We start from the raw sequence: 124,524 nt of genomic DNA, 5'->3' as shown, positions 1-124,524 counted from the left end.
TTCAGATAACTATAGATAAATATCTGGTCATCACTATACCAGCCGGTTCGGAACTTGCGACTTGTGTTCTACACACGCCGCTTCCCCTTTGCCGTAATAGAGCTTCTGCAAAGCTTCAGGAACAAAATGCACAAGGAAGCACCTCACTACACAGATGAAAAGACGTTCACATTTTTATACGTTCGGAAGAGTTGAAGGACAGGAGGAAACACAATTCACCAGGCTGCGTAGACGCTACGCCAACAGAAGTTTCCAAGTTCAAAACCGATGATGATGATGATCGTGTTGGCCGTTCCCTTTATACCGGGCGGACAGCGTTCTGCGGGGGCAGTGCGCGTCCTAGCCTAAAAACACAGTTCCTCAGTCTTTTTCACCAGTTGTGGTCCTGTTATTGTTCCTGTGGGTTTTCTCCCACCACATACTCAGACGTCGTTTGACTGCATCGACGTATTTTCCTGTGCCGAATCCAAGCGCTTCCTCTAGAGATGGCGCTTCTATCGTAGGTGTCAGCTTCGTACATTCCACTACGATGTGTGATATCGATTCTCGGATTTCTCCACAGGCGGCGCAGTTGAGGTCCATATCTGTTCCGTCCGGCTGTGGCTTTGATTCAGGATCCGGCTCTGGCTGCGTGGTTTCCCATCCGTGACCGCGCCGAACCTTCATCCACCATTCTCGTGTTCGTAGTACTCCTGCGCGTGCTTCAAATAACAGTGAGCTTCCAATGGAGTTGTCGTAGATCTTCTCGGTGTTGATTTCGTTTTTCCCTTTCACGTATGTTTGTAGTGCCGATTTCAGTTGTGCGCCCTTTAGCCAATTAGAGGTTTCCCAGTAGTGAACCTGCTCACGGATCTCCCGTCCGCTGAGTATCGTCTCGTCGGATAGTGTCATTTGCGCTATGCCTACTTCGCTCATCAGTGTTCTTGTCTTTTTCCTCCAGGCAGTGGAGGTGTCCATGTAGATAAGGTGTCGGTATATCTGGTTAACAAGGTCAGATTCAGGTGCTGTTCGTAATCTTCCTTCATAGGAGATTTTCGCGACCGCTTCTCTGGCTTGGAAGCTAGACCATCCGAGGTCACCCTGGATGGCAGCGTTTGGTGCAGATCTACGTGTTCCTAAAGCCGTTCTGCCTGTCTCAGTCTGCTTCTTCTCGAGGAAACGGGTCGTGGTTGCTGCTATACAGAGAACTGCGTTGCCGTATGTGAGGCTTGGAACCGCCACTGTTTTCCAGAGTTCACGTAGCACTTCGAATCTGTTGAACGACCACAGAGCCTGAGCGCGGAGCATACCTGCCGATCTGCTTGCCTTGTTCTTTAGTGCTGTTTCATGTTCCTTTAGGTAGTGGCGTTCTGATGTAATTATTACTCCTAGGTATTTAGTTTGCTGTGTGATTTCTACGGGTCTTTCTTGTAGGGTGAGTTGTGTGGAGTCATCCCGGTGCGTGTCATTTGTCCAAACCATTGCTTTGGTCTTCTCTGCACTGAACCTTAGGGCGAGTCGTTCTCCACTCTGGCTGCAGATATTCATTAGGCCCTGCAGTTCTTCACTGTTGTTGGCTAGTAATAGTATGTCATCGGCATATATGATTCCAGGTACCAGTTGTTCCGTGAGTTTGCCATCCTTCCAATACGAGATGTCAAAACCCATATTTGACTTGGCTAGGTTACTTTCAAGTTTTACTATGTAGAGCATAAAGAGGAGTGGTGATGCTGGACAGCCTTGCCGTAATCCTTTTGTCACTTGGATATCATCCGTCTTTATGCCCTCCCAGCAGCCTGTTATTGTATTTCCGGTGTAGATGTGGTTCAGAAGGTCCACGATGCTCCTTTCTATGCCACATTCTTCCATCTGGTGCCAGAGAGCTTCATGTGCAACGTTGTCATACGCCTTCTCTATGTCTAAGAAGCAGGCCCATAGGTTTCTCTTTTCGATTGTAGCCATTTCAATGCACTGGGTGAGTATAAAAAGGTTATCTTCAATCCGCTTGCCTGGTCTGAAACCAAATACGAGAAACCAATACCCTACCACCCTACCAACCCTATACCAAATAGAAACCGACTCCGAGTTGATGCCGATGCCGCTTGGTCGCATGTGACGATGAGAGCACTGTGGCTATAGTTAAGTTTCGGTTTGAAGGACCGGGAAAGCTCACGTCTCGCAACGTAACTAAAGCCAGGAACTATCGTACTGCACAATCAGTTTTTGCAATACTCAGTTATTTGGAGTTGTCTGCACAACTTTTGGTATATATTTATTTTATTATTTTACTTATTTGTTTTATTATTTAGTTAATTAATTTATGTTTTATTATTTTATTTATTTATTTTTATCTTTGAGCATGAATTATTTGCACACTTTGGACAATTTCCTAAATAGTGTATTGAAGACACAGAAACCAAACAAAGGGCAATAACTCCAGTATTTGAATTCCCTCTAAGGTAGTGGGAAATTGAAGTGACTTGATATCCGCGCTCTCTAACTGCGCTGAAGAGTCTTATGACGTCTACTGTTTTGTCTCGTCACACACAATACGCCAAGAGTGAGTGACGGGAAATGCTTCAATCCCCGTGTAACTTCGACTTGTCTGCTCAGACGTTTTTGCACAAATCTTGCAGTGAAATTTGCCAAAGGACTGTGCAACCACAGTGGCACTTGACATTAACCATTTTAATATGCTGTTGTACATATCCTTTTGTGTTCTGTGCTGTTTGGGACGACACACAATTAGTGTGAAATCATTCATTAGTGGATCAGATTGAGGCAAGACTCCATGCTTCATGCCAGTTAAGAATGGATCATCCAAGAGATCCACAAAAAACATTAAATCAAGTAATCAGAAACAAAATGAGTCTTAGGCTAATTATTAAAATATTCGTGTAGCATGTCAGTAGAGCTTAGCCTTTTTGCCTTTTTGCTATACAATACGTACACTGTATTATTAATGTGGCATGCAAGTCAGGAGAGAATTACACCCACCACATACTTTGGGAATTCATACCACATGATTTCAATCGCAACTTCTGGTTTGACATGAGACATGAGCCACAGGATGACTGCAGGATATCTACAGGATGTACGGTTTTATTGTCCCAACGGACATCGCAAATAGACATCCACAAGACATCCTATTTACGTCAGATTCCGACAAAGATATTCTGACCATTTCAGGACGTCCTCAGGACATTGGTGGTTGTGTGGGATATAAATCATACGAAACCACGGCTAAAACAACGGCTGTGATTCTACAGAACGATCTCTTTCTGCCATGCGAGTATATCCTTTCCCGGACCGTTCTTTATGGAACAATTTTTGTCCAGAACGCAGCACGGTATATTACATACATTGTGGTTGTTAACCTCACATCGTTTCTTGTTGAAATATTGGCTGGGAAACGTACTGTAGTGCAATCCCCAGCGCTGCACTGTTAGGATACATCAGTATACTGGCACCTTACAAAATTGTGTGATGACAAGCAACGATCAACGCCTGCAGCGCAATAAATACTCACAATCTATGTTGCCTCCCATTGTTTTCTATGGGCGCACACTGCGCTTTAGGGCCTCCCAACATGGCGGCCCGAAGGCACGCCTCTCCCCCGCGAGCCCCTCTCCCATGCGCCATCCAGCCTTTATAGATAGAGATCAGTGGGAGAAGCTCAGGTTTCGTCGTCTCCTATTACTGCACGTTTCGACAAATTCCTCGAAAACGACTTGGTTATTCCGAATGAAACTTTGACGGTTGTATGTGTGCAATACTTGTGAAGATAGTTTTGGCTAAGTTTCGGAATCGCCCCGGCTGTACGCCCCTTTCCTTCTTACTTTGCATTAAACATATTCCCCCCCCCCGGCTGTACGAGACCGTCCCATTAAAAACGAGCACGGACCACGAAGACGGATAGAGGGCTATCTGCCCTCCGTCTTACGTGTTCGTTTTCAACATAGACGAGTATAGATTTCACTTGTATCCGTTTTGTTGGCACTTTATTGTGCATCGCAAGAGTTATTCTACCCAGCCCCATGCATTTCCACGTTGCGTTCGTTTCACCGAGTCAAAGTAGCGCTTTCTCTTGCAAACAGAAACTAAATCTGAAGCAGGCACCGGGAAGGAGCATCGGCATTAACACCACACATTGAGGGGCGCTCTCGGCGTTCTGCTTTGTTGCTTTGCGTTTTAAAGGAGCGTAATCTTTTTCTACTTGCGGTACTTCACGCTCCGTTGTCTGTCTTGTCTGAAACCCTTTAGCGCCTCTATTAATAGACATGTCGAGTTTAGAATGACGAAGATCAACCAAAGCGAAGAGGAACCCCTCTGTTGCTGCGAATACATATCCCAGTTTGGACAACGTTCTCACGTGTTGGCCTGCCTCTGTGATTGCGAAGCCTTGGATGAATGCTTTGACAGGTAAGTTGACGGGGATTCCTTCAGATGTGACGCCCATTCTTCACAGCAACGACAGATCTCAATGAAAGCATTGGGTGTGTCACCTTTCTCAAGCAGTGAAAAGCACGTGCCGCTGCAGCCTTCGCGCATTTTCATCGTTGTGATTTCCATGCGATATGAGTTGCTCCGTCGGGTGACAGGTGTCATTCACTCGCAGAAGTGAATGGATCGGCGAGCTGCTAAGGCGTCAAAGCTTGAGCTCAGCGCTAAGCTTGAGCTGTCACGCATGCGGATCAGGCAACACGAACTCTGTGGAGCCTGTCGCATTTCGTAGTGTAGAATGCAGGTTTGGACACTGACGCTTATTCTCTTCCTCTTCAACATGTAATGAAGCCCTTACTGCGCTGTATTAACTGGTTAGCTCACCTATTTTATGTTGAGCGATGGTGGCATTGTTATGCGGAAGTACTATTATGTCTAGGTGTCCCAGGGATTTCCCTACACCCCCCCTCAGGGAGGGGGGGGGGTGTACATCCTCCCTACATTTTGGCAACACCCCCCCTGAAATTTCTCAGGTAACCCCACCCAGCTCGGCCACCAACGCGTTCTGGTAGTTCCCTCGCAGCGAATTACATCCTGTGCGGTCAAACTTGGGCTGTAGGACCACAGTCATGCAGATGATCGTACCATGCATTTCTCCAAAATCATTTGAAAGTGACTGTTCAATGCATATATTCCGCGCATATACGAGCAAAAATGCGTGCGGGCACGCAAACTCAATGTGGATCATCAAGAACCATTTGCGCCCAACTCAATCAAGCGAAGTATTCTGCCTTTTTCGTCTAAGGTTTTCATCGTTGGTTGCTAGGTGTTCATTGAGCTTCGTGAGACAATGTGCTAGGCTTTTTTCTTTGCCGGTCGTGTGATTATGCATCTTAATGTTGAAATGCCGTTCATAATGAATCTGTATTCTACTGTACTGTGTTTTAATGTAATAACGTTTTAATGTAATAACATGTACAAATAAAACGGGAAAGCTGTGCAGATATGTCACCATTGTGCCATGATTCTTTCCGTGTCTATGAAAAATTCCGTAAGTGGAACCTTCACCAAGCACCCCCCCCTTGAAAGCTCGGCACCCCCCCAGCAGTGAATTTCTGGGGGAATCACTGGTCCCACCTCTGCGAATGCGAGCTGTACAAAAGGGCCTGGGAAACGTGCCAATTTGGCGTCCACATTTACATACCAAATAAAATAGTGAATTTGTTCTAAAAAAAGCCCGCCATGCTGACAGTAGTGATGTAGCACTTGATCCCCTCGATTTTGACAAGATAACTGTTTTGACTGAACTAGCACACGCGAGCGACCCTTCTTAATGCCTCCTCATGTATGTGTATGTCTCCCCTTGTTGGTGTCTGTTACTCCCTCATGTATGTTTGTGTTGTAGCTGTCTACGAGGGCTAACAGGATGTTTTCATTCTCTAACTGCATCACGTTTTGTATACAGTTTATAAAATTATATATACAGTGTAAGCGCAGTTATAAGGACTGTCACCCATTTTATTCTCATTCACACTAGCATATGCGAAGAGGCGAGAAACGAGACTGTGCACCAAAAAATGTAGAATGTGCCCAAAACATTTGTGACAGCGAGTCAAAACTCAGCATTTGAATAAAGTGCGCTTTGTCAGTTTACCTGTGTGCAGTGCACAACACGACACGTTTCCATTGTGTGGCTCCTTCGTGGCATACATTCTATGCAGAACTTAGAGCATATCTCTTATTCTCAACCAGCACAGAAAGTAATATCGGTCCGTCTTCTAATTGGTGAAAATGGGAAGGCCCTATACGCTTCTTCTGTATCACTTTACACCTTTGCTGACACTCCTTGTCCTCAGCAAGTTAATAGACAAGATGTACTTGAAAGCGCACTATAGTCGTGTTCAACATAAGAAGGAAAAGAAATCAAATCCGTCAGCTCTCAAAATATTACTGCGCCGCAGATAGGATGGCTGGACACCAGTGACGTAGCAGGACCTCCAGGTTAGGGGGCTCAGTATGAACCCCTCCCTACCCCCTGCTGCTCTCGGTTGCACCATTTGGCACACACGCATACCTGTGCATACAGCAAGATGAGCAATAAAAATCTAGAATGTGTCAGTGTTAAAAATGCAATTATGTACATATAGTCCGTCATGGCCGGCCATGCTGCCTCATGACATTAGAAGTAGTTTGAAAACCTCATAATTTCAAAACTATTCAACAATGCTGCTTAGAGAGGGTGGAAACCAGCAACAGCAAGAACATTCGCGATCGTGGGTCTGCCCATGGTGGGTAAGGGGGGCTCGACTCCCCTACCTATGTCTTTGAATGAGTTGGGGTATTTCTTGTAAAAAAAGTTGCCTTCACTTGACAAAATTTCGAGTCCAAGTCAGAAAATTTGACTTCCCACGGCAAAAAGGTAATGAAAACCAACGCAAGTCGTGATGAAAGTTCCCAGAAGATATATACTTCCTTAACTACCGCATCTTTTTCGGACAAGCAGCTTTTTGTATAAAGATTAATAACACGCTTGGTGAAATGCCCTGTATATTGCTTACATATTCCTAGCAATGCATGTTTCTAGCATGAGACAAAAATTGTTGTTTCAAGTAACTTTACTTTGAGTGATCAAAAATGTGAATACAGCAGAAAATGCAATTTTGTCATTCATATTCTTAGCCCTGTAGAAACGTTTCTCAGGCCAAAACTGAAAATAGAGCCTAATTGACCTCAGACATATTTCACACAAATTAAGCAATTGTTTGCAGTGCTACCCGCCTTTAAAAATGTAGGAGGAATCTCATAGCTAGTGGCAGCTCTCAAACAGTCTTATCATGGGATGTTTTATCCATTACAGGTTGTTTACGTGCCGTCGTGTTTCGAGGTCTACCCTTTCCCGTGTGAAACTGACCTCCATGGACCGCCTGCGAATTCCATGGGCTGGAGGTGCCAAGAGAGTGGATGTGGATGTGATATTTGCAGTTATTCTGCTTCCATCTGTGTTACTCATTGCCTGTCTAGGATGGACAGCCACATTGTTCAGTTTCCTGGCGATGCCCATTGGGCTTTATGTGATACACTGGCACTCCATAAAGACCAAGCGAAGAACTAAGTACGCTTCTTTCCGTTTCTCGTAATGTCGTATAAAGACTTGTGATGTTGCAACCCTTTGCATTGCCAAGCATTGTTGTATATGCTTTGGAACCTTGTGTTATAGGGTTAAACCAGGTAAAACAAATTTTTACCCCCTAGTTTGCACCGTGATCGCTTCTGGTCAACCTGGAAAGTTCAGAAAACCAAATGTGCCAACACGCAAACACAGCTACTTGTACAGACACGGGTGCACACTAAATAAGGTGGTGGTTCAATAAGTAACCTTAGTTCTTTATTGGTGAACAACGAAAATTAATGTTCTGGGAGAATGTGTTATTTAAAAAAAAATTGTCCATTGCCCATTCCAGCATACATCTTTTTGTCATAAGACAAGCTTAGAAATATGAATGGCACTCTTGTTCTTGAATATGATGCAAGTTGTATTGAGAACAAATGTCATCGCCATACTTACGGTGTCATTCAGGAGTATACCAAAAAATAAGTTCCGCCTGAACCGCCCTTTATTCTGATGCAAGCAGAGAACATTTGTAACTTCCGGACAGCAACGTCGCGTTTCTTTTTACCCTTAGACATGGCATCGATTAAGTATAGAAAGTTCTTCATCAACTGTCAAAACCTCAAATTTTCTGACTGCATTAATCACAAAGTACTACAGGAAACCGATAGAAAAACATAAAAGTGAGACGAAAGCAACCAAGTGACTCGAATAACAAAAGCGATGAGATGGAAGCTCAATCCCCGATTTGCCAATTACATCATTCCACTTGATGTCAATAACCAGTAACAACACACTATGACATTGACGGCACTACCGTACTGTGCCTTCATGCTATGGTGGATGACAGTAGGCTTCACACCTTCGCTCGTAAGGAAATAGATGACTGACAGTTTCTCCTCCCTGGTGCATACCTGAAGCAGGCATCCATATATAATCACTTGTTGCAAGTTTGAACCTGCCTTGCGGAGGTTGCAAAACACAACATGCAGAGTAGGAGACCAGCACGACAACCCACAGCAAGAACATTAAGTACGAGATAGAGTTTGTAATTCTCATTGTATGATGTGTGTATGTACGTATGATGAAAAAATACAAATGGAAAACACAACACCTGAGTAATGCAAGCTTTTCAGCACGTTGGTGTAACATCTTGAACGTATCGAGTTTGAACAGGACAGAGACGCTGTGTGCTGTTGTTCTGTCTGCTGTGTCCCTGTCCTGTCTTCACACCGGGTCAGTTCAGAACAATGGAGTAAAAACCGGGACTGGTGTACTTATAGTTCAAAACAATACCTGCTTTAGTAGTGAAATGCAGCATATATCTTTTATGTGTATGAAACAGTAATGGAAGTGCTGCGCCATTTGCAGCAAACTGTGCTAATCACGGGGTGCTGCACCATCCTGTGCCATAGAGGGTGTTTTTGTTGCGTTTGCACCAAAACAGGGGCAGAGCATAGTAGGGGCGGAAGTAGGCGAGGACTAGGAGTACTTCGCACTCTATGGAGATTGCGCGTGTTACAAGAGAACGAAACCCAAAGTGAAGGAGAAGCACCAGTGTTTGGCAAAATTTTAATGTGAGAGGGAGCTGTCACAGCAAGTTACTAGGGGGCTAATTGTGTGAGTCGAAGCCGATACCAGCTGGCCTAGCCCAGCCTATCCATTCGGCCAAGCAGTCACACATTTCGACTTACTGATTTTTCGGTGCCAAAAGGTAGCTGGGTGTGTCTGAAGATGTGGTCTAAGCCTATTGTTGCCGGTCACTGCAACTTGCCACCTTTGAGGGTCGCTAGGTTCCTCAACAACGAAACACAATGCGTGCGTGGACAGTTCTTCGTGCCATCCACTGAGTTCGGGTTTGGGAACGTGTGTTGACACATCCTGGTGTTCCCTGTCTCGTTTCTTCCCTTTTATCTTTTTTGATAGCTAGGTCAGTCTCGTGGCTCCACGATCTCTCACCTCGCACCATTTTTGTATTCCGTCGACCAAGTGGCGGAACGTTAAACATTGTGCGGCAACCTAACAAGAGAAGTCTTGCAGAATAAGTGAAAGTGCATTCAGTACAAAGTGTTGTGAAGTCTCGGCCTCAAACGTCGACGTAGTGTTGAAGCCGATGACTTCCCCCCAACTGACATGACCGCCACCTCCAGGTGGCTGCACATACACAAATGCAAAAATGAAAATTGTACCCCTGACACGAAACGTGGAAATAACTCATTCCACGTCATAAATGAGTGATCATACGTGCGCGAGACCCTTCGACAGTGAGTGGCGAAGCTGCACCAGGCTGCACCTAAACTAGATTTTTCTGGCACCAATGGCTGTCCTTGAACACATCGAGGCACTTCCATCACTGGTGTGAAGCTTTCGCCAGGAAGCCTGCAGATTTTAAGAGTTATATAACTGCCACAGAAGTAATTATCTTTGAGTCTTTATGCGGAAGAGACTCCAATCAGTTTTGGAGAAGTTAGATTGGTGAGACGTGTGGGTAAGCACTGTTAGCTTTCAGTTTAGGGGTCAATCTCTGAGTTTCTTTCGTATTGATCCACTCACTTGTGTGTGCTCAGACAAATTGGGCTAACAGTATGCCATTGATTCTGTGCTGTAACAATGCATTGCTCTCAGGAATGGTCCAAGAGGAAAGACTTATGCTCCAACTGACATTTAACTGGACAACTTTCAAACAACTACTGACAGTGCTTGTCAACAGTATTTAAAGTCCTCTTGAAGAGATCCTCGACACCTCTGCAAGCCGCTTTTATGCATTTCTGGGTACTATTACATTCACTGTGCAGAGTATGGTAGAGCCCTGCACCATCCGTGGATGGAAGTGGATATCCGCAAGATACTTGTGGATTCAGATGACAATTTAGCACTTTCTGCGGTGTGCGGATCGGATGCGGATGCGCACGTAGCGGATCGGATGGGGATATACCGCGTGCTGTAATTTTTCCGCCAGCAATTTATTTGTATTGCGCGCCGACAGCGAGTGCATGCTCGGGTTCACCTTTGACCATGCACGGCCAAGACAGGAGAGGAGGCATTCTGTCGTCTCGAACCACGCGAGCGCCGGTGAGGTAGCATTCCAGAAGTCTCTCTATATTGCGTTTGTTGAAAGGTTTACCTATGCTTGTCGTCGTGAGTCCTTCCGTGACATCATGGAGGACATGCTTCCGGTGGTCTTTACGCGTCTTTCGAAATGTGCGGATTTTGCGGATCGAATGCGGATGGTGCGTTTTGCTCAGCGGATCGGATGCGGATGTAAAGTGTTGTGTATGCTGTGGATGCGGGTCGGATGCGCATAACTTGTGCGTGGATGCGGGTCGGATGCGATACCTCAAATCTCATTCGCGCAGAGTATATACCTAAAATTGGTTAGAACAGAGAAATGCTGCTCAAGTAAGGGCTGCTGCTGCGACTGGACTCCAGCTGGTGCGACATAGAAACTAGAGATGACGTTAGAAGCACGTGATCTTCCTCTTTGGTAGGCTGGCTTGGAATGAGCAAATGATGCAAGTGATGTCATTCTACTTGTAGGAGGGAAGTGTTGTGTGTGTGTGTGCCACTAGTTTTGTGTGTGGAATGCACCTGCGTGGAATATATAATGGCAAAATTGCATATTTTGCAAAGTAATTTTTTGTAGCCTTCCTCTGGCGAGAGCTCAGACTTTTCGAGAATCTCTTTATGGTCCCTTCAACATCAGGTGTGATCTTTCTTATATGGAGACTTGTTCTATGATTCTACAGCAGTCTGTAAGTGTTTACTCTCCCTGTTAGCAGTGTCTTTGAGTTGCCTTCTAAAATACAAGAGGTGTAGGCAAAATTTGTCGTTTTGAATTTTGAAATTGTATTTTATGTATTGTGTAGACACAGTTCATGACATTTCATCGTTATTTGATCAACCCTTTGCAGTTCATGTGAGAAAGCATCAAGTTGAGTAAGGTGACGCCTATTGTTAAGCCTGGTACATGCATAATTCCAATTCATCGAAAACCTTCGGTTGAGCATATATCGCTATGAGAACTCAGTGGCACATGATTGTTCCTGATGTATTCTTCCTCTTGTGCAGGTTCTTTGCAGCATGGACAGCAACGTCATTTGTGATGCTCGTTGGAGTGTTCCAGCTTGAAGTAGTTCCTTACCTCGAGATTCTCTTTTCTGAGAACCTCCTCCTCATGACTGCAGTAGCTTTCACATGCATATGCAGTTCTATTGTGCGGTCTGGTCCTGGGATACCTGCTCCTCCTCCCACTGATGCGATGTCACAAGGCATAACGGTATGTATCCAAAGTCCTGGCTAATACAGGTTCATTTTGACCCAGAGTGGTGAGAGGATATTTGCAGGATATCTGTGCTACGACATTCTGTAAAACTCTTCAATTTCGCAAATCAGGTACATATTTGAGACCGCTAAGCTTTGTGAAATCTAGATACTAAAGTTTGTGGCTTGGTTGCCATGCTTTGTGATGAGCGTAAGGTTGCTCTTACTGTATTTCGTTAAAGCGTCTTTCTGGAGTCTGGGTGATGTTCACCCTCCAGCGATATTACCAGTGTGCTTGTAGAAATAGCCCACAGATGGTGCCGCAGCGCCCCCGAGCATAGCCTGAGCCAGCTGTGATCAAAACGCACCTCTGATCTGCTTGCTGCATAGGAATACTGCACCCTCGTACCTTGCTATGCTAAGATATAAGAACCTACAATAGACATTCAACTGCCACTCAGAGGGAAGCCAAGAATCCCTGTCTCCTCCGGTGGAGGGAACGAAGACATGCCAACAGACATTCTCTGTTTGTTTACATTGGGCCTCACAGATGCGGCGTGGCGCCATGTAGTTCTGGTTTCGAAATGCTGCTACATTTAACGTGCATATGATTGACACAAGCAGGCTGCACAGCATGACGAACTCTGTGTGCACCGGATTATCTGCCGGACTTACTTGCTCTGCTACGGGGCTTTCAAAGTCATAGTCGACAGTGTGATGGCAGTAACGCCGGAGTAACCAGAGTCTGGTGCAGACTGTCTTCATGTACAGCACGGACGCTTTTGAATGGGGCTGTTTTCCTCGATTCCCGGAAACTCAGTAACCTCATACGCTCCATACTGCCTGCTCACAGCAAGTGGGTTGCACAGTCAAGGTCCACGCATATTTCACTGTGCTCCATCCACGTGAACAGGCCATCCGGGTAGACAAATGCCAAGGGGATGAAGACTTGTTCTCTCTCTCCACCTTTGATGACCCACGTGGTGCCGAGCGTGCCGTGCCGGAATGAGAAACACTGTCACGAAGTTCGTAATTTAATTCGGTATTTGCTTGTAAAACTTCATTGCGAAGGTTGCAAATTTTGCCCTACTGACCGCAAAATCACTTTGTTATTTTGGTACATTCGCTATAAAGGAATTTGTTATAAATGTTCAAAATATACATTGAATCCTATGGGCGCCTGACCAAACCGCGAAAAACATTCCTCATAATGATCTTTTCACTATAAAGGTATTCATTGTAAAGGAGCTTGACTGTATGAACATCAGAAACTCACCAATGGGAAACTACCTTGAGCTGCTTGAGCGGTGAGTCTGCGAGGCACCTAGTAAGCAAAGCAGGCAAACTCAAGAATAATGCTAATTGTCTGTGCACTTCTCGCTGATTTGTCCTTCACATGTACATCAACCCAAATTTCTAGTCAGTGTCGAAAATTCATTTTTTCCCCAAATGTCAGCACAAAAATGAGAACACATTACAACTAGGGGTGTGCGAATCCGAATATTTTAAGTCGAATCGAATATCGAATCGAATGGGGGGAAAAATTCCGAATACCGAATCGAATATCGAATATTCGTGCAAAATTTACAATATGTGACTTTCGCACTAAAAGTTTTTATTTTGTGGCCCATGGCTTTAGTAGTGCTGGCTTTTTTCTGGCATTAACTTGCCACAAGAGAGAGACGCAATTCTTCTGTTTAAAGCCCCTGCTCTTTAATTTTACATGAGAGTGCTTCCTGCTTTTCAGGTGAGCCTACACTTACTGGAGTGCTGGAATGGTTATCTTCATTTCAAAATTGTATGCGAGGCAGTAGCACGTTATACGATGAGGCTGTAATTGTTTCAGACAACCACAGGCCATTTGTGAAACAAACGAATTGGCATCCTGCCTCAGCTTTGCCATGAACACCTTTAGTTTCTTTGCACTCGCCCTAGGAAGTTGCACTACTGAAACTTTAGACGTAAAGGACATCTTTAAGACACCCTTCTTGCTCGTGGACTGTAGTCATTATTCGAGAGTCCTAACTTTTTAAAGGCAACCTCACAGACATCAAGTCAGTCCCTCGTCGGCACCGGTAAACTGCATGTGGGAGGGGCGCCACCCCTTCCACAGACTGTCTACAAAACTAACTTTGGATAACGTTATCTTAAACTAAACACCGTCCCGCCTGTGTTGGTCCTGCACCAAGGGCAATTTCTTAAAGCAGGCTTCACCTCATGCACAGAAGCATCAGGTGAAGCCCACTTTCGGGTTGTGTCGTTCATATTCGTGGAATAGTCGAATATTCAAAAACTCGAATATTGGATATTCGATTAGCGAATCGAATAGATCGAGCGTTTGATATTCTATTCGAATTCGAGAATTCGATTATTCGCACACCTCTAATTACAACTAATCTTTGCTAGTGTAGTGCTGTTGCTGTTGACATTCACAAGTGAATTAATGGCTGCAAAGATTGCTGCACAGGAAATACCAACAATATCCTTGTTGCCACTGCTGTTGTTATGGTCTGAGCATTTTTAATGTTAGTTTAACCATCGGAAGATATTTGGAAGTGTTTGCAAGTCGCAGGCGATCTTCAACTAAAGCTGTTGTCGACAGAGCGATCGTTGTCATCAGCAACAACATCTGTGCTATGGCTGTTTTCAGCTACATCATTAGAAATGCAGCATAATAGATGCTGCTTGCTATGGTGACATTGTTAACATTCCACAAGTCTGTAGAAACCTGAAATATGACCAACAGGGTCATGTTGTAGTTAGATTTGGTCCACTTGAAGCACAATGTGCAATATGTATGAGGCTAGATGAGTACAGAACGTTCAGGTATTTTCTGCTCCCTGGTTCATCAGGAACAGTTCAAATGCATTCAATATTGGAGGCTAATACTACCACAACTCATTATTTCATTCTTGATCTGAATAATATTTTGTTGAATACTTCGGATAGATACATTAGGGCCTGGAAGTTCACGAAACATGCATACTTTTATAATGCGTCCTATCTCATATCCTAATGTTTCTCCACACATTACCAATCACAATGACAGAGTTCTGCAATGTTTCATGTGCCATATAATAGTCATATAATAAGATGGTTAGATTCATATTATATCATATTTTGGTGCCATTTGAACCAGTTCTTTTAATGTTTTCAATTCCCGCTATTTTACCACTGCTCACGCGTCATTTTAAAAGGAAGGTCACCAGCCCAGAACCTGTGTTCCAACTGCATGTTTAAGTTACTACGCTGCTTTTAGGCTGCTTCGCCCCGCGCCATGGACAGATTGCTCACGAAAGTTCACGAAGCGCTGATTGTCCTTGACCTTAATGTCAGCTGCGTGTTACCGTTGTTGTCAAACAAGAAGTGTGGCAATCTGTATGGGGAACATGGCGCACAAGATACACTGATACACGGGCTGTCTGTGCGAAACGAAAGTACTTAGATTGGGTCACGCGTGCAGCACTGTTGGCAACACAAGTTTTGTCAGTTCTCCAGGGTTACATGTACCTTTGAGCAGTTAGGACCGTGCACAGTACCAACACCACCACGACTTGACATAACAATTAAGGGTCAGCCAATCGGGATCGTGTTTTCAACGACCGTAGCCGATCACGAACATGCTTTTACTGGTAGTTTCTCTGGAGAAGAACCACAGTCAACCGTCGTCTGCAAGTTATGATTGAACATCCCTGCGTACTAAGTAGGAAAACTTAGAAATACAGCGCAAAACAGTCTCAGTCTTCCTTGAAAGTGATTTTCTGGAAAGCATGGTAGAAAGTGCACAGAAACACGGACAGAAGAAGACGACACCACCTGCGCTACTCACAACTCTATTATCATCAAAAGACACAAAACACTGACATCGCGGCGCCCCCTACAGCAGCAACAGCTTCAATCAGGGTCATCTCAAACAGAGATAAGTGGGCCGGTTTCACGTCAGTTCAGGCACGGAGGTCCCATCGACCTCTTGGATTTTCATTATTTTTTTATATTTAGAAGCTCATCGTACATGATGACCAACAGCGGTAAAATGAATAATTTCTACGAAATAGTTTTCGCGCAAAAAAATCCAGAAAATCCGGCCCTGAATTCGAGTGTTTCAGTTTTGCCCTGTTTGCACGCGTATATCTCCCGAGTTTTAAAAGATACTGCAGTGAATCTTTTTAATGCTTTAGTATGCCTACAGGCCAGCAGTCCAAGTGCAAATTTTGGCGCGCAGGAGCAACGCTCTATAATATAAAAAATGGCGAACATGCTCTCTCGTGCGGTTTTGTTCCAATTTCGACGCATGATTTCTCTGACTGTAGATATTCCTCATTACTCTATTTGGCATCATTTCACTCAGCTTTTAATGCTCTTTCATGTGGTATATATATCGTGCGTATATCCCCTACAGCTATCTGCTGAAACAGGCAAATGTTAAGGTATATTTCGAAAAAACAAGGATTTTGAGCGTCCGTTTCTCGAAAAGGCCCCTTTTTATTTCATTTATATTTTGCCAGGACATGGCCCGATGTTAGACCTTTCATTTTACGTAAAAACATCCTGCTTCAAAAGACATACACTGGCGATTAGAACATTAAAACGCGGCCCTAGTCTGCTCGTGTATTTGTCGGAGCTCGGCTGCCGGTACCGTGGGATTGCGGGCCTCCTGTCGATGTCGTACAAGAAAGGGACAACTTTGTGTAATCAAAAGTGGTAGTTTATGTCGATATATTTATAAGACTGCGAAAAAGCAGTATTTTGCAATGACAGCGACAAATGATTTCACAAATTTTCTATGAAAATGTCACTCTTCTGCACTCACTGTCCACAGTACTAGCTATAAACGTTTCTCGACCTAGACTTTCCGGTGTCCTGCTTTGCCACGCATGCGAACCCTGTATGCCACTTTGATGCAGTATAGGTTTACCCATTGTTTTTTTTTTTTTTTTGCATTGTAAAAGAAGCCATTTCCTCAGCCCGTATATGTGGAGTAAATGGACGCGCGTTAGGTGTTTTGGCAAGCACGTTATCGCATCTTGTGACTATAAGATTACGAGATGACGTCTCGCTCGATTGAACGCAAGTTAGGTGTCATGACATGGTGCTTGATTCCTGTCACACCGATCCTGTCACACGCATTTTTGTCGTGGCCTGTTCCTGAACAGCCATGTCGCGCTCACAAAAGTAGATTTGGAGAGCTCATACAGCCTATGCCGATTTTTAAAATGGCTCGCCGCTCCATCTGACACGTAAATCATTAGCAGCAAGAAGAACATTCTCGTCAAGACATTCTTCAATAGCTATGGAAGCTAACAGTGACTGTGCTGAATCGTGACAGAAGTCTTCGCTCACCACACCAAAACTGTGCGTTTCCGTGCCAGCTGTTACCACACATGTGAATATGGAAATCTGTTTTCCACAGTGGCACGCTTGTATTTCGCTAGGTATGGCTATACTGTCCAGTTTTGAACGAAATCGAAGTGCATTAGGTGCGTATCCCGTATGGCTCTGCTCTGAATGTATCTAATGTAACTATGACAAATGCGAGAACCCGCCCACTTCCCTAGCTCTGAGAAGGAATGTACTGCTGCAAGTTCAGCACACACACGCATTTCGTGCTAAAAGCCCTCTGCCAACTTAAAAATATCGTAAAATGAAGTAAACCAAGCTTCGCAGGAACTTGCGGGAACCCTGGAAAAAAGCAATTCCTAACTCGATATTTATTTGTGCAGTATTGGTATCACCGTGTACACAGCTTGCAAGAGTGAGGCTTTACCTTCGCTGACCATTAAGTTTGACCTAGCCTTTGAAATACGGCTTTACGGCAACGTAGGATTTCATTATGATGCTTTATTGGGAATCACTAACTCCCAGAAGTGAATTATTTCTTCAGCAGGTAAGGCTAAGGCCAGAGAACCTTGCTCAAACAAAGGGAGCATCGACACGAGGCCCGCCATGCCATGGTACAGGCAGCCAGGCTCCGACAAATACGCACGCAGACTAGGGCCGCGTTTTAACGTGCTAATCGCCAGTGTACGCCTTTTGAAGCAGAATTTTTTAACGTAAGATGGAAGGTCTAACATCGGGCCATGTCCTGGCAAAATATAAAAGAAATAAAAATGGGCTTTTTCGAGAAACGGATGCTCAAAATCCTTGTTTTTTCGAAATATACCTTGATATTTGCTTGTCTCAGCATATACCTGTAGGGGGTACACGCACGATATATATACCAGATGAAAGAGCATTAAAAGCTGAGTGAAGTGATATCAAATAGGGTAGTGAGAAACATCTATAGTCAGAGAAATCACGCGTCGAAGTTTGAACAAAACCGCACGAGAGAGCATGTTCGCCATTTTTTATATCACTGAGCGTTGCTCCTGCGCGCCAAAATTTGCGCTCGGACTGCTGGCCTGTAGGCATACTGCAGCATAAAAAAAATTGACTGCAGTATCTTTTAAGACTCGGGAAATATACGCGTGCAAACACTGCAAAACTGAAACACTCGAATTCAAGGCTTTTTTTGCGTGAAAAATATTTCGTATAAATTATTCATTTTACCGCTGTTGGTCATCATGTACGATGAGCTTCAAAATATAAAAAAATAATGAAAATCCAAGGGGTCGATGGGACCTCCCTGCCTGAACTGACGTGAAACCGGCCAGTGGCCTCCATGCGCTGCTATCAAGGAAGAAAATCTCCGATAATGTGACCGATAATGTCCCTCTCCGATAATGTGACCGATGCCTGACTCACACTGAGTCAGGCAGGAAAATTGAATCAGTGTCATTTGTCTGTAGGAACTACAGGAAGCACATTCCAGTTTACTCAAGTCTACCCAGATGATTTTGTGCAGTGGTAGCAGAAAAAAAAGTGCAAAATTGGATATTTGAGAGGCAAGAATGAAAAATATAACTGAAATTGATTAAAGCCATATAGTACTGTACACATAGTTAATTTTGCGTTCCTAGTAACTTGTCAATTTGGGTTGTGGCATGTTCAGGGAATACGTTGCGGATCCTATCTTGCAAAATATGTCCGGTCTGGTAAATACCATGGACTGCTTCTGGCACACACAGCTGTCAAGTAGTGAGCAATATAATTAATTTATAATAATATAAAGTAGTGAGTCACTGGCTTTGTAAAACTTACCTGTATCGCTCTTTGCTTTTGGGTTTTATGATTTTTGCAACTTAGTGTGAAAATCGCGTGACATTTGCACAAAGGTTCATGGGGACATCGAATGCTTCCTCCTCCATTTCACGTGTCATGGACGATTTTTGGATGAAATTTAGGCAGTCTGATGTGCACTACCATCGTTTTAGACGATGAGCCTAGAAAACAGAATTTTTATTGTTTTGCGGTTACAATACACCACTCTGCCAGTGCACGAAAGCTCACAGGCTAAAGTATATCTACATGATGTTACTGTCTCCCACATTGACGACTACCACCACCTATCAGTCAATCGTGTTCGCAATCTGTCGCATCACCGATTAGGGAGCACATGGGTCTAGGCAACGCCATCTAGATACAGAACGTGTGCTTACAGCCTCCTCTTCCTCCTGCTCTACGTCGACATATATAGTCAGAATTCGTCAGCTGCTGCAATTCGCCGTTCTGTGAATTCAAGAACTCTGATACGATTGCAGCTATCTTAGAACCTGTAGACGAAAAGTGCAGCACGGTTTCCAGAAAATCAGCCATGGGAAAGATATGGGACCGCTTTGAGCTTCACTTTAAAGTTTAGTACGCGGGGGGTTCCATCACTGCTCCCAGGCGACGGTGGCTCGTCTCCATGGCTACGACCGCTGAAAGCTCGTTTGTGATTGGCTACCTCTGTCGGAGACCTGATCCTGAGTGGCTGACTATTAGTTGTTACGTCACGCCAACGAGTAAGCAGGTTTTCTCTATCTAGGTGGTGTTGGTCTAGGGCAGTGAATGACCTGGGGAATTCTAACATGCATCCCAATTCCATGAAAGCTGCTCTTCATGACAGGCTTCTCTCTTCTTTAGAGTGTTATGATTGAGAGACTGGGTAGCACGACGTTGCACGTCATAGTTGTCGTGCCCGCTTAGTCATCACATGAAGTGGGAAACGCCCCCCGGTGCTATTACATAGATAGGAGACTCGTGTCTTCATCGAGGCTCGGGCAACAAGAAGAAAGAGGGTGTGCGGCCACCGTTTATTTTTATACCTCATGAGCCGCTAGCAGCCCTGATTTCTCTTACACATTTCCTACACATGGCGCTGCATATGAATAACATACATAAGAATATAACTGTGATTTCCAGGGAGTAGAATTTGTTGTACATGAATAGCAAAAAATATGTTCAGCGGCATAGTGAAAAATATGGTTTTGCAAAAAAAGCAAAGAATGCCACTTATCTTTTGCAAATTCTGACACCCCTTCCTTTTGTAACCTGTATGAATATTTTGTGGGACTTCGGCTTTGCGGAAATGAGGTGATGACTTGCAAGGAAAAAAAAAAATTGTCCTTCATACTGCTTTCACTTATTGGTAGGTGGAGGAAGTCCAGGAGCCCACCAAGTGTGGAGTGTGCCATGTGGTTCGGCCAGCCAGGTGCAGCCATTGTTCCATGTGTGGGCACTGTGTCTTGCGCAGGGATCATCATTGTGTATGGTAAGTTCCTTTCCATCTTCCTTCATTCACCAGGCACGAGCACACAAATTATGATGTGCTTTAATAGCACTGTGCTCGTTTTTCCCATTCTGCCTTTGCAGTTTTTATTTTAAGAATTTCAATCGTGCCGACAGGCTAGGTGTCTATGTACTACATTTATGGCCACTTCCAGTAGCCAGTCTGAGGTAATTCGATGGTTTACTCCCAAGATATGTGCGATGCTGCTATATTTTTGACTACCGTATTTGCACGATTCTAACGTGCCCCCGAGTCTAACGTGCAGGTGAATTTATCTGAGAAAAATTCAAAAACTTGCCAAAAATGCTACATAACTCTTCAAAAACACATTTATGACCAGAAGATGCAGTTACGTGGTGAGAATATGACTAGCACATACAGTGAAAAAGCAAAAATAAGTACTATATGACTAGAAGTAAAAAGATCGTTATCAGATCATTCAGTTTCGCTCTCGGAGCCGGCCAAGTTTCCTTTGTCGCTGTCGAGAGACCACAAGTAGTCGTCCTCACTTCCATCCAAAGGAAATCCCGCATTTTTTAAATGCTTTTGCAACCATGGACATCAGTTGCTTCCAGGCACCACACACCTACCTTATGAGTTTGCCGATTGTGACCTTCTTTACTCTTCCTGCCGGGGTTAACGCGTGGTCGTCACCAAGAAGCCACTCATTGTATGCTGCACGCACGTTATCTTTAATGGGCTTATTTAAACGAACATACTGTGGCTGGAGTTGGGAAGTCATCCCTCCAGGGATGATTACAAGGTCCGTGCGGCATGCAGCCAACTTGTCTTTAACACGTTCACTAATGTGAGACCGGAAATCATCCAAAACCAGCATTCAGCGCACCCCCAGTTCGGCTCCAGGCCTCTTCCGCCACACGGAGTCAATCCAGTCAATGACCAAATCATGGTCCATCCAACATTTCGGTTGGACACTGACCTCCACGTCTTCAGGAAACGTCATATCCTTAGGCAGAGTCTTTGTTTTGAAAATTAAGGAGGACTTGAGCTTCTACCCGTCCGCCGTGCAACACAACATCGCAGTGATCCTGCTCTTTTCGTTTCCGGACGAAAGGAGCCGCACTTGCTTTGCACCTTTTGTATCCACGATGTAGTTCGACGGCATGTAAAAAAATATTGGCGTTTGGTCAGCGTTTCCAATCTGACCCGGCACGGTAGTCGTTTGCCCTGCGAAGTCAGATAACAAACTTCTAGAACTCAGTCAACTTTTCCTGGTATTCCTTGGGAAGCCTTTGGCAGATGCTTGTTCTTCGCCTCAGCGAAAACCCTTTTAATTTCATGAACTTCGAAATCCAGCTCCAGATGGCTCAAAAGCAAGATGGCAGAATCTCGTAGGAGCGAGCCAGTTGGAGCGCCTTCACTTTTATGATCTCCGTGGAGACGGGACGTTGACCTAGCCGGAATTTCGTAATGTATAATCTGCAAGAGCGTCTTCCAGCTGGGGAAACTGACCTTGTCACCTCTCACGACCTTGTCAACACTCACCTTTCACCGCTTTTCCACTGTCTTGACTGCACCACCCGTAACGTTCAAGCTTAGGCCAGTTAGTCTCACGCACCGGTGTGTTGTGTACATATAGGGTAAGCTCTCTTCTAAAGAAATGCTGGTCATCTTGCATACAACGCACCATAATTTCATACTTTTCCACCAACGAGACGACGCCATCTTTGCTAAACAACGAAAACAGTGCCGCTAAAACATGCAAACACACAAACAGACACGAAAAAGGGACCCTATTGGTCGGAGGAGTGGCAGCCTTGCTCGCAGGCTGCTATCTTCTCAGTGGAGTGACGTAGGACCCTTACCAAACACGATAACCTCATTGAGGAAGCTCAATGGCGGGCAGCGATTGTGACCACAGCGCAGTCTCGATTGGGTCGCTCGTTTTGCTAGCCTATCGACTCATTATGTTGACTCGTCTTGTTTAGTTGAACGAGCATAGGGACTGTGCGACAAACTGGTGGCGCCGCGATGCGGCCTCCGGAGAAAGTACCTGGCGTGATAGCCGCCGCGTAGCCAGCTTTGTTTGCATGTGAAGTGCGGGCATCTTTTTTTGCCACAGCATCGCTAACTGTGCCAGTACCTAAAAGAACTCTTCGTTAGGGACCAGATGCTTCATTTCTCGTGATTTCTACGCTTCCAATACCATCGAGGTCACTAGGCTCGCAGCGAATAGCGTTTGTGACGCGCGTTCGGCCATTGCATGATGTGTGCATAACATGGGCGGATGTATTCTATTTCTTTTGTTCTAGTTTCAATGAAACTGAATGAGGACCTGCAAAATGATCAATGATTTACAGTTGCCACTTTCGTGACGATGAAACGCCGCTGGACACTGTATCACCGTCAAATACACCGACCAAAGGGCAACCTATTTCGAGATAATGATTGAGGTGTTTCATCGCACGTGCCCAGAGCCGATATTGCTCCCGGTATGACGTGTCTCACAGTGAGAACAGAAGTTCTACGTTGTCCAAAATGTTTACGCACTGATCATTCACAGCTGTCGTGGCGCAAGCCTACGGCGGTAGCCGAGGTAAAAACTCGTATACTCTCTTCTTTGAGGATCTCTTTAGCGTTATTGTATCTGAGGATACTGGAAAAACTGCAGTACAAGTTCAGGCAATACGTTGTGACCCCACGTGTTTATTTGTATGGATAAAACGGACGCACGATGTAAATTTCAGTGACGAAGCTATGTGTGTGCAAAGACGACGAAAGCAATACGAGACTCAGTCAAAAACATGATATTGCAAATGGCTGGAGTCAGAGGAATACACGTGTATAGCCTTCGCTAGCAAGCCAGGATTTTGTGAGGAGTCAAATAACCACCCTCTCGACGTATCACTTACAGGTGTTTTGACCGGACAGATGCGAGTGGCTGTTCTCCTTCCGTACTGTTAGATGCATTATAAATACGGTGGTTGCTTCTGTGCAGTTTGTCTCCATTCTCTTCGTTCGCGCCCCAGAAAGGTTCCACATTATTTTCACTTCGAAAATTGGCCCTTCTAATTACGGCGGTCGCCACGCAAGCTACGGTTCCACTTGAGAATGCATAGAACGGGCGGCGTGTTATCACGTCGGATACGTCCAAGACCGCCACTTGCGGCGCTGTCGCGACGGAGCAGCGCGCCCCCTTTAGGTGTCGCACGGTCCCTATAGCGATTAAGCCCCCTGGTCTACCCCGCTCACAAGTGTGAAGAGGACATCCTTGACATAGTGCACTCTCGTGGTTGAAACTTCTGCTTGTACATAGATCATGTTGTGAAAACATTCTGCGCATAACATTAAAGACTGTCCTTCACTTTGCTGACCAAGAGCGAGGGAGGCTCCGCCTCCAAATGTGCGCCAATAGGAGGACTCGCCTGCAGCCTCTGCTCTTGCCTGACAGATGGTGCACCGGTAGTGCTCGGCTCGGGATATGTGACACGCAGTCGTCTGCTTCTTCCAGTAGCGCTACGACCTTGAGACTGACCCGCAGCCTCCGCTTTCGTGTAAAAGATAGCGCAACATTGGCGTGGCGCTCAGTAAGGGCATGTGTGATCACGATAGCTTTGAGCCTTGAGACTGACTGGTAACCTAAATTCTGATGACTCAGCGACAACCACCACTGCATAGTTTTGACGATTATGCTTTATAGATGTGTTATTACCAAATTTTTGGGGAGTTCGACGTTTCGCTCCACTCTTATGCATGAACATTGCCTCAGCTCACGAAAACAGGAAAGAAATGTTGCTGCTTGTTCTACTCCTCGTACTGAAATAAATCATTTAAAATAATTGTACTGTGTTTCTTTTCTTTTTTTTTTAGTTTTTGTAAGTAGTTACGGAAGTGTGTGCCCTTTTTTCGCTATTTATTTGCATTTAGTGCTGAAACTGTGTGTGCACAAGCGTTGAAAGTAAAGTTAGATGTTTAGCTCCACTCTTATGCCTGAACACTGCCTTAGTGCACTGCTAAATGTAACTGCATAGTTGGTCAAACATGTCCACACCCTGCATGTACTTTCTGTACTGGATTACAGCATTGGGACATTCAATCATTGCCTGCGTGCCGTCTTTTTGTGTCCCCTGAACAAGACTCGTCTTTCTTGGGTTCGTCGATGTCGACAGCAAGTTGACATGCTTTGTGTCATGCCACTGAATTGCTGCAGAGTTCCCATTTACGAACTAAATGTGGTCTTCCTTCTCCATGCTGTTCTTTGCTTTTAGAGCCACAGGCAGTCCCTTGCGGTTGCTCTGAACTGTTCCGCATGCGAAAATTCAATCTGCATACAGGTTGTCCACAAGCATGGTCGTACTGAAGTTGTTGAGAACTACAAGCTTGTTTTCATTCCTTAGCATTGTTGACAATTCTGTGCCCACACTTTGTATCCCCTTTTTGTTGGCGTCATTGGCATGTATTGCTTTAGTGTGGAGTGCCCTTGAAAAGAACCATAGAGACTCATCCACAAACTGGAAGGGGTGACGGACACAGCTCATAGAGAAATGCTTCACCCAGTTCATCGATCAGCGGATGCAGCTTGTACAGTTTGTCATGTTTTGGGTCTGTTCTTTGCTGATTCTTTCAGTTGTCATTGGTGTGAAGTGCTTGAAGAAGCTTCTCAAACCTCCCAGTGTCATGACACTGTTTACTGACGGAGCACTCAGCTCAGGGTCTGATGACCAGTACAGGCGATAATTGGCTCGTGGGATTAGAGCCATCTTGATAAAAAGTTGAATAAATGCACGCATTTCTTCAACTGTAGTTGCTGTCCGCTCTGTAATATTCCTTTCAGTAGCATACAGGTTTGTCTCTTCGACTACCGTATTTTCTCGAATCTAAGATGACCCCCCACCCACTTCGTGACATGCAATTTTGGAAAAAAAGTTAATAAACAAAAAACAGTCGGTAAGTCGAGAGTAGGAAGGAGACTGCTTATTCGCTGTCATCATTCAGAGAAACTGTTCTCCTTGTCACTTTCATCCCAAAGCAACTCGTTCTCTGATCCATCCAATGAGTTGGATATGGCGCACTTCTTGAAAGCACGCATGACTATGTCGTCGGGTACGTCCCTCCACGCGTCCATCACCCACTGCGCCAAAAGGCTTAGAGGCGCATGTTTCAAACGTCCAGTAGCTGTGAGTTAGTGATCCCGTTCGGCCATCTACTCCGTGTACGTCTTCCGTATTCTGTCCTTCACAGGCTTATTTATACACACATCCAGGGGCTGCAACTGGGATGTCATCCCCGCTGCTTCCCATCCGCTGTGCAGGCCAACATTACTGTGATCCTTTGCTTCTTGTTGCCTGTTGTGTGAATCTTCACCTCCTTCACACCAACAGAATCAACAGTGCAGCTCATGGGCATATCAAAGTACATCAGAGTGCGGTCTGCATTGCCTATTTGGCTCAGCATGTATCCGTGCTGCTGACAGAACTTGATCGCATACGCTGGAAGGGGACGAGCTTTTCCTCGAAATAGGCAGTTAGCCGCTTGCAAACCAATGTTTGATGGCACAATGAAAAGCCAGCCCTCTTCATAGAGCGTTTGGCCCAACCACTGCTTGCCTTGAACTCCACATGAGGAATCCCATGCCGTCTTGCGATCTCTCTTGCTTTCGCTTGTATCATCTGGCATGTTAAAGGGATGCACCTTCTCCGTTCCTCTTTGATGAAGCCTTAGCAGTTTACATAGTATAAAAGTTTAGCTTACGGCACTTAACTCAATCCGTGCTCGTAACACTATACGAAGCATGATAAATACATTGTCATCGGCTTTCTTACACAATGGTTAATAACATTGTTGTGAATAATAAGTAGGTTTGTAGCAGTGCAACACATTGAACAACATGTAACACTGTAACCTTCAAACTCAAACTTAACCCACATGTCTGGTAGCAGATGTGAGCAGATGTGACTTCAAAAGAAATATACGGACAACTCATAAAAGAAACAACTCTAGTGACCGTGAAACTGTGGTGCATTTCATTCAGTATCAATACCGTCGCTGTCACCATGTGTCGCGCTGTTTTATGCGATACGTGTCACTCGGTAAGACCTCGTCGATCACCATGGGACCTCGGTATTTCGTTTTCATAGGTTGCCCAGTATGAATTGGGAGTCTGCAGACAACAACGATATCTCCTACGGCATACTGTGGGGGCGCATTTCTTCGCAAATTATAACGTTGCGCTTCTTGTTGCTGCTGAGCTTCGATTGATTCCAACCGTATTGCCGTACTTTCTTAATGCTTTCTCACGGTTCTTCGTCGACATCCAATGGTCGCATGCAACTGTCGCTGTGTCTCGCATGAAAGCCATCTAACATCTCGAACGGTGTCTTTCCTGTTGTCTTGCTGCAACTGTTATTTAAGTTTTTTGAATTTGTTCGAGATTTTTGTCCCAGTCTTTATGATCGGGACGCTCAATTGACATAGCAATGCGGGGGATTAGTGTCCGGATTGCACTCTCAACTTGACAGTTTCCTTGCGATCGGCGCCTAAATATCTTTGTATGAGTGGTACCTTTCTCCCTGCAGTATGCCTGGAACTGTGCAGATGTAAAGGCAGTGCCCCTGTCAGTAATGATGCACTTATGCACGTCATACTCGTTAATGTAGGAATCCAAACACTTAAGTGCCGCACTCGCAGAAATGTTGTTGAGCGCAAAAGGTCGGACATATTTTGAGAAGCTATCCACTATTACGAGAATTTCTTGGTTATGGCTTGAGCTCGGTGGGAATGGCCCCAAGTGATCAAGGTGGATCACCTCGAATTGTCTCTCAGCTGGATGGATAGGGTGGAGCACTCCTGGTTTCTTTCGTGCTGGTGCCTTGTGAAAAAGGCACTCTAAGCATTGTGAGATGTGCCTCCTAACATATTTTCTCATTCCGGGAACCATGTTTAGTCATGTTTCGTTCATGGTTTCGTCCACGTGACTGTGTCCCATCAGTGATGCTTTACTGTCACTGCCTTGCAGTTGCTTTTCGGAATAACAAACAACAATTTTTTGCCTGCTGAAGTCTCCTCAGTCCTGTATAGCAAACCGTTTTTCAGCACAAACCCTTTCACTTCACCTTTTTCTGATTTACTTCGCTCTTCTGGCTGCTTCTTCAAAATTCCTATGAAGTGGCATAATTCGTCATCACTTATTTGGATGGCAAGAACCCGTTCTTCCTCACTGGTGGTGTACCACACGTCAAACCTCTCTTCTATGCTTTTCTCTTCGGGTGGCGAAACTGGTGCGCTACTTAAGGCGTCTACGTGGCTCATCTTTGTACCCTCTCTGTGGTAGTAAAGTGCGTGGAATTGGACTTCCGTTCGTCTTGGCTTTGGTGTCCAATAGTTCCCTCATCATGCGGTTACGTTCCGCCGCTTGCGACTTTATTAATTCCAGAAGTTGCTGGACGTACTGCCCGGCCGTCACATCCGAAGTTTCTGAGCTGTTGTCATCGTCCGCCTTCGCATTTGCATCATCAGTGGTGCTTGCGATGCCTTCGCCGTCGCTTCGTAACTTAGATGGCATCTTCGGTGATCAGACTCCGTTGTCCCACTTGTGGCAACAGAGATGAGCCTGTAGAATCCATTTCTGAATAAAGTGAAGCTTCGCAGCCGCCGTACGCGTAACTCGTGTGTACAAAAAGAAATATGAAGCTTCGTTGCCGTTGTAGGGCACTTATGCCCAGGGCCAGCTCTGGCCGAGGGATGCAGAGTCGAGATAACATGTCTTCACGCTTTGAGAACAGACTCTTTTATTTCGCACGATGTACAGTAAACGAAATCGGAGCATTGGATTACGTGAGTAACAATATGCTGCGTTAGGCACGTACAGACCACCCTGCCGGGGAAGCATACCCTTGCCTGTGCTATTCTCTTGCAGGTTATGACCAACGTGTCAACGAGGGCAAACACATGCACTTGCCATGTTTATGTCTGACGTGTCAGAGTACAGTCCACACTTGCGTCACCGGGTGCCATTTCCATGACCAAGCTGCTCCCATGCATTGGATAGTCCTTCTAGCTCACCATAGCCGTATAATGTACACCTGTCGACGCCATGGCGAAATGGAGAACGAGAGACTGCCACCTTGGCACTTGACGCGGCTTGCTCCATCCACGTGGTGTCAGCTCCCTCCCACCATTGGCCTCTAAGCGACATGCATCACGCCTCGCGCTCTTCTCCTCCTCCTCTCTCTTGGAGCCGAAATTCGAATCTAAGATGGCCCCGAACTTTAGAAAACAGAATTTTGGAAAAAAAAATCTTAGATTTGAGAAAATATGGTATGTGCACAAATACGTTGTCAATATTTGGAGAAAAACTGAATGTCGTCGGTCTCAGGGTCATAGCCCTCTACCGGCCTCATGACATCCGGAAAGGTGCGGTCCCACACCCGAGTCGTTATTGACTGCACTCAACTTGGTACTTGTTTTGTCAGAGTCTCATTCGTCGTAGGAATGAGAAGAACTCGTCACTCCTTGTGGAAGAGGCCTGACTGCGATGTAGAACATTGCTGACATTTTCAGCATCTTCATCTGACAACGATGATGCACCGTCCTCGTTGACAAGAGACACAGCGGACCGTAAACTGTTGTTGTTTCTACCTGCGTCGTGTCAGGATCCTCATCGAAATCCGTGTCCACGTTCGAGTCACTGACATCCTGGAGGGAGAAAAGGAGGTCCGCAGCTTCTTCTTGCGATAAGCTTGATCTCTTTCTTTCTCAGCACTTCGCTTCATGCTTCTGGCATCACAACGGAGTAGCAAACTGTATGAAAGCACTGGATATTAGCAACGAATGACACAGTGGAAAGCATACCACCACACCGTTATCGTATGTTCTCCCGTAACGATCGGGTGGCATGAATTCTCGCCCCTGTTAGGAAACCATACGACCTAACCACTCACAAGACAATGCTGACCAGAAAGACGGTGCAAAGTATCAAAATATTCTTTATTAGCTTACCTTTTGCCGGTGCAAAACTAAACAAGAAGAAGATGGCGTCTCTGACTGCAGTGAAGCGTGAAAACAAACCTGAAACGAAGCAGGGCTGCCTAACCAGCTGAAATGAAACTGACATGTGTTTACGAAACCCTCACCTAGATAGCAACACGGGTTTGGGAACGTATTTCCCACAGTGTTTTCTTGTGAGAAATTCCCCAACAACACACTGTCATCCCAGGGATATCCTAAGAGCATCATGCATGGACGGGGGTGACATCCGCAGGACGGTGAATCAGATCCTCAAATCATCCTCAACATGTCATTTTGGCACTATATAGCGTCCCTATGGTATCCTCAGATCATCCAGAGATCCTACGTAAGGACCACTTGAGAATACTGCTAGAGCATTCCTAGGATGCACAATTTTTGTTTATATCCATATCCCTTTTTCAGCATGCGCACTTATAAAATACCCAAAGTCGTCAGAGAGCCCATATCAATGTTCTTTTTTTTATTTATTGCACAGAGAATAGTTGCATACTGACTCTGACTCCACGCATCTTGCCACAGTGAAGCCTGACTGTTCCTTTCTAGTACATTCCATAATGGACAATAAGCGCAGCGAAGAAAGCAGATAGAAATTGTATCTCCAAGACGCGGAGAAAAGTCCGAGAGACTCACTCCGAAAGGTATTAGGAAAAATCTTCCCGGAAAAAACACCGAAGGGTATTCCTTCCGAAGCTGAAACATATACTGTTTATTGCTTATCACGCGACTCTCCGTACATTCGAGAGCCATGCTCGTCTGCGGCACAAAACAAAGGGTGAGCTATCCATGTTTGTTTCGATTACACGATGAAAAACTACTAAAAGCGAAGAACTAATTGAAGTATTAGCTATACATCACTGCAAAGTCTGTTCTTACTCATTCTGGTTTGAGAAATTCAGGTAGGGCCTTTGCAAGTCAAAAGCAGTAGGACAGAATCGCACGCTTCCACGAGGTGGTGGTGGTGGCGATGGTGATAGGGCTTGCCGTTGTCGGTCTCACGAGAAATGCTCCATGTATCATATACAGTCATCCTTTTCGGAGGCAGATAATTTTACGCTGGATCACCCTTTATTTCAGAAGAATGCCAATCGGGTCCAAGCATCGGCCGAAAAAAAAAAAAAGTGTTTAGGGAGTCTGAGCTGGTAAACTAAACAAAGTAATATTTCTCGTCCCACTATCTACCCACAGGGACGGGCACAGGACGTACCTAAATGACTCTTCACGGACTGTCCGTGAGTGTCATCCACAGGATGTTTTGGAGATACACCTTGAAGGACGAGGACACGATGATACTGTGGGGACATCCTGAGGAGCGTGTGTGTTCTTGGGGTTCCAACCGTGTGACCATGTCATCAAGTGACCTCCAAAGCCTGCGGTTGCTGTGATGATTAATATATCAGCGCTGTCATTGGCCGCAAAATTGGCACGTGCAAGGGGTGTGGCGAACCCCACGTGGTGGTTGCAGCAGGCAGAAACAGTGTCACAGGATGACGCGATACTGTCACGCACGAAAGTAGGGGTGTGCAAATTACGTGAATTTTTATTTTGACAACTTTCTTAATGAAAAAGTGGGGGTATGCAAATTATGCGAGTAATTATGGTACTTTCGAAAGAGTACAAATGCAGATTCATGGGTGATAATAAAAACATTACGAAGTAAGGCTGTTTGCACAGTGGTATCTTGGTGTGGTATCGAACGCAGATAGTTGGATGCTCCTTGGTTGTGCCTTCACACATCATTTTTAGTCGTACTTTCGAAAGAGTACAAATGCAGATTCATGGGTGATAATAAAAACATTACGAAGTAAGGCTGTTTGCACAGTGGTATCTTGGTGTGGTATCGAACGCAGATAGTTGGATGCTCCTTGGTTGTGCCTTCACACATCATTTTTAGTCGTACCCCACTCTGCGGCATTATATTGCTGTGCTTAAGCCAGCATGCATTCTGTGTTACCAAAACTTTGACGCGCACACACACACAGGCACCTTACACCAGTCAACATAGCCGCTTATCCACACAAGATCTTGAAAATCCGATTGTACGCCCATCCTTCTTGTCAGATGCAGCTGTATCCGTAGAAGAACCGTTGACACTATTATTCCTCGTAGTAATGACTGAAAACCATTCGTTGTCGCCTCTGCACAACTTATTTCAAGAAATAATCAATGGAAGGGCTGAAGGCATGACCCCAGCTCCATGTCCTGAACCACCGACGAGGACTGTTCCGCTGAGTGGAGATTTGACACAACTTTGAGGGCAGTGCTAGTGTTGAGAGCGTTTGGTGCAACGCTCTGAAACTGGAACTGAGCTCAACTAGCTCTGCGAACTCGGTTCTGTGTTGAGTGTCTTTCGTGCAACCGGGGGTACTAATAAGAGCACACAGCCTTGGCACATATAACTTTGGCACATAAAACCTCCAGATGTCTGGAGGAGAAGACACAGTTTTGTTTTCTGTTAATAAAGTCTTTGAGGTAGCTAGGCTTTTTCTTTTCTCTGTGGTGTTGCTGTGACCTTTCTTCTCCCCCATCATTTGCAGGGTGTAGATGAGGGTTGATGGTCCAAAATAGGGCCCCCTGTATATTTTGTGGGCTCGCTGCCGGAGGGCGCGTTATTGTGTACTCGCTTAAAAAAACTTCTTTATTTTCTTCCCAGTTTGGGTTTCCGCCAGCTGTACGAAGTTTTTCACCTCTTCGGTAGCTTCATCTTTGTACTTGAGAAACCGGACTGATAGCTTTCTGCTGTGGCCGTCCACTATGACCAAACAATATCTGCTTCCACCAATTGAAGTCTCCGGGAATGGCTCGCAAATGTTCATATGGATGAACTCCAGAAGCTGTTTCCTTCGCTCTTCTTTCACTTCTGGGAATGTACTTCGAGTCTGCTTTCCATGTATGCAGCTGGTACACGGGGCACAGCTGCCGGAGAAGGTTGGCAGACCCTTTACTGCATTCCGCCGTTGCATTTCCAGCAACGTCGCAAAGTTGACGTGTCCCATTCTTCTGTGCCACAGGCCAGCAGAATCATCTTTGGATGGGCTTGCATGTTCTGTTGTCGGAACGATGACGTTCGCAATCATCTTGTAAATTCCACACTCCGCTTGCGCGCTATAGATGAGGCCTGCATTGCTGTAAACTTCGCAGACATCGTATTTGAATAACACCCTTAGACAATTTTCGTTGAGCTTGGGTACTGAAATTAGATTTATCAGTAGTATTCAGTCATGCCGAGGGAGTGGGGTGGCGAAAGTATTGCGAGTGACTGTTGTCCGTCCACATTTTGCAAAGATCTGTGAACCACAAATCTGAGCCACCTGATATGGCACTGGGTTGTAGGCAATGGTGGTATTGTTGTGTTGTGGTTGTTTGCACAAGATGTTGTCTCCAACTCTAAAGTCATTGTGATGAGGTTCGTTTCTTCATGCCAGCATAATGCTTGTGCTTGAGCTGGTTTTCATAGTCGATGGAGTCGGTGGATTCAGGAGGGGGCTCCATTCTCTCCACTTCTGGGAGTGAGAGGTCCATGTCGTGGCAGAAAAGCAACTTGTAGGGGGCAATCTCAGTATAGGAGTGCAATGTTGCTCTGTAAGCTGAGGGGAAAATGTGGAGCCCTTTCGTCCAGTCTTTGTTCCTGAGTGATGATGCTTGAATAAAGCGTTTGAGGGTTCGCATAAAGCGTTTGGCTTCTTCCTTGGCCTGTGGCCAGTTATGCGTGACTCTGTGATGTCTAGTGCCAAGGTTTTCGGTGAAGTTCTTGAAGTCCGGTGACTGAAATGGTTGGCCATTGTCTGTTTGAAGGATGCAAGGGATTCCAAACAGACTGAACGTAGCTTCCAAGAATCGAGTTTCCGTTATGGACGTTAGGTTCGAGAAAATGTGTACTATTGTGTAACATGAGAAGTAATCAGAAGACACATAGTTCTGGCCGGCTGAAAGAGCACTTGCTAGGATTTATGGTGAGTCCAGACAGTTGTAGTCTCGACAGTGTAGCTTTGATGGCTGCGTCTTGTTCCTCTTGGGTTTTCCCAAGCACCAGTATGTAAATGAAAAAATGGCTAGGAAGCAAGCGAGCTGGTGAAGATGATGCATAATGTAAAAAACCCCGAGACTAGGGAACACGAAGGGACAGACACGTGTTGTGTCTGTCCCTTCGAGTTCCCTAGTCTCGGGGTTTTTTACATTATGCACCAGTATGTCGTCACTGATGTTGATGACGTTAGAGATGTCATGTGGCATCCTGAAATATTTATGCAGCAGTGTTGATGCCAAATATTAGTCTCTTGTAGCAATAGAGACCATTGTGCGTCGCAAACGTGGTTATTATGTGAGAGTCAGGGTTGAGCTCCAGTTGATGGTATCCATTTTGTAGGTTGAGATTTGTACTGTGGCTCCATTGAGTGTGGTGATAATGTCACCTACTGTTGGGCAAAACGCGTCTCTCTCGTGTGATGGCTTGGTTTGTGCCCCATGCGTCTACACACAACCTGATTTCTTCCCATTTTTTAACCAACTTAGCCATCCCTTAGCCATTTTTTCATTGTCTTCCCAGTGTTTCGGCTTTCGTACTGTCACAACTGGTGATACCCATGAGGCGTAGCCCCATCTGTGATTGAATCCGTCCACCTTGCTAGTCAGCGCTGTGCCCTGTGCTTCTCTGTTGTCGTTGTTTTTGTGTGGTATGCCCATGGATGCTGTATCCCCATGGGTGTGGCCCCTTTGGCTTCTTCAGTGATGTCTAGAGCAAGCAGCAGGATTATTTGTCTCCGCTTTCTCGCATAGTGCAAATGGTGGCTGTACAACTGGAAGAACATTCTTGTCCACGTGCAAGTGAACTTGGACGTTGTTTAATTTCCCTACGCTGGTGCATAAGGCTCTAAAACGATCCAAGGGGCAGTCAGCGTTGTCAGCCTTGTAGACCACCTGTACAAGTCGCAAGTTTGTTGCAGCTGTGAAGCTGAGTATGGAGCTGGTGGGATGTTCAATGACTAATACATATGTCATCATTGGTAGACCTTCCTTTGTTTTGTAGTGTGACAGTAAACGTCCCGATGCTGGGTAGTGTTTGCTGTGACCCAAACATGTAGATGCGAGTGTTTGTGCTTTCGACTATTGCATCTGTCCACAGCAGCGTGATTGTGTCCCTGCTGATAACTGAAACGGATGCACCAGTGTCAATGCTGAACATTATCGTTAACACGACCAGGAGTGGTGTTCTGCAGTAGGGTTGTACAGTGTTCTTGTGGGCATACATTTCGAACAGCTTGTTAAAGTCAGGGATCGCAACTGTTATGTCATGTCTTTCAGAAGCAGCACACCATTAACAGACACAACATACTTTATTGGTCCGCGGCGTGCGGACCCCAACTGAACATTACATGAGAAGCGGTTGCAATGAAAAAGAGACAGATCGTGACATGTGCTTAAATAGGAAAGGTGGTGGGCGTAGCCCGTTATCACACAAGTGCCGAGCGCGCATGTTATCACACTTGATACTACATATCATGTTATTTTTTGGTGTTCGGTTCAGGTCTAGAATAGAAAAAAGTAGAGGTTTGAACCCGGTCCAAAGCGGTTCACTGAAGCTAACAATATTGATTTTCTGAGATTTTCTGAGAAGTACACAAAATAGGACTTTCTTTCACTGAAATGTGATTTCATAGTACTTGGCAACAAGAAATTTGTCTGACAAGTGTAGTACAGTGGCAAAGCGTTCAGTGCGTTGTACATAGCCTTGGCACGTAAGTTACAAGACAACAGAGAAAGTGCAGATTGTAATACTTGTTGGAATGGTACTGTATGCGACACAGTTGTCTGAAATCTGCGAGCGCGTGTCAGGCTGGTGTGGCGAACCGAGGTCGTCAGTTAGTACCGCCTTCGCCTCACTTCCGTGACTAGTAGGGCACCCTAGCGGTGACTACGCTGTGACAACGCCACCAGACGGGAGAGATGGTCTGATAATGTCGCGTCGTCTGCAAGCTTTTCCTCGTGCGCTCTGTTCAGGAGGACATTAAGGAAGTGAGGCATTTGGAAGAGTTTTGCGATTGTCTGAAGGACTCCATTTTCGTCAACAAGGTGCCAGTGCTGATAAATAAATAAATAAAAGTTAAGCTACAATGAAGTGCCGCTTCAAGCAGTGGCAGAAAATATGGTACATCTAAGGAAATCATTACCACATTGAACCCTCGTTCATGTGAATTTTGGCTAGCAACTTCGTGAAAGCGCTAAATTTCTCTTGAAATCACATTTTGAAAACTTAATCGAACCATTGCAGCTCTGCAGCATGGTTTGAGAGTCAAATGCTGAGGGACTGGTTTGCTGAAGCAGAAATTTTGCCTGAACGCTTTCGTGAAGCAAAAACAGTTTCAAATTTAAAAAAGAAAAAAATCACATTCACACGAATGGTTTTTGTGTTCCAGAGTGTGTATTTTAATGCACATTGGGACCCGGTGCACAAAAAAAAGAAAACAAAGACAATAAATGTGGGTTGAAATATTTGTTCACCACATGTACTAGTCTTTCAATCAATATGAAACTCTTTGTAGCAGTTCTTTGTGGATGTTATGCGAAGAAACACCTTGCAGGTGGTGCACCTGAACTTTGTTCACTGAGAGCATCCAGGTTTACGACACCTTGATGATGATTCTTGGTTTACGAGCTCTGGCATGTGTTGTGCCCTAGAGTACTGGGTTGGTTTCAGTGGTAGGGGTGCAACTTTCATCCTAGGAAGCTCCCTTGGAGATTCATCATAACTTGAAGTGTCAGCTTGCTCACTTGAAAGCAGGTGGTGAGCAAGAGTTATCTTGAGTTCTAGCAAGCCAAGGATGTCCTTCTGGGCTTTATATAAATGAATGCAGTCTGCCTTGTACTAGAGCAAAGAGTTAACAGCTGCAAGATAAACTAAGAATATTATGGTTCATACCATCCACTCTTTGGTTTATTTTGTTGTGGGGTAAAGGCCCAGCATTCTGTCATGTAGATCAACCCCACCCATGTTCTTGGTGTAGTTCTCAACGATAGTAGGACGGGGGCTCTCTTGATACACCCTTACTTTCTTCGACCACCTATGGCAGGTGCCAAATGGCTCCTCACCTATGTGTTTAGAGTCCAGTGTCATGGGCTTATTGTCGAACCACTTCACCAGGCACACACCTGACAAAGCATCGAACACTTTGCAGCTGAACCCCCCCTTTTTGTGAACGATTTATCTTCCATTTCTCCGTTTCCATTCTTCTCCTTCATTCATCTTCTATTTTTGCACCTTTTGGAATTTTTTTTTTTTTTTCATGATTGTGCCTGTTCCTCGCATGTCCTTCTGGGCAAGTGCCTCCAGCAGAGGCAGTGTAGTGAAATTTCTGTCGAGGAATATACCGAGGTTCCCTTCGGCAGCATCTCTGTCAAGTGCATGACAACAGTGGGGCCTAATCCCAGGCTCAGATTTGCTCTGCCATGCAGGGATACTATTTCCTGCAGAATTTCAAAATCGAAGACCAAAACCCTATGGGCTCGAAAGCACTAACCTCTTCAACCCAGTTTAGTGCGGCTTGCCAGACACACACTGCTTCGAGATTGTAACACCTTTGAAGGCTACTACACTGGAGACCGCTTATAACGTATGTCGTCGGACTACCGAAAATCCACACTACAAGCGGTACAGCACTATAACCAAATATCACATTTTTAGGCCAATACAAACCCAAGATTGAGCACCCACCTTTCTGTTATACCATGTTATGCACTGGAGTGAACAGTGTGGGGATCCCTTGCTGAGAAAATAATTTATTCAACGTTCTCATGGAGCCTAAAACGATGTGTTTTTTGTCTGGCATAGTTTACTGACCTTGTCTCGCACGTGCGTCCCCAACAACGGCGTGGCAACTGAATGCCTCGTCACTCGATCCATTCTGGGTGCAGAAATCCTTTAGTTTGTGCGCACACACTATCGCATCTTTGCGGGACATCTCTGCTGCCACACAGTCCCGATCATCATCAGAGTCATTTTCCAGCACGCACGCCTCACGGTCCTGGACGGCTTGCACTATTGCTTCATCGGTGGCTATTCGCTCGCAGATGCAGACATTGGTGCCCGCCAAAAGTGTCTGCTGAAGAAACAGTCGTTCTTTACGAGATCGTTTGATAAGCTTTGCGAGTTCATCGTGTCTCGATGGCACGGGCGGCCTAATGCAAAGAAGAGTCAGAAGCTTTCCTGGTGGCCAACCTCCTTGCAAGGCACCCTCGCTTGCTTCCGTCACGTGGAGATAACAGAAGCGTTTTCCACGATAAGTGATTCACGCTTCGGAATTCGCTGACTGATGCGCTCTGTCCTCCCATGACTGCACTATAACCGGTATACCACGTCCGGATGGACCATCATAAGCGATATTCCTATACATTATGTTCTGTGGGAAGAATATTGGGGGTCGGGAAATGTCCGCATTATAAGCGGTCCCGCACTGTAAGTGGTTACGTAAAATTGGTCTACACTGTATTTGCTCATCAACAGTCACAGCTGGTGTCCTAGGCAGCCTATGACGAGCCTCTTTTGACTTGATTCAATAGTGGTCTTACTTTCCACAGTCGATCAGTTTTCTTCTCGTTGTCAGAAACGTCCAGATTGTTGACTGCTTTGAGGTTGCTTCTGATAATGAAGAACCTGTGCCTCATAATGACATCTAGAGTCACTAAATAAGCTACGCTTCAGAGTAGCGACACTGTGCCGCCATGTTGTTTCGGATGACCTCCAGCGCCATCCATTTAGCGCTCTTCGAAGTGTCGTCTTCTTCCACTGCTGAACTTCACCTTCATCTATTTCTACTGCCAAAATAGAGGTGGGGCTGGAGGTCATCCGAAACAACATGGCGGCTCAGTGTCGCTACTCTGAAGCGTAGCTTATTTAGTGACTCTAATGACATCGACAATCGTAAGAAGTTGCGGTGAGTTGGCCCTGTACATGCGTATGTTTGGGTACCCCAGGCAGCTCACGATGAAGGTGGCATCAACGAAATGCTTCATTTCTGCAGCAGAGGTGTTCAGCACTTTGCCTGATTGCTGGTGATAGGAATGTTAGTTGCGTGTTGCAATCTGTCATAATAATTAGTAATTATTATGAAGTATCTATTACACTGCCTAAAGCTGGACACACTGCGCACCACATTTAACGTCCCTTGCGGACTACCACGTGTCTGAGCGACTTGTACCTTTCCATCAGTTTGACGCCATCCTTGGAGGAACCCTCGATCTCGTGATAACCAAGCAGACATTCTACCACCTGAGCCACCGAGGGCGGCGCAACGTTTCGTGGCCACTCTCATTTATGTATTGCACTAAATAGTCATGTGGTTGCCAATGTTCACAAATGACTGATGAAGTGTACGTTAGACTTTGCACATGACACATTGAAGACTGAAACGGTACACCTCTGTTAGTCGGCTACCGCTGCTTCGCAGATGTGAAACGTCATCATCATCATCATCATCATGAGCAGAATCTAAGAACAGAAATGCTAATCACTAGTACTGCATTCTGCGCAGAATATTTCAATGAAAACAAGGACTGCATCTACCATCATCTGGGTCCTCGCTTAGCGAACCTGAAACTGCAAACGTGGGGTCATCCACCTCGTCGTCTGGCAGATCAAAATCTGACGATCCTTGGTTTCCAGTCGCCTCTCCAACTTTTTGCTCGCCACCTAGTGGACCCCAGCTCAAGGACTCAATGAATGATAGTAATAGCACATGACCGGTATGTTTCGTGCTGCGGGTTAGATTCGCACACGAAAGAAGGCAAGGCAAGGCGAAAGAAGGAATCGCGTCTTTTCAACATTGGTCCTGAAGGTTTTTTCCTCCGACGTCATATCATGATCACAGTTGCAATTCAGGGACTGAAATATGCAGTAGATATAGGGCAGTTGGCATGAAAGCGTGGGATATTTCTCACCTTCAGCCTCGGCTGTGACTTCATCTAGAGGTCTCAGGACTTTCACATAACCGGAAGCAGTCTGTCCAGGTTAAACAGTCAACCAGGCTCTCGTGCTTTTCCATGTCCAGCATGATCAGTTTCTGTAGCTCCAGAAGTCTGTGTAGCATAGCGTACTCGCTATTCCATCTTCTATCGATGTCCTGAGTGAGGTGAAATGGAGTGTTCCCGGCTGCCTTCTGATAGCTGTCTGACCTCTCTTGGGATTGTGAACTGTGTTTATAATGGCCCACAATAGCCCGCAATTCGCACTTCCACTAGCAAGCTGCAAAGAAAGAGCATAGCAGGCTCTTTCCGTCCACAGCAGATCTCCAGCTGCATCCCTCAGGTTCCGAGCATTATCGGCTACGATATCGATGGGAAACATATCTAGTGGCATGTTCCAGTTTTTCACGATATCGCGGAGAACCGATGATATTTGCGTCACAGTATGCCTTCTCGAACAACTACACATGTCCAAGTTGTACATCTTCACTTGAAAGCTGTGATCAACACAGTGGCACATTAGACTTACGAAGCAGGCGTTCAACAGTGACGTCCGCATGCCAGACGTGAATGACATGGAGTTTTTGAAAATTCAAAGTTTTTAAGCACATTCATGTGGAAAATCTTTACCATGTGGCCCAGGTCGATAAGGGAATCAACAGCTCCTCGCCTTTCTGTAATCACAAATCGGCCTTTCCACTGCATGGTTAGTTAGTTTGAGTTAGTCGGCAGCAGAAGCAATACCTTATCGCCTGCTTCTACTCTGCGCTTCTCTGCGCTTCTCTGCTCAGGCGTTGTACTAGTGGGCATATCACTCAGATGACCGTTCAAGCTCTTCATGTGCGATCTTGCATATTTCTTCCAACCTGTTTCGTAAGTTGAATATATACTGATACATGGTCTTTATCTCCGGTTCAGTTTCTTCTTTTACCCACGGTTCACGCAAAATTGTCAGTGGTCCCGTGACATGCCATCCATAAAGTAGTTCGAACGGGGAAAATCCGAGGCTTTCCTGCAGCACCTCCCTGTACGCGAAGGGGAACGGTCCCAGTCCCTTGGTCTCTCAGTAGAGCACTGCACAGGCTCAGGTACAGCTTTCTATTTGTGGGCCTAAGCTGGGCTCGGGTTTGACCGTTATGGAACCAGGCCAGGCCCGGGCCCGTAAATTGCCGGGCCTACATCGAGCTTGAGCCTGTTCTGTTAGTTAGCCACGGTCACATTTTACACCCTGATATACTGGGCTGGGCCGGGTAGCCTATAAATTTCTCGGGCTTGCGCCGAGCTTGGGCTGAAAAACTTCGAATCCTTCGGGCTTGGGGCGGGCCCGGGCTAGGTATGCAGCCGTCCGGTCGGGCCTGGACGGGTAAATCAAAGTAAGGCCGGACTCGGGCTGGGCCTGGTCCTAAAAATGCGGCCTGTGTAGTGCTCTATCTCTCAGCGCACATCCGTGTCAACATCGTCTTCAATGTGCCGTTACACTTCTCGACCAGCCTGTTGGTCATTGAAATAAGGGGTGGTCATCAGTTGTCTCAGTGACAGTAAACTTGCCATCTCCTTCATTAGTTCTGAGGTGCAGTTCAACCCGCTGCCAGTCAGGATTTTCTCCGGGACTCCAGCTCGGCTAAATATGTTGACAAGGGCTTCGACCACACTCTCTGTTTTGATACTCGGCAGCGGCATGGCTTCAGGAAAACGCATTGCTGTTGCAAGCCAAGGGTTTGGTAGCTGGCTGATCCCCACAACGGTAGGCAACGAAAACTAGGCAGAATCCGGTTGACGAGAGACGACGTGTGTTTACGTAATGTACAGATAGAGACGGAAATTAGCGGGCGAAGGGGTCCGCTTAAGTAGCCAACATCCATGGGAACCTGGTCGCAGCCTTGGAGCGTTTCTTGGGAAGAGACCTCTTTTCCCTCTTTAGCTCTGGTAACAAAGGGCTCCCTGGCATGCAGGAAGATGTCTGCCCGACAAGTGTAGACATGACCATAATGGCGATGGTAGAATCGTAACAGCTCGTTGGCGGCCCGGATTGACCTCGGACGAGCAAGCAGTTCAACGCTGGTAGACGGACGAGGTTAGTCTTTCGAGAGAGTGAGAAGGCAGGTTCTTTGACCTCGATAGAAGTTCGCCCAATATTCTCCATAGTCCAACAGCTCAGGAGTTGATGCTCCAAAACAGGAGGGTAGATGCACTGTCGCTCGGACGATGCTGCCGTTTGACTGGTGCATGCAGCTGTGGTACATGTCTGAGTTTGGCTCTTTTCGTTGGTGAACTAGAAGGCCTGGTCACTACACATGACAAGCAAACAACACAGAGAAAAATGATTCACAGATCTGGTACACAACATCAGAGTGAATTGCTCATGTCACAGTTCAGCCAGGATACTGTTCTTAGGGCAAGGATGCTAACCAATTTTGGTTCCCTACGTTTTTAGTCGTCGGGCAGTACTCCCGCTAAGACCAAGAACAGCGCCCCTCCTTTGGGCTTTGTACAAGACCAAATTTGCTACAATTCGAAGCTCAATTTTTGGTTCAAATAGTGCCACAAAACAGACACATTGTTTCCTTACTTCGGTTAGCGAAGAATCATGAAGATATATATACACAGAGTACAAAATTCAGATGACTCACGGTTTGCCTCCAGGACAAAACTTTACAGCAGCTGAGACAATCGGCATAGACATGTCTCTTTCCTTTTTTGTATCATACACTGAAGTCGATCTGCTGAAGCGTGAGGCTCCACCTAAACGGTTTGCTGTTTTTGCAGGACATCTTGTTGCACCATGTGAGCGGGCTGTGCTCTGTTACCAGAATAAATTGCACCCCGTAGAGGTAACACGCGAGGTTTCGGGTAGGCCACACTAAACATGCGCAACCTCTTTCCGAAGCGCTGTACGCTTCCTCTCTGAGTGAAAGTTTTAGACTCGCATACAAGATAAGGTGCTCCTTTTTGTTCTTGTTCTCCTGGCACAGTATGACCCCCCAGTCCTCTGTTGCTCGCGTCACACTACACAACAAAGGGTCTGTCGTAGTCTAGAGTGCAAAGGACAGGAGCCTGAGGTAGTGCTTACTTCAAACTACAAAAATGCGATTTCCTTTTCGGAGTTCCACTGAACCTTCGTGGGAGCAGGTTTTTGGAGAGCATTGGTCAAGGTACTAGCCAATTCCGAGTACTGCTTTACATAATTTCTGTAGATAGCCTGTTAGACCTAAAACGTCTCGTAGTTCAGTATTGTTTTGAGGCCTAGGGAACTTTATGATTGTTGCGACTTCCAGCTTGGCTCGCTTACGATAGCCTTGCCCTGCTCGGTGCCCCAAATACAATGCTTCCGCTTTTCCAAGTAGACATTTTTTTGCCTTCAGGGCTAATCCTGCGCAGTTCAGCCTTCTGAAAACATCTCGGAGGTGTTTGAAGTGCTCTGACCAGGATTCAGAAAATACTACTACATCGTCCAGATAGGGAACTGCGTATTTCTCCTCCCCTCGTAGCACCTGGTCCATCAATCTTGAAAAGCAAAATGCAGCATTTTTTTTTCAAGCCGAAGCTCAACATTAAAGGTCTAAATGTTCCCATTGGTGTTGTGAAAGTTGCGTACCACGTTGCTCTTTCTGTCGTTGGCACTTGCCAGTATCTACTGACAAGGTCCAAAGTGGAAATAAATTTCGCCCTGCTTACTTTCTCAACCCGTTCCTCCAGATTTGGGATAGGGTACACCTGCGCTGTCGTGACTCCATTCAGTTTGCGGTAGTCAATACATGGCCTAGGCTCTTTCCTCGGAGCTTCGACAATGGTTGTGTGTGTGTGTGGGGGGGGGGGGGGGATGTGTAATCGCTCTGGGCTTCTTCGATTACCCTTAATTCGAGCATTCTTTGGATTTCTTTCTTCAATATTTCTTCCTGTCATGGGGTATTTGGTGGGATCTGGAACACACTGGGACATCCGCTACAAGTTCTATATCGTGGCAGATTAGTTCCGTCCAGCCTGACATGTCTGAAAGTAGGTACTCGAATTCTCCTATCAGTTCTCTTAAGTCGCCGACCGGGGACCCATTGAGACTTCCCTCTCCCACGACTCTTTTCGCTATTTCGTCTACGCAAGGATATATTTTAAGTTGATGTCCTTATACTGAACAAGTTTAACGTTCCAAAGGGGTGGCCTCTTTGAAACCTGCGATATCCACGTCGAAGTCCGCGCGTGTCCTTCTAGGAGGCAGGGCGAAGAGGGCGAAGAGGGCAAAGCCCCCCCCCCCCCCCCCCAAAAAAAAAAAAGCGGTCACAGGCATGATTACAGGTGACTTTGTCACGTGCTTGTGGCATTTCCTGTGAAGCATGTTTTCATTGGTGCACACGGTTCCGTCACACGGTGGTGTCACTTCCTCTCCTCAGACTAAATATCTACCCTTGGCAGAAACCGGCTCATCGGTCCGTCGTCTATTGTTCTCTTAGTAGGTCACCGTTCCTTTCAAGTTCTGCTGCCATTCAGTTGGCAAAAGTGCTCCATGCGGTTGCCGCCTTAGGGAACGCAAACAGACTACATCTGGCCATTGCGTGCAAAGGTCAATGACACGCAGGGCGTAGCAATGGCCACGGGACAATGGCGGGTCGAACGGACCTATACAGTCCATAACAACTGTTCTGAATGGCGTCTCAGGTCTAGTTAATGGGGTGATAGGCACCCTATCGCTAGCTCGAGGTCTTGAGTTTACCTGGCAACTGTGACAACTTTGACAGTACTGCCTCACCTCCTTATCGATCTCTGGCCAATAAAACGAATTCTTAATGCGCTGCATTGTTTTCTTCTGTGCAAAGTGGCCTCCTACCGGTGCGTCGTGCATGATGTTTAGAACAGTTTCCCAGCGCCTGCTGGTAAGACCAGTTGCGGGCAAATACTCTGATTGATCCGGTCTTTATGAAGCAATAACCCGTTCTTGATCATCATACCGTGCATCCCTTCGTTAGCCTGCGTCCATGCCTGTTTCAACGATTCATTCGTCTGCTCTTCCTTACCAAATGATCTGTATGTGTCCTGACTTCCTGCTTCTTCCGCATCCTGCGAACTTGAACTGTTCAATAGTTCCACGCTAGCGATCTGGTCGGTCGTTTCCTCGTCTTCAAACTTTAATGCGAGTTTTTCCCCCACTTCGTTACCTTGAGAATGGAACTCCTCGGCATCTGTCCTAGTTAGCTTAAGTTGCTCATAGTCGTCTGGTGTGAGTAGAGCGTCTAAGTTAGGTGCAACTTCATCCGTTACTGCACAAAGAAAAATAAGCTTTGGGATAGTACCGTCGACAGACACGTCTACTATGTGCAACAGCACTTCTCTCAGCTCTGCATGTATTACGTGGTCGAACGCGTCCCTAAGCTTCGTCAACGCACCTGTCTCTTCTACGGACGTGGGCAGTATGGACTTTTGGATCACGGTAACGTCGGCACCTGAATCGACCAATGCAACAAACTGGCTTCTTCCTGAGCCTAACTGTACATTCCTGCTTGATTCTGTGCTACCCACTACCAGCCTTTCCTTTTGGTGGTTATTTTCCCTCAGCTCCGCCCACTTTTCTGACATTTGTTCAACCCTCGTTACATTCTTGGGTTTCGTCTCAGCCTGTATTGAGATCCTTTTCGGACAATTTCTCTTAAAATGACCTGCTTCCTTACAAAAGTGAAACCTACGCGTGTCGTTTTCCCGGGGCCCACTTGTGACTTTACCTTGGCTGCGGCCTATCTCTAGTTTCCGCATGTCTACCACGTGATGCTTCCTCGAAACTACACCAATGTACACGCTTTGTAGCTTTACTCTCTTCATAGCTCTCAGCCAGCTTTGGAAGTCCCTCCGTGCTCAGCCACTTTTCCGACTCATTGAGGGCTACGTAGGACCTCATACCCTCGTTCATGACCAACTTCATTTGGTCCGCAGCTACTAGCTGCATTAGCTCCTCAAACTGTTACTTTTCTACTTTTTACGTAGTAAACTGTTTAGCCTTGTTACGAACCGGGCCCATGTTTCGTCTTTCAGCTTAATCGCCGTACGAAACATCCTGCAGTACACCGCAGGGGAAAGTATCATCTCCAACAGCACCTTTTCCTTTAGTTCCTCGTAGCTTATTAGTTTGTCCGTTATTCCAAATGACACAGCTGTGCGAACTTTTTTGGTTAGGAACGGCATTACAATTGTGCCTTTGATTGCATCAGGGATCCCGAATGAGTGAAACATAGTTTCCACGCCATCAAACCACGATGGCACCCTGGGCTCCGAATAAGGCATAACCGTTAATACCCCTTGCATAAGCTGCGAATATTTTAGGATTTGGTCTCCACTGTCGCTAGACTCACCTCGCTTAGAGCTCGCGTGCTACGTTCTTGTGCACTATATAGTTGTAGCTCTAACTTCACACGTTCAAGCCGAAGCTTTTCCAATTTTATCTCCTCAGCTACCGAACGTTCTACACGCAGTATCCTTTCCGTACCTTCCGCCATATCTGTCGTATTCTGACAATCACTCGGTGCAATGTGTTCCTGGCTGTTAACCCTCTGACTGACTGACCTGGTCTCAACTGGCATTACATAAAGCAGCCCATGAAAGCAATCAAGGTGCCTCACCTGTTATGATTGGTTCCTCTCCCACGCGGCTCGTCTTTTCCCAGTTGTAGTTGCAGTCCTAGCAGCACCAGTTAACAGTCCACGTTGCACAGTGTGTCACTTGTCTCTCGACAATTTTCACTGCCACTCACAGCTTCTCATTAGGTCTAGAAGCTCGTAGCTGATGTCTTCTCCCCGTAGAAACTGGAACGTTGTACTGATGGCTAAAGGTGTAAACCAATCATAGTTAGATAAAGTGTTCAAACTCATTTTCCCAGATTTATAAAACAATGAAAAGTCACCAATTAAAAGGACGAGTGGACCAATGGCCGTTCTTGTTCCCTCTTTCCACGTTACACATATGGACATCCATTTCAAATAATGGTTCTGAGATGTGTGTGGGTAGCAAGACTATCTACGAGTACGTAGGAGAGCTCCACGCTTGTAGCCAAGTCAGTGGCACACACATTGTTTTGTCAAGTAAGGGTCCAGACCCCCTGCTACATTATTTATGAGTGCCACCGCCACCCTCACAGTAACATGAAAACGTGGACCAGGTGTCCCATTCTGGCTGTGGTCAAAGCTAAGTTTGTTAGGAGACGCTTCCGTTGTTTCCCTTGTACACTTCTCTTTTTTGAAATTCCGCGTAAAACCGTGGCCCATCTTACTAGGAGCTCCTTTCTATGCATACAGGACTGAAGTGCTGGACACTGTTGTAACTCCTATTTTAACAGTAGCCTCTATGTAAACAGCACAGCGGCGACATGGCTACACATCTCGCCGAGTCTACAAGGTCAAGTCGAAAGCTGTTATTTATGGAATGGCATGTAAATTATAGAATACTGCTTACCCTGCCATGCACATACAGAGCTCACTCTACCTGAGTCTTCGGCCACAATCCATGCACAATAAGTGGTCTCCTCCTGCCCAGGGACAACGTCACATTGTACTAGCTGAAGGCTTGGCATTTTGTCTGGTACGCAGTGACATTTCGAACCTTCCTACTTGAAATGTAGTTATAAGCCTCCAGAGACTTCAGCTTCTTGCACGTAAACTTGCCCTGCATGTTGGCAAGATAGTCGTGGAGTTTCGGCCACGACAGAAGTGTCAACAACTTGTCGTCACTGTACAGAAGCAAGTTTCGAGTGTCATACGGATCCTGGAGGTAAACAGCACTGCATGGTGCGCAATGCGCGTGACTGGCGGTCCCGATGGCACCTAAACCAAAAGTCGCCATTTTGTTTCCCTCCAAATGGGGTGTACAGACACGAGCAGTTGGGCCCAGGAACGGCCGGAAGCGCCTATTGGTCAACTAAGTGACGTCATTAGTGACGTTTTTCTGTTTTCGTTCGTTTGTTTGTTTGTTCTTTTTCTTATTTTTTCGTTGTTTCGAGGCATGTCAGCGGCGTTGGAGCCGTTCTTGGTTCTGTGGACCAGGCGAAAGTATTATGTATTACTACGATGAGTGGATGCGGCGACGTTTGCTGTGAGGTGTATGGGGAAAGACGCGAGTGATTACACAGCCATGACAGCCGTCGGCCCCTCAACGGTAGATGTTTTTGGTTGTGTGGGCCGTGCGCCGTGTTTATGAAAATTATCCGTTGATGGGGTGCGATACGGGAGACACATGATCCAATGACGGTTGCTGTGACTGCGAGGTGTTGCGTGTGTGTGTGTGTGACGTGTATGTGTAACTACGCGAGAGAATGTTAGCGCTCAAGTCCTAGACCCAGAAGTGATCAATCTCCCAACTGCCTCGGTTTGACAATGAAAAAATGGCTAGGAAGCAAGCGAGCTGGTGAAGATGATGCATAATGTCAAATCCCTGAGACTAGGTCTCCGAGACTAGGTAGGTTCCCTAGTCTCGGGGTTTTTACATTATGTACCTCGGTTTTCTTGCATTCCATTCTGGACTGTTGCTTAAACCTTGAAATCTCAATCTGACTGCTTGAAAGCTGCTACGGCATCAGTGCTTCAGAAGTAATCGATGTCGTATTTGAGCGAACTTCTATCCCGTATGCAAAAAAGTAAGCCTGTACCGATTTGCAAACGCAGTGACCATGTCAGCGTGATTATCACTTGATGAAGATTGTGTCCCCGTTGATCTTGATTGAAAGCACATTTCTCGTTTGTGAAAGACCCAAACCATATTAAGGACAGGCAGGCATCCTGTTTATTAGACTCTGTGGTTGTGCCATGAAGTTAGCCAAACATAATTGTTATATTCTCTTTTCCACCACTGTTGAAGCTGTCGTTCCATGTGTTACTATGCAGTGCTATCCGTGTGATAAAGAATCATCTGGCTAATTTAAACATTATCTTCAGCAGTATGCTTTTGATCTGTTTGTCTACATGCATGCATAACGGGGACAGACTCAGTGGTACCAGGTTGTACAGGCTGCTTATATTCCTGTGCAGCTGTTTCTGGCACTGAAGTCCTCTTCAACAAAGTGTAGTGCTACGAACCCTTCTTTAGCGTTATATAGTATAAGACAAAAGGCGATAGATGAATGCCCATAAATGAATTGCACAGCTGCTACAGTCCTAGTCCTATGCCAAAGTCTCATTTGCAGCTTAGCATATATGTGCAATACCATATGCAAGCCTTTTACATCACTGTAGTGTCTCATATAATGAGCATTTGTACCGCATAACAAGCACCAGCACCATATTAAATCTATTTTGACCAAACGTTTAACTAGGGACACTCTTACATGCTTTCTCGTGGTGCGGACTGTGGAAAACGTGCATTAAATGTATAGTTGACTACGTGTATTTGTCGTGGGATTTTATATCTTTGTCATAGAACCATTTTCATTATTTTTTGGCATTGCAATAGTTGATGTTTCCAGAACACACTCATTTTATCTTCTTTCAAAAATTCTCTTGTGTTCTGAATTATGTACATGTATTGGTGGTGTGTGTAAAAATGAGGCACTTATGTACCTGTGAAACTAAAGGCAAATTTGCGGGGTAGTTTCTTTCTGTCGTGTCAACATCTACGACTACTACCTAGATTGTAATTTGTGTATAGGGTCAAGAAGCAAGTCCCCATCAGAAGTAAACACTCATAATCGATCGTTGCCTTTAAAGGGGTGGTCTCAAGTACTTTATATACATAACCCTATGAAAGCCCTTTCAAGAAATCTGCAGAGATGTATTGTCATAGCATATATATCATATCGTAGATCATCACGTTGCACCCATTTCTCATGAAAACGTCAGCCATGAGGGTATCGCCTATTGATCTCTTCGTTCACAAGGGGGAGGATGCGAGGGGGGTTGCCACAGTTGTTTTCAATGGAAAAGTAGGTCGTTTAGAATATGCCCCTTTCATCTGGCCACAGAAAGAAAATTGGTGCCACGGTTCAGGGATTTCTGAATATAGCCTGCTATCGCACAGCTTCCATTGTAGAGACAAGTAAACGTTGCTGTTGCCAACACAGATCTGGGTTTGCCCATGTAGCTTTGATCAGTTTAATTCTCATATTTAATAATTGTAAACTTCTGGGGCAAGAAAATTTGCAATATGGTATTTTCAACCACAGAGAATTGAATGGTATGCAAATAGAGAATGAAACGGGAGACAGGGAGAAAAGACATACAGCACAACATGTTATTGAGGCTGGAAAACGTGTTTTACTGTCTTCCCATATTCTCCGTGTTTCGCCTTTTACCTTCTGTTTGCAATGTTACCAGCTTGTCTGCGCCCTTGGCCTTTTGCTGTTGAATGGTATGCATACCAAGTGGTTTATGATGTAGTACAAAACCATCCCTCTAAGTGGGGGCTTTAGGCAACGTGAAACCCTTGCTCCTTTGACCCATGAAGGGGCCAATTAATCTACAGATTGAACACCATTGCATTGCTTAATAATGAAATTTCAATGAAGGTGCCGAATTTCAGCTGCTCATCACATTGTAACAAATTGTGCTGCCCCTTTAAACCTTTGTGGCGTATGCGAACATGCACAAGTCTTTTTCAAAATTATAGAATGGATAATGTTCTTGAAATGGAGCAACAATGTCTAGTAACAGTGATCTGGGCCAGTATGAATATCCAATGCACTGTCGTCATCTCCCTTCAAGGAGCAGATTAAATGTTCCTTCTCAGCATGTGTTGGTATTTTCATTTTTTCACTGTCATGCTTCTGTGTTCGCTTCTTCTTGGTGGAAAAGAACCGTAGCTGTTTTTCTGCTTTTCTGTTGTGTGCAGTAGACGGTGTGGATTTTGCCGCATCCCCGTTTTGTGTGGTATCCTTCAATATCATGGTGAGCTTTTTAAATACAGCCTGGGCAACATCCTCAGAGACAGCACCAGTTTTTAGATTGCCTATGATAGCCTCGACCACAGTAATCGACTTCAGCGTGTATGGTATGTCCTGTGATGCTGCTTGTGTTTCCTCAAAATGTTTAGTTTGAGACACCAGTCTTTTGGCATTTTCTTCAGAGGACTCTCCAGTTCGGGCATCATGGAGATCTTGCTTCAGATGAGTGCTTGCTACAGCATGTATGTGCTTGCACATGTTGAACTTTACCATGTGATCATAGCAAGTACAGGTAAAGGAGTGAACACAAGCGTGGCATACTGAACAGAAGAGCTTGCAGTCCTTGCAGGATGCATCAAGCCTTGAAACTGCATATTCCAGTCCTGGGTTTGTCTGTGACTTGACGATGAAGTTGTTATCATCACAAGCAGTAATGTTTGTCTTCGGAATGCTTGCAGATGCTCTGTGTTTGGACTCGATGGCTTGCACCCGATATGTCTTTTTTCCTTTGCAAATCTTAATGAGCCTGTCGTACAACCTGTCCTCAGTGAAGCTTTCAAGGCATGCAAGCAATCTGTCAACCCTTCGGTTGGATTTACCCTCAAGGTACACATGCTTGAGGGTTTTGTGGAAGGCCTCCAGGTACATATTAGTGTTCAGACCTGCACCCTTGCGGAAACACAGAGCCCACTCTGATGGACGACAACGTATGTCCTTGAAAAGTAGTGACCGAAACGTTGGGTGTCACTATTTTCGTGTAGCTTTTCTAAGAAGGCACTGAGGAGATGAGTGAATTCTTGCTCGTCATCACAATGCAGGAGGACTCTGCAAGTCTTGTACAAAGTTGCATGCAGGACACCAGCAGGCACCATTTTATTTATTTGTTTGCGCCAGTTTTTATCCACGTGCCAGGAACATAGAAGCTTCCTTTGTGGCTCACTCATTGCACTCAACCAGCCGTTGATGTACTCCTTGGCATCATCTGACATAAACACATCTGTGTCTATTAACCCTGTTCTTTCCCTTATCTTGGAAAAAAAATGTGCCATCACATCCGAGTTCACTTTGCTTGAGATACAGTAAGCACAGGGTATCCCAGCACCAAACTCATCCACAGTTAGGAGGGTCGTCAAATGAAAATCATAGCCCGTGGTGCCATGTGTTGTGTCTGTGCACATTTTGTCTTTGCCAAATGCCGCAAGAGCTTCTGCTTGAGGGGGTGACATAAGGTACAATGCAAAGTCATCCTTGGCATGTACATTGACAGGAGTCATGTCGTTGTGCTCCTCTTGTCCTTGCTTTTTATAGAAGAGCACAGAAGAGTCTTGCCCAGAATGTCTCTTCACCCATTCTTCCACACTTAGAGTATCATTTTCATGCAGTCGTTCTTTATGGTTGACTCCATATTGGGTGCATATATTGTGTAGGCCCTGTCTTGACAGCAGATGCCTTCGACTAAGGGCAGAACCAGTTGTCTTTCTGACTGTCTTCAGTATGGCGTTCATTCAAACACCATCAGCAAGTTTGGCTATGAGAGAGAATAAACAATTAAGTACACATACCCAGTACATTATATGAGTTCATAATGGCATGTGCACACATACACACAAACAAAATATGAAAGGGCAGTATATAATATATGACATATACGAACCAGCTATGGCTGACTTCTCAGTTGCTGTCAGATTGAAATGGGCAGGATTGAAATCATGCCCAAAGTGTGCACTTTGGTAATAGACTTCAACTTTGTTTGATTGTACACAGGCTGTCATGCTTGATAAGCAAACTCTGCCTGTTTTGCATGAACCTTGGCTTTTTTGGCTCCTGTGGCCTTTGCTGCGTGATGCTTGCTGCTTTCTTGACCGATGACACTCAAAATAGTGTTTTGTTGTACCATTTGATAGCTTTTTGACACCTGTAGAGGCTGAGTAGCTGACTTGGTTGTCTGATTCCTCCTGTGCTTTCCAGCCCAGAAATGCTGGAGAAGAAAAAAAAATCTGAAGATTCGAAAATTTGAGCCATCACTTTTGCTACCACGATAACACTATTGTTGCATATATTGTCACACATAATATGAATGGCATGCGTATGTTCACTATGAAAAGTAGCAGTAAGGATCTGTACCTTGCCATGAAAGGAATGTCAGCTTGCTGTGTCGAGGTTTGAAGTGATGTGCTTCTGTGCAGTGATGCACAAGGTCCGAGAGTTATCGAAACTTTGTGTCGGTGCACAAATGACACACGAGCGTGCCGCTTTGCTGGTGTACGCCATGGACGTTTCGGCAGTGTTCAAGCATATTCTTGCGTTGGGAAAACATCTTGTCACACGTGACACGTTGAAGACGATGCCGAGGAATCCATTCAGTTTCACTTCGCCCTCCCGGGCGTTTCTCGTCTCTCCTCGAAAACACGCGCACCGCGTGTTACCGCGATATCACTGTCTAAGCACAATCCAATCACTTTTCGAAAGATTAATGTGGAAAAAATAAAATCAAGTCTAGTATAGTCAAGCCTGTCAATCTAAAACGATGGAGACTCAACGGTTACGTGGATCCGAGAAGCCGTATTCTCCTAAGAAGAGTCAACTATCGGGCGTCAGGTTGCATAGTGCGCTGTGGAACCTTTCATTGGTGTGTTTCTGTTCTGAGAGAGTCTTCTTCTGGACAGAACGAAAAAAGAGAAAAGGAGTTGTCCCCATTGAAACTCAATGTGGGTCACTGCCAATGTGTTCCAACGAAACCCTACTGCTCATAGATCCGAGAGGCAAACACTTCCAAAATGAACGTGGAATATCTGTTGTTCAAACTTTTCGAACTCTTAACTCATTAATATACACAGTGTCTCTTGTAACGTGTCAATAAATTTTATTTAAAGAGAGAAATAAAAGAAAAAACGACCGCTACTTTTCTGCTACTTGAGTTCCAAACAGGTGATACTTTTGATGTAGCACCTGTTTGTAACTCAACTAGCAGAAAAGTAGTGGTCGTTTTTTCTTTTATTGCTCTCTTTAAATAAAATTTATTGACACGTTACGCGAGACACAGGCTTTGACATGGATTATAATTCTAAATATGGAAATGCTACTATTTCATTTACGCGTGAGTGTCAACGTTTGTACACCAGCGCTGCCAAGACAATAAATGTCATAAAGAGTTCACTATATGTTGAATTGTGGACAGTGTTTATTGCAAACCACCACGCAAGTTATTTCACACGGTTACAACTCATAATAACTGTCACTACAGAGGAACGTTCATGCCTGGAGTTCCCTGCATCTCCACATTAATGCAAGGACCAAATTTTCCGAAGGTTATACACAAGTCGCACGCAGCCGGCACGCACAAACTCATAGTCACCTCAGCGCTCGGATTTCGTCCTCTTCCCTCTTCACAGCTGACGAGCAGACGAAAGGAGAGAGAGGGAGAGACGAAAGACGCCGAGGGGGAGAGGGGTATATGACAGGGTCGTTGCGTCATTGCTGACGTCACTGAGCTGACCAATGGGCGTTTCCGGCCGTTCTTGGGCGCAACTGCTCGTGTACAGACAAGCCGGAGCATGTTCAAACATGAAGTTGTGGTGTGTGTTGTTTCTTTGTGTTTGCCCATGCTCAGGCTTGTCCACTAAGGCACTGAAGATTTCTACATTTATTTGGTAGATTTGTTTGCTAGATAAAAAGAACAAATGATGACACAGCTTGAGAAATGGAATACGAGACGTCTGGCACCACGAAGGTTAAGGTGATGTCCGTCCCATGCTGAAAAGTCCCAAGGAGAATACGTGATTGTGGAGATGTACGAGATGTGCGATTCGCCTGCTCCAGTGTTCAGTAGCGATAAATACCAGAAATGATGATTACGAAGCCCGATATGCTTGTTCATGTAAAGCAGAAGACGAGTCTTGTCATGGGGAGCGTGTTGCGAAGGCAGCCTGAGCGGTAAACTGGATAACATGACAAGAGTGAGGGTGCAAGGACCGATGTGCACAAGTAGAGACTCTGTTCTTTCAATGGTGACAGAGATGAGTTCACTGGCAACATCGATGGAACCCACCAGCAGGATTATTGTCAAAAAGCTTCCAAGAAGATCATCTACTGCTTCGATGGAGTCCGAAATTCTTCTGCCACTGACGGATTTGATGTAGATGTCAGTTGAACTCGAAAAGAGGGACTAACTCGATCATGAAGTTACTCATGATGACCCATGACGAAAACCCGAGACTGGGAAAAAGACGAAAAACAGATGACACAACACAAAGTCTCAATGAGAATTGAGACTTTGTGTTGTGTCGTCTGTTTTTTGTCTTTATCCCAGTCTCGGGTTTTCGTCATGGACCTTAGCCACCAGCTCGCTTGCTTTTTAACCATTTTATCTGTATCATAATGACGTTTTCGTGATCTGGATGTAATCATGTCCATGAAATGTCATGATTCATTATTGTTTTAAAATCACATTTGTATAACACAGACTATGTAAGAAAACACTTCACGTGAATTGCTCTGCGCAGTCCTGACTCATCCCTGGTGGGATTTTTGGATGTCATTTCCATTCAGGACTCTTCGATGACCGGGATGTGATCAGATCCATGCAGCATCGTGATTCATTGTTGTTTGTGATATCACGTTTGCATACCAGGTCAGCACTGTACAAGAAAATTCAGATGAAGGTCTTTCTTACATCTATAGTCTGCACCGGGTATACAAATCCAACTTTTATGCAACCATATGTCTCTGTGGATGTTTCCATTTGGTTCACATTTCAATGACTTGGGTGGGACCACATCAATCACTTTCAATGCTTCATGGATATTAGAAGCTTCCAGTGTTCATGTTTATACCTATGCGAGCCTCAGTTGTTGATGTTGTGACATAAATTATTGCACGTATGCGCTTATAGTACAACCGGGAAGCATGAATAAGCAACTAAAAAGCTGTTCCGCGTACATAAGGGTCACACAAAAGCATGGTAATGCTCTGTGAGCTTCTCGCAGGTGATTACTTGTTGTATGCGAACACAAAAACAACGATGCACACAAGGACAATAACTGTGCCTGTCCTAGGCAGAGGATCATTCGTAGCACATAAACCAATCCATTAAAGGGGCCGTAAACAGGTACAAAAGGTGCACATTTGTTTGTGCTATGTTATTGAAACTTATGCAGTCAAAACTCCTTGCAATTACTAACGCTCAAAGACAAAAGGCGCTTGCATACTGATGAAATATTCACTGCACTCTTACGAATTTTAGCTCCGCCCCGCGCTCTAACTTTACATCATTTTGACGTAGCGCTTTCCTCACCAATTACGATCGAGTGTTCCACGTATGATTTTATTTCAAATGCGGAATTGGACTAGATGAACGTGAATCCTCTTCTATTCAAAATCTAAACAGTTTCAGCCTCAAACTGAAAAATAAATGCGTTTAATTTAGGTATCATACGCGTACTACGTTTTCTGGGCAGTAGCACGCAGCACACCACGAGCACGAATGAATATCCGGGACTACAGTTCCAGAATCTTAGGTAGGTGCACGATGGAACATCTTCATCTTCGAATGGTTCCGACAACTGGGCTGCCATACTTTGGTTTGAGCCACGCGGCATCGCGTCACCAGCTCGCGTGGCACAGTGGATAGCGTGCTGGCCATGTCACGTTGTGACTGGGAGGAACCCGGGTTCGAATAGCGTCATGTGATAGCAGCCCAACTGTTGACGTTTGCGCCAGCCGGAGATGTTGAAGATGTCATGACGTTGAATTTTGGAACCACGGAACGCAAAACGTCGTTTCACACAAACAAACTGAGCGCTCCGACTCACAGCTGATAACGAAGTATGTTTATTGGCTGGTAATTTGAAACGTCATGTGCGCAGCTCGGCCCCCCGATTGGACGGCAAAACGCTACGTTGCCACGTGACGTATGCGTGGTGGAGAGAGGCTCGCTGGTTACTCATCCTTGAATACAGTTAGTATATGGGTCAATGAGCTGGCACCAGCCGAACGAAATGTATATTTGGGTATTATGATCTACGTTCTTTCATGGGGTATCATTATTTCAGAAATGTTTGGTGGCCTGTTTACGGCCCCTTGAAGAGATTGCAGTGTAGTCTTTTTCATAATTGCTCAAATGGCTGTGGTCGCAGACAGCTGGTCATGTATTTCGCAGTCTTAGGGCATCCTGTGCTGTGCCTTCTTGCATACTAAGGGACGTCACTGCTGTCTTAATGTAGTTGAACTTCAACTTTCTGTAACTCTGACTTCATCACTGCAGAGCTTGTATTCATAGATTGATACATACTATTGCGGAGCTGTTCAGGCACGAGCGGCATAGCCGAACGGGTTAAAACGTCCACTTGGTGGTGGTGTCAAGGTCGTGCTGAAGACTGGGAGGTGGTGGGTTCGAATCCTACCACTGGCTGTGCTGTCTGAGATTTTTCCTGAGTTTTCCGGCAGACTATCCAGGCGAATGTCGGCACAGTTCCCCTTGAAGTCGCCCTGGGACACATGCTAATCCCCCTATCCCACACTTCTTCCTGTCGTCCTCTCTCCATTTGTCCACGTCAGTATTGTCGCAAAATTCGCGCTTCACCCCTATGGCGTCACCGTGTTCACTTTCGTCGCCATTTCGGGAGGCAGTCGAGTATCATGGCGAACCAATGAGAGGTGCACAGCTGTGATTGACAGGTCGAGCCCCTCGTACTTCCATTGCCATTACAACTGCCATTGTTGTAATCACCACCCTCAAGCGGGTGCTGTTGGCAAAACTGCCGTCTTGTCCTGGTTGAGCGTCATATAAAACGTCATTTTGAGGTCATGTGACCTTGTTTACATGCCGTTTTGCCGCTTAGACATATTTCCGTTGTCATAACACCAAGAGATGAACGTATTTTGCAAGCGTAAACTATGCGGTGCTTCTTCCACAACATGGTAGCCCATTTCTCCTTTGCTTAAGTACATCGCATCGGCTCAGTGAGTCTTAACGCGCGATCGTCATCACATCTTTGGAAGTCGTCTAAGCCTTATGTGCAAAACTAGCAGCACTGTGGCGTGGAAACAAGATGGCGCATGCTCGCTCTTGGAGCTCAGTGTCGATACTCTGAAGCATAGCTTATTTAGTGACTCTAGTCTACGGAGCAATACTATGCTGTCTAAAAGGGGAGGTGAAGCCACCCGGGCCCAGAACATGCATCGCGCATTCCTGCCAACAGTGGATGGTGCTGCGGTCGCCACTTCTATCTGATAGCACTTCGTCCCTCTCACGGTTCCGTGGGTTGCGGATGCAATGCATGAAAACACGTTTTATTAACAAGTCTATTATGACCTTTTAGTGCATTTAGTCAACTTAGCCAGTTAAATACACTTTGGGAGCACTGTCTAGGACACATGAGCAGTCATCTTGAAGCATTCTGATGAGTTGAGTTTCCATGCATATGATTTCCTAGCATGCAGCGACATTCAGAATATGCATGCTCATCTAGCTACTGCGTTACTTTATCGGCGTGCGCTGTCCGAATGTGAGCGAATGCATCCCTTGGCTGTGCGTGCGGCCGAAAAAAAAGAGATTGATTGTCGGGAATTGTTGGCTAGACTGATTTATGAAGTCAAGTCCACTATACCACAAGTTCTGTCACGTGTTTGTAGGAATATACTTGAGACGAGCACACATAGTGTAAGCTATCATTTATTGAAAGAGTGAAAAAGTAAAGATATGGGTAGAATGGTCACAATATTGCATAAATTTAAGATTACATGGTGCGTCTCAGCTTGAACAGTTTCGTCCTGTTACACTTTTCTGTGCGTTGTGAATTCTGTGTCTTGACAAGGAAATGAAATCTGGTGAGCACATAAAACTTGATAATTTTGCTTGTGAGAGCTACAGCGTGTTCATCACAGCCAACTACTCCAAGCTTTGTCAACTGCAGAAAGGACACAGAATCTGTGAGGCTCTCCTTCCTTATCTGTGTCACACTAAAGCAATGTGTAAACGTGTTCTCTAGTTAGGTTAGCTATATAGCCAGCAATATAAAAGATTAGCCTAGAATCACTGACTTGCTGGACTAAGTCGTTGTGCTGAATATAACAAGCGCTCAGAGTTTCATGAGCCTCAGCGAGGTTTCCCAAATCGAGCATCTCGTCAACTTCCCTCTGTGGCATTGCATTGCTGCCGGCATCACCAGCTCCAACAAGGCCTTTTAAAAGTCCAAAGGAGACATTACTACCACTTGGAGATTTTGCAAGGTTCTGAAAACTCGGATAGTTAATACAGGTCACTTTCGCTTTTTTTTTTTTTTAACTGGCGCTCCAGGAGTTTGCGGAAGCCTCATTGGCCTTATCCGAATCCCAGTGCCCAAACCGCCAATCGAATCCTTCGAATGTATCAACCACGTTTTTTGTTTTCTTTTTGAAATAGCCACCTCCGGAGTCCGCAGAAAGCCTGATTAGCCTGATCGGGGAAGCGCCAGAACCACAGCATAAAGCTCAGACATTAAAAGTTTAGAAGTAACACGGTTTTGCTTTTTATTGTTTCTTAGTTCTATGGAAAGAATTCAGACACGAGACGCAGACGCAGGACCTTCCTTGGATTCGGGAAATTCTGGATTCGTCCCATCTCTAATTTTTATGATCCCTTGGATATCGTTTGCAGTATTTGAACATGTTGATACGCGAGGTGCGTAACTGATCTCTCGGAACTCGTTCCCGCCTCGAACACCTCCCCGACCTGATTCACTCTGGCGTGGTAGCTCCTTAACTCATTCGCATGCACCATCCTGCTTTTCCCTTCCGCGTCTTATATGACGTACGTGTGCCATCTTTCACTTGCTACCACCATGCGCGGACCACTCCACCTAGGGTGTAACCTACTGGGTGCCTCACATCGTGCAACAAGACCTGCATCCTGACCGCAAACTCCTTCGCTTTTACCTGTCTGCTGTAATAGCCGGCGCAAATGCCCTGCTGATTTTCGTCTGTCGCGCGCGCAATCTCAGCGGCTCGGTGAAGTTCCTCCCCGAGCTTCCGCACGTATTCACTTGGGGCTTCGCGCAATGTGTCTGAGAAATCGACCTCTTCGGTCCAGGTATTCTTCAGAATAGCAAAGGGGCCCGCTGGTGTGTGGCCGTATAGTATCTCGAAGGGTAATGTGCCAATATGTCGTGCGGGACTTCCCTGTAAGTACACAGTAAATAGGGTATGAATCAATCCCAGCCCCTCTGCTCCCTTTTGAAAGATATATTACGCAGCATGTGTTTGAACACCCGGTTCCATCTTTAAACAGAATCGTTGCTTTCCGGGTGAGCAGGGGTCGGAAACCTTGGTGTGCACCCAGTTCCTTTAAGAAGCTTCTGTGTGAGGGCGGCTGTAAAGTTCGTCCCCTTGTCACAACGAGGGTGGATCAAATAGGAACGAGACTCTCACGTTATATTTTTTATTTGTAGTAAGAAACAAACCAAGCGTGCATTATTTTTGTACATAATCTCCCAATGTAGAAATGCATTTTTCCCAGCAGGTCAGTAGCTGCCTGAGTCAGTAGCCTGCTGAGTAGCTGCTGTCAGTAGTTGCTCACAAACTCCTCCACTGCATCATCATTGTGGACTCGTTGGCCTCCCACTACTTCTTTGAGTGGCCCAAACAGGTGAAAGTCATAAGGTGATAAGTCAGGGCTCTAGGAAAGGTGTTTCAGTGGAGTAGAGACCATTTCCCTTAATTTTGCACATGTGATGGCTGCAGTGTGGGGTCTGGCATTGTCAGGGAGGAAAATCACTTTACGTGTTGGTTGGGCACACCTTTTGCTGCTCTAAGCAAGTTTAGCCTCACTCAAAAGTCCACAGTAATATGCAGCATTGATGGTGCGACGATCGTGCAAGAAATCAATGTGCCAAATGCTGCGCTGGTCCCAAAAAACAGTTGCAAGCACCTTGCCAGCTGACAGCCGATTCTTGGCTTTGACAGGGGCTGCTTCGTCTTTCTTCCTCCACTCCATGCTTGCTTGTTTCAACTAAGGTAAATTGTGGTGTACCCAAGTTTCATCGCAGGTAACGATGCATTTTAAAAATGTGTTCCTTTCTTGTGCAAACCGTACTGATGGCCGCTCACACACGTGCAAACGTGCCAACTTCTGTTCTGCAGTCAAAGACGTGGGACCCATCGTGCAGACATTTTACTAAGTCCTAAGTCCTTTGTGATTATGAATTGAGTGCTTTCATAGCTTATGCCTACCTTAGAGCAAATTTTGGAAACCTTCAAATATTGGTCGCATTCCTGAAGATTATGAATGGCTTGAATGTTCTGCTCCATAATGCTCGTTTGTGGACGATGATCGTGGCTTTCATTTTCAACCTCGTCATGGCCTTCCGCAAATTCGTTATGCCAGGCAAACACACGCGGCCTTGACAGTGTTTGATCCCCGAACTGTGCCGTCAACCTGCGCAGAATTTTCGTCGGTTTTAGACCCCCACGAGCAAGAACCTTTATAAATATACGTTGCTCAATCGACGGGTGTACCTCTTTCTCAGACATCGTATGACTGACTACTGAAGAAATGTAACGAGACTGGCTGGCTTCTCATGTGACTACTGACCCACCTACCTAGCACGTGCACAAGCGGCAGCGTGCGCCAATCGACAGAACGTGCTCGGCAACAAACGTCTCGTTTATATTTCATCCACCCTCATACCTATCTCTTTGGGAACCCTTGTTCGACTGAACACCTCCAGAAGCGCCTCGCACATCGCCTTCGTAGTTAGTGATCTTAAACAAATTACTTCCGGCCACCTAGTGTGTTGGAAGACTACACAAATCGCGTAGTGGTGCCCATGAGAGGACAGCGGCTTGATCGGACAGATGACGTCAACGTTCACCCGCTGAAACGGCCGCTCGGGTCGCGTCAGTGGAGTTATGGGTACGCAGTCGTTTCACCTCCTGTCGGATCTCAGCTGGCAACCATGACACGATAGACAATGCCTTTTGACATCTGGCTCTATGCTTTGCCAGTAACAGCTATACTTAATGTGTGCCATTGTTTTCTTCACCTCGAAGTGCCCACCCCAGGGCGATTCATATGCGAGCAACAACACTTCGGCACTTCTAAACTGCGGGAGAACTGATTGTGTGACTACCCTTTCCCTGATCCTGTCCCGATGGTATAATGTACATCCCGCCTTTGCCGTTTCCCACGTCCCGAAATGCCTTGGCGAGTGTCACATCGCCAACCTGCGCGCTCCTCGTCTGTTCCGCTCTTTCAGACCTACTGAGCGTAGCTGCAGCAGAGTTACTCGAGTCCACATCTGTGAGGACCGCGTAAACCTTGCTACTACATCTGCTTCCCTCTCCAATCTTTCTTCCCCATTGGTGTTCGACGGTTCTTCCCAAGCCTGAGGTGACGGAAGCTCTCCTGTTTTACAGCAGTCTCCCGCCTCGCATTTGTATCACCCTTCCTGATTATCCTGCACGGCTTCTATTACGTTCTCTGAAAACTCACTGTTACCTGCTACGTGGTAATCTGTTGACCACACGCCCTGCGACCCACTAAGGTGTTCGTTAACCCCATGCTGCGTCTCCCCTTGGCCATTTTCTGGGCCACGGCACTCGTGAAGCACCTCCCAACGACAGTAAACAGCCTACACCTGCGAATAGCTCGTCTGTCAACGCGCACTGGACGGAAGTATAGCCGTCGATCCTGCATGAAACGTGACTCTGTACGTGTGACGGCGACAAGGGTAACGTTACCAGCTTTACTGGGGTCTTTTTGTTAAATGCTGAACCTAACTGAATTGACCCTGTGGGCTCTTGTAACTTCTACGGCACCTAAGACTTCCGTAGCACTGTGACTTCTGCTCCCAAATCGACAGTTGCGTTTATATCCACGCAGTATCCACGTTTTGACTATTCCTCGATGACCCCGATGTGCAAGTTGAATAGCGCGCTTCTGGAGACCAGTTGGTAGGATCAGGCGTGTACCCCGAAGAACGAGGCCTTCGGTTGTTGCGGTCAGTTCGTGCCTTACTGCTGTAAAGGCTTTGAGTTCAGGCTGCAACCAGTCATTACATGAGGGCTGCTTCATGGCTCTCACAAGTAACTGTAGCTGTCGATCAGGTTTCGTTTGTTCAGCAACTTCCTGGACTGGGAAAGCCTCGGGGACGCAGTAACGTTGTATGAAGCTGATATATTCCTCTGGAACTTTGGTGATCCTCCCATGTGTTTGCCCCAGTGGTATAGATTGTCTGGAGAGATAGTTGGACAGGTTACTTTTTCCTTCCATCTGTTGGACGTTGAAGGTGTTCTGCTGGATACGAAGGGAAAGGCGATCTATCCGAGCGGATGGCAATGACCTGGGATTCCCCAAGATGCTGACAAGGGGCTTGTGGTCTGTCAATAGAAGGAACTGAGTACCACGCAGATACAGCTGAAAATGCTCCATTGCCCATACTGCTGCAAGCATTTCCCGTTCAATTTGAGAATATCTGATTTCCACCGGTGTGAGTGCTCTGCTCGCATAGGCAATAACTGCAGCTTCTGTGCCCTCTCTTTCTGTTAGAATGGCACACAGACCGTGTGGACTAGAGCACTGCATGGGCCCGGGCTTGCCCAAAAGCCCGGCCTGGCACGCGGGCTCATTGGGTCCGCTCATTGGGTATGGGATATTATGGTATTCTCATCTGAAAACTATCACTTTTTTATACGTGATCATGCTAATTTCGTGTAATGGGTCTGGATTTCATACGTGCACTCGCACACATTTGGGGACGATTGGTGTGATGGGTGTGCTGAGAGTCGAGTTAGGGCCAGTCAGAGGGTCGAGTCGAGACAAAGGGTCAGTTATGTTAGGAGGTGGGACATATTTCGTTCGCGTGAGAGTTCGAGAAAGGGGAACTAACACCGGTGCATGCACAATAGAGCGGAGATGAGTCCCTCTTGAACCGCAAGGTACATACATATCGCCCACACGCCGCTGCGAGCTGCCTTCCCAAGCAAGCAAGCACCAAGCACAGAGCGGCTTGCCAGCAGAGAAGCACAGCGTTTGAGTGTACCTCCTCACTCTCCACGAATTAGCTGCGTCCTTTTTCACGCTGCGCTATGCTCTTTAGTAAATCTAAATACGCCTCCGGGCCTCGAGAACACATAGAGCAGAGGCGGGCTGGGACCGGGCATGAGCATGGAAACAGTCGGACCCAGGCTGGAAATCTATTAAAGACCTCGGTAGCGGGCCAGGTGCGGGCCGGAGCAGCCGGGACTGGGCCGTCACGGGCCTGAAAATTAGGCCCGTGCAGTGCTCTAGTGTGGACTAGCATCAACAACTAGCTCTGTCTCCTTCCATGGGTCGAAGTACGCCAAGGTAGATGCCTCGGACATAGCCTGTTTGAGACTGTCAAAAGCACTCTGGTGTCGCTGTGTCCATTCCCATGGAGCATTCTTTAACGTCAGTTCCCTCAACGGTTGTGTGAGGTTAGCAAGGTTTTTTAGAAATCTTCCGGAGTAGTTTACCATTCCCAGGAGGCTTCTCACTTCCTGATGGTTAGTTGGCGTTTCAATCTGTAGGAGAGCCTCAATCTTTCGGGGATCTGGACGAATTCCTTTCGCTGAGAAAATCAGCCCGAAGAAAGTCAACTCCTGCTGATAACAGTGACATTTCTTTTCGTTGAGTGTTAATCCTGCCTTTTGAGGTCTATGAAGGACAGCGTGTAGAGCAGTGTCATGCTCCCGCTTGGTTTTCCCAAAGACTAGAATGTCATCACTGACATTTAGCACATTTGGAATGCCATTGAGCACTTGCCGAATGGTGTTCTGGAAAATTTCCGCGGCGCTGCAGATACCAAAACTGAGACGTCTGTAGCAGAACAAACCAATGTGTGTTGAAAAAGTCGTTAGTTGTCTTTACGGCATGTCCAACTCTAACTTGTGGTATCCATTCTTGAGGTCTAAGCAGGAAAACACTGTTGCTCCATTCAGCACAACGATGATATAATCCATAGTTGGGCATGAGTGTCGTTCACGCTGAATGGCTGTGTTAACCACACGCATGTTCACACGCAATCTGATCTCATCGGAGTTGTGTGGCCTGGGGACGATCACTACCGGGGAGACCCACGGTCTTGGACCTTCCACTAGTTCGATTATATCTTCCAACAGCAGGCGACAAAGTTCTTGTTCTGCAGCCTCCCTCAGTGCAAAGGGTATGCGGCGATGTGGTTGAGCAATAGGGGGTATGCTTTCATCTACAAAAAGGTGAATCTGTTGTTCCTTGAGCTTTCCAACTCCTTTGAAGAGGGTTGGGAATGACTCTGTGATAGAGCAGTGCTCTGTGTTCTCCTCAACTTGATAGGTAATGGAAACGAGGCCAAGACCGGATGCGGCGGTAAAGCTGAGAAGTGGTGCACAATCTCCAGGTGCGACTAGGAGGTCTTCTTGAATGATCTTATCCTTGTACCTCAATTTAGCAGAGACTTTGCCGAGGAGTGGTAGTGGAGGCTTTGCCCTGTACGGGAACACCTTGATGGTTGTTTTCTCAAGGCACTTGCTCAGACTGCCGTGTCTAAGGTCTTTTTCATTGATGACAGACACTGTAGCACTGGTGTCAGTCACAAAAGTGATGGGATTGTTGCTCATAGTCATAGCTGCAAAAGCATATTCCTCACTGCCTGAACTGTCCTGGTCAACTACTTGGACCGTTTCTTTTGACGAGCGACACACCTTAGCGAAATGCGAAATGACCGCTTTTGTGGCAGCTATTGCATGTTTTCCCCCATGCTGGACATCCTGTTTTGCCACCGTCGTGAGGCCATCTTCCACCACAGTTGTGACATTCGTTCGACGAGCTCTTAGGCCCTGTAGTAGTATCTTGCTGTGATCCTGCCTTTGTCTTTTGATTAGGTTTCTTTGCCTGATGCTGATCTCGCTTGCCTAGTCGATGCACTGGTGCACTGTTATCAGGGTTTCTTTCAATTTCCATCACGTCACGTTCTATGTCCTCGAACGATCGACCTTGTTTGAGTATGTCCGCCAGATCAAGGGAGTGGAGCATCGCATACTTTCGAAGACGAGACAATGTCGTTGTAAGAATTAGCTGGTTCTTGATTTCGAAGTCTACGTTTGTTAAGTTGCAATGGCGTGACAACTGTCGAAGACACGTGTAAAATGTGTCCAAGCTCTCACCTTCGTTTTGCTTTTCCTGCCGAAAACGGTAAATGGCGAAGGTCGGATTCACTTGAGGGGTAAAATAAGGGTCAGGTTTAGCCTTTGCTGCCTCATATTCTGATGTGGTTTCCTGCGATTCCATAGATGCCGCCTCAATGGTGGTGGATGCAATGGATGCATTTCGCGTGTTGGCCTCAGGGAGGGATCGAAAAATATCGTACACTTCCTTTCCCATGTAGTGAAGGAGAAGGACTTTCTTGCGCACATCCTCCTCGATGTCGCACGCTAGGATGAAGTTCTCAAACCGTTCAACCCACTTCACCCACTCTAGGCCGATACTACTGTCGTCAGTTGCTCGGAGATCAAAACTCGGAAATTGCAGGAGCGCTTGCGCAATGTTGTACTGGGTTGGTGATCGCAGCTACTGCTAAGCATTGTTGCTTGTCTCGCTGGTGGAGATTTCTTATCGTCATTGTGTGGACGTTGCTGTTTGTTAGCATCCCACTTCTGACACCATTGTAGTGTACTAGTTTGTAGTACTTCTAGTTACTCTGGTTCAGTTAGAGAGATCGGCAGATGCGTCCGGTCGCCATATTATTTGTTTGTAGTTCATTTATTATCTCACTCAATGTTGCCAACCGAAACACAGACTTGGCTAAACACGGCCTTGGATACTACAGTTCAAACGTGTCACTTCCGTCGAGATACCAGCGAGATGCCTACCGTCTGCCTCATTGCGCATGGCGAGCAACTCCGCAATTTGGAATGTGTCAAGCCAATCATCTCCCTCTCTCAGTGTCACGTACTTGAGAGCGTCGGGCCCTATAATTGCCTTTAGTTGATCCGCGACGAACAGATTTTTCAGCACCTCCAAATCCATAATTTCTCTCGCCTCAATGTAATACGTGAGGTAGCTATTCAGTCGTCGCATGAACAGCTTCCAGCTACCGCAGTTTGTCTTCGTCAATGATAGGAAATACGCTTGGACACAGACGTAATTCTTTCAGCACTGCCAATTTAATGGTCTCAAATTTGAATTTGTCGTTTTTGCTCATTTGAGAACATCAGCAAACCCATCCAAATGGCCACCACCGGATAAATCAAGTGCACGTGGATATTCTCTGGCATATTGTACCTCTCAAACACACATTAGACCATATCAAACCACATGGGTGCCTCCGCGTCTGCCAGGAATTGTGCCATGCAACATCTTTGAAAAATGTTTTAGTGTGTCAGAATATTCACTTTCACCTCCTGACAGTGGTATTCGGACACCTTCCTGTATGCGAGCCACTTGCCCAAGCTCTGCAAGTTGAAAATGTTCAACAGTTGTTGCATCCTTTCTTTTTCGATCGCCAGTTTGGTTTGCAAGTCCGTTTCGGCGATATCCGTAACATCTAAACCGTTATCCACCCTCATATCATCACCTTCGTCTCCCCATTCTTGCACTTCTTTGTTGAGGGACCCATCACTAATCATATACTGATGTGGCGATACCCCCCAAAAATACAAAAAGCTGTGCTCACAGACTTCACAAAAGCCCTTGGCTACACACTCCGCTGCAGTCTTCTTTTATAGCTTCTCCCGCGCTGCGTTGTTCCTGAAGCTCCCCACCGATGAACTGTCGCTGTCCTTGAAGATGTGCCTGCAGTTGCCTCGTAGCCAAGCACGCTTCCCAGCACTCCCTTGTCGCTGTCTTCATCACCGGACAGGCGAATTTTCCCTCGGGGTGCTCAGTTGAAGAACGGTGTTTGAGCATGTTCACCAGTGAAGACCTAACAGGATCCTGTTGAATGCGCCAGTAGAAATTGATGAGATGAGATGAAGTTCGCCAGCTGCAGCCCCCGACGATGATAAACTTGGAGGAATTGTTGATGATCTCTTCCCTGTCATTGTTCCCGCGCCCGGTGGATGCTGGGCCTGTTACCTGTCTTTACTGCATTGGAGCCATGACTGAAGTTCCTGTGATGTACGAGGGATTTATTTACAACTTATACTTACAGAAGTCAACTATAATACATGACCGAGGGAAGTCGAGTAACTTGACTTTCTGACGGAAAGTCTTGACCTCCTCCCAACCACGCTGTCCAGCTCAGATCTCCTTTTCACCCTCTGCGCCCCTCTTAAGGGTTACAACTTGGGCTACAGCCCTAACTTGGGACCACCAATCGAGCAGCCCTGGTTTAAACTGCCTCAGCCCGTGGTTGGGCTGTTTGAAATTTTGACAGCAGCAGTTCCTCTGAATTCTCCGCCCTTCGCTCTCAATTTACGAGTAACTGTCCCAGCTGTCAAGTCAAGCACCTCTTAGTTCTGAGCAGTGCAGAATCTTCCTTGATTTAGTGCCAGGGGAAACATCTGTCCATATCGCCACTGAAGGTGACCTTGGCGTCAAATCGCGCCTTGGGGTAAGTGCCAATATTATGGGAATCCCTGTAACAGGCTATCCATTCTCTTGCTGCCATTTATAACCTGGACTTGGAAAATTTCTGGCCATTGGCAGTGTGATCACTACCACCCAGTCTCTGCCCAACAGCATTAGGAAGTTGTCATCTGTTAACAAGTGGAGTGGCAACGTTCTTCTGTGTTGAACCCAGTCTGCTCCAGCAGGTTTAACTACGTTCTAGGTTGCTGTCTTGGGGGTTGTGATGTCTGTTATATCGGGGCAGAAGTTTTAAAACCTACTGACAGACATAGTTGAGGCAGCTGCACCTGTATCAACTTCCATAAGTGTAATGTCTGCATCATCTGTGCATAATTTCACTTCGGTGGCACTGCTAATACAACATGTTCTGCTGTGGTTCACGACTGCCTGCTCTAAAGTAGTCTTCGATTCATTACTTTTGCATTTGCCCATTGCTCGGCATGTTTTTAATGAAGGTCTTATTTTTTACATCAATGGCAAATTGCATAAAGGAGTCGGCACTTGTGGTGTGGGTTACTCACTGCTACCACACCCGTGATAAGTTTTCATTTCAAACCTCAAATCTTCTTGGACTTGATGCTTTCTGATTTCGTAGGCTTTTTCTTGCGTACAGCATTAACCTCTATGCTGCTATGTAACCTGGACGTTTCATCTGTTGTGGCCTCTATGGCTTCTCGAAGTGATTTTGTGGGAACAAACTAAGGTCATCAACTAAGGTCAACAAACTACTGTGTGCCCATCCCCGTGGTGCCATCTCTCGTTATGCTACAGAACTAGTCTCAGAACCTTTTTATCGCACCTCATATTTCTGTTGCCCAGCTGTTCGCCACAAAAAGGGAGGATTGTTTTGTTGAGGTAGCACTAACAATTCCAAGTACTGTTCAGCTTGGCAACACTTCTGTAGCAGGTACACGAGGAGACTCCAGTCAAAGGTGGCTGTAGAAGAAGGGGGTGGGGGTGAGAATTAATGTTTGGAGTAGCAGAACACGTCAGGAGATGAGTTCAATTTCTCCTCTTTTTTTTTTCCTTGCAAACAAACAAACAAACAAACAAACCCAGCTCTTTTTCACAAAGTACGAAATCTTGCTTCCCGGTAAACATCTTTCACACTCTGCCTAGGCATTCTGCAAAATGCCTAGGCATTTTGTACCTTGCCAAAGCCACTTTGGGCAAAACATGAAAAATGTTTCTTCTCTGCAGTAAACGCTTGTTGGTGAATGAAAACTCTAATTTTTGTTATTTTTTATTTGGTCTGTATTTTTTGGGTAAACACACGACCAAAGTAGGCCCAAGTAGACTGTGCAGCCGTCGTGACTGACTCTGTTAGTTTCAGTCTATATTTTCTTTTTGCGTAAACACACGCCATGGTGGCGCCACAACGAAAATAAACAGTGTTGTACTTTAAAAAAAAACAGCAGAATGGATGCAGAGTACCAAAGGGGTAAACTTGGAAAAAGGGGGAGTCGTGATGTTTTGAGGCGAACGCTCTTCATCAAACGTGGAGAGGAAACAAAAAAGAAAGGAAAAAGGGGGGATGATGCAGAAGTTGCAGTGAGGTTATAGTGAGCAGTTGTACGAATGTGTGCCAAACCTGCATCACATGTAGGGATCCCTCGCTATGTCAAAAGATGAATAGGGGTTCCTTGGGCTCACCAAGTTTGAGTGCTACTGGTGTACACTATTGCTATGTCAGAGGTCTTTACTACACCTAACTGACTTCGCCCTGTACATTTCTTGTGGTTTGTATGAAAGTGCCTGTTACGTAATACATATCTGTGTGAACAGTTCAGCAGCTACTACTTCTTCCTCCAGGTTGGATACATGTGTTGGTGAAAAGAACCATCGTGCTTTCGTGTTGGGCCTCGCTGGCTTGGTCGTCTCTCTCGTCTATGGGGCTAACCTGACGCTGACCACAGTGTGCTACCCCAAAATGCTATGGGGCATCATTCTAATTCCAGAGTCCTGTACAGATGTCTACGAGGATGTTCAGTATGTATTGCTTCCATTGAGTTATACCTTGTAGTAGAAAAATGGCTACTGTGTAATTAATGGGTGGTTTTCTCTGACAAATTACTAGTGAAAATTCGATTTAGCTTGTATTTGAGCGCTCGAAAAGATTGTTTTTGCCGTACTTATGCTGCTGCTTAATCATTTAAGCTCCCAAAGAAGAAATGGAGAGACTTTTTACTCAGCCACTGGTTACTAGACGTGCATTACACTCTAAAAATTCGAATTTCCTGTGCCCTTATGAAATGGTGCATAGAACGTTGTGATTACACCTTGTCCAAGAGCTTCTGGGATTTGAACTTGCTTACAAGCATGATTTGGGATTTCAATACAGGAAAAATAACTTCAAAAGGTACGTTGATGGAAATGCATGTACGCGGTGACCACAGTTGGTAGAGTGTACTGGAACCCAGATGAAGAAACAGGGAGACTGTGGCATGCTGACAGAGACATAATATGTGTAATCTAAATTTTACGTTCATTTTTTATTATGCAAAAAAAAGAAAAGAAAAATGAGCGGGCACCCCTCTGGGCCCCTGCTCTGTGCTGGGAGTACTTTGCATTGCCTTCTACTGTTTTTGTGAGCCACCCTCAGCTCTGGTTCCTTGCTTCCCATGGTCATTTTCCGAGAGAGATGGAAACCTGATGCATCAATAATTCCGGGAAACAAAACATTTAAGTACACCCAGCTATACAGAAACAAACTCTCTTTCAAGCTCTGTTAGGTTTCAGGTTTTGGATGCAACTCAAACATAGTCTTGTGCTACTCTTTCATTTGCATAACAATTTGAACCCGGAAGGTGACTGAAGTTTTGTCTCGTAAACAGTCTTTTTGAGCCCTAACAGAGTGTGGTCAGTAAGCTGAAAGGAAGGAATTCAGCATACAGTGAACCCTTGTTATTATGACCATGGTCGTTCCCAAAAATTTTGGCCATAATGCAGAATTGTCATATTAACGGGGGGATTCGCAGAGGTTTCACTGCATTGTTCCCCAGGAGTATGGTCATAAAGCGCGCATGTCAGATTATCGGGGGTCATATTAACGTGGGTTCACTGTATACATCTTGTAAAGAGAAGCAAAACCTAGATAGTGCAATAGCTTCTTATCAAGTGGGAAAACTCTTCCAGATGATATATCATGAGCTACATATAAACCTACAATTGTTTATGGTTATTTCTGGGCTTGTTAGGTAAAGCCATCTGCACATAGACCTTATACTTGAGGTAGGTTATTAGTGGTTCTGGTTCACTGTTTACTTGTAAGCAAGGGGTAGAAGAGGACGATACCTTGCTGCTGTAAGAGGGACGCTTGAGTTCATTGCCTCATTGTATTTTCTTTGTTTTACAGTATAGCCCTGTGCTACGTGTGCGGCATCTACGCCCTTCTCTTAGCGTGCCCGGTTGCCCTGATGCTCCTCCAACAGCTGTGGTTGATTTCTCTCAATACAACCATCTATGACCTGAAGAAGCATCGAATAGCTGTATATAGTAAAGGTCCATGGAAAAATTGTTGCGCTTTCTGGCTTCCAGATACGTGATAGAAGTGTGACGGAGGTGGCCTAACATGGTGCTCTGTACAGTGTGAACTCTTCTGTATCGGAGCCCTTGGATTCCTGTTGTTTATGTCCAGGCGCATAATTCCTATGGAAGGCACGATACCCTCACTGAATATGTGGCCGCTGTTCAGCTGAATGGATGTATTGCGAACACTCCGCTGCCATATTTATTGGAATGCGTTGTTGTACTCTCCAGTGGTCACATCTATCGTACAACTATGTGCTAGTGCCCCACAACCATGTGCAGTTTTGCTGTTAATTTTAAGCATATTCCACTTGCAAGAGGACCGCAGTATCCTAATCAACTATGGATCAGAGGCATGATTATTTTGATGCATAAATCCATCAAGTATTCCATAATACGCTGTTACATTGAAAACACAACGGTACTGTAAAAGTAGAAATTTTTGCGAGGAACTAATTTTCGCGATTAAGATTTTTTTCGCGAATTTAAAGTCCCACGAAATACACTTACCGATGTCATGGGGAAAAAAAAGCTTCGAAATTCGCGACCAACAGCAGACGGCACTCAAGAGTTTCGTTTTGGAGTCAGTGATTTATTAGCGCATATACAGCTTTATAGCATTCAATAGCTCTCTTACATTCACTCTACATGATTCACGATGCTCCCGATGATGCCGGCCTTCGTAAACCCGGTAATAATGTCACTCTTGCGGCTTTCAAGTTGCTTATAGGCCTCGATGAGCCACCCAGCATGTATGGGCTTCATGACACTGCTGCGGAGATCAGCTTTCGTGAGATCCCCCGACCGCCTGTCCATCAACACTCGCACCTGTTCGGCATACCATCCTGTGAACAGGTTCCTCATAGTCGCCTTAAAAACCTTGTTCACGGCGAGATCGTTTTGCTGCAGTTCACCTGTGCAGCTTGCAGGGACGAACACACACTTGATATTATTGTCCGAGAGCTTCTCAAGAAAACTCTTGGTCCTGTGCGCCGCGAAAACATCGAAGATGTACAGTGCTGCTTGGTCAGAATTCCCACTGGCTACTCGGTGGCCCTCAATGTAAGGCACCAGGACACTGTCTACGAAGCGCAACATCGTCGCCTCGTTGCTCCAGTGGTTTTCCCGAGTTGCCAAACGTCCAAGTTCTTGGGGGAATGCGACTTTTGGGTGACACCTGTCTGTCTTTCCAGCGTAGATTACCTGTGGCGGGAGCAAATGACCGGAGAGCGTTGTTGACATCAGCACCGTAATTTCTCTTTTGTCATCCAACGCTTCTACGCCAACTTGCCTGGCGCCATGTTCTTCCATTGTCCACTCACCCACTGGCGCTAGTTTCACTCCAGTCTGGTCGAAATTGATGACGAGCTCGTCAGGAATCCCCAGGTCAGTCCTAAGGGTAGAGATGGCCTCCAGAAACTTCTCTTTCATCAAGCTGAAGTCCGCTGGGAGCTTCCGAGCGGCTTTCGTTGCCTTCCTGCGAACAAATCCCAGGCGCTTCAAGAAAGACTTCGCCCATGGCTTGTCGAGAATGATGGTTCCACCGTATTCCAGCAAAAGTGACGGTTTCCGAGCCCTGACGATCCCCAAGGCAGCAGCAACGCAAATCTGTGCATTAACAACGCCATCAGATGTCCTCAGCTCTCGAATGTACGCCTGGACCTCTGCATCGAGTTCCCCAAGGACGGGCTTGGCTCCGCGAGGGTTACGGGGAAGTGAAGAAAGTTCTCTGATTGCATCACTGTGGGTCTGCTGACACTTCTTAAATGAATCCTTTATCGAGCGGACAGTGCTCTTGCTGACAGGTGTTCCAAGTGCCGATGAGAATTTCGCAACAGCGGCTTTGTTCCCATTTTCAATAGCGAACCCTGCGATCTTGCATCGGAGTTTCGGCGTGTTGTTCTTATAGGATCCACGCTGATGCTTTCGATGCTGCTGGTCGGTAACTTCCCGGGATACTTGTTCATTGCCAGAAGAAAATGCACGTCTGTCCCCTGTTGTTATGAGCAGTGCGGTGTCCGGCAGTCCGTGGACATACTCGCTGGGAGACAACGGTGGCTGAGGCGATGCGGGCTTGAAATACCGCAGCAGAGACATGGCACTTGCACACCATGGAAGGAACTGACTGACTGACTGAGAAGTTGCTGTCGTCACAGTAAGAAGTTGGTAACAAGGATGACTAGCACAGGGTCAGCGGGACACTGGCCTATATTCCGGCTTAGCACCCGAGACGCTTCCAGGATTCCGGAGACCGCCATGAACTCCACGCCACCGAGTTTCGGGAACAGGAGTTGAGGAGCTCACAACAAAGGCGTCAACCCTCAGGTCTGCCTTTTGTTAATGTACGGGCATATTTCCTGGACGACAGCAACGTGTTGCACAAAAGCGATTAAGTTTCGGGAACAGAAGTCGAGGTGGTCAAAATAGAAGGCGATAATCCGCTGGAGTGTCTTTTTGTAGGCACGTTTAATCCCCTGGTCGGAAACGGGTTGTGACACAAAGAGACCCGGAATCGCGAATTTAAGGTCTCGCGAAATATTCCTCGAACGGGCCCTGCGCTGGATTCGCGAATAATTAAGACCGCGAAATTAACAACTTTTACAGTATGTATGTCTCAACTACATTTATTTATATTTTTCGGTTTAAACGTTTAACGTAATTCCAGAAGCTTGCATATCATATCTAGAGGTGTGAGTGGGTGCAGGTAGGAATTCAATGTCGCTGCGGGTTGCTGGTAAAATGAGGGTGTCCCACAGTGCGTGTACTGATAGTGCAGGTGAGATCACATTACCGACATCCCCTAAGCTAACCTTTCGCGACCCTAACTTGTTCATCCATTTTTGCACTTTCCCCAGGTTTCATCGAGAAAAATACAAAAAGTCAACTTTTTCGCATAACTCACGGTGACTTGACCTTTCACCGAAACAAATGTGGCTTCCACTTGGATAGCTGACAAATTTGACACCAAACATTAAGCGAAACAGCACGCGTTTGTGGAAATGCGTTTTCTTTCCTGATTTGTTTCGCTCTGTTATTTGTGTGTTGAAAATTCAGTGTCTTTGTAGGATGCGGGTAATTGCGGGTGCACTCGCACTGCGTCTGCAGGTATTGCAGGTGTACCTGCATCAGACTCCGTGGGTTGCGTGTACAAATTTACTTTCCTGTGCACACCTCTAATCATCATATTGGGAGTGTGCATGCCACACGATTGGACCATGTAGAGAATGCCACTGTGCACATGTTGCACTTATATATGTTATACCACATATACAGTGACATTGTTCATAATTATTTGCATGTATTGTTCAGTGCATGGAGACAGTTCACCTGGAGGAACATAAAGAATTCCTACATTTTTGTCGTTTAATTGTTTATCACATACGCCTCAAATTTTGCAAGCCCTTTTTTCTTCAACCTGTGCATAACAGTGGTATTCTAGAATGCAGGCTTGCAGGCTAACATTTTGAGACTACTGCCAAGTGGCCTAAGGCATGATGCTCATTTAGTCTGACATTTAAACATTTACCATTCTGCACATGCTGCTGTTTATTCTGCACATGCTCAGCATTGTGTTGCGCCGCTTTCATGCGTCCTTTCCTAACCGAGAAGTATTTCTGATGCAATAAATATTTTTTTAGAAATGGTGGTACCTTATGCACATGAACTTGCACATGCCTCCGAACTTGTCAGTCTTATCCAAGAAGCTGCACTAACATATACTGGTGTACAAACTGTGCTGTGATACCATGTTGTTCAAAACTTGTTTTCATATAAGCAGATCAGGCAATCGCAAAATTACTGATGCACGTTGTTCCTCTGAGCCACAGAAACAATATTTTTCCCATATAACTGACTTGGGTACCTCTAGTAAGTACAGTGAATCTTGGCTATAACAGCCCCACTTATAACGAATTTCCGGTTATAACGAACACATCGTAAACAACCGTCAATACAGTGGACTCTCGTTAATTCGAACTCGAGGGGGCCGCGGTATTTGTTCGAATAAACCGGAGTTCGAACTAACGGGAGACGCTATCCTGCAAGGGGGTTTGGGCGCAGGGAGCCCATGCAGATGTGTCGCGACGCACTTCGAGTCGTATTTTACGTTCGTGATACCGGTGTCACTTCAAGACGCATTTATATTGGCGTAATTCAAATCGTTACTGCTGCCGACCTCCGCCGCTACCGTCGTTACGTTCCCGATACGGCGGCGAAAACTCCCAGAGCGTCACGGCCGCGCGTTACGATTTTGAAGGAAATACAGGACTTATATGTTCACAAGAATTCACTTACAGAAATTATAAAATGACTTAAGGTTCAAAGCAGTCAGTATTTCGCTCTTGCAACTTTCTTTTAGCGGGACTGTTAGCATTGACTCGGAGACAAGTTCAAGAGTGGCATCCGCATTTTTCTCGAAAGAAAAATGGCGCACTGTCATATCCAGCGTCGATGCTACATCAGATGCACTTGGTAGAGGCACTGGATCGCGAGACAGGTTCGTGACTTGAGTCGCCTGAACTCGCCGGCGCTAAGCCGGCGCACGCGGCGTCGATGATGTCTGCGTCAGTTAAGAGCCCAGTCTCCACGCCGTCGTCTCTGCTGACATGGTGCACGTTAGGGAAATAAACGATGTCAGTGAACGGGTTGTAGAACGATATTGACAGTCGCGAAGTCATAAAAATGAGTGACGGCACACGCACACACCTCCTCCACCCTCACGAGGGTCTCAAGAGGAAGAGAGAGAAAGAGGAGAGGGACAATGCAAGCGTTCGCGTAAACTCCTTGCTGTCGTGAGGAGGGGAGAGCGTCCTTGAACAGCGCAACATGCGGAAAGAGGACGGGAAGCGTACGGAAGGTCAATAATGAGGGAGATATGGGGCGCTGTGACCAGTTCCCGTCTGACGCGCGAGCGCTGTTTGTTCGAATTATGCGATGTATACGCTCGTCTGTTTGAATTACCGGGAGTGTCTCCCCATTGAAATACATGTGCTTTAGACGGGACTCGGACGAGTGTTCGAATTATCCGGTGGTTCGAATTAAGCGATTTCGAATAAACGAGATTCTACTGTATTAAACTCAATGTAACGAGACTCCACTTGTAACGAATTTCAGGATATAACGAACAGTTTCCACGCGACCGTCAAGTTCATTATAAACGGGATTCACTGTACTTTGCTTGGTGGGAGTAGAAAAATTTTGCAGAAAATATGCATATTCAGCCAGTGCTTGGTGCAGTGCAGCTACTGTTGCTTTTGTGCCATAATGCATCCTCCCACCATCATCCCATCCCAAAATTGCTGGGTTCACATGTTGGCACATGCTAAAGGGATGGCCCATGTGATATTTATTTCAGTTTATTTCATACATGTAAAAGGTGACTTCATGTGTAGTATCTGATGTTACAAATGTTTACGATGAAGAGTGATCAGGTCAGATTCCAGATGCTTATTATTGTTATTTATGGCATATTCAGTGAAAGCACATATTCAACATTAGCTACATTGCTTATAGATAAGCTGAGTAGTGTTTAGAGGCTGGCTTCCTCTTGGCTGCTTCTCTGAGTGATAATTGACTATTGTAGTACGTTTGTGATATGGTGATATAGGTGATCAATTCCAGACTGAGCAAATAAAAATTTTCACAGCCTGCAAGAAAGTTGAACATGTTGTAAAGCTTCGAGTTTTGTGAAATGATGTGTACTGGATAGAGGATACAAAGTTAAAGGGACTATCGGGTCCGGAAACGTGTGTATGAGACCGGTACAGTAATATTTTGCACCACTGCACAGTCTACTTGGTCAAATTTCCCTTCCGGAAATACCTTACATATTAAATAGGAGTGTTATAGATTCACACTGTCTCTACACCTAAGGAAGCCCCGGCAAGAGTAACATCATAATTTACCTGATCAATAGTAATTTATGCTTCTGTGTGACATGACCAATGAAAATGATTGGGTCTCTGACATCATCATAGTGTAAAGTTTCTAGTGAGTGTAAGAAATGATCATGATAGTAGATATAGAATAATTATTGCTTGCTGTAATTCTGTTCTTCAGAGATTGATTGAGTGCTTGGTTATGATTTGATATGCTTTGATATCGCTAAGTTTGTTCCACTGATGTCAAATGACATGAACATGGTGTAAGATTTGTACTGAGTGTTTGATATGAGGACTATTGCTAGCTTTATGATAGGCTTTGATATCTAGATTGTTGTTGTACTTGAACTTAAGTAGAACTGTTATGCACTGTATGATTCTATTCCACTGATTTGACTTGAAAATTTGTATTGAGCGTTATGCGTATGATACATCGATAGAATAATTATTGCATGCTTTATTTATTTATTTAGGAATACTGTTGGCCATCAAAATGGTCCAAGCAGGGGGGGGGGGTGCATAAGGACAGAAGAACACTAATGCGGCATTACATAACATATTCAGCTAACGTAAACCTCCACAACAAAACAACATCGCATATACATTATATACATCACATGTAAACAATATGTAAATAGGTGCACGATGCCATGCAAAAGGGTGTTACAAGTGTCACAGTCGTCGATGTACCGTAATCAATGGAGTAACTGGGTTGGCTTCAGATTACGGGAAAAAGAATAATTTTGCTGTATTTTTAAATGAACAATAAGAGGTTATGCTAGCTCTGATGGCAAGTTGTTTCAAGCAACAGAGCCAAAATAAAGGAGAGAGAACGAGCCAAGGTTTGTCCCGGGGATTGAAGGATAAAGTGAAGTATACCAACCCTCAGGAAGCAACTTGTATGGTGGTGTGTAAGAGTAAGTGAAGCGGACTTACACAGCATTTTATGCATGAACAGAACAACTTTGTAATGGATAAGAGTGAGACTATAGATGTCCAGTATTATTCTTAACCAGTGAATGCGAAGGTAGTGGAGTGACGAGGGCTGAGCTGCATCATTATGCGATGTGCTCTTTTTTTGTATCACAAAGTGGATTCAGGTTAGTGCAGTAGGTCAGGCCGTAGACCTCGAGGGCGTAGGATGAGTGTATTCGAGTGCCTCAGCAAACCATTAATAATCCCTGAGACACCCCGACAAGGTCGCGAACGTCCCGATTTTCTGGACATTTATGGGATATCTATGGGATGTCCCAATAAACAACAGATGTCCCAGGTACGTCTGAAGGATATCGATTTTTAGATAATTGAATATCCCATAAAAAGCAGGCTGCAGATCCCAGGGAAATCTACGGGAGAGCCACGAGATCCTAATGTAACATACCATGAATGTCCCTGAGTGGAGATTCAGATTCTCTGGGATATATGTAAAAAGCCCAGGGATGTCCATGGGCCATCCAGGAGACCTTATTTTACCTCTGATGTAACGTCCATCTCAGACACAACAAAATGTCCTGGGGATTTCCATCGGTCATCCGCTAACGGAGATTGCAATCGCCGTGGGAGAAAGCTATTTCCCTTAGGGACATTCCGCGGATATACGAGTGGCCGGGGTTCAAACCTTCCGTGGAACGTCCGTTCCCTGGTAATACTTGTATGTAACGCGTAGCTACGTGGATATTTCACTGAGTTAGGCCGCGTACCCACATGCGGAGAATCTGCGCGGAAACGCGAACGTGGTAAACTCTTGCCGCTGGGCGGGAAAAGCCACCTCCGCTTTCCGCTTTTTGGGGATCGCGCAGTGCACGATTTTTAGCGGCATCCGCACATGCTTGGCCAATCAGGAAGTTAACGGAAGTTGCATGCGTTCTTGTTTTCTTCTGGCCTCCCGCACGGAGAGCATTGACGGCGTCATTGACTGGAAGGTACGAGGGTGGTTCCATAAGTTTCCGGCCCGACCAACTTTTAGTAGTCATAGAGACGAAACAAGTGTGTCACTTTTCGACATAGTCACCTTTAACTTCGATGCACTTTTGACACCTTTCAACCAGCATTCTTATACCCTTGTAAAAATAGTCCGAAGTTTTGTCCTCAAAATGCTGGAAAACTGCCTCTTACCCCTCACTATCGTTTTGAAATCTCAGTCCTCTGATGAGATCCCTCTTCAAGTTTGAGAACAGGAAGTAGTCACTCGGCGCCAAGTCTGGACTGTAGGGTGGGTGGTGGATTTCTTGGAAGCCGCGCTCCTTTAGTGCAGCCTTGGCAACAGAAGCCGTGTAGACAGGGGCATTGTCCTGGAGCAACCGGACACCTCGACTCAACCTGCCGCGCCTCTTTTCCTTGATGGCGTCTCTTAGTCGGTGCAGGAGTGAAGCATAATAAGTCGCATTCACTGTGATGTTCCTCTCTTTGAAGTCGATGAGGAGGCTCCCGTGACAATCCCAAAATGTTGTTTCCATGATCTTCTTTGTGGATTGTGTGACCTTGGCTTTTCTTGGGGGTGCTTCTCCTGGTTTGCGCCATTCCATCGACTCCTTTTTCGAAAGGGCATCATAGTAGAGCACCATAGTCTCATCCCCTGTGACAATTGACTTCAATATTTCTTCTTTGTTCTCTTGACAGAGCTCCAAAAACTCTTTCGCACAGACGACGCGCTGTTGCTTTTGAACTGACGAGAGAAGTCGTGGCACCCATATCGCACTGACCTTTTTCATGTGAAGGCCCTCGCCGATGATGCGAAAAACGGTTGTTTTGGAAAGCCCCAGCGTTTCTGAGATATCCTTCACCTTCCGACGCCTGTCGCTCAGCACTTCCTCCTCGACAAGAGACAAATTTTCTTGTGTCACCACTTCCACTGGACGACCATCGCGTGGATCATCTTCAATGGACTCTCGCCCCAGTCGAAACTGCTTAGCCCAGTCTTTTACGGTTGTGTACGACGGAGAGGCTTCCCTGTACACGTTGTCCAGTCGCGCTTTAATTTCGTCAGGCGAAAGTCCCTCTTTTGTCAAGAATTTTATCACAGCGGGGTACTCGATTTTTTCCATTTTAACTGAAGAGTGCACCCTGGCTGTTTGAAATGCCGCTCTCCAACCGACAAAAGCACGGAGAGGGTTGAGGGTGGTGCTCCGGCCCTCCAACAGATGGCGCCACGCGTCCTTAATCGCATTTTCAAATTCGCGCGCATTTTCTACCTCGGGCCGGAAACTTATGGAACCACCCTCGTATGTCGCAGTGATGCTCACGTTTTTCAACCGGCGAATAAACCTCTACCCGAGAAACGTCATCATGACTTTGGTAGACACACCGAAACCAAAACAGATCGGAAGGGGAGAACTGGGCTCCACGAATGGGCGATTGTTCGCTGCCTCGTATTGAAAGAAAAGTAGGACCGAAGGTCGCGTCCTTTTCAGAGACCGTCGTAATCCCCTCAAGACTGGCTTTCGGGCGCGACCTTGTTCGCCACTAGCTTTGAACGTAGTTCAACTCTACCAAACTCATGGCGCTGTCGAACATTATGACGTCATTTGTTTACAAACAGGTAGAGGTCTATTTATGAAGGAAATAAAATGTCATTGCTGATTATAGGCCTGTTGCGCTGGGCCAGGTGGCGCTGCAAACCTTGTGTGTCGCGGCGCTAGTGGCGACTTTTTCAACACACGGCCGCTCCCTAGCAGACGACACTCAGTCTACGCTGGCTAACTTTGTGTGGCGTTATCATTTATCATCTGTTTTAGGGACAGAAAAAAGTCGAAAAGATAGACAAATTCTTTAAAAAAAAAGTTGCTGAAACACGTGTACGATGGGCGGCACGATGTACATATGCAGAACGTGTGTATGTCGCGAATGACGCTGTTTCTTAGGGTGTTTGGTGTGCTTCTCTGGTGCACTGGGGGTGCCAAAGTATAAATTTCATTCTGAGAAAAATCCGGCTTAACAATAACGAGGCAAAGATTAATTCGCAGGGTGCTTATCGAATTCAATGGGGACCTAACAAAACGTTCGTCGTTATAATTGATGACAGTTGAACAATAATAACGGGACTTCTAAAAGAAACGCAAACTGTTTTATGGTTCAACACACAAATAGTTGCTCTTTCCTGGAACCTTTGGTTGTGTTCTCCGCGTGCCGAATGTTCACGGCGTTACCATGAACACAGAATAAACAGCTATTGGGCAACGCAGTACCGGTGATTTCGAAGCATTTTCGGGAACAGCATGCAGCGTGAGCGAACTTCTCGACTACTTAGATTCAGAATCAGCTATCATATGTCCACCTCGTTCAAACAGACGTCTATAACTTTTTCTGATATACGTACGGAACCAGAGGTTGTGCACGTATACATGCACGAGGCTATATTGTATGTGTATATATGGAGTTTCTGGAGACGATGATCTAGTGAAAGAATTGGTAAAAACAAGTGAGCTGGTGAGTGTAATTCATGACAGTAAGACCCTGAGACGAGGGACGACGAAAACAGACACATACAGATGTTTACAAACTCTGTTATGTTGTGTGTGTCTGTTTTCGTCGTCCCTAGACCCGAGATCTTACTGTCACACAACGACAATTATCCGAGGCGTCGGCTGCACAGTCGACTTTTAGTATAAAAAGCGAAAAAAATGCAAAGCACATACAAGAAGACGAAAAGTATATCTGGTCAAAGTTTGTGTGTTCTATTTCATTAGAACGGATGCCGATATTCGTCTACTGCAATAATTATACTGGAATATTACATAGCCGCAATGCAAGTCTATGACTGAAAACGGTAAACCGCGGCAGTAGTCAGGAATAATTATTTCAGGGCTTCATATTTTAGGAATTAGCTAGATCTGGAGTACAACAAAGATACCGCAGCCTGCATATCGCTGGCAGCCGGAATAACGCTGCCAGTCGGAGACATTTCTTTCGGGGACACCTTTTTCGGGGGCTTTTCTTGGGCGGGCAAGTTATTGCGGTAGCCATCTTCTTGCTGCTATGCGTACGCAACACTAGTTTGCGATTTTTAGTAGAGTTCGGTTCCATTCGAGCAGAGTTCGATTTCGAAAAAAAAAAAAAAAAAAACGGCGAACTCTGACGCGTCCTACCCGTTGCTATCAGTTAACGCATACGAGGCGGGAGCGGCCGCGTGTCGCTGCATTCCGACGGTAGGGGTCAGAGTGGCGCTCCAGTCGCTCTCCTCAAACTTTAGCGCAACAGCCCTATAGAGCGTTGCATTAAAATAAAGTTGCTTTTTGGGCCGACACTGGAGTAAAATTTGGGAGTACAGGTAAGAAAAGTGTAAGATATTGACTTGTGTCAGGAAGTTGAAAACTAAACATTGTTCACAAGAAAAGAATGCGCTATTGCCACAGCCACAGCGAGTGAACCCAAAGCCTGCGTTTCTTGCGTCTGCGATGTTGATTTTGGAAAAGCTCAGATATAAGAACGGAAACGTTTACTACAAACAATAGCTCGACTTCGCTGTCGTTCGCCATCTTGTCGAACACTGTCTCAGAAGCTCTCGCTGTGGAGAGCCGCGGGCGGAGCCAGTATAGCTGGGGCGGCATGCAAACGCGTGGCAAGCGGCAGGCGGTCGCGCACATCTCTACCGCATGTGGGTACGCTGTACAAGGTATATCTAAACTGGTAGCGAAAGCAAGCGAAAATACCAAATCAGACCCATCAGCAAGGCCACCAGCAAGAGGCGCGAGCGATCCTGGGTGTTGACAGTAGAGGTACGGTTGTAAACAGAAAAGCTTTACAACATGGGCGTGTATTGTGTGTGTACTAATAGGTTATTCATAATTTCAATGTAGAAAAAGCTTTCTGTTGCCCCGCTCGTGCACATATACGAGATCATCTATCACTCCAGTACATATCCGTATCCTGCTCCTTTGCGCATGTGTCACAGTTGGGTCTGTTTATCCGTGCGTCTCTGTACCCGTACCGTGTGTCCGTGCATTGTAATACGGAGTTCGTACACTCTTTAGGTTAAACAGGAAGCGACGTTCACATCTCCGTGCTGTAAACCAAGATTAACACGAGTGAACAGATGAATACAATGATCCCATGTTGCTGGGCCCGCGAAAAAAAAAATTTCGTCATGGGACGAGCGGCCATGATGGTGTGAGTGTTAGCAGGAACCAACTGTGTACCAACGATGTCGTGTTTTGTTGCAATGGGCCTATAACGGCCACTTATTGAATAAACGCAAGCGTCTAATCACTAGGTGAGAAATGGGGGGGGGGGGGGTATATATAAGTTTAGTAAACAGGAGGTGGCGTCCACGCAAGGAGAGGTCAGCCAGACCTATGTCGGCTTGCTACGCCCTGGTGGAGCAAAAAAAAAAAAAAAAAGGAGCCTTCCTAATTTCTCTATGGTCATCACGATGCGTTTCTGTTTGGAGTTTTCAAAATCTGTGATAACTATGTATTTGGAATTGATATGATTCATTAAATCTGATATGCTTTATTTTTCTGTGTTCTCGTCTGGTATTGTTGACTGGGCGAAAAGCGAATACACGGCAAGCGAAGTGGGCCGGGCCAATGTAAACCTGCATGGATAATTATGCACTACTTATTATTCATACTAGTGACGTCGTCTCTGACGTCATTTATTTACAATCGTAGTAGTCCGCGCAACGGATGGATGGCGCTGACCGTCTCTGTCATGGCGTCATTCTGAAGACACAGGGGCCTATGGGAGTTACGCTACCTGTTTAAATATACCTTGCGCTGTACGCAATGGACCTTTTCCATATTCGCGTTGCCCCTGGCGGCGGAACGTCGTGTCTTTCCCCACAATAATGGTGACGCTTTACGAACTGGCACTATGGTGGCTAGATGAATACTGTCTGGTGTGAGGAGCGCCCACAGCCTCCTACCCGACGGAGCGGGACTCTTGCGGAAGACGGCCACCAGGCGCGCTGCTCCACGGATGTATGCTAGTTTCTGGGCGCTCTGGCTAGTCCCCGGGCGGAATTCTTTCGTCCGTGACATATCAGAGGGTGGTATAGCGACGCTGTCGCATCTTTGAAGTGCTTTATTTTACGTTATCGTGGGCTGTGCACTGTTTCTGTGGAATGGTGAACCTTTAGCAGACTTCTGACGCCTCTTCATCGAGCCACCATACTGGCACGTACGTTGCGTGGGAAAGTAGCAAGAGAAGATTGGAAGAAGAATGCGGAAAGAGTGAAAGCGTATTGTACTCACTACCAGACCTCAAACGTCCGCGTAACCTTGAAACCGATTATCTCCCCACAATGAACATGACAGTCGCCCGCAGATGTGTTCATGGCGATGTTTTCCGCTCAAAAATGGCGGACTCAAGGGCTGGGCATGCGCATACGCGTTGTCAGAAATGGTCCATTTCATGCTACCAAATCAAAATGCAGAGATAGTTGATAGGACCACTAAGTCCACGAAGCTTTAAAAAGATAAGAGAAAATATTTCCATGGAGCAGTAGTGCAACTGTTCGCAACCAAGACACGGTCCACCATGCAGACCGCGTTAAGAGGAGAGCAGGCGGACTTCTGCACCTCCTCACCGTAAGTACGATACAGATACAGATACTATACACGTCTAGTTTAGTAGCTTCCGCGAATTCGAGAGTCCTGCTCGGTTCTGATACAAAAGGAAGGGTGGGGTGTCTAAGTTCAATTCGATTTCACATCATTGAAGTAAGAAATTGTTTGGAGTAGTAATTCACAGGGGTGTTACGGCTACGCCAATTGCGCCATTTTGATAGAATCGCGATTTTTTGCGCCACCTTGCGCCAAAAATGTGAAATCGAAGGAAATTGCGCCAAAACAGCAAAAGTCGATGAAAGCTGCGATGCGGGAACACGCGAACAAAAACGGAGCTTCGCGCTCAGCAATGAAGCCAGCTTTAGCGGGAAGAGAAATGTCGTTGTCGACTTTTCCATTCTCTCTTACATCTTTCTCACTCACTCATTCAGACGCGAGGCAGGGAAACATCTAATGTAAACGCCCAAGAATAAATGAAAATCAAATAACTCGGTTATTTGAATTTTATTGATTCTTGGGCATTGGAGGCTTATACGTTTGTGTCACCCATGTTTGTAGTCTGCCTCGGCTAATTCTCCTCGTTACATATATTCGAATATAATCGGTTTCAAAGAGGTATTCGGATTCCAAATTCGAATATAGGACATCATATTCGATTCGGAATCCGAATAAAATACACAGTTATTCGCTTCGATATTCAAGAAGTCCCAATATTTACTTTATCGTTACCTTATCGAGATAAGGGCTCCCGGTGGGTCATACACCAGCAAAACGGAAGATGCTACTAAAGGCTTCGGCGTGGAGGAGGCGACCATCCATCGCAGTAGTAGTCGTTCGCTGTTCTTGCTTGTTGGCAGAAGACGAAAACGTTTCCTTTCCTGTTCCTACGCGCTCAAAGTTATTGGTTAACATTTCATTTCTATCGTAACTTCGCCTTCGCTAAGAGCACGATCCCTCGGTATTCAGGGACCGTGCTAAGAGGAAGAAGAAGCTGCATACCTTCCATTCGGGCAGGACGTGGATGTCGCTGCAGCATTCGTTCTTTGGTGATCGCTTCGCCTCCCAGGAGTTCGCTTACGGAACCGTGTGACTCGAACTTGGTGCATCCGAGGCTCAGCTTCTGTTCCAATCAAGACGTGAGATATTCCCGCTCGGTCCGATATGGCGGTAGTCGTCGGCTTCATGCTCAAATTCTCAGCAGCGTCATGGGCCATACCTGGAAGCTTCGCAAATATTTTGCCCGATTATAACTCCTTGGCACCTTCTGCGCAAAGGCTAGAACCATTCTCAACCTCTGGCGTCGCTCAACGTGCACAGAGGAACCAACATGACGTCTTTATATCCAGTCGCGGTACGAATGCATGGCGTCCCCACAGCTTCCAGAATTCCAGTACGGAACGCAATAGGAAATTTTTTGTACTGTACATAAAAAATATCAAGGACCTCACGCATGTAGGAATACACGAGCCAGCGAGAGCGACGACGACATCCCGTTTTGGAATAATTCATCTGGGCAGCGAAACCTTCAAGGTATCAGATTTCATGCGCAGTACTGACGCGCTTTATCTCAATGCAACTATGGGGGATCTTAACGTCGACGACAAGGTAACGTTTTCAGTGTCTGCAACCTTTGAACGCAATGCCTCATTCAGATGGCTCGTCAACGGCCGAGGTTTCAGCGAGTACAGCGTACTACGCAATGAGGACATTCCGGGTTTCAAGAGGGAGAACACGACGTTTCACAGACGGGTTAGTCTCCTCCAGGTGGAACACTTGCTCAAACTACCAACAGACTCTGGCAGCTATAACATCACCTGCGTGGTTAGAGTTGACGGCGATACAACTGTGGTCAGTCGCGTCTTAGAACCGGAGCTGACAGATGATTGTCCCCCTGCAAGATGCGGCGATCGCAACGCTCTGTGCAATGACAGCAAATGCATGTGCGCTGATCCTTACCCAGTCAAGCTTCGGTCGGCTCATACAACGTGCCGGTCAAGTTCATTCATAGAGAAGCAGTGGCCGTGCACCTACGATGACCAGTGCGTGTATCGAGCAGAGAACAGCGTGTGCACTAACGAAGGGTGGTGCTCCTGTAAGCAAGGTTACGGGAGAACGAGTCAAGGTAAATGCGCTGAACTGCACGGTGTAGGAGCCTCTTGTGAATCGGATGAGGCGTGTAAGCCATACGGCGCAGTCTGCGTCTTGAATCATTGTATCTGCAGGTACCTAGACGTGGAGAAGGGAGAGCGTTGTTTACACCCTCCAATCAAGCCAGCTCCCCATAAAATTCCAAGCAGTCTTTCGTCGCGCCCTCACTCTGTGTCGACTTTCCTAAGTGTGCTGATACTAGTTGAACTATTTGCTTTGAGATTATTGTTACGAAGGGTCTAGAGCAAGAATTCGGATGTACGGTTACGATAGCGATAATAAAGCAGCGATGACGGTCATGTTTATGGTGGGTCTGTACCCAAAACGATCCTCTTTTCGTCGTGATACGCATGCTCGAGAACGTGCCGGAGAGGGTGCTACGAAACAAAGCAAGGAAACAGAGAAACGAAAACATTGCTCTAGGAAAATACTTTTTATATCGATGCTAGATACCAGCATGCAGTGGCCGCAGCTGAAGTATTTGAGTGGCCAGAATGAGGAAATGTTCCGTATGCCTACTTCCACAGTGGCCTGTCGCTGAAATGATAGAACGCCAAGAGCCTCTGAACTTGCGGGTCGTTAGTGCTGTACGCTCTTGCACGTACACAACCTCTGATCTCTTTCGAGTCCAGGACACTCTGGTACAGTGCCAAAGTACGGACTTCGTATTTTCCGGACGTTGTGCGAACTAAGTTGCGCTCAGAACATTTCGTAGGTGTGTTTTAAGGCGGAATCACTTCTTCAGTGACTGTATGGAAAATTTTTATTCGCACACGCCGCGGTAACAACGCGGAACACCCTTGCGAGATGCATATCAGAGTGTCCTTTGTGTCCCTCTGTATTTAGTGGTGCTTTTTTAATGCATAAAGATGATCCAGTGATTTTTAACGAATTAAAGTTAGTCGTATTTTGAATACATGGCGGTCTACGCGAACCGTGAAAAGGTTGCTTCTCTGAACGCTCACGGCCTTGTTGTCCACCAGAAAATGGTGTTACTGAAGTTGTACCTAGGGAACTCAAGAAACAGCTTCAGTGTAATGTGGTTCGTGAGTGGTGTGCGAAATTCTACAATGTGCATTGCCGTCTGCTAGCATGCTCTGGACTGTGGCGCCACCACCTTTCACCTCGATTGGAGTAGGTGTTCCTCAGCTGAAATTTACTCCACGTTCTTTCTCTCACTTCTCCGCCGTGGCGAACGGGGTTCTGCAATATCGCGCCAGTCCTGGATACTTCGGTTATGTGTTCTTGGGTCGGCACCAAACTGAACTTGCGCCTCGCAGCTGTGCTCTCTGTTCTCAGGCGAACCGAACCGAACCGAAAACCGGAGCCGAACCGGAATTTTTTCACGAACCCGAACGGAACTGAACCGCTATATTTTCACCGGCCCGGAATTGAACCTGAACCTGAACTAAAGAAAAATAATGTTCCGAACCGGTTCCAGAAACGATTTAGAGCGATTCTGTTTCACCTTTGGACGCGAATGCCCTCTGCTCTACCTAAGCACGCACGCATCGCGGCCATGAGAACAACACGACGAGTCGGCACTGCTTTGCAGGTTTCATATTACACAGCTCCACTTAACGAGGGATGTCGCCAGTGCGAATTTACACTTTCTTGAAATTCTGCTAAACATCTGAAGCTTAGTAACCCTGAAGTGCTGTCCTTCTTCGCAATCTTTTACTTGCGCTTCCTCTTTAGTGGTTTCATAACGTAGACGATTGGGCAACATGACGGTCTGAGGTGAGTTTTGTGCAGGTACCGCAAGAGGCACTACCGCTGAGCATCCATGTGCGACATCGTTTAGGTCAGTAGATGCCGGGGCAACGAACAAACGCGGGCGTGGGTATCCCGGAAAGAAGCGCGTTGACTGAACAAACACGAAAGGCATTATGTGGGTTCCTCAGTTACTAAAATACGTCCCTGTAAAGGCCGTGCAAAGCAGTCATCGCTGCTGCGGTCGTTCTTTGGTTATCGGTTACAGCTCGTCAGAAACAAATATGTTGCGATTTCTTTTAAGAACAAGTTGTGTTGTGTTCGTTCGGGCGTCGAAGGAAGGATTCACGATCACCACAAAATCAAGATAACCTTACTTGTGCGTCTGTTTATACAACAGTATAGTATTTTGTTCTGTAAGACCAGACTGACGTATAAAATTGCGAAGCAGAAGCTGTCACGCGCGACAGTACCACCGTTTATATACCGCGTGATGTCAGTGACTATTGTTTTTCCATTTCTTCTTATTTCGTTTTCATGTCCTTCGCAGGTCCACCATTCGATACACCCGATGTACTGGTGTCTTTTGTAGAAGATCTCGCGTTATGTTCCCTACACTTTAGCTTATTGTCGGAGAGTGCGGATGCTTCCCTCACGATACACTAGCTGAACCGTTATGAACCCGTATGGAACGGGTTCTAACGGGTTCCAACGGTTATTCTTTGCGATCCGGAGCTGAACTGGAACCGAATCGAAACTTCTGAACCCGAACCCGAACCGAACGGGTTCTTAAAGCACGTTCCCAACTGCTTGCTTTTGCTAAGTCACTTGCATTGCCTTTCAAACTAAAATACGATAAGCTGTTGGTTGATAACAAGCGCTATCGTTTTAACGAGAGTAACGAACAAATTGAGGAATGTAAATAGCAAACATTTCCACTTGCAGTATCGGCGCCCCCGCCTGTTCAATCCACGCTTCCTCTTTCTGTTGTGTTTACAAACATTAGAAGCCTTCTCCCTAAACAGGAAGACCTGTCAAACATCCCAAGCAGCACAATGTACTGAAAGTCGAGTGCAATAGGGGTGGACGGGTAGGTGGAAGGCCTTGAACAGGCTCGTGAAGCTGAAGAACATTGATAAGATACATACCGTCCACCCCTATTGCACTCGACTTTCAGTACATTGTGCTGCTTGGGATATTATCTTCTACGTAACTGAAACCTGGTTATCGCCAGGCATTCTTGATACTGAACTTATTCGCGACTTCCCTCACTTTGTGTTTTATCGCCATGATGGCGAGGGTAGAAGGGGCGGTGGCGTTCTGATAGCCGTTAAAGAACACGTGCCGTCTTTTTGTGTACCAGTATCTTCAGCATTGGAGATAATTTGGATTTCCATCGAGTGTTGTTTCACTAATTTATTACTTGGTGTGTGTTATAGGCCTCCAACCTGTATCGATAGCTTTGTATCGGATTTGCAAGTTGTCATGAGTGATATTGTTGCACGTTACCCAACCCATAAATTGCTTTTGCTCGGTGATTTCAACTTTCCTGCTGTTCACTGGGAAACACTTTCTATAAAACCAGGCTCAGTTGCCATTGCAAGGGATTTCTTAGATTTCTGTGCTGATTTCAACCTTAGCCAAATGGTTACTTTTCCTACTAGAATTTCATCATCATCATCGACCACTCTCGACTTAATCCTCACAAATCATCCTGACACGATTGCTGACATCACTTCACTTGTCCCTCTCAGTGTTCACCAGGTTATCCATTTCTTAGTGTTGGTCACGTTGCCTAAGCGACAACTAAGAAAGGAAGTAATACGCAACTACAACTGAGCTGACTTTCCAGCCATAAACGAAGGTTTGTCAAACTACCTGGATTACTTTGTCTCTACCTTTTCCACTCGGTCCGTAGAGGACAACTGATCTCTTTTCAAAGACAAAATCACTGAGCTAGTCGAGAAACACATTCCACTTCTTACCATTGTCGTTTCGTCGACAGCTCCTTTGTTCAACCGTACCATTAGGTTCTTGTTAAATAAAAAGAAGCGGCTTTTCAGACGGGCCAACTTTCTAAATACTGATACTACTTGGAAAAAGTATAACTCTTGTGCATGTGCATACAAGAAAGCTGTTCGTCAATCCAAAGAAAAATTCTATGGTCAAGACCTAGCTACGTTCATCAACACTGACCCCAAAAGGTTTTGGCACGCGATAAATCCTAGGCATACCCCCGAAGCATCCTTGACAGGCGATCGCGGCAACAAGATCCCTGAAAATGCATGCCCGAATATATTCAAGTTTTTCGCCAGCGTGTTTACTTCTGAAGACACTAACGACCTGCCATCCCTTTCTATAGGGTGAATACTAAACCGATGGGTTCAATTGCTATCTCCCCGTCTGGCATTGTGAAAATAATTGAGACACTTAAAACTTCGTCATCGTGTGGTCTCGACAACATAAACTATAAAATCTTAAAAGGTACGAAGCAACTGTCGCACTTATATTCCAGCAGTCGCTAGACCATGGCTACGTCCCTCATGACTGGCGCACTGCAAATGTTATACCGCTTTATAAATCGGGCGACAGACATTCCCCTCAGAACTACCGTCCGATATCCCTTAAAGGGACTGTCGCATCCGGAACCGTGGTTACGAATCCAATACCAATGTGTTCGGTACACTACCACGAGCTTTTTGCCAAATTTTCTCCTTCCAAAACGGACCGGGTGATGAGGAATCGAATTTAAAAGATCCGGTTTCGTTTTGATCCTCGAAAGCGCCAGCGCGAACAACATCGCGTGACGCAAGGTCGAATCTGGCTAATCCGCTGTGCCGCATTTCACCGATAATGTGTACCTGGATGAGAACATCATGGAAGTGCAACTTGGATTGACACAAAAAAGGAACGAATTGAAACTTGACGCCGTTCCGACAGTGTTCCACGAACAAAGCGAGCCAGCAACTTCGACAGTAAGTCACAATGTCTATGTAGTTTCCCAATCGGGTCTGTCACTCTTGCGCGTGAGTAACTTAGCAGCAAAAGACGAAATCGGTACAACGTAAGGTATCCCCTAACCTATCATTAATAACTAGATAAATAAAATACAATAAACAAGTTCAAGTGATGTCATTCATATGAACGTGATTGACTTTTCTCGTTGTCGGACGCGTTATCATGAAACTTTCACTGTTACTGAACCTGTGACTTTTGTGGAATGTGGTAGACATGATTGGTTTTCATGTGTGTTACAGCTGCAGGCAGTTCGACAGGGTCAAGCGCAAGTGGTACGTATATTACTTAAATACATATAATGTGTTTACAATTTTTGGACACAGAACAATTCGCAAACTATGAACCCCGATCACTAAAAGGAAGAACTGACGCTGTTTGTGTGCTGGTGTTAGAAACAGGCACTATACAAACAGTACCTCTGTCCGTAACATAAGCGCCATAACCCACTTCCCAGTTACCTTTTATCTCTCTGTTTGTGAACTGTTTGTGTGCTGTAGGGCGGCGGTTTTTGCTGTTGTCGTAGCCAACTTGAGGTGCACTTTTGACGTTCTGTGTTATAGAAGGACCAGGTGCTGCTGATCAAGTCCCATCCATCCATGAAACGGCATCAAACAATGTACGTGTGTGCACGGCAATTTTGCTGAGAGACCTGGTTTTTACACTAATGCCTTTACGACGCCTCTGACAAATTAGGATCTTCCAGAACAGTGCTTTCTTCATCCAAGTTCAAGAACTAAAGAGAATGACTTCATGGCTTCTACTGACATCTCACAGCTACATGCCAAGACAAAATAACTTGACAGCAGGAAATGAAAAGAAAAAAAAAAGGTCCGTTTCAGGTCCACCCAAATCTTTGTGCAGAGGCTGACAACAACAACGCTATTGTGAGATGATGAATGATGCTGATGCAGCGTTGAGATTAAGCCCTTGTTTCCTTTTTTGCAATGCTATACATTACTGCTGGTTAAATGTAAAATGATGCACCTACCTCCAGACATTAAAGGGGCTACCAGAGATGTAGTGTCAATTCAACAGAAAACCTGCATGTTCTACGAGGCACTGTCACATAAGCATTGGCCAAATTTGCTGTCCTGTGAGCTTTGATAGGATATGCCGTAGATAGTAAGAGGCCTCTTACTGTAAAAGGGAGGTGCATTAATCGAGTAGTGGGGTCTGAGGCATGAGGGCCATTTCAGGATGTACTAACCCTTCTAAAATTTTACACTTGGTTATGCCCAGAGATCGATCCAGATCCCCCCCAACACCCCGAGTTTTTTTCCTGTGTACCACTGTTATAATGAAACCGTCCAATTTACTGTCCAATCGTCCCGTTTTCATTGCAATTGAAGTACTTACAAAACTGTTTATTTTATTTTTTATTTTTGTGAGTCCCCGCTTCAGATCCCAATGGACATTGCCAGTGTGGTGCACGCTGATAACTGTCTGTGCATAGCAAATAATAAATATCTGTGCGTGAAGAGTTGGATGTGGACTTGTGCAATGGCTCTTGAATGGACAACACTCAGTCAACACAAAGATTTATTCACATTTGCGTAACTTATTGCCTGTCATTATAATAATTATTATAATACATAGACAAGAGGTAATGCTCTGCCAAGGATCTCTGAAGTTACAGTCTTGAAAGCTGTTTTCAAGACAGTGGTGCTAAAAAATTGGATCAATGGCAGGTATCAAAATTTGTTTTGCTGTATCAAGGCAGAACAATCTTCCGTGGGAATGACAAATTTTGGACATTCCCAGACAGATGTATCACTTACTATGATAATGAGGTGTAACTGTACCATTAGTGAGTTATGAAACGTTACCTGAAATTATTTGACGTGTTATATCCCTCACATGCTATAATACTGCCAACGATAAGAAGCATTACACTATCATTAAAAGTATAACTGTCACTTATGGCCAGGTAGTTTATTGCTCCTGCCTATTCCTTTGCACTTCTCGGGATTACTGTGGTAACACAGATTCTGTTTCACACTTCTCAATTGGAAACTATGCAAGTCTATTATGGTGTAGGTGTGAACAGGAAATGAGGCACACTAAAGATGATAGTCCTGATAGGACCAGGATGGAAAAACGTTGGCGAATCATGCGGACGACACACCCAGGTATCTGTCGTCTGTTTTTCGGTCCAAGGAATCTCCAAACTCAGCTTGTAAACACACAATAAGCAGTGAACTTGACGTAGCTGTAAAAAGAAAGGACACTTTCCTAAACACGTAGCATAGTAATTTCCTGACAATCATTCTAATTCTAACCCGGCCCTTGAGTTGCACAGTTAGTGAGAGCCTTCGTAACTTTCATGGGGCATTCGTCGTGTGTGCAAACAACGACGACAACTACGAAAATAAGGATTGCTCGACGTGCCTATCTATCGTGGGCACAGTAGGCGAAGACTGTGATCGTCGCTGCAATACTGCGGTAGATACACCACTAGAAGTTCTGGCCGATGACAGGGAGCTGGGAACAAAGTGTGATACGTGCGTGTGGTGCGTGCCGTCATTGCACAACTCTACCACTTCACCAGCACTGCAGCATATAGGTACTCATCCAGTTCCTGAGGAACACAGACGCCGCACAAACACTTGGATTGTTTCCTGCGTCGTAGTGTGAATGTCACGGGATTAAGTATTGAACACTCCGATCATGAACGTACCTAAATCAGTGGTCCTGAGGCTCGTTCTGTTGCGCTAACGCAGCTGCGGCACGTACATCACCAGCGACTTGCAGAATAAGCGGATCCGTCGAATATGGGCCGTCATCAAACATGTATATTCGTCACGGGAGCTATCACTAAAGGCATTTGAACAGCACGATTCGCCACTTCCGCATTCCGAGTCCGCCATCTCCGTAGTATGTGCCTTCGCCTTCGTCTCCCTGACCTTGCTCATGCAAGCTGCAAGCCGCGGGGACTCCTCTGGCTCGCCGCGTTCTTATTGGTCAGATTCCATGTGACGTTGCTAAAGATTCTCAGCAGGGAGTTCCGCTTGACGCCCGCTTCCGTCGTCTGCTGTAGCGCCGCTTACACACGAATTATGCAAAAAGTATTCCGTCGATCGGAACGGGACTTTCGGAGTCATGGTCAGTGAAGGACGGGGAATCTCATTTCACTGTGCTTTCGGAATCGATCTGTGGTCGATGCGACTGTCCCTTTAAAGGTCAGCTACGCCGATTTCCCGATGTGTTGAAACGGTTGTGATATTCAGAACGAGCACATCCAACTGCCCCCGAAACGCACCTTCGTTTCTCAATTTTGTCTTCCTATTACGAAAATTAATTCATCAACGAAACCAAAACAAGCCATGGGCGCAGCCATTTTTGTGACGTAGATGGGATAAACCTGCTCCATCTACGTAGATAGAGAATCGTGCGTCTGATTGGATGAAAGCTGAGGCTTTCTCTGACTTCCCTAGCGTCTTCTCCCGTTTGCGAGGAAATCCAGTTATGGCCGCCGGCTACGATGAGCGTTTCGTCCGAGGTAATCCCGAGAACTATTGAACGATTGAAACAACAACCGCGAACTCACCTCAACATCATTTTCGGCGTGAAATTGTGATTATGTGCTCGAGAACTTCGCAGTTCAACCGTTCAGCTGCCATTCACGTCAACCCGTTTGCTGCTTTTACAACAAGTGCTGGAATGGGAGCGATTGAGCAACAACGCGAGACTTGGTGATTGTTTGAGAATATACCTGCAGAGGACTGGTCTTCAAAGAAAGAAGGCCGTATTTCTGCCCATGCACATCGTGCGATTGCCAGGCTTGTTACACGAGATACATGCAGCATCATAGCGCGACTGCAATGAACGACGTAGGAATGTATCGTGACCACTCGAACTGCATTCGTTGAATCATTCGTCGGTTATATGAAATTGCTCATTAGAGCTGCCCCGCACAGAAAGTGTTGGATGTAGTTTTTTAGTGTGTTGTTTATCTCGTAGAGCGCATCGCGGCATGTAGGTCGAGAGCCCTTATACGTATTTTTTGCATGTTTACTTGAGTGTGCGCATTGTTCTATACCACACAGGCCATATTTCATTCATAATAGTTTCGCAAATAAACACGTACGGGTGATCTCATATTGCTTTTGAGTTAGGCATAGTGTCTTCAGATCAGGGTATGTGTATCCTGTTTGCTGGGCCCAACAGATGTTATTAAGGGTAGTGCAACATTTCCCACTTCTTGAACCATGCTAACATTGCCAGAATAAGGCAGCGTTCACACGGGGCAACTTTTTGCAGCAACTATGAGCAACTTTGGAGTTGCTGTCAGCCGGCAACCTCCAGCAACTCGAGTTGCTCCGGGTTGCTGCGAATCGCTCCCGGACCGAAAACTTGAGAAGTTGCTCGTGCATCGGCCAATCAGAGAGGGAAGCATTGCCACGTGACTCCCGATGGCGTTGTGGATTTCGTTCGTGGGTTCATAGGTTCAAATCCTGGAGGTGCAGCTAAAAAATAACGTTTTCTTTTTTACGAACTTCACGGAAACATATCAGTTGCCACTTCTGGACGGCAATAATGATCTATTGGAGCAATAAAACTGACTGAAATTTGATAAACAGCAGCTAAAGAAAAGATTCCACCAGTTCGATTCGAACCCACATTGTCCGGTCGCCATAAGGTTGCTTGTGGGTGGAGCTACAGAGTTGCTGCGTGTGAACGCGGACTCGAAATTGCTCAAAAGACGTTGGTTTGAGTTGCTTCGAGTTGCTGGGAAAAGTTGCCCCGTGTGAACGCCGGCTAAGGAACATTACACTGTGCTGTGTATTCTACACTCAGTTGTCTCGCGACGTAAACCCCCAATTATACTGGGTACTCCACATGTTCAACCAGTCAGCACTTCCCATATCCTATTTTTTTTAAAACATGTGCTTAAAATTGCACAACTGCCACTCAAGTAACTTTGCCACCAAATTAGTCAGTGACAAAAGGTATATGTACTTTATCACAAATTTAATAACCTTGGTAGAAATGGTTGATGGTGTCCTCTGCCTTGTATGGTGCACTTCATAGCAAAATACACAATAGTCCAAATGTTTTCCTTGTCCACAAATGCCCTGTCAAAGCTGAAAGACTCTTATCAAAATGGGGAAGCGGGCTTGCTTGTCCAGAGAAACAAATATGAAACTGCAGTGCTCAACGTAAATAACTGCATGCTCAGCAACTAAGGCTGGTGATGCCGAAGACCTAATATTTCTAGGTTAAAGGGAACAAAGGAGAAAAGACCACTGCAGCGTATTAATGTTGTTTCAAAAGTATAACACTACAAAATTTGTGAGTCAGTTCGTGTATTTAGTGATGTTGGTCACCTCCTGCACCAATTTTTAATAAGATTCAAATGCGTTGCTACCAACCAGGACCTAAGCCTGACCTATGATCTAATAATAATAATAGTATCTATCTATTACCTATATGGACCTTCACCACTAGTTTGGTCTAGGTTTCACACGTGGCTTCTAGTGAAATTCGAAGCTGCTCTGTAGAGCTGACAGGAGACTTGCAGAGTAGAGAATTTTTTATTTATATTTTCCAAAGAACATGTAAAAAACAATGTGCTGTACCAACTGTATTCAAAGAAATACAAATATACTTTGTTTTAGCTATGTGCATATTAGCAGATTACAGATGACCGATGACACACAATGGGCGTCAAGGGTGAGAACACAAGAATACTACCACTGCAGGCACTGTCCTGAAATTCTAAGTCACCATTTGTCAGAAAGCAATGACCACGCACAGCCTAAGGATCATATTGAGCTCCTTCCATTATTCTTTTTATTGACAGCATGTTGGCTGCCATCCAGTCCATGAAAGTGACCCTTATCGTTGAAAGAACGCTTCAACAGCAAGCTAGCTGGTGATAGTGTCCATGATGGCGAGACCTGAGGGGGAGATACAAGAAGGGACATAAACAAGCTATGTTAAGACATTGTGTATGTCCCTTCCTATCCCTCGTCTCAGGGTTTTTCGCTATGGACCTTCATGATGTTTCCTTCGGCAAACTTTACATATTTTTATGCAGAATTGTGAAGGTACAGCCAGGCGCTGTTAGCAAATCACACAGTACTTTTCTTGAATCAAGAATCCATGGAAGGTACACAGTCATCTTCAGCATTGCACACATCTATGGGACATGTTAATCACTTTGGAATGTCACAGACATGTCATGGAGGCTGGCACATGATTAGTGGTGCTGAACAGACAACTATTTGTCATAGTTTTGGCATAAAAAGTAGTTTTGTCACCTGCATGTTGAGACAGATGTATCTCTACATACTTTGCCATGACACAAATATATGAAGCAACAAATGTACCCTCTACCTTATTATGGTTATTAGTCAACACTGCCAAGAATGTGGGAACACAGTCTTGTACCACCTACACTCTTCAAAATGACCTTCACACACGACACATTGTAGGTCAACGAGACTCCAGAATGATGTCCTCTCCCTCCCCATTGGCTGAAAACATTTTTCTACAACCTTGCATAAGGGGAAGTTAGTACAAGAAATGCACACATTCCTTTTTTGAGCAAATCAGTATTCAGAGCGTTACCATACTGTGGTAGGCCTGCAGTGCATTACGTGGTACAGCACACACTGTAAAAAATTTCACCGTAGAACATGTCCCCCATTCTAATGACAGTCTTCTCCAGTTTTTCAAACTGCCATTTCCCATAGTGCTTTATGGTATGACACAGTATTTCTAAACCTTTATTGTAGTTTACTGGTTGTAGCAGAAAAAAGACACCACTGTTTCCGATCACAGGACGCAAGCCATAAGTGCTATACGGAAACAGTACATGCTGCTCTCTAGCAGTTGTTCGTGTTTGGACATTGTATGGTGCATGCAGGGTAAATTCCATGGTTAAAATATCCAAACGTGAACAACTGTTAGATTACATGATGCAGAATGCTCTATAGTACAGTAAAACCTCCAAAGTTGGACACCTCCCTACCTCGGACAACTCCCCATGGCAGGCCCCCATTGAAATTACATGGGGACGAAATTCTCTATGTCGAACACCTCCTTATCTTGGAAGTAGGATAGGGTTTTCCCTGCAAAGTCGGAGAAAACCCTGGTCAAATTACCTCAATATCGGCCCATCTTTGCACCAAAAAATCCCAAAATGAGCCAGTGGCCTTGACTTTTGCCCCTTTTTTCCCCTATACTGGTCTCAGCATTTTGTTGCTTTAGTTTTTAGAGTCAAAAAAAAAAAACAAGTGCTGTCAGCCTACATTGTAATTCTTTATGTGAGCACTTGTCTTCAGTTTGTCTAGAGCCTTTGAACAAACACTGCACCAAAGCTATGAGAAGTGGGCTGACGCTTCAGAGACAAGTCCTTGCTGCTCGAAAAGCTCTAGAGGTAATGCCATTGAGTAGAATCTGAACGGAATTCAATATACTAAAATCAGTAATAATTATCAGTGAAGAGTGGGTAGAGGTACCACTACCAGGAACCACCACCAGGTACCACTAAGGACCTTAAATTGAAGGAGGGGGACATTTCTCACAGCTGTGATCTCTTCCATTTTTTGTTGCCGTCATATTCTGTAACTCGGACACCTCTATAAGTAGGAGACGCTTCGGCTGCACCGCGGGTGTCCAACATAGGAAGGTTTCACTGTATTTGTGTTCCGTGTCATGTGACCACAAACAATATATGCTTTTGCTCATGCTGCACAGCACAGGCAAATCGATTTGCATGTGAGGATAATAACATGAAACCCCGAGGCGCGGAGCAAAAAGGCATGACTTTACGGTCTCTGTGTCAGTTGTTTCATGTTGTAATTGCGTACCAGCTGGCCTGTACCTGAGAATAGGTTTGATGCATTGTACACGCACCATAGACATGCAGTATGTGGTGTGTTGTGATAGTAATGCCACTGCCAATTGAAGAATAATGCTCCAGGTGGATTGTTTCGGTACAATCTTGAACTATGCATACCAAGGGGTAGGGCATCTGCGTGACAGGTTTACCTGGAAGTAAGAATGTAAATGTTAGCTGAAGTCATTGAATAATTAACATTATCAATATACTGCTGCAGATGATACAAACAATAGCACACAAGATGCTCCGATATGTTCTGCAGGAATGTCTCTGTACTCACAATATTAGTACAGCAGCTACAGAAAGGCATAAAACAAGTTTTTGTATACATGATACCACTTGAATTCAACAAAAGCTTCTGCTGCACTGCCAGAACACCACGGCAGACAGATTTACCTTACTTCACCGGAGAAAAAGTATGTACTGTTGCACACATGATGCTGTTTGAATGTCTCGAAAAACATAATTTATGACCGAAAGACATCAACTGGAAGATTTTGATTTACCTTAGTCAAAACTGAGAAAAAGTATGTGCTGTTGCACGCATGAAACTGCTTGAACTGCCCTTGAGCGCTCTGGAAGAACACCTTATTTGTGACCAAAATACAACAGCTGAGCCAGCACTGAATTTATACCTTACTCAAAATACACAAGATGTGCTGCCGTGCATATGATACCATGATACTGCTTAAATGTACTCTGAAAGCGCTGGCACCTCAGGCATGGTTGCTATAAGCTAGCGAGCAACAGCAAGGGTATACGAACACAAGAAGTCGAGCACAAGTGATGGAATGCACTTGATTAATCGGAAAATGAAATGTTTCAGTACCAGGTGTCACTGTTCCGTCAACAAAAACAGATTAACTTTGAAGGGGCGTCTGGTTGGCACTGGTGACAGCCTTCAGCTTGAACCCCAGACGGTGATAGTTGAGACGAGGAGTGCAAGCTTTTCGGTGGTGCCAGAATGCCTGCGAAATCATTTAACAAATAAGGCAATTCCAAATCTGTACCCGCTGGGGCGTAATCTCTAAAGGATGAAGCAGTACTAACAGATAGCGTATTTTTCTCTTCTACGTGATGCAATTTGCACCGCATGACTGACTTGTCTAACATTACGCGTCTTACCTTTATCTGCTGCCTAGTCCTGCCCCTGCAATCTCCTGCTGCAGATAAGGTTGGCACAGCATCCCGGACGAAACATCTTCGGCTTCTTGTGAAAGAAGTTGCGCATTGCTTCCGTAACATTCGTATGAGCCAGATGAACTGATCAAATCGCTGCTTTCGAAGGTGGCACACAGTCGAAGTTGTAACCGATTGTTGCAGTCAATAGATTTCTCTTTCGCCTTTCGGAAAATTGTGGTTTGAAACACTGGAACTGCATGCTGAAGTGTTCTTGCAAACGGGAGCAAAATGCTCACGCATTCTCGGCACGCAGCACAGAACACGAACCACACCTGTACTGGCCTAGCAAATGCTTTGCAGTCGAAGGAAGCAAAACTCACGTTCCTCGTGGGTTTAGTGAAGTCCAGAAATATACTGGCTCCCTAATAGCGAACTGTTTATCACTTCCCCAATGTGAATCTGCGCAGCAGACGGCTCGGCAGAAGAAACTGGCCGGCTTGGCGGAAGAAACCAAGCCAAAAGTCATGCCAAGCCGGAGCGCGGGCAGACCACGAATGTGTCGTCGACACAGGGTTTGCGGGCCACAAGACGGGATGTCAGTGAAACTAAAAATTCACTTTTTCGGAAAACCGCGAGGAGTTTGGGATAACTATTTTGCATACATAATCAGTGTTCCCTTATGAACACATCGTGTGAGTACCATTCCATTCTGTGACACTCGAAAATCGGCGTAGCTGAGCTTTAAAAGCATTCCATCTAAAACATTGGAACACATCATTCATTCTAACATAATTAGGTACTTGGAGGCAAATTCCCTAATTTTCCCACAGCAACACGGTTTTCGTAAGGGTCACTCATGTGAGACGCAACTTTCTGTATTTGTCTATGATATTCGCATCAAGCTCTTGACAATCGCCTTCAACTTGACGCCATCTTTCTCGACTTCTCTAAAGCTTTTGACAGAGTTCCACAGAAGCGCCTTTTATTAAAACTATCCCATCTAAACATTGACCCTACTATTCTGTCCTGGATATCTGCGTTTCTCTCATCCCGTTCACAGCCGTGTCACTGTTAGCCAGTTCTCTTCGGATTTCTGCCCTGTCACTTCCGGAATTCCCCAGGGTTCCGTCCTCGGCCCCCTTCTGTTCCTGATATACATAAACGATTTACCTGCTTCTATTTCTAGTTCTATTCGCTTGTTCGCTGATGATTGCGTCTTATACCGTGTAATATCCTCTTATGCTGACCAAATCACCCTACAAAAAGACCTAACCTTAGTAATAAGTGGTGTGAAAAATGGCTAATGTCATTAAATATTGATAAATGTGCTCATGTCTGCTTTCGCCGAATTACATCACCGTCGTTGCGCACATATTCCATCAACGGGCGCCCTATTCCATGTTCCTCTTCATACAAGTACCTTGGTGTTCACCTTCAATCGAATCTCTCGTGGGTAGAGCATACCCAGGCAGTGTCTCGAAAAGCCAATCGAACTCTAGGTTACTTGCGTAGGAACCTTAAGTCATCCCCATCTAATGTAAAACTCCTCGCCTACACCACATTAGTGCGGCCTCAGCTGGAGTACGCGTCCGCTGTCTGGGATCCGCATAATAAATGTTTAGTCACTGAAATCGAAAAAATTCAAAACCGGGCTGCCCGATTCATTACATCTGATTATTCTCCTTTCTCTAGTGTATCCAAGATAAAGCAACGTCTTCAGCTAGCTGACCTCTCTCATCGTCGCCTGATTTCTCGTCTCTGTCTCTTCAACCACATTTATCGCTCGAACTCGTTACGCCCCCTTTACATATTACCTCCTACTCGCATTTCAGCTCGACTCGATCATTCTTACAAGGTTGCCCGTATTCGGTCTCGCACCACTTGTTTCAGTAAATCATTCTTTCCTAACACTATCACCGACTGGAGCAACTTACCTCAGGACACTGTCAATGTCATCGACCCCCATCTCTTCCGCATTGCATTACATCGTCACTTCGCTGTGTCATAAACATTATGTATTTTTCTTTTCGTTTTTTTTTGTACAAAATTTTTTCGTGTTATTTCCCTCCAGTTTCTTTTTTATTTTTTGTTGTTGTTGTACAATTGTTGTTGAGTATGTACATGTTGCCTGGCCCACCCCCCTCATGTAATGCCCTCTGGGCCCTTGAGGTGCATGGAAATGAATATGTAAATAAATAAATGAACTCGTGTTTTTTTTTTTTCGGTTCGACACCCTGGTTGCACGGGGTGTTTTGGCTGCACCAAATTTTCAAAAATAGGAAGTATGCATAGCGTTGTTTTAATTTTGGCGTCAGCCTACATAACGTGGCAGCCAGTAGGACGACTAATTAACGCAGACATTACAGTTTTCGGTTCAGGGGTCTCCCGGGAGAGTGGCACACCTAAGTAAGAGAAGTAGCTGGTAAGTATTTCCTCTCGGGAACGTGACTATGTAACATCAGCTAACGTGTATCAGCTTAAAGCATGGAGGAAGGAAACACAAGGAGCGGCCCCTCCGACAGTTTTCTATCGGGACGAGCGTAGCCGGCATCGCATTGCATTCTGGGATGCTCCTGTATACCACGTGACCGCTCACGTGACCCTCCAGACAGCATGGCGCCAGCAGAGCAGACGACGCGAGCTGTAGTTGTGTCACAGTTCAAACGGCAGTGTTACGTTGAACGCATGCTTGCACTTTATTTCTGAGTGTTCGAATGTTTACTGTTCTATTAGAAGACCAGTCACAGTGTGCAGTACGCGGAACCGGAAACATCACGTGTGGCAACGGTTACTTCCAACGTATGTACGTTCTTTGATTAAGTGGTAAAGAATGCCGTACTCAAAATACCATTAATCAGATTTGTACAACAACAGAAGATATGAAATGAATCTGCGGCACAGTTTGAGGTCCCAAATGAATAATTCAAGATGACTCGAAGACACACGGGCGACTAAAACAACTTACCGTGTACCTACGAGCAAAACGCGTTCCCGTGACAGAGCTGCTTTCAGTTCAACGAGAGCCGCAGCCGGGACAGGAACACATTACCATACGTCGTTTCTACGATGGTGCTCACATTTTCACAATAAATTACTTTCAAAAAGCTAAATCATGCGGAGAGCAGCGCGAGAAACAAAGCCTTGCAAAACCGAAACTTTAGAGGGGATCACGTGGTGGACAGGAAGAAATGGCGATTTTGACTCGAGCGACCGCTAGAGGGTGGCTACGCTAGTCTGGAGCGAAGAGCCGCTCCTTGTGTTTCCTTCCTCCATGGCTTAGAGGGACAGCCTGGACCCCAGATGTGAAGTAAATAGGCCTCATCAGATGATTCCTTATATCTTTGCAAAGCATCATGCAAAATATTTCGTTTATATTCGGCTCCGAGTATTTGTAATACAATTTTCAACTTGCATCATTTACCCCCGACTGAAAGCCGCACTTGGACGGTCGTGACGCCAGGAGCGTTCTCTTCCGGCCTTTGCGGCGTCTGCTTGGCTCCTCTTGGCGGGCTGTGTGTTCTTTGTGAGTCGCCGTTCTTGGTTTCCGTACTTTCAATACGCGTGGCATTCCTCCTTTTTATTAACAGCAGAGAGTGGAACCGAACCCGAACCTGAACCAGAAACCGTTACTAACCGTTATTTTTGGCCAAACCGGAACTGAACCGAACCGAAACACTCGACGCCATCTTGGAGCTGAACCGGAACTGAATCCTTAAAAAAAATACAGGTAACCGGTTCAAATTACGGTTCATACGGAACTAAGGGCGGAACTTTGCATGTTGTGCATGAACATACAAACTTTTTTATCTTCTTTTATTAGTCTCGCAGCCTTCCGCTTGCCTGCCGAAAAAGTCGTGCCCTGCTGGAATGCTCTGGATTTTCTGGAGTGGCGAAATAACAACTTTATTTTAAGATGATGAATGGGGAGTTATGACTGAAAACTGTTATGACTACTAATGTCTACTAAAGACATACACATGAAGTATATATAAGAACTAGGGATCAACGACAGTTTCGGGTAGCATTCAAGAAGTCACATATATTATAATAATATACTAATCAACCTGAGCTATACAAAGTGTCCACCCTACCTGCAGAAATCATCGCTGACACATCGCGCTGTCCAAGAAAAACTGACTACTCTCCTATGACGTTTGTGTAATAAACAGGTTCTGCATTCTAAGATCGGGCTGTAACACAAACGTCATAGGACAGACATAGGAGAGAGTCCTTCTTTAACATCGCTACGTGTTAGAAATCATTTTTACCGTTATCGTGGACATCCTGTATAATCACGTATGAGTATAAATGCATTTTTTGAATGTTTCAATATAGATACAAAATACTTTGTGGAAAGCGATATTGAAATGCTCTGCATAAATACACTTCGATATGATTATTTAAATACAAAATATAAATACAGTATTTAAATACCATAACTACTACCATAAATACTGTGAGGAAGTCATCTGGAATTACAGAAATAATAATGATCATAACAAATAAGCAAAGAAAAAGATCAATTATTTGTTATTTATCATGGCGATTTTAATATTAGAAATTTCTCGAAGAATCCATCTTCTAGGTATCTTCTGTTCGGCCATAGAATCAGTTTCGCCAAGGAGAACACCTCTCCACAGATGCCGATGAAGAAAGGCTGGTATTAAATTTGACGGTGATGCTTCGTACAACAAGGTAGTCGGGTAGTCCCGACCGTTGTCCGCAACAACAGTGAAAAACTGGCCATCTAAAATTGTTTGTCGCACTGGGTAACAGATATGAGTCGGTATCTTACGTATTTAGGAGTGTTTCTACGGTATTTAAAAAAATAAATACTGAAACATGGTATTTAAATATAATTACAAATGCATTTTTTCAAGTCTGCATATAAATACAAAATATAAATACATGTATTTATATTTTAAATACTATTTCAGTTGCAATGTACTTAAATACTGCCCATCCCCTGCTGTATATAAATGCGAGTAGGCGGACAAATGAATGGATACGTCGTCGGCTGCATGGTCGGCTGTGCGACTTTCGGTCTTTCAAATTTTCTCTTCTTCATTTTTGTCTTTTTTTTCTGTCTTTTCTTCTTCTGTACTTTTTTGCTCAGTGCATTGCGAAAGCAAACTATCTGAGCCCAAATACAGCATGCGTCCGTGTGTACGACGCTGCAGGATAAACTGCCAACATGCGCGTGTGAACTTACAAAAGAGCATACCAACGTGGTTTTCTTTGTGCATTTGAAATCAAAAAAGGTAAAAACAACCACACTGGCCGTATTTAAAAATAATCGTGAATTGGTCGAAAATGAGTCGAACTCTCTGTTTGCACTTGCACTTGCCCGTGCTCTCTCTTTGTTTCACAGACACTTCAATCTAACGGCGACATGGTAGGACGGCGGCGGTCAGTGATGAACAATACCGGGCCTTTTACAATCTTCTTCATTAGATATATATTTCATTAAATATGCGGGTTTCTGCACTGTAATGGGATAATGTGGGACTGTCGATCTTCATTACGATATCCTGGGACTATAAGCAAGTCTACGGTTATTCCCAGTGCTTTCCATTAAGAACGCGTTTTTTGAAGTGTAATGGGATACTGTGGGACCATCAATCTTCATTACGATATTGTGGGACTATTTCCATGTCTATGGGTATTACCCATGCTTTTCATTCAAAGTGCAGGTTTCTGGAGTACAACGGGGTAGTGTGAGATTGTCTGTCTGGTCTAGGTTATTCTGGAACTATTTCCATGTGTGCGGATATTACCCATGCTTTTCGTTAAATACGTGGGTTTCTGCACTGTAATGGGATACTGTGGGACTGGCAATCTTGATTACGATATCCTGGGACTATAAGCATGTCTATGGGTATTACCCATGGTTTTCATTCAAAATGCAGGTTTCTGGCATATCATACATATCACATATCATGGCATACATGGAATGTCATAATGACTGTCAGTGGTCATAAAACACTGCATGACACTGTTTGGAGTAGTGGTAGTCCCATAAAATTGATTCATGGCACATATCATGACCATAGTCATATAATGTCGTACCGACCGTCGGTAGTCGTAAAACACCGCATGGCACTGTTTGAAGCACCAGTAGTACCATAATATCGATTCACGGCAGATATCCTGAAAATAGTTATTAAATGTCATAATGACCGTCGGTAGTCACAAACCACTGTAAGACACTGTTTGAAGCAACGGTAGTCCCATAAAATCGATTCATGGCACATATCATGAAAATAGTCATGAAATGTCATAATGACAAAAGGCAGTCATGAAACACGGCATGACACTGCAAAACCCAGGGATTGTTGAATCAGTAGTCATGCATGAACTCATGATACATTGGCGAAATCATGAAAGTCACAATCATGACATGACTGAATACACAGTCGTACACAATTGGATTAAATTGGGTAGCACTTGGATTAAATTGGTTGGTGTCTGGATTAATTTGGGTAGCACTTGGATTAAATTGAGTGACCAATGGATTAAAATGAGCGGGAAAACCTGTAGTTACTGTTTTTCGAAATAGCAGATTTTCCATTTCGGAGCCACCTCGCATCACACTTCATTTGTCTTCTCTTTTCCTTTTTCTCTTTTTAACGACCTTTTGACCGCCTCTACGGTTATGCTGTAGTTCATTACTCTCAAAACAATGAGGACTGCCATCTTTGAAGAATATAAACGTGGCAGAGCCTAGGCTGCCACTGAAAGGAAGTATGAGTCATATGACTGCCTTGAGTTTCTACACGCGAAAGAAACAACTGAAATCAGGACGGGACAAAGAACTGTACAGGAGGCCGAGGTATTCGAGAGGTGGAAAGAAGGCAGCCGCAGCACCCTAGCTGCCCTGAATGATTTCCCAATTATAAGAAGAATATTCGTTAAATATAATAAACGCATTCCCTCCAGCGCCCCAATTGAGCGGCTTTTCAGCGATATTTTCGCAATTAAGAGAGGCAAAGTCAGTGATGCGAACTTCGAGCAACAGCTGCTCCTTAAAGGGACTCTGACCAGAAACTGTGGGAGCTCTTTCGTACTTGTAGTCGATAAAGCACCCAACAAGGACTCTCCATGCGAAAATTCACGCATTAAAACCCCACGGTTTCTCTAAACTCGAATTTTAAACATTCGACTTCATCCGAGTGCAGCACGCCTAGCGTCAAACCGAGAAAACATACGTTTATATAGAATATCCACCCACTGATCTCGATTGTAAAAGGCTGGATCGCGGATTGGGAGCGCGAGCTATGGCGGGCTAGAATGAATGGTGTGCTGAGCGAAGGATGAAGTCGGGTCGGGACGATGGGCCTGCCGACAGGTGGCTACCACGTGCTGCTTGCGCTGTCGTTTACGGCGCCCTCACTCTCACGTGATAGGGTATGTGAACAGCATCTGAGCGTGCTCCGGAGTGCAGCGCATGAGAAAAATAGATGGAATCTACCGAAAATACAAAATAAATAAAAGCGAAGTGTGCGCGTGCTCATAGCTGTCTTACACGCACGTGCTGTCGGTCTCGGCAGCTGCAACAAATGCACTCTCAAAGACAAATCGTGTTTCCTTCAACATGTAGCATACATAAGCAGAAACGGTAATGTGCGAACATCATTTGCACGACTGGTGAAGCACACAAATAGAAACTTTAGACTGCCGCACGGCTTTTTACACATAAAAAATTATGCGGCGTATCAAGTGAGTTATTATCGATGTGTACTGTGATGGGCGGTCTTGCTTTGGCAGCTGAGGCAAAGGTGCGTATCCCAAATAAAAAGTCATCATGAGGCATATTATTGCCTGTTTCGAACACAGTTTTGGTAGAGCATGTTGGTGGATGACGAAACCAAGGCGAGCCGTCAAACTACTGGGTAATGAAATGCGTCCCATGCAGTACATCTCAAAGCGTACGAAAGGAGACGGTTCGTGTAGAGCTGGTCACAAAAAGGCACGATGTGATTTCCCCATCAAAGGAGATTGAGGGTGACGAAGAATAACAAGCATTGTGTTCTGGCCTAATGCGCCCAGTGACAGTACAGATGGTGTGTGTGTTACCCATACAGGTTACTGCACGTTATCAACGGTCTGCTAAAACTCTCTATTGACTCGGCATTGCCCTTAGCTGTGGTTGTCGTCGCGATGTTTGTGTTTTCGGCGATTATGTGAAGGTGTATGCCGGCTGATATCTTTCCATCTATCTATCCATACCTTTTATGCCTCTATAGCGAAGTATTCCTTTATCTCATTGATACACGCGAAAGTGGTCGCGTTCCCTCAGTGGGGCATTTTCAGATTTGTGATAAAACAAACGAGGACGCACGGGGTCTACTGGAAAATTTATTGGGGTTGCTGTTCACCTTTGCGCGTATCAATGAGATAACAGCATCGTATCTGCGTGATATCGGCCAGCATATACCCAAGCAACACAATGCACTGAAAGTCGAATGCAATGGGGTCGAATGCAATTCGAATGCAATTTTTGTAACCTTCTTCGAGACCTGTGAAGTGGGCGCTTTGTTACTATTTGCTTTCCACTATGACGACCTACACAGTGCCTGGAGCCCGGTCACTCACATGGAAATACCTCTCTGTTCGGATCGGATCATTTCTTGAACGCGATCGACTTCAATAATACCTTTCCTTTGCAAACTTCACTTCTGACTCAGTTGCAGGATTGGATTCCCGCACAGCGAAAAACCGCTCAGCCTTCCTCCTCTCCCTCACAAACAGAGGAATCGTTTCCTTTCGAGTATCCCGCTTTCGGGGGTTCTGGGCGCTCGGATGAAAAGGGCTTTTGGGGGATATGAGACGTCGGTGGAAATGGGCATTTGGAGGATGACGACGAACAATGTCCATCTGGGGTCAGCTCGTATTGGGAGCAGCACACTTTTCTTTCATTGTGTTTGCCTGCTACAGCATGTACCGTGGAACGTTTTTCAGCACCCTGCGTAGGGCAAGAACCTGGCTTCGTTCCACAATGACTGAGGACCGGCTAAACGCGCTGTGCATGATGAACGGTTCATCGCGAAAAAGTGGGTGCCGACAACACATTTGTGGAAAAAGGTGTGAACTCTTTTGCGCGGGAAAAGTAAAGGCGCCTACAGTGAGGGTAGACAATCATCGTCTATACTGATACTGATGTCCATATCTGCTGAAAATAAATCACCACTTGATATTGTCAACTTGTCACAAGTAGACACGGCTGTTTCACCGTGTGTTCTCGTTTTTGCGAAACCAACAGAAATGAGATAATCGCTGACGGAAAGGGCAGCAGGAGTGGCGACGGCAAACGTAGTATGAAACAGAAAATCAGGAGCGAGCCTTTGCACGGACAAGGGATTGCGTTGCCGAGAAACGGCAAAACGTAAAAATTCCGAAGCATAGGGTTACTGAGCCAAAACAATATAGTTCCGGTCGCATTCGACACCCATAACTAGAGGAACATCCCGTACATTGAGCACCAGCCCGAACGCCTCCACACCCGCACTGCACTCGCGGCACCCATAACGACCCCCACCACCCCCACCACCACCACCTCGGTCGGCATTGGCTTGCCCCCCCCCCCCCCCCCCCTGGAGAAAATCCTAGCGGCGCCCATGCCAGGGGGTGTTTATTAATCAATGTCAACGAGTGTAAGCATTGGTAGCTAGCCGACCCATATTGGGCATTCCCAAAAATTTTACGTTTCACAGTGTTGTGCGGCAACGGAATATTTGCTTTAGTGCGTCTCATCTCACAGAAAGCCTTTTTGTATTGCCAACTCACAGAATGCCTTACGCAGCAATCGTTTAACGTCCCGAACGAGCTGTATTTGCACATGAAAACCAAATAAACAACCAGAGAGAAGACCTTGCGCGAGCGCTCGCGACTTTTGGCGCAGATGGGCTGTACAACTTTTCAGCCGGCGCGAATCTGTGCTGCAGGAACAGCACGTGGTCGGCTCGCAACAGAAGAGCGTTTGTGAGCCCCACAAAAATGTGCCTTTCCGCGTGGCGCGCTGCGAGCGACAGCGCAAAAGCTCGTGCAATTCGCCGCCATCTTGTCCACGGCCGTGACCACGCGCTCCCCATGCATTAGATTAGGCGCTTGGCACACCAGTCCTTCTAGCCCGCCATACGCGAGCGTGAAGAAACCGGCCGCCATCTTACTGTACCCACAACAGTCGCCGCAGCGATCATGGCAACTTCTTGCAATTACGGTCGTACCAACCGTACTGGCAAGGTTACTGGGCCTAAATTTATACAGGTGAGTCACTCTTCATCAAGGAATAAATAGGCGTCCATTTAGTTGACCATTATGAAGTGTTTTTTTGCCCAAAACGAGCACTGGATGCAGGTTGCTTGATCGCTCTTCCGACGTTCAATCGAGCACACTTTCATTTTACACGGCGGCAAATACAGCTTGAGTGCATAATATGCTTGAAAGAACATGTTACACTACACAGGTAGTGTTGTCATCAATATATGTGCAAGCACCCGAGCGCTTTTTTGCATGCATTGCTAGCATGGTACACGGTGTTCTCTGCGGAAGCAAGTGCCACATTCATTTCTTTGAATTACCTTCACGCACAAGTTCGGTATTACGTCATAATGAGACCAAGATTGTCACCTTTTTTCATGTATTGGTATTGTTTTGTGCCTTGGTTTAATTTGTGACAAAGAATCCTACGTAACGGTGGTGTGGCGCGACTTGAATAACGCCTTTGTGTCTGAGCTGTATCGTCAGCTTGTTACGATAGTAGTAATCTGTAGCGTGTCGTGCCATTTGTAGCAGTTTTTAAGGCAAAAGTGGTCTCTCAATACAGGTTTCGTCATGAGGGCTACCCAGTGATTACTCTGTGCAGTGTGATACGGCTGGGTGTACAGGTAAGTAAGTACTCATCATCAGTGATCTTCATTACAAAAGCATAGCAAAGCAAGACTTTTTTGTTTGCGTTTCACAGACTGGGTACACGAGGGACAAAATCACAACTGTTTCAAGCTCCAAATAGTCCTGTTGCAACTTGAAGACCATATGTGGAGCTGCATTTTTTGGAACATGCTCCACATAACAAGCATGACAAAGTCAGCACTGGATAGCGGGACCCCGTCCCCAAGCAGCTTTTCTCACGCTGCAGTTGTATTCAACAAAACCATGGGAGTGCTGGAGAAGGACATTCAGTTTGGCACAACCGCGCCTGCAAATAATCAGAACAAATAAAGGAAAAAGCAAACAAACATAGAAGGGCTGTACTTCAAAAAGAGGTAGATCTTGTGTCTCAAGGAGGTGTTACCACTTTCTAAGTAACTTAATTGATTAAGCTTACATCACTACCTGATTAACTGTCCTAACGAGTGTGATCTAATTGTGTGAAGTAATTATTTGCGCTGCTTCGGTGTGTCCATATTTGCCAGGCAAAGGACCGCTGTCGTTTACTAAAAGGCTCTTTCTAAGGCGATGCTTGATATAAATCATACTAAACGCATACACGGCTAAAACAACGGCTGTGATTCTACAGAACGACCTCTTTCTGCCATGCGAGTATATCTTTTCCCGGACCGTTCTTTATGGAACAATTTTTGTTCAGAACGCAGTACGGGATATTATATACATGGTTGTTGTTAACCTCAAGTCGTTTCTTATTGAAATATTGGCTGGGAAACGTGCTGTAGTACAATCACCAGCGCTGCACTGCGGTGACGGTCTAGTTTCGGAATGCAAAGCATAACGTAATTAGGAATCGAACGGCGGGACACCTGTGAAACACTGTTAGGATACATCAGTATACTGGCACCTTACAAAATTGTGTGATGACAAACAACGATCAATGCTAGCAGCGCAATAAATACTCACAATCTCTGTTGCCTCCCATTGTTTTCTATGGGCACACACAGCACTTTAGGGCCCACCAACATGGCGGCCCGAAGGCACGCCTCTCCCCCACGAGCCCCTCTCCCATGCGCGATCCAGCCTTTACACCACTGATCTCGATTGTAAAAGGCTGGATCGCGGATAGGGAGCGCGAGCGTGAAGAAACCGGCCGCCATCTTACGGTGCCCACAACAGTCGCCGCAGCGATCATGGCAACTTCTTGCAATTACGGTCGTACCAACCGTACTGGCAAGGTTACAAGGCCTAAATTTATACAGGTGAGTCACTCTTTTTCGAGGAATAAATATGCGTTCATTCTGTATATTTAGTTGACCATTATGAAGTGTTTTTTTGCCCAAAACGAGCACTGGATGCAGGTTGCTTGATCGCTCTTCCGACGTTCAATCGAGCACACTTGCATTTTACCCGGCGGCCAATACAGTTTGAGTGCATAATATGCTTGAAAGAACACGTTACACTACACAGGTAGTGTTGTCATCAATATATGTGCGAGCACTCGAGCGCTTTTTTGCATGCATTGCTAGCATGGTACACGGTGTTCTCTGCGGAAGCCAGTGCCGCATTCATTTCTTTGAATTACCTTCTCGCACAAGTTCGGTATTACGTCATAATGAGACCACGATTGTCACCTTTTTTCATGTATTGGTATTGTTTTGTGCCTTGGTTTGATTTGTGACAAAGAATTCTACGTAACGGTGGTGTGGCGCGACTTGAACAACGCCTTTGTCTGAGCTGTATCGTCATGCAGCTTGTTACGATAGTAATAATTTGTAGCGTGTCGTGCTATTTGAAGCAGTTTTTAAGGCAAAAGTGGTCTCTCAATACAGGTTTCGTCATGAGGGCTACCCAGTGAATAATCTGTGCAGTGTGATACGGCTGGGTGTACAGGTAAGTATCACGTTCCTCATCCACTGGTTTCTACTTTACAGGAAGGAACAACCTCAGTGCACGCACTGCGGTTAGCCTCTCTCAGTTTTGCATATTTTCTTACATGTTTACATCAGAAACACACCTTACACTTTAGGCTCCTTCACCCAGCAATATAATAATTAGAGATTATAATTCTTTTTAGAAGAGTTCCCCATATTCTTTGTAGAATAGTTTTTCATCTTTTTAATTTTTAGAAGATACAGGGATTGTAAACCATGTTTTAAACTGATGTTTTAACATTTGTCCATTGCATTTATTAAACAACATATTCATTTTTAACTGGTTGCACCCAAACCAATGTTCTGATGTATTATTTCCTATGTTGTCGATGCACCATAAAAATTGGAATAATCATCATCAATGCAGGTTACTTCACAGCTGCCTCGACATACTCAAGAAATGGGTGCAGAACCTGCGTAATGCCCATAAACTTTGATTACCACAGCACCTCCAGAAAGTATGTGTCACATGGGATTTTTAAATGTATTCACAGTATATAATACCTTGTATTAACTGTTGTAGATCTAAGCCGTCTCAACAGTACACTCTCAGAAATTAAAACCGTGAGAACCGTGATAATTGTTTCAGTTAATAGGCATGCACATATATGCTATAAGAAGAAAATTATTTCTTGAGAATGCACTTCTCTGGCTACTGATGTTGTTTACATCTACTGTTGATCACATTCATTTATCACATATTATATTCTTATATATATTATTATATTAACACATATTTGATCATATTAAATTCAAAATTCATCATATATAAGAAAATACCAGGAGGGAAGTTGCTATTCATTGCTCATTCTAACCTAAAATTGAGTGCTACAAATTTAGAGAGAGTACCTGTCCATTGTCATTCCTAAAATATATATTGTCATTGTAGCAAGGTCATAAAACAATAAATGTAGTCTTTTGTGACCTCCCTGCACGTTCATTGTATCCTGAAACGCATAAGTGCAAGAAATAACTTGAATAAACTTGATGTTGTATAAACTTGATATAAAATGTTGAAAAATATAATGTATGATATAAAATGTTGAATAAACTTGAACTTGTATATTCTCTTTACTCACCATCAGTGACCTTCTTTACAAAAGCATATCGTGTTAGATTTTTTTTTTGTTTACGTTTCACAGACGGGGTACACGAGGGCCAAAATGACAAAATCACAACTGTTTCAAGCTCCAAATCGTCCTGCTGCAATTATCCTGTTGCAGACCATACGTGTGTAGTGCAAGAAGGCCCTTGCACATCAAAATGTTAGATGGGAGTCACAGTTAATGCAAAGTGGTTCCTATGAGAGACTTCGATGCTGAACAAAATTGTGCAAACTGCGGAAGGTGCCATAGAAGATATTCAGAAAGCGTGTCTGGTCTCACAACGGTGCTACGACGCTCTCTTTTAGATGACGATGATACTCATTGGAGTTTCAGATGTGCAGCTGCATTTTTTCGAACGTGCTCCACATAACAAGCATGACGAAGTCAGCACTGGATAGCAGGCCCCCGTTCCTAAGCAGCTTTGCTCACGCTGCAGTTGTATTCAGCAAAAGCATGTGAGTACTGGAGAAGGACATTCAGTTTGGCCAGTGCCTCCTCTATACTCTCTGTGCCTGTCAAAATGCCGTGGCGAGGCCGTCGCGCGCACCCTCTCCCATCGGCTCCGGTGGCCGCGTGAGGGCGCAGTGTAAACAGGGTTCTCCTCAGCGTAGTTGGTGGTGCCATCAACATTTGCGCATGGTTTCAGGTGGCTTGGAGGTGCTTTGCAAGTTTTCCTAAATGAAATGGCGTACTGCTGCGTTCCGATATGCAAATCGGACGAGAAGAAGAAGACACCAGGACTTTCTTTCCACGAAATACCGTCTGATCCCGGTCTCAGAGAGAAGTGGATTGCAGCGATTCGGCGTGACGACTGGACGCCGAATTCGACTTCATGCTACACAAAAGTCTGCAGTCGTCACTTCAAGAAGGAAGATTTCATAGAAGGGAAAAGGCGACGACTGAGAAAAGGTGTGGTACCCTCTGTATTTGCGGACTTTCCATCACATCTGCAGCAGAAAAGGCAACTTGAAAGAAGCACTGCAAGCATAGCCAAGCGGTCCCGCCATGCTGAGAACGTTCCATCACACATTCATGAGAGTGAGATGCCTGTCGCGCCACAGCATGATGATGTGCCTGTGCATGGAGAGGCAGTGGCAGAAGGACTTCCTTTGGACAGAGTTACTGAGACAGTGTTGTGCCAAGAACCTTACATGTGTGACCAAAGTGTACAAGTCGATAACAGCACAGCATCCACTTTACTTGCTGCTGAGAGAGCAAAATGGAGAAGGAAGGAAAGAGACATGAGAAGCCACATCATGATGTTGAAGCAAACTGTCGACAAGTACAAGACAGAACTCGAAAAGCTCAAGGATGACTCCCTTGCAGAAGATTTGCAGTACATAAAGGAGAGAGCTGCACAGAGGCAACCTGGGGCATTATTTCTCATTGATCAGATAAGTAACTTCAAAAAGAAAAGACCTACGTGGTCTGAAGAGACAATTCGTCGATGCGTCATTCTTCGGCATCTATCCACGAGATCATATGAACATATTCGAAGTGAAATTCTCCTCAAACTACCTAGCAGGAACACCCTGGCGAACTACATAGGAATTCCAAATGGAGAAACCGGCTTCAGCAGGCTGGTGGAAGCTCGCCTCAAGACAGAAGCAACAAATCTAAAGGCTCCGCAATCAAAAATGTGCTCTCTCATTATTGACGAGATGAGAATAGCACAGAAGCTGCAATATCACAAACAGCAGGACTGTTTTGTTGGACATGCAGATGATGGCTTAGGAGACAAGGAAAATGGTCTTGCTTTAGCCAACTCCCTTCTCTGCTTTCTCATCAATGGGCTGTCAACATCATACAGAATTCCGGCTGCCTACTTTTTCACAAAGGGTGTAACAGGAGCTCAGCTTCACAAGCTCATACTGTTTGTGATAGAAAAAGTGGAATCTTGTGGCTTCAGGATAGTGAGGCTGGTTACAGACAACCACAAGGTGAATGTCAACGCTATGAGACTGCTTGGAGGCGGCATCCTCACATACAGGATTGAGCATCCACATGACAAGGACAGACTCCTTTTCATGAGCTTTGACCCGTGTCACGTTCTGAAGAATGTACGTTCACAATTCCTGACACATGACATTGGCCCAAGAGGAGAAGTTTCATCTAGTCACATCAAGAAAGTGTACGAGATGCAGAAAAATATGATCGTAAAGCCAGTGCGCTACCTCAGTCGGAAACATGTCTTCCCAACCAACATTGAGAAGATGAATGTTGCAAGAGCTGTTCAAGTCTTCTCTCCTGATGTTACCGCTGCCTTGGAGCACCTCCGAAACCAGGCTGGACACACCTGTGATATTTCATTTTCAACTGCAGGCCCAACTATCATTTTCATGAAGAATGTTTACCGGTGGTTTGTGCTACATGACACCAGCAACACAGTTCAGCACATTCAACAGAAGTTCCCTGACACGCGACATTACGACGATGTTGAGGATGACCGACTTGAATGGTTGGAAGCTTCCTTTCCAATATACGTTGAGGAACTGAAGAAGCGCTGTGAGCATGCTCGTGAGTTTCTCACAAGAGAGACGTACGAGGCACTCCTGCTCACCACTTACTCTACTGTGGCCTGCATCAAATACCTGCTGGCGGACCAGAAGTTCTTGTTTGTTCTGACCCGAAAGTTTAATAGCGACCCAATTGAGTCATTGTTTGGCACATTGAGGATGTCGGCTGGATGTAATGACTTGTTGGACGTTCGTAGTGCTCTTGTCGGTCTGGAGAAAGTTCTGAAGACCGGAATTGCTGCATCTTCGAAAGACTCAAATGTTGCCCACAGCGAGAATGTTACGACATCAAGTCCCCTGACCTCAGTGACTCCAACTTCAAGGAGTAATTCAGGTGTGGCGACCCCAAGAGCTGCCATCGACGTGCTGCAGAGACTAAACTCTACTACCTTACCTCAGTACATGCCGTCATTACAGGTGTCAGCAACAGTGTATGTCGGTGGATACATTGCACGCGTTATCGCCGAGAAAATGGAGTGTGAGGACTGCGTCAAAGTGTCAACAAAGCCAGCAACTAACCAGCCGTTACTGGAGTACACACGCTGCCAGGATAGGGGTGGACTCCTGTACCCCTCAGACGAGCTCTTGTTTGCGCTCGATACTCTGAGAGCATTCGCTGAAAAGGCCCTAGAAGGAAGCCCCGATCTTCACAAGCCATTGGCCACCTTGGTGAAGCATGCAGTTTCAGCCCTGTGTTCCTCAAGGCTACTAGTCTGCAAGGCTAACACCAGCAGCGAGCATAGAGAGAAACTCATGGAACTGACAGCAGTGCGGTTTCTTAGACCATTGCTTGTTAATTATGCATTTGGTGTCACTGATAAGAACGACGTTTGTAAATATTTTGCTAGAAAGCCTCTTTCAAGGAAATGCCTGAAGCTCTAACCATGTACAGGCATCAATAAATGCTCCTTTGTCATTTCATCACTCTACAAGCATGTCACCACATCTCCATTCGTTCGCATAAACCCTCAACATTGGGGTATTGCTCCCCTCTCTTCGAAGAACTAGTTGGGGGAGAACGTAGATGGGTAGAAATCCAGCGAACCGGTAGAATGTAGGAAGGGAGTTGCCTCAGGACAGAAGCCGCCGATATTTCGAACAGAGACTGTTCTTCTTGCGGCCTCACCTCGTTTGGTCACAATAATTACGTGCAGAAGTCACTAGTGCATTGTTTAAACGATTCAGAACAATTATCTTATGCCGCAACGGATGAACAGCATTACTACAGAACTTGGTATCACCAAAGCACAATGATTTCGCATACACGGCTACGCGCGCGAGCAGACACACTCAGCACCGCCACCCTGTTTCGGCAGCGGCGCCTGGCGGCCGAGCGCCGTACTAAGCCCAACGGCGCGGCCTATTGTTCTCCTCCCTTTTCGACAGGCACAGAGACTATAGAGGAGGCACTGGTTTGGCACAACCGCGCCTGCAAATAATCAAAACAAATGAAGGAAGAAACAAACAAACATAGAAGGGCTGTACTTCAAAAAGAGGTAGATCTTGTGTCTCAAGGAGGTGTTACCACTTTTAAGTAACTTAATTGATTAAGCTTACATCACTACCTGATTAACTGTCCTAACGAGCGTGTTCTAATTGCGTGAAGCAATTAGATCACGCTCACATCGTATTTGGGCTGCTTCGGTGTGTCCATATTTGCGAGGCAAAGCACCGCAGTCGTTCACTAAAAGACACTTTCTGCGGCGGTGCTTGATATAAATCATACGAAACCGATACACGGCTAAAACAACGGCTGTGATTGTACAGAACGATCTCTTTCTGCCATGCGAGTATATCCTTTCCCGGACCGTTCGTTATGGAACAATTTTTGTCCAGAACGCAGCACGGGATATTACATACATGGTGGTTGTTAACCTCACATCGTTTCTTGTTGAAATATTGGCTGGGAAACGTACTGTAGTACAATCCCCAGCGCTGCACTGCTGTGACGGTCTAGTTTCGGAATGCAAAACATAACGTAATTAAGAATCGAACGGCAGGACACCTGTGAAACACTGTTAGGATACATCAGTATACTGGCACCTTACAAAATTGTGTGATGACAAGCAATGATCAACGCCTGCAGCGCTATAAATACTCACAATCTCCGTTGCCTCCCATTGTTTTCTATGGGCGCACACTGCGCTTTAGGGCCTCCCAACATGGCGGCCCGAATGCACGCCTCTCTTGATCTGCTGCGAAGCGACGAACCGCAACGGCAGTCACTCGCCTCAGCGAACTTCTGTCTGCTGCATCTCAAAGGAGCATGGGGACCTGATAATACCTTCAACTAAAGAAACCAAATGTGCTCTCGTGTGGTCCTGACGGAAAAGTAGTATCAACAAGGTTAGCACATTTATTTTTCAGTTCCAAGTCTAGGTACTGAAAACCATGCAGGTGCAGTCGATCATTCTCGTAGCTGTTGTGTAAAGCGTATGCTTTCTTACATATCCCACAGAACCCTCCACTTTTTCAACCAAGTTATCTTTATGAGATCCTTCTGATGGCTTCTTACTAGGCTATGCCGCTCCGAAGCATTGAGATGACGAAGCGTCGTGGTAGCTGCAACTCTGCCTTCGAAAGATGAATCAGTCATTCCACACTGTGCTTACTGGCTTTGTATAGAGTCTGGCAAATCCGACAGACTTGGACTGCCTTTTTCAAGAAAGTTTGAAATGTAAGTATGTGTATATTGGTTTCACATATCCACCACATATTGAGCGTGTGTATGATTGTACTTTATATGCTACAGCGTATCAGCATACATCATTATTCAACACGTAGTGTGGCAAACTCGACATCAGTCACACAAAGCCAACAATTGCCTTTTCTTCAATTGCTTATTTTTATCATATCATGTTTTTGTCTATATCTCAATTTACCAACCAACAAAGTATATTATTTTAGTATAATCGTCTGATATTTAACAAGTCACAGTTTTATCATGGTTTTGGCGCACTATAGCCCGAGTTGCTTATCCGTCATTAAATTGAATCATCATCATCTTCAACTGCCATTATTCAATTGAAGTGCCAGGTGGATATAATGATATGGCGAGATATATGTTTTGCTGTCATCCTGGAATTGCTCATTTCATAGTCACCGTGAAGTTTGTTTTCGTTTTCAGAAGCATTAAGAGGACTAAAACCAAACACTTTTCTTTCAGAGCATCCCTTATGCACCTGCATTTCAATTCCAATCTGTATTACAAGAATGACAGACCACTCAACAGAGATGAACATCTGAAAGTGAAAGAGCTGCAATGAAGATACGTTAATCTGTGTCAAAGGTTCTTAGTATGTGTGCGAGTCGAGGACATAGGTCTCAAGCTTATTCCTGTCTTCAGAAGAGGTGACAACTATGTTCCTTCTATCTATTAACCAGCTCCACTTTTTAGGGTTCCCTGTAAACCAATGGAGGACATCATGTACTACCATGTCGATTTCTTTTTTTAAATTCCAGCATGGCTTTAGAAAAGGGTATTCAGGCAAAACTAACGTAGTGGAATTCGTTCACAGCATTTCAAACTGTATTGATTTCTGGGTCCACGTAGATGTAGTATTCTTTTTATTATGTAAGGGCTTTTGACACTGTGCTCTATGCTCGCGTGTTGGCCAAAGTAGCCTAATTAAAATTTGATCCTGCTACCTGGATATACAGTTTCTAACCGTAACCGTGGCGACAACTCGTGAGGAGAACCTATCATATCGCCACCATGCAGCATTTGTTATGTTACAATCGGTTCACATTTTAATCTAGCCAAAAGCAAGGACTTTTGGTGATCGGTCTTGTATGATTATGTGCCCCTCCGTTATGTAACACCACACTGGGTTCTTCAACCTATGATAGATGAATAAACATATTGCCAAGTAAATTGTCAACAAGGCTCGTTATTCCATTTCGCCACACTACCACAAACAATTGTTAGAGTAGTGGCCCAGGGTATGAAGCTCGCCACTAATCATCATTCAAACAAAGTTCATAATGTAAAATCCTTTACTCAGAACACTGGCTTAACACAACAATTAAGAATAAAGAGAGTAAACATTTCATTGCCTATCCAGGTGGCATCATCCCTCCAACAGAGAACAATCAAAAACAACATCAAAGGAGTCAAATCGGTGGTCCGCATTCCTTTCATCCAACGTATTTCATACGCTATTAGGAGGGCACTGTGCCCATCAGGCATTTTGACTGTGCCTATCAAGTTGAGTGCATAGAATGTGATGCAACCTACATTGGCGAGATAGACAAAAGACGTGGGACAAAACTAAAAGAGCCAGTTGCCAGGGTTACTAATGCTTAGCTTAACTAAACAGGACCGAATCAGTCTACCACTGCTGTCCTAAAGGACATATATTTTGATGGTGCAGTAACCTTTGCTCATGACAAGCGATGGGGCCCTAGAAAGTCCTTAGAATCCTGCTTTATCAGGCGTCATGCTTCAGCCTGTAATACATACCGTGGCCCCCTATCGGATGTGTAAGATTCCCTCTTAGATAGGCTGATGTGCTCGTCTTTGGCCTCTGTTGTACTGATGATGCCACCCGGATAGGCGACAAAACGTTTACGCTCTGTTTTTATTCGTTGTGTTGAGCGGTGTTTGCAGTAAAGGACGCTACATTATGAGGTTGTCACCCGGCTTTTGGAATATATTTTCAAATAAAGTTGTTGTTTTACAAAGCTCAATACATTGCAGAAATCATTCTTGCTGCCTATTGTTTTGGGGGTGCCATTCTTGCAGGCACATGAAGCACTGAAGGGCCAACTTAAAAAGTAAAGGCAATCTGATTTATGTTCTTGCCGACATGGCACAGCGTATGTACGAGGTAGCTCCATTTCAGAAGCCTGAGAACACTCAAAGCAATTAGTCTGCTAGCATCAGATATGGTGTACAGCATTAGATATTTGCTTTTGCTAGTGCAACTAAGAGGGTGGATAGAAAGGCAGTTACAACCTGTTTCCACAAAAGACACTCATATTCATTAGCAATTTCCTCCAAGAGAGCCAAGGCTTGGGTACCTGGTTATAAATAGCAAGAATTCATCTACCAGAAGTCAGTGTTTCGCACACCCTGCTTTCCATCAACACTATTAAAAGCTGTGTCCCCCAAACCTGCACAAAATTCCTGGAGAGTCTTTACTGGACACTGTTGCTGTCCCTCTCACCAGGTGCTCTCTATGAACCCGATTCACAGTTCTGGATGCACTGCCTGAGCTAACTTCAGCATGCTTTCCCAACACGAATGGTAACTGCTATGAGGAGTGTTGTACTTACTGAAAGCAACATGAAATGCTGTACCTTGACAGGTAATGTTGATATCCTTCTTAAGACCGTAGAGAGAGGTTCCTTGCTCCCTTTCTTCCAAATCTTACTATCAGACGCAAGCCCACTTGCCACCAAGCCAATGAGTTGTGCCTCACAGTCAGTGCAATGAAGGGAATCTATCACTGAGGCTCAGAAAAGCTGTTTTCCATCGGGATCTGATCCAGCACTGAGCCGTGAGTAGCCCCGTGAAAGTACCAGGGTTTCTTCGAATTTTAGATGTGCCAGTGTTTGTTTTCCTCCCCTCCTTCTTTTTATGTAGTAGCTGATTACTTTAGCCTTGTACTGCTTTGGAGATTGAAGATGTGGAGATGATGTAAGAGGTGGAACTAGGCTTTATGCAAAATGAGGCAAAGTGTGACTACGTACAAATCTTATGAGAATGTTTATGTATCATTCACACAAAGAGAGGATACGTGTTACATCTTTTTCCGGTTTTGATATTTATTTATTTATGAATATATCTCAAAGGCCATTGCAGGCATTACATGAGGGGGGACATCAACATGGGTCACTTAACAAATACGGAAGTTACAAGGAACATACATATTTGGAAGACAAGACTATTTTTCGTTCGTTCATCAGTCTTGCTCAAGAAATTGTTCACTGTAGCAATGGTACACAATGTCACGAAAGGAGTGCTCATCTATCGTTCCGCAAGAGTCATTAAAAAGCACTAGTGTTGTGTTTCAACACAACATGTTGAACTCATGAAGCATGCATCATCCTGAGAGCTATAGATCATCCTAAATACAGATGCTGAATTATTTTAAATGTGATAGACGAGCTGTGCGAAGAGGTACCCCCAGTTAGGATCTTGGGTACTTGAATCCTGTGGCATTTACTGTGGGAAAGGCTTTCCAGACCCTCTTCACTGCACAGGCTGGGATGACCATGATCTTGTTTTTCCCAAGCTTGTGCCATACTCACCTTGCAAACTGGCGATACGCAGTGTATCTGCATGTACACAGATGTACATAAAATATAGTTTAGGCAAATAGGTGACCGGTTACAGTACAGTGTGTGTGCAATGTCATTTCTACATGTACCTGAGAGCAACTGCAGTTTACCTGCCCACACCTTGTACATTACTACACATGCTGTGTTCTTTTAGAACCCAACATTGTTTTACTTTTCACTGAATCGACAATCAAGAACACTCAATATCGCTAAAAACCTACGCTAAAATATGCACAGGGCAATACACAAAAACGTGACTCAGGACACAGCACACTGACAATTACAAAATTGCCTACATTGGTTTTCTCCAGTTCAGAGTCGTGTACTGTATAGCCTTTTTATGTGCTGCGCCCTGTACTGGAGTTTTTAACGACTTTATTGCGGGACCAAACCAGTTTTGAGCGCCCAAATTTTAACATCGTTCGACAAGGACACATGTGACTTACTTGTGAATATAGTCGCTCATGGGTTCGCGCTGCCCACGGAGTTCAATATGCGACCTTCAGGACAGTCATATTGAAGAATAGAAGTTGGAAATCTTTGTGGGTTGTAATGCACTCATACTGCAGTCATTCGGCAGTGTTTTCGAGCTCCTTGCAGCACAAGCATTCGATCTCCTTCGGCATTATGACACACCAGCCACACCGGCACCATGAACAGCAAGTGCGCATTAGATATCAGAACACGAAATTTCTGAGAACGTTTACATGTTCGATCACAGTGTGCGTTAAAAAGCTCATCGCTTACCTGGAGACAGGCGACTCATGCTGTTTGCTTCATCTGTGACTGATGTTCGTAGAGCTCTAACTTCGTCTCGCATTCGCGGCATCGGCGACGTTTCGAAAGCCTACCGAGCTGTTCAGCACGCAGAATTTTAATCTCGATCGCAGAAAGGTCAGAAAGGAGTTCTGGGCTCGAAGTCTCCGCATTTCTTCCTTCGACGTCCATATTGAAGATCGCTTTCCGGACGGATGCCGGCGCTCTCACAAACTCACTAACAACAGAACTTCCGGTCCGGGCGCCCAATGAAACGTGGCCCTCGTGATTTCGTCACGCACACGGAAATTGGCGGATGTCCACTGCAAAGAGGCTAGATTTCGGCCCCGATTGCGCGAGTTGAGGGGGAAAAGCGAAGCCAGTTTTCAGCTCCCCGTTTGGCAAACTTTGCCTCCGCGCACAGCCAAAATATTTCGCGTGTGGCTTGGAGGCATATTATACCTTCGTAATAGATGCAAACGAAATATTTGTCGAACTTCTGGTCAGAGTCCCTTT

General features: G+C 45.4%; 2 protein-coding genes across 2 annotated transcripts; one reads left to right on the top strand and one right to left on the bottom strand.

Moving 5' to 3' along the window:
• Positions 1 to 3,715: 3,715 nt before the first annotated feature.
• On the top strand, positions 3,716 to 74,925 carry LOC135385259 (palmitoyltransferase ZDHHC23-B-like). The gene is made up of 6 exons (XM_064614462.1): positions 3,716 to 4,401; positions 7,280 to 7,534; positions 11,600 to 11,807; positions 20,302 to 20,420; positions 69,575 to 69,751; positions 71,118 to 74,925. The coding sequence occupies exons 1-6, from the start codon at positions 4,274 to 4,276 to the stop codon at positions 71,305 to 71,307; spliced, it is 1,077 nt and encodes a 358-aa protein (XP_064470532.1). The 5' UTR covers positions 3,716 to 4,273; the 3' UTR covers positions 71,308 to 74,925.
• LOC135386412 (uncharacterized) lies at positions 64,898 to 66,819 on the bottom strand. Its single transcript, XM_064616326.1, has 2 exons — positions 66,586 to 66,819; positions 64,898 to 65,743 (listed from the first exon to the last, which is right to left on the bottom strand). Exons 1-2 carry the CDS (start codon positions 66,817 to 66,819, stop codon positions 64,898 to 64,900), a joined length of 1,080 nt encoding a protein of 359 aa, XP_064472396.1.
• Positions 74,926 to 124,524: the final 49,599 nt, after the last annotated feature.

The sequence above is a fragment of the Ornithodoros turicata genome, chromosome 2 (genome assembly GCF_037126465.1).
Source record: "Ornithodoros turicata isolate Travis chromosome 2, ASM3712646v1, whole genome shotgun sequence".
Classification (NCBI taxonomy): Eukaryota; Metazoa; Arthropoda; class Arachnida; order Ixodida; family Argasidae; genus Ornithodoros; species Ornithodoros turicata.
The sequence above is the reverse complement of the archived record's forward strand: the minus strand, read 5'-3'. Positions and strand labels throughout refer to the sequence as shown.

Excerpts from the sequence above, each read along its gene's own strand:
- LOC135386412 (XM_064616326.1), bottom strand. The coding sequence starts at position 66,819 with ATGATTAGTGATGGGTCCCTCAACAAAGAAGTGCAAGAATGGGGAGAC. Across the intron at positions 65,744-66,585 it reads ACCACTGTCAGGAGGTGAAA|TACAACATTGCGCAAGCGCT; the intron begins GTGAATATTCTG and ends TCACCAACCCAG.
- LOC135385259 (XM_064614462.1), top strand. The coding sequence starts at position 4,274 with ATGACGAAGATCAACCAAAGCGAAGAGGAACCCCTCTGTTGCTGCGAA. Across the intron at positions 4,402-7,279 it reads TTGGATGAATGCTTTGACAG|GTTGTTTACGTGCCGTCGTG; the intron begins GTAAGTTGACGG and ends TATCCATTACAG. Across the intron at positions 11,808-20,301 it reads CGATGTCACAAGGCATAACG|GTGGAGGAAGTCCAGGAGCC; the intron begins GTATGTATCCAA and ends ACTTATTGGTAG.